We start from the raw sequence: 130,116 nt of genomic DNA on the forward strand, positions 1-130,116 counted from the left end.
AGTTTATTCGTGTTGAAGCTAGTACGTATCAGAAACTCATTCCTTTTTATGACAGGATGATATTCCATTATATGCATATGTAGTATTTTATCCATCTATTCATGAATATTTGGATTGCTTCTGTCTTGTTTATTGTCAATAACACTGCAAAGAACATTAAAGTACAATTATGTGTCCTTTCAATTTCTTTAAGTACATACCTATGAGCAGTATGTTAATACATTAATTCTATATTTGCCTTTTTGAAGGACAATAGCTGCACCATTTTATGTTCCCACCAGCAATGCATAGGGTTCCATTTTCTCCACATCTTTGTTAACATTTATAATCGGGGGGGGGGGCTGTTTCTTGTTATTTTCTTTTTTTTTTTTTTGAAGTTTTTGGCTGGGACTGGGTTTGAACCGGCCAACGCCAGCATACGGGGCTGGTGCCCTACTCCTTTGAGCCACAGGCTCCCTCACTTGTTATTTTCTTTCCTTTTTTTTTTTTTTTTTTTGCAGTGTTTGGCCAGGGTTGGACTTGAACCCACCACCTCTGGTATATGGGGCTGGTGCCCTATTCCTTGAGCCACAGGCACTGCCTTTTTTTTTTTTTTTTTTTTTGAGACAGAGTCTCACTATGGGCCCTCAGTACATTACCATGGCGTCACACCCCACAGCAACCTCAAACTCTTGGGCTTAAGCGATTCTCTTGCCTCAGTCTCCTGAGTAGCTGGGTCTACAGGCGCCCACCACAACACCCAGCTATTTTTTTTTTTTTTTTTGGTTGCAATTGTCATTGTTGTTTAGCAGGCCCGGGCTGGGCTCAAACTCGCCAGCTTCAGTGTATGGACTGGTGCTGTACTCACTAAGCTATGGGCACTGAGCTTGCTCTTGTTTTTTTTTAATTACTAAACGTTTAAAATATATTTCTAAACAGAATGGGCCCGCGTTTTTTTTTTTTTTTTGTAGAGACAAAGTTTCACTTTATTGCCCTTGGTAGAGTGCCGTGGCGTCACACAGCTCACAGCAACCTCCAACTCCTGGGCTTAGGCGATTCTCCTGCCTCAGCCTCCTGAGTAGCTGGGACTACAGGCGCCCACCACAACGCCCGGCTATTTTTTGGTTGCAGTTTGGCAGGGGCTGGGTTTGAACCTGCCACCCTTGGCATATGGGGCCGGCACCCTACTCACTGAGCCACAGGCGCCGCCCGGCCTGCGTTTTTTTTTTTTGAGACAGAGTCTCATTTTGTCACCTTCAGTAGAGTGCTGTGGCAACCTCAAACTCTTGGGCTCAAGCAATTCTCATGCCTCAGTCTCCCAAGTAGCTGGGACTACAGGCGCCTGTCACAATGCCCAGCTATTTTTAGAAATGGGAGTCTCAGTCTAGCTTAGGCTGGTCTCAAACCTGTGAGCTCAGGCAATCTACCCGTCTCGGCCTCCCAGAGTGCTAGGATTACAGGTGTGAGCCACTGCGCCCAACCTTAAGTTTTTGCTCTTTTCTTTTTAACTTCTTTTTTAACTATAATTTTGGAGCATCAGGAAGTTTTTAGTCTTTGGTTGGGTGTCCGTTGCACAGTGGTTACGACGCTAGCCACATACACCGAGGGTGGCAGGGTCAAACCCGGCCCTGGCCAGCTACACAACAATGACAACTACAACAAAAAATAGCAGGGCATTGTGGCAAGGTGCCTTTAGTCCCAGTTACATGGGAGGCTGAGACAAGAGAATCACTTGAACCCGAGTTTGAGGTTGCTGTGACGCCATGGCACTCAACCAAGGGCGACATAGTGAAACTGTCTCAAAAAAAAAGGTTTGGTCTTATATTTGATCCATTTTGAGTTAATTTTTATATGTGGTGTTAGGTAAGGGTCCAACTACATTCTATGCTTCTGGATATTCGGTTTTTTCAGCATCACTTGCTGAAAATAATAGGTGTGGCAAACTTAGTTGCCCAGTTGGTGCTAAGCATGGGATGAGAAAAGCATTAGGATATAAAAGTATAAGTTTATTTTATATTAGAGAAAAGGAAGAGAGTTGGGGGATGAGATGACAAAGAGAAAACAGCAGGGAGTGGGAGAAGGGAAGTTGGAGGAAAAAGAAAAAGAGTAAGAGAATGGAGCGGCATCTCCAATAAAGTAAAAATACCAACCCTGGGGTCCAATGTATAATTGAATTTAAGGGGAAAAAGTACAAAAGAGCATGCCTATAACCCTAGCACTCTGGGAGGCCAAGACTAGTGGATCACCTGAGCTCAGGAGTTCAAGACGAGCCTGAGCAAGACTGAGACCTGTCTCTACCAAAAACAGAAAAAAAAAAAAAAAACTAGCCAGGCACTGTGGGGACACTCAGCCTCCCACGTAGATCCAGCTACTTGGGAGGCTGAGGCAAGGGGATTCCTGAGCCCAAGAATTTGAGGTTGCTGTGACCTATAACACCACCACACTCTACCCAAGGTATTGTGAATGTGAATCCTAGGTCCATTTTTCCTCAGGCAAGGTTGAAGACGGACCTTTTTCCAGGTGTTTCCAATACTTATACCTGAATGTTCAGCCAACCGGGACACTTAGGAATCACTTGAAGCTTAAAGGAACAATTCTCCTGCCTCAGCCTCCCAAATAGCTGGGACTACAGGGGCCCACAATGCCTGGCTATTTTTAGATGTGAGGGCCCACACTTGCTCAACCTGGTCTCCAAACTGTGAACTCAGTCAATCCACCTGCCTCAGCCTCCCAGAGTGCTAGGATTACAGATGTGAGCCACCAGACTGGCCTGAGTTAATAATTTTTCTATTTCACTATAAAGACCAACCATCCTTACGGAAAAGACTGGCATTTCCACAATAAATGAGTTACTAGAGGAAGAGGGTCCAGCCACCTATTGCTCCCAGTCAAATGCAGAAACAGGGATTAGATCTACTAAGCATTATCATCAGAAGGCCAGCAATTCTGGAGAACAGTTAGAGTAGGCTGTCCAAGACTGTTCTCCCCTTCCATTTCCCAAAACAGCAAAAACCATGTTAAACCCTTATCTTAAACAATAATAATAAGCATGACCTATGCAAAACAACAGATGTATATATATATATATTTTTTAGAGACAGAGTCTTACTTTGTCACCCTCTGTAGATTGCTGTAATGTCACAGCTCACAGCAACCTCCAACTCCTGGGCTTAGGCGATTCTCTTGCCTCAGCCTCCTGAGTAGCTGGGACTACAGGCACCAACCACAACGCCCGGCTATTTTGTTGTTGTTGTTGCAGTTTGTCAGGGTTCAAACCCATCACCCTCGGTATATGGGGCCACCCCAAAACAACATTTCTTTTTTTTTTTTTTTTGTAGACACATAGTTTCACTTTATCGCCCTTGGTAGAGTACTGTGGTGTGACAGCTCACAGCAACCTCCAACTCCTGGGCTTAGGCTATTCTCCTGCCTCAGTCTCCCGAGTAGCTGGGACTACAGGCGCCCGCCACAACGCCCGGCTATTTTTTTTTTTTATTGCAGTTCGGCCGGGGCTGGGTTTGAACCCGCCACCCTCGGTATATGGGGTCGGCGCCCTGCTCGCTGAGCCAGAGGCGCCACTCCAAAACAACATTTCTAATTCAAAAGTCAATGTCAACATTTCAATTCAAAATTCACAGCAACCTCCAACTCCTGGGCTCAGGCAATTCTCTTGCCTCAGCCTCCCAAGTAGCTGTGACTGCAAGCGCCTGACACAACACACCGTCATTTTCCGTTGCAATTTGGCCGGGGCCGGGTTTGAACCCTCCACCCTCGGTACATGGGGCCGGTGCCCTACCCACTGAGCCATAGGCGCCGCCCTAAAAAAAAAAAAATGTATAAAACAACTTAAACCGATAAGACCTGCTGTGTTGCCTTGGCTCTAGCCTGTCCGACTCCATCTCACTCTCAACTGCATTTGCTCTCAAATGGTCTTGTGTTGTATGTTTATATTTATTTCCTATTTTATTGAAACAGAGTCTCACTCCGTCTCGCTGGGTGGAGGTGCAGTGGTGTCATAACGCACAGCAACATCAAACTCCTGGGCTCAAGAGATGTAACATATAAAGTCCTAGTGACCGCTCGGCGCTTATAGCTCAAGCGTCTAAGGCGCCAGCCACATACACCACAGCTGGCGGGTTCGAATCCAGCCAAGGCCAGCCAAAAAACAATGACAACTACAACCCCCTCCCCCCCGGAAAACAAACAAACAAAAAAAAAACAGCAGAGTGTTGGTGGCGGGCGCCTGTAATACCAGCTACTTGGGAGGCTGAGCAAGCGATTCGCTTAAACCCAGGAGTTGGAGGTTACTGTGAGCTGTGACGTCACAGCACTCTACCCAGGACGACAGCTTGAGGCTCTGCCTCAAAAAATAAAAATTAAAATTAATAAAAAAGAAAGTCCTGGGCGGTGCTTGTGGCTCAAGGAGTAGGGTGCCGGTCCCATATGCCGGAGGTGGCGGGTTCAAACCCAGCCCCGGCCAAAAAACACACACACAAAAAAAAATAAAATAAAATAAAGTCCTAGTGTCAAGGAGCATGAAGGTCCCAAGATCTGTGAAAAGATCATTTTATTTTAGTATTTTTATCAAAAAGTGAGTATAAATACTAGGCCAAGCTAAGAGAAGAGGATGAGGAAGCAGTTTTATTGGCTGGGCTGGGTGGCTCACGACTGAATCCCAGCACTGTGGGAGGCCAAGCAGGGAGGATCCCTTGAAACCAAGAGATGGAGACTAGCCTGAGCAAAAGCAAGATCTCTCTCTACTAAAAATAGAAAAATTAGGCGGCGCCTGTGGTTCAAAGGAGTAGGGCGCCGGCCCATATGCCAGAGGTGGCGGGTTCAAACTCAGCCCCGGCCAAAAACTGCAAAAAAAAAAAAAAAAAAGTAAAAATAGAAAAATTAGCAAGGCACGGTGGCACGACTATAGTCGTCCGAGCTATTGGAAAGGCGGAGGCAAGTGGATGGCTTGAGCCCAGGTTTGAGGGTCCTATAAACTACGCTGACTCCACGGCATTCTAGGCTGGGCAACACAGTGAGACTCTTTTGTCTCGAAGAAATAAACAGAAAATAAAATAAAATAAAAACAGGCACATGCCTCGGCAGTTGAAAAGATAGTCGGTAACAGTTGTCGACTAACAGTTGTCGACTAAACAGCCTCCACCTGAGCGCAGCTTCAGCCCACAAACCTTCCCCCATCAACCCCGCATGACCTGACGTCAGAAGGGAGCGCCAGGAGGGAGAGGGCGGGACTTCCGGCAGCGTCCTGGCGGTTGCGCGGTCTTGATGCTTTGCGGTGGGTGCGGGAGAGTTTCGAGTTAGCATCCTAGCGGATCCCTGGGCCTCATTTTACTGCTGAGTCCTCGGACTTCTGGAGTGTCTGCACTTTGCGCTGGCGGGACCTGCACGTCTGGTATGCGCATTTCTTTCTGTGTTTTTATTGGAGTGGGAGAACGCCAGAGACATTCCGAGATGCACTTAATAGGACATATGCACTAGGAAGACCCACAGTACGTGAAACAAGAGCAGTGGTCCCCAAAATGAAGTCTTTGATAGTTGTTAAAAATTTGGGTTTTCTTTTCTGCGGGGGAGGAGGAGGGTTATTTATAACGTTATTTGACGGCCAGAGTTCTCATCCACATTGACTATAGATTTTGGAAAGTGGTAAGCAAAGTATAGAGTTCATTTTGTGAATTGTCAACCTCCTGTGTTTTTTGGACAAACTCACGTGGATGCGTGTGGGACACTCCTTATTCCTTTGGCTCAGACCTTTTTGTTGAACCTGGTTTCAGTGCGCACTTCTGGAGTTCCCATCTTTAATGGTAGATTTCTAGATCTCATTGAGTGCAAAAGTAACACGCTTCTTTTTTTTTTTTTTTTTTTTGTAGAGACAGAGTCTCACTTTATAGCCCTCGGTAGAGTGCCGTGGCATCACACAGCTCACAGCAACCTGCAGCTCCTGGGCTTAAGCGATTCTCTTGCCTCAGCCTCCCGAGTAGCTGGGACTACAGGCGCCCGCCACAGCACCCGGCTATTTTTGTTGTTGTTGTTGCAGTTTGGCCGGGGCTGGGTTTGAACCCGCCACCCTCGGCATATGGGGCCGGCGCCCTACTCACTGAGCCACAGGCGCCGCCCAGTAACACGCTTCTTGAAGCCCACTGCATGGATGTACTTTGCATGTTGATGGTGTAAGTTCTGCTCACCACTTCGTTAATGGCAGAACAGTCCGTCTTTTCACCACTCTTTTTTGCTGGAGCTATCCTGCCTTGAGCCGCAGTTGGAAAGGATAGGGTTTATATTTCTATTAAATTCTTAAAGTTTTTACCAGTTACTAAGACAAAACTCAAAAGCTTCTTGATTCTGAAATCAATGTTTTTCACATGGGGTCCTGGGGACGCCATGTTAAGTATTTCTGAAAGTTGAAAGTAAATTGTCCGGGTTTTTTTGTTTGGTTTTGTTTGTTTTGTTTTTTGAGACAGTCTCATTCCGTTGCCCACCATTAAGGGAGGGGGGCATCAGTGCTGTGCACAGGTCTGAGGCAGGAAACCTAGGAGCATGTAGCACGGTTAAATGAAGGCAAGAGAAGAAGGAATTTTTATTTTCAAGTGTTTCATTTGCATTTTGTAAAAATTTGAATTTTTTCTGTTTCAAATTTGACATTTGTTTCACATCTTTAAGCACTTTTTTTTTTTTTTTTTGTAGAGACAGAGTTTCACTTTATCGCCTTGGGTAGAGTGCCATGGCATCACACAGCTCACAGCAACCTCCAACTCCTGGGCTTAAGCAATTCTCTTGCCTCAGGCTCCCGAGTAGCTAGGACTACAGGCGCCCACCACAACACCCGGCTATTTTTTTTGTTGCAGTTCGGCTGGGGCCGGGTTTGAAACCGCCACCCTCGGTATATGGGGCCGGCGCCTTACCGACTGAGCCACAGGTGCCGCCCCAAGCACTTTTTTTTTTTTTTTTTTTTTTTTAAGACAGTCTCATTCCATCACCTTGGGTGGCGTGCCCAACTTTAAAGCTCACAGCAACCTCAAACTCTTAGGCTCAAGACTGAGCCACAGGTGCCGCCCCAAGCACTTTTTTTTTTTTTTTAAGACAGTCTCATTCCATCACCTTGGGTGGCGTGCCCAACTTTAAAGCTCACAGCAACCTCAAACTCTTAGGCTCAAGACTGAGCCACAGGTGCCGCCCCAAGCACTTTTTTTTTTTTTTTTTTTTTTAAGACAGTCTCATTCCATCACCTTGGGTGGCGTGCCCAACTTTAAAGCTCACAGCAACCTCAAACTCTTAGGCTCAAGACTAAGCTGAGTCCTCTTGACTCAGCTTCCTCAGTAGCTGAGACTGTATGTGCCCACCACAACACAGGCTAGTTTTTCTATTTTTAGTAGAGATGGGGTCTGCTCTTTTTCAGGCTAGTGGAACTCAAGCAATCCACTCATCTCAGCCTCCCAAAGTGTTAGGATTACAGGCATCAGCCACCCACCCAGCCTGTCTTCAAGCATCTTTATTGGCTATGGACATCCAAACCTTTAGGATAAAACTGTGGAGCTTTATATACATTTCTCTCAATTTTGTACATTTGTTTGGTAATTGCTGCAAAGTCAAGTCTGAATAGGGGAAGAGTCCTTTGCTGTTTTTTGATCAGTAGGTCTCCATGTATTTTATTTTATTTTATTATATATTTATTTGAGACAGAGCTCAAGCTATTGCCCTGGGTAGAGTGCCATGGCATCACAAATCACAGCAACCTCCAACTCCTGGGCTCCAGCGATTCTTCTGCCTCCACCTCCCAAGTGGCTGAGACTACAGGCGCCGGCCACAACACCCCGCTATTTTTTGGTTGCAGGGTCATTGTTGTTTGGCGGACCGGGCTGGATTCGAATCCACCAGCTCAGGTGTATGTGGCTGGCACCTTAGCCACTTGAGCCACAGGCCCCGAGCCAAGGCTCCATGTATTTTTGTTTTGAAAATACAAGGGTATTGTATTGATGCAGCAGCTCCTAAGTGCTTTTTACAGTTGCTATCCTCTGTAACTTTCCTTTCCTTTCCTTTGTTTTCATACGTTGCTCCTATGAAGAATCTTGTGTTTGGGTCTGTATTCACACTTAGAATGCTGGACCAGGCCAGGTGCGGTGGCTCACCCCTGTAATCCTATCACTCTGGGAGGCTGAGGCGGATGGATCGCTTGAGCTCATGAGTTTGAGACCAGCTTGAGCAAAAAGCAAGACCCCATTTCTACTAAAAATAGAAAAACTGAGGCAAGAAGATCACTTGAGGGTGGCACCAGTGGCTCAGTGGGTAGGGCGCGGGTCCCATATACCGAGGGTGGCGGGTTTGAGCCCAGCCCAGGCCAGCTGAATAACAATGACAACTCCAACAAAAAAATAGCTGGGCTTTGTGGTGGGCGCCTATAGTCTCAATTACTTGGGAGACTGAGGCAAGAGAATCAATTAAGCCCAAGAGTTGGAGGTTGCTATGAGCTGTGATGCCATAGCATTCTACCAAGGATGAAGTAGTGAGACTCTGTCTCAAAAATAAAATAAGAGTCCAAATAAGTTGTAAACTTTTTACCCAATGAGTGATCACAGGCTTTAGGCCACAGGAGTCCCAGAAAAATTAATAATACAGTACATAATGTTGTACAAAGATTTCACTTTATGTTTCAGAAATCGATTCCAGTTTAGTATCTCTAACGTATACTTCAATTAGAAGTAAGTATCTCAAACTTACATTTTACTTCAAATATTTATAGTGGGACATAGGTACTAAAAATTGCAAAGCCAGGCATGGCGGTTTATATTCTGGGAGGCTGAGGCAGGCATATCACCTGAGCTCACAAGTTCCAGACCAGCCTGAGCCAGAGCAAGATGTCTCTAAAAGTAGCTGGGTGTTGTCGCAGGCACCTGTAGTCCTAGTTACTGTGGAGGCTGAGGCAAGAGAATCACTTGAGCCCAAGAGTCTGAGGTTGCTACTGGATGTGGTGGCTTATGCCTGTAATCTTAGCATTCGGAGACGCTGAGGTGAGTGGATAGCTTGAGCTCATGAGTGAGTTTGACACCAGCCTGAGCAAAAAGTGAGACCCTGTCTCTACTAAAAATAGAAAAACTGAGGCAAGATCACTTGAGTTGAAAAGTTGGAGGTTTCTGTGAGCTATGATGCCACGGCACTTTACTCAGGGTGTCAGCTTAAGACTCTGTCTCAAATAAAGGAAGATTCTGAGATTGCCGTGAGGTATGATGCCATGGCATTCTACTGGGGTGACAAAGTGAGACTATCTAAAAAAAAAATTGCAGGGTGGTGCCTGTGGCTCAGTCGGTAAGGCGCCGGCCCCATATACCGAAGGTGGCGGGTTCAGACCCGGCCCCCGCCAAACTACAACCAAAAAATAGCTGGGCGTTGTGGCGGGCGCCTGTAGTCCAGCTACTCAGAAGGCTGAGGCAAGAGAATCGCTTAAGCACAGGAGTTGGAGGTTGCTGTGAGCTGTGTGAGGCCACGGCACTCTACCGAGGGTGGTAAAGTGAGACTCTGTCTCTACAAAAAAAAAAAAATTGCAATATAATTCCTTCAGAAGTCTTAAAAATCTTTGTCTTTTTGGCTCAGCCCCTGTGACTCAAGTGGCTAAGGTGCCAGCCACATACACCTGAGCTAGCGGTTTCGGATCCAGCCCAAGCCTGCCAAACAACAATGACGGCTGCAACCAAAAAATAGCCAGGCGTTGTGGCAGGCACCTGTAATCCCAGCTACTTGGGAGGTGGAGGCAGGAGAATCGCTTGAGCCTGAGGAGGTTGCTGTGAGCTGTGATGCCTCGGCTCTCTACCCAGGGTGACAGCTTGAGGCTCTGTCTCAAAAAAAAATAAAAAACCTTTGTCTTTTAATTACACCTTTTCTTCTTTTACAGGGGTTTTCTTACAGATCTATTTTCCTCAAAATGAGCATCAGCATTACTTTAAGTCCTTTTGCCAGGTTTTTGATGCCATTTACCCTTCAAAGGAAGAGCAAAAATTTATACTCAACAATTCTGCAGAGATACATGTCTTCCAAAATACTGTCTGTGTCCTATCATAAGGAGAGTACATCATCTCCTCAACAGGTAGAATTGGATGGGTGGAAAGCAACAATGAAATCTAGGGTGCAAGAAGATGTTTCACCAGTCTCCAGCAATGACCATGAAGATCCTCTAGCTGCCACTAGAGAGTTAATTGAGATGTGGAGATTGCTTGGCAAAGAAGTACCAGAACATATCACTGAAGACGAACTCAAAATCATTATGGAGTGTCCTTCTAAATCATCAAGAAAAAAATATTTAAAATATTTGTATGTTAAGGAAAAATTGAAAAAAGCTAGTAAAATAAAAAAGGAAATGAAAGCAGCAGCAAGGGAGGAGTTTAAAAAGAAGCTGCTAGAAACCTCTGAGGCAGACAAACAACAGCAAAACTTTCTATTTTTACGACTTTGGGATAGGAATATGAACATGGCAATGGGCTGGAAGGGTGCCCAGGCCATGCAGTTTGGACAACCTTTGGTTTTTGACATGGCTTATGAGAATTATATGAAACGAAAAGAACTGCAGAATGCTGTTTCCCAACTTTTAGAAAGTGAAGGATGGAATAGAAAAGATGTTGATCCTTTCCATATTTATTTCTGCAATCTTAAACCAGATGGTGCTTATCAGAGAGAGTTAATTACACGGTATGGTGAAAAATGGGACAAATTGCTTATAACAACAACAGAAAAGTCTTATGTAGATTTATTTCCAAAGGACAGTATTATATATTTAACTGCAGATTCTCCTAATGTTATGACTACCTTCCAGCATGACAAAATTTATATAGTTGGGTCTTTTGTTGATAGACATATGCAGCCAGGCACCTCCCTAGCCAACGCAAAACGGCTGAAGCTGGCAACAGAATGTCTTCCATTAGATAAATATTTACAATGGGATATAGGTACTAAAAATCTCACCTTAGATCAAATGATTCGGATTTTGTTATGTCTGAAAAACACTGGTAGTTGGGAAGAAGCTCTGAAGTTTGTTCCTAGGAGGAAACATGCTGGTTATCTGGAGATATCTCAGTATTCTCAAGAGTTCATAAATAGAATAAAGAAAGCAAAGACTTTTAATTTGTTTTCAAAAGGTTCTCTAAATGTACATACACAGAAAAAGTGTCTTAAATGAGAAAACATTATAGCTTAAAAAATAAATGGATTGGAAATACAGTTCTACTAGTGTATTTCTGTCTGAATGGAATTCATTTTCTCTTTCTTTCCAAACTGCAAGGCCTTGTCTTTTTCAATAAAATGTAAAACTTTGAGGTTATATTTTGTTTACGATAAAGACAATCTTAGTAAGCGAAAAGATTTGTCTAGGTTTGTTGAACAGAATAATCTTTTTGTTTTTTGAGACAGTCTCACTATGTCACCCTTGGTAGAATGCTGTGGTGTCACACCTCACATCACCCTCAAACTTTTGGGAATTTAAGCAATTCCCTTTCCTCAGCCTCCCAAGTAGCTGGGACTACAGGCTCCCGCCACAATGCCCAGCTATTTTTTGGTCATAGTTGTTTAGCAGGCCCAGGCAAGGTTGGAACCCCCCAGCCTCCGTGTGTGTAGCCAGTGCCCTACCCACTGAGCACAGGCACCAAGCCAATAAAGTCTTTTAATTTCAAGTGTAGCTCTAACAGCTTTCATCTGACTCTTATTTTCCTCACTACACTTTTTAGGACCCATGGTGACTACACTTAGTTGTTTTTTTTTCTGTTTGTTTTGTTTTTGTTTTGATTTTAATTTTTTTTATTAAACCATAAACACAGATCATGTATACATTAATGCATTTATGGGGTACAATGTGATTTCATAACAGAATTAGGAACTCTTACATCGCACTAGTTAATATATACTTCATCTTGTTTACTAATTACTGTGCTAAGGCATTTATACTGTATATGTTTTGTTTTTGTTTTCAGTCTCACTTGGTCACCACTGGTAGAGTACTGTGGCATCATAGCTCACAGCAACCTAAACTCTTGGGCTTAAGTGATTTTCTTACCTCAGCCTCCCAAGTAGCTGGGACTATAGGCACTCGCCACGATGCCTGGCTATTAAATAGCCAGGGTATCACTCTGGCTGTGGCTGGCCTCAAACCTGTGAGCTCAGGCAATTCACCCACCTCAGCTTCCCAAGTGCTGGGATCACAGGCATGAGCCACTGTGTTCAGCCCACTTATATTAAAAAAAAAAAAAAAAAAAAAAAAACAGGCACCAAAACATAAAATTAGCAGCAAAAATCACGAGATGTTTTCACTACAGCTTCTGACAAGGAATTGAAGGACAAATCAGTGGGTGGCCCGATTGTTAGCGGAACTTAGGACAAAAACACAATGTGCTGGGCTTTCAAATTCCAAACCAGCATTTAGATTTCAAGCAAAATTTGCTCAAATTTTTCATTAGATTCCAAGTTGTTCAAGTTCTGGGTTGTTCACTTTGGGGAGGCAATAGTGTACTATTTTTATCTTTAACTTATATGGTGTGATGTATGGGATATATACACCTTAATAGGTATGTGACCTGATTTTCATTTCTATTTATTTATTTTGAGACAGAGTCTCACTTTGTCGCCCTCAGTAGAGTGTTGTAGTGTCACAGCTCACAGCAACCTCCCAACTTTTGGGCTTACGCGATTCTCTTACCTCAGCCTCCCAGGCAGCTGGGAATACAGGTGCCTGCCACAGTGCCCGGCTCTTTTTTTGTTGCAGTTGTCACTGCTGTTTTAGGTGGCTGGTGCCAGGTTCGAACCCCCCACCCTCAGTATAGGAGGCCGGTGCCCTACCCACTGAGCCATAGGAGCCGCCCCATTTTCCTCATTTAAAAATACAGTGGAGGCTGTGCCTGTGGCTCAAGGAGTAGGGCGCCAGCCCCATATGCCAGAGGTGGCGGGTTCAAACCCAGCCCCGGCCAAAAACTGCAAATAAATAAAAATACAGTGGCTAGGGCGGCACCTGTGGCTCAGTAGGTGGGGCGTGGGCCCCAAATACCCAGGGTAGCGGGTTCAAACCCAGCCCCGGCCAAACTGCAACAAAAAAATAGCTAGGCGTTGTGGCGGGCGCCTGTAGTCCCAGCTACTCAAGAGGCTGAGGCAAGAGAATCGCCTAAGCCTAGGAGTTGGAGGTTGCTGTGAGCTGTGATGGCACAGCTCTCTACCAAGGGCGGTAAAGTGAGACTGTCTCTAAAAAACAAAACAAAAAAATGCCATGGCTCATGCCTGTAATCCCCGCACTTGGGAGGCTGAAGCGGGTGGATTGCCTGAGCTTGCAGGTTTGAGAGCAGCCTGAGCCAGAACAAGACCCCCGTCTCTAAAAAATAGCTAGGCGTTGTGACAGGTGCATGTAGTCCCAGCTACTTGGGAGGCTGAGGCAACAGAATCAGTTAAACCCAAGAGTTTGAAGTTGATGTGAGTTATGATGCCATGGCACTATACCAAGGGTGACCTAGGGAGACTCTATCTCAAAAAAAAGAAAAGGCCTGGCATGGTGGCTCACACCTGAGGTCCCAGCGCTGTGGGAGACCAGGGTGGGTGGATTTCCTGAGAGACCAGTATAAGCAGGAGTGAGCCAGGGTGAAACCCCATCTCTACCAAAAAAAGCTGGGCGTTGTGGCGGGCGCCTGTAATCCCAGCTACTTGGGAGGTAAAGGGCAAGAGAATTGCTGAAGGAAGAATGGAAAAAGAAAATTAAAAAAAAAAAAACAAAAAACCTTCAAACTAAGAAGAGTGAAAGCCAGCTGAAATTGAAAGCAAAAATAAAAAAAAAATTAATAGAAAATACAGGCATCTGTAAGTACATACATAATTTCAAATAAAAATCTTATGTTGGGGCTCGGTGCCTGTGACTCAAGCGGCTAAAGCGCCAGCCACATACACCTGAGCTGGCAGGTTCAAATCCAGCCTGGCCCACCAAACGACAATGATGCCTGCAACCAAAAAATAGCCAGGCATTGTGGCAGGTGCCTGTAGTCCCAGCTACTTAGAGGCTGAGGCAGGGGAATTGCTTGAGCCCAGGAGTTGGAGGTTGCTGTGAGCTGTGTGATGCCATGGCACTCTACCGAGGGCCATAAAGTGAGACTCTGTCTCTACAAAAAAATAAAAAAATAGGGCGGCGCCTGTGGCTTGAGTAGGGCGCCGGTCCCATATGCCGGAGGTGGTGGGTTCAAACCCAGCGCCAGCCAAAAACCAAAAATAAATAAATAAATAAAAAATAGAAAAAACTAGCCAGGCTGACATGGGGGGCACCTGTAGTCCCAGCTACTTGGGAGGCTGAGGCCAGAGGATCTCTTTGAACTCAAGAGTGTGAGGTTGCTGTGAACTATGATTACACCACAGCCCTCCACCCAAGGCAACAGAGTGAGACTCTGTTTCTGTTTCTTTTTTTTTTTTTTTTTGTAGAGACAGAGTCTCACTTTATGGCCCTCGGTAGAGTGCTGTGGCCTCACACAGCTCACAGCAACCTCCAACTCCTGGGCTTAAGCAATTCTCTTGCCTCAGCCTCCCGAGTAGCTGGGACTACAGGCGCCCGCCACAACGCCTGGCTATTTTTTTTTTTTTTGGTTGCAGTTCAGCCAGGGCCAGGTTTGAACCCGCCACCCTCGGTATATGGGGCCGGCGCCTCACCCACTGAACCACAGGCACCGCCCGAGACTCTGTTTCAAAAAAATAAAAATAACAGGCTTGGCACCTGTGGCTCAAGCGCCTAAGGCACCAGCCACATACACCAGAGCTGGCAGGTTCGAATCCAGCCCCGGCCCACCAAACAACAATGATGGTTGCAACCAAAAAATAGCCAGCGTTGTGGTGGGCACCTGTAATCCCAGCTACTTGGGAGGCAGAGGCAGGAGTATCGCTTGAGCCCAGGAGTGGGAGGTTGCTGTGAACTGTGATGCCACAACTCTCTACCCAGGGCGACAGCTTGAGGCTCTGTCTCAATAAATAAATAAAGAGTTGCCTAGGCAGTTTCCAATCTCCTAGCAAGTGATTCTCCCACCTTGCCTCCCTAGTGCACAGGTGTGAAATATCCAGCTAAGCACATTTCATATATTAAACACATGGTACATAGTGAAGAGTTGTTTTGTTTTTTTTTTTTGTAGAGATAGAGTCTCGCTTTACTGCCCTCGGTAGAGTGCCGTGGTGTCACATGGCCCGCCACAACGCCCGGCTATTTTTTGTTGTTGTTGTTGTTGCAGTTCAGCCCGGGCTGGGTTTGAACCCACCACCTTCGGTATATGGGGCCGGCACCCTACTCACTGAGCCACAGGCGCTGCCCGAGTTGTTTTTTTTTTAATGGTCTCTGTTGTCAAGGAACTTTTGCACCTTGTCTTTAAAGAGACAGGTTTTTTGTTTGTTCGTTTGTTTGTTTTTGTTTGTTTTTGAGACAGAGCCTCAAGCTGTCGCCCTGGGTAGAGTGCTGTGGCATCACAGCTCACAGCAACCTCCCACTCCTGGACTTAAGTGATTCTCCTGCCTCTGCCTCCCAAGTAGCTGGGACTACAGGTGGCCACCACAACGCCTGGCTATTTTTTGGTTGCAGCCGTCAGTGTTGTTTGGCGGGCCCAGGCTGGATTCGAACCCGCCAGCTCAGGTGTATGTGGCTGGCGCCTTAGCCGCTTGAGCCATGGGCGCCAAGCGGAAAGAGACAGTTTTAAAAAAACACACACCGAGGGAGTATTAAGTTACCTGAAAATGTTACACAAAAATTACCTCATTTGATCACCATGATCTCCCTTGAAGGAGGTATTATTATTTTTATTTTATAGAGAAGTAAAGGTAGGTCTGTAAACAGCTGCTCTCAAGTTTACACGGCCAACAAAGGACAGATCAGGTATTTAAACCCAAGCTGAGGCTGGACAAGGTGGCTCATGCCTGTAATCCTAGCACTCCGGGAGGCAGAGGCAGGTGGATAGCCTGAGCTCACATTTTTGAGACCAGCCTGAGCCAGACTGAGACCAGCCTTAGCCAAATTGAGACCTCAGTTGAGAAAGAGGTTTGCTGGAACCCAGGAATTTGAAGCCACTGCACACTGTCTATAAAAACATAGCCTGTTCAGTGCCTGTGGCTCAAAGGAGTAGGGCGCTGGCCCCATATACCAGAGGTGGTGGGTTCAAACCCAGCCCCAGCCAAAAACTGAAAAAAAAAAAAAAAGCCCGTTGTGTTCCAGCTACTGGGGAGGCTCAGGCAAGAGAATCACTTGAGTCCAGGAGTTTGAGGTTGCTGTGAGCTATTATGCCATGGCACTCTACCAAGGGCAACAAAGTGAGACTCTGTCTCAAAAAAAAAAAAAAAATTAAATCCAAGTTGAGTACCAAGACTCACGTTTTCTAACACTAACTGTATATTGTAGGGCAAACCCAGAGACTCCTACTAAGCCAACGGATTGCCCCTTTAGGATAGAAAGCTGGATAAATATTGAGAAAAAGAGAAGATGAGGTCCAAAAGGTAGGCTGAGGCTTAATACAGGCTATCCCAAAGGTCACCCCTAAAGTCATAGGGAAAATGAGAAATTGGGAAATACACAGGGAAAATGAGAAATAGAAGCAAAATACATTTTTATTTACAAAATAGTAATTTCAAATTTTTACAAAGTATTTACAAAATAATCTCTACGTGTTAGTCACTTGTTTGTAAAATTTTGTAGTATCTATTTTGTAAATACAGGTACATTTAGCTAGCAACAATTTCTCATTTTCCCTATGTATGGCGACTTTAGGGGTGACCTTTGGGACACCTTGTTTAACTCACTGACTTCATTCTGCAGGCCCTGAGAATCCACTAAAGGTTTCTAGGTAAGGCAGAAATTACTGCAGTCTTAACTTGATGGAGTAGTTTCCCTTAATTTGATTGAGAAATTTGCAACCACTAGGAAAACCGGTTTTACCACGTGGCTGCATAACCTTGAGAAGCTACTCTCTAGTCTCAGCCCAGCTTTTGTTTGTTGGTTGGTTGTGTATTTTTGTTTTCGAGACAGAGTCTCACTCAGTCACCCAGGGGTTGAGTGCGCTGGCGTCATAGCTCACAGAAATCTCAAACTTTTTTTTTTTTTTTTTTTTTGTAGAGACAGAGTCTCACTTTATGGCTCTCGGTAGAGTGCCGTGGCGTCACACGGCTCACAGCAACCTCCAGCTCCTGGGCTTAAGCGATTCTCTTGCCTCAGCCTCCCGAATAGCTGGGACTACAGGCGCCTGCCACAGCACCCGGCTATTTTTTTGTTGCAGTTTGGCCGGGGCTGGGTTTGAACCCGCCACCCTCGGCATATGGGGCCGGCGCCCTACTTTTGAGCTCTAGAGATCCTCTTGCTTCAGCCTCCCAAGTACTTAGGTCTACAGGCGCCCACCACAATGCCCAGCTAGTTTTTCTATTTCTAGAGACGGGGTCTAGCTTTGTTGATGCTGGTCTCCAACTCCTGAGCTCAGGCGATCCACCTACCTCAGCCTCCCAGAGTGCTGAGATTAACAGGCTCAACTCCTGAGCTCAGGCGATCCACCTACCTCAGCCTCCCAGAGTGCTGAGATTAACAGGCTCAACTCCTGAGCTCAGGAGATCCACCTACCTCAGCCTCCCAGAGGGCTGAGATTAACAGGCTCAACTCCTGAGCTCAGGAGATCCACCTACCTCAGCCTCCCAGAGGGCTGAGATTAACAGGCTCAACTCCTGAGCTCAGGAGATCCACCTACCTCAGCCTCCCAGAGTGCTGAGATTAACAGGCTCAACTCCTGAGCTCAGGAGATCCACCTACCTCAGCCTCCCAGAGGGCCGAGATTAACAGGCTCAACTCCTGAGCTCAGGAGATCCACCTACCTCAGCCTCCCAGAGTGCTGGGATTAACAGGCTCAACTCAGTTCTTTTGTTTTGTTTTTTTTAGAGACAGAGTCTCACTTTACCGCCCTTGGTAGAATGTTATGGCGTCACAGCTCACAGCAACCTCCAACTCCTGTGCTTCGGTGATTTTCTTGCCTCAGCCTCCCAAGTACCTGGGATCACAGGAGCCCGCCACAACGCTTGGCTATTTTTTGTTGCAGTTTGGCCGGGGCCGGGTTTGAACCCGCCACCCTCGGTATATGGGGCCGGCGCCCTACTCACTGAGCCACAGGCGCCGCCCTTAACTTAGTTTTTCATGAGAGGATAATTGCACTTCGGACTATCATGGCGATTAAACGTGTGTGAAAAGCCTCTGACACTAGGCGAGGGGTGTGTGTGTGGGGGGGGTGCATGTTAACCGCTGATATTCCCCTTAAGTGTGTAGAGGATATGGCCCTCGGTTTTTTTGTTTGTTTTTGAGATAGGGTCTCCCTATATCGCCCTCGGTAGAGTGCCGTGGCGTCACAGCTCATAGCAACCTCAAACTCTTGAGCTTAAGCGATTCTCTTGCCACAGCCTCCCAAGTGGCTGGGACTACAGGCACCCACCACAACGCCCGGCTATTTTTTTGTTGTTGTTGCAGTTGTCCTTGCTTAACTGGCCCGGTCCGGGTTCGAACCCGCCAGCCTAAGTGTATGTGGCCGGCATCCTAACCACTGAGCTACGGGCGCCGAGCCTGTTTTTTTTTTTTTTTTCTTTCTTTACGTGGGGTAGGCAGGCACACGAACGATATCCAGCAACCAGAATGAAAGACGGAACCAGATAAAGTGCAGCCACACCCGGGCATACAGAACCTTAGGATTCCATCAACGTTTCCAGGGTGATCACGCCCACACTTCTCAGCAAATGCCAAAAGGCCAGGAAGCCCGCTAGTGAAGTCCCTAGCCAATCTCCCACATTGAACGCCCCACCTTCCCCGCCCTTCCTTCCGAGGCGGCCAATCGATGACATCACGTCCACGTTCGTTTCCATAGGAGGTCTTTTCGCTCTTCCGGGCCGCTCTGGGCTGCCGTCTCGACTGCTGGCCCTAAAGCTCAATGGTTGCTGGGCGGGGCCGTGACGTCCTTGGCGTGGCTGCAGGGGAGGCCGCGGCGGGGAAAATGGCGGACGGGAAGGCGGGAGAGGAGAAGCCCGAAAAGTCGCAGCGAGCTGGAGCCGCCGGAGGTGAACACAACCCCAGCGTCGCGGGCTGCGTGGGATACTCTGGGCCATTCGTTAAGCTCCCCAGGGTGGGGGGAGTGGGGTCGAGCGAGAATGGGCGGATCTGGCGCTCACCCTGCCAGGTGTTGGGCCCAGACGAGCCCTGGGCACGCCCGGTGCGGCCCGCTGGGATCCGGGCCCACGTCGCCTCCTTGCCGGAGGAGAACCGGCCACTGTTCGTCACCTCCTGGCCCCAGCGGAGGCCCTACTTCCGAGAAGGGAGTTGGGCGCCAGAAAGGGAGACCGAACTCGGGGTGGGAACGGGAGCGGCGGTGCTGGAACCACTACTGCCACACCGGAGACGCACATCACACAAAACACACACCGGAGACGCTTTTCACACAACACACACACACACACACACACACACACACACCCAACGCCTCAGTGCGAGCCATTGAGTAGTGGCCGCGGAACCTGGCCGCAGGCCGATTTTCCATGGTGCCGGCCTCTCAGTTACGCGCAGGAGTTCTTTACGCTTGGTGTGTACAACCCCGGCCTGCTCTCTTGGCTTTATTTTGAACTTAATACTGATCCTGTCACAGGAGGGGCCAGTGGAGGGCAAGACAAGTATCTTTGCTTGGCTGCTGATTTAAGCTGCAGTCTAGGGTTAGTGTTTGATTGCCTTTATTTGAAGTAGTACATTTTCTTAGGCTGTTGGCGGTTGACCGCATGCCAGAACTTAAGTGGTTGAACAGGCTAGTGTGACTTCTTGTATTTTGTTTCGATGTTAAACTCAGGTTACAGCTATCCTTATTCTGTCCCTTCTACCCCTGTAAATTTGGGTCTGTGCGTTAAAGAAAAGAAACATGTAATCTCTTCAGTCCCCTCGTTTTGTCATGACAAGGCAAATGACTTAACGTGTGAGTTGGTCATAATGTCTTTAGAGCGTTTTAAATATTCTTTATTCTGACTGACTTTAAGTCTTTTCCTTGAAAATATTTAATATGAGAAACTATAGAAGATTAATAGCATATGAAGGCAACCAGTAGGGCCTACTGACAGTGTATGAAGTGAATTGCCTTGTAAACAAAAGTTATTGAAAAGATTGATGTTCAATTATTTTGGACCCAGAATTAATTTCCTTTTTAGAAACTATGCATAGTGCTATCTTTTGAGCTGAAACTTTCTCCTCCTCCTTCTTTATTAGTATTACTGTTATTTTTTTACTTGTAGCCTAGCCTATGCAACGATAATTTAAACCATCTAGTACTTCCTCATTGTGGACTCCCACCCACCCCCCCCGCCGCAAAAAAAGTACTGTCTTGGAAACTGTTGGATAAAATTATTAAAAAGTTTAGAAGTAGTTTGAGGAAAAGCAAAGATCTATAGTCTAAAGAATCTTAGGGGATTGGGCGGCGCCTGTGGCTCAGTAGGTAGGGCGCCGGCCCCATATACCGAGGGTGGCAGGTTCAAGCCCGGCCCCGGCCAAACTGCAACCAAAAGGTGGCCGGGCGTTGTGGCGGGCGCCTGTAGTCCCAGCTACTCGGGAGGCTGAGGCAAGAGAATCGCTTGGGGGCGGCGCCTGTGGCTCAGTGAGTAGGGCGCCGGCCCCATATACCAAGGGTGGCGGGTTCAAACCCAGCCCCGGCCAAACTGCAACAAAAAAAATAGCCGGGCGTTGTGGCGGGCGCCTGTAGTCCCAGCTGCTCTGGAGGCTGAGGCAAGAGAATCACGTAAGCCCAAGAGTAAGAGGTTGCTGTGAGCCGTGTAATGCCACGGCACCCTACCGAGGGTGGTACAATGAGACTCTGTCTCTACAAAAAAAAAAAAAAAGAGAATCGCTTGGGCCCAGGAGTTGGAGGTTGCTGTGAGCTGTGTGAGGCCATGGCACTCTACCGAGGGCCATAAAGTGAGACTCTGTCTCTACAAAGGAAAAAAAAAAAAAGAATCTTAGGGGATGAAGAGATATGCAGAGATAATGCTGCCAAAATGTGCTTAAGTGTCAGCATAAATCCACTGTATAATTTTATCTGTCACCCTTTCAGTTGAGGGATATTAGCCCTGTAATATGAATATTGATATTTCCATTTTAGCATGTGGGGTAGTATAAAATTACTAACTAGCTTTAGAGAAATTATTATAGGCCTTTGTTAATAACTTAGTAATATCCTTTAATTTTTAATTTCTACATAATTTGCCTTGTTTTCTTTGTTGTTTTTTTTTTTTTTTTTGTAGAGACAGTCTCACTTTATCACCCTGGGTAGAGTGCTGTGGCATAACACAGCTCACAGCAATCTCCAACTCTTGGGCGTAGGCGATTCTCTTGCCTCAGCCTCCCACATACCTAGGACTACAGGCTCTCGCCACAACGGCCCGCTATTTTTTTTGTTGCAGTTTGGGCCGGGTTTGAACCCACCACCCTGTGTATATGGGGCTAGCGCCCTACCCACTGAGCCACAGGCACGGCCCAATTTGCTTCATTTTCTTTACAGGAGAGTAGTGCTGTTGCACATAAACCATTTTTGAAAGTCATATTTTTAATGAAATTATGCAGAGAAGTCATAGTTAAAACATTTTATACTATGGGTATTGATGAATTGATAATTTTGTGAGAAGTAGTAACTTTTTTTTTCCTTTTTTTTTGCAGTTTTTGGCTGGGGCTGGGTTTGAGCCTCAGGCTTATGAGGCTTGTGCCCTACCCCTTTGAGCCACAAGCACCGCCCGAAGTAGTAACTTTTTTGAAAACATTGTCAAGTTTGTCCTAGAGCCAGACGCAGTGGCACATCCACATCTGTTTCCATAGGAGGCACCTGTAATCTCAGCACTTGGGAGGTCAAGGCGGGTGGATTGCATTGAGTTCACAGGTTCCAGACCAGTCTGAGCCTGAGCAAGAGGGAGACCTGGTCTCAAAAAAATAGCCGGGTGTTCTGGCAGGCGCCTGTAGTCCCAGATACTTGGAAGGCTTAGGCAAGAGGATTGCTTGAACCCAAGAGTTTGAGGTTGCTGTGAGCTGAGATGCCCCTGTACTCTACCAAGGGTGACCAAGTGAAACTCTGTCTCAGAAAAAAAAAAGGTTTGTCCTAGGGACTTACCTAGAGAATATTATTAATTTTAATTCCTATTGAACAGACTACTAAGTTAGAAATATATTTTTAATGAGGAATTTCCATAGGTAACATTGATTTATGTCTATGAGAGAAGCTACTTAAATTACTTGCTTTCACTTTAAAGACTAGGGTAAGGTTTTTGGTAGATTGTTTTTTCCTCTCTTCAGTTAATTTTTTGTAATTTTTTTGAAATAAGTAGAAAATTTTAGAGCTATTCTACATAATTATGGCCATTTCAGACTCTTAAGTTATACTAAGAACTATTTCAGTGAAATTGACATTTGTTATGCCAAATACTAATAGAATCTTGAATAATTCTCCTTTAAGCTGCATATAAGCCCTATTAGAGGGTGTTCTCCTTTCAGATACGGAAGCTACTAGAATGCACATGGGTCATGAAGGATAGGTCCCCTTACAGACTTAAACTTTCTAATTTCATAATTTTTTTCAAAGTCAGGTACCTCCACAGCCCAACTATTCTCTCCAACTATTCAGTTGAAAAGAAGAAAATGCTCAAGCAGCATTGTGGCTTAAGCGGCTAAAGCGCCGGCCACATACACCTGAGCTGACAGGTTCCAATCCAGCCCCGGCCTGCCAAACAACAATGACGGCTGCAACCAAAAAATAGCTGCGGGTGGCTTGAGCCCAGGAGTTGGAGCTTACTGTGAGCTGTGATGTCATTGCACTCTACCCAGGATGACAGCTTGAGGCTCTGTCTCAAAAAAAAAAAAGAAAGAAAGAAAAGAAAATGCTAGTGCCACGTGTAATTTGATTTCATATTAATTAATCAAAAGATTTTGTTTTCTCAGAATGAATACAAATTAGATAAAATTACTTTCATTTAAATTTTCCTTAATAAAGAATCTTAGATTTTGCTATAATTTTATCCATGTTTTGTTATATGTTGATAATCTGATTTCTTAATTTAACAAACCAATTATATATTCATTCTTTTTTTTTTTTTCTGTAGAGACAGAGTTTCACTTTATTGCCCTCAGTAGAGTGCCGTGGCGTCACACAGCTCACAGCAACCTCCAACTCCTGGGCTTAGGCAATTCTCCTGCCTCAGCCTCCCGAGTAGCTGGGACTACAGGCACCCGCCACAATGCTTGGCTATTTTTTTGTTGCAGTTTGGCCAGGGCTGGGTTTGAACCTGCCACCCTCGGTATATGGGGCCTGCGCCCTGCTCACTGAGCCACAGGCGCTGCCCTATATATTCATTTTTTAAACTATAATTTGCATTACTACAAATTTCACAGTACTGATCTGTGGTCATCTAAAATTTTGTTTTCTGTGGTCCCAAAGTGCAAAATGTATCTTTAAATGAATTGAAAATAGAGGTCCTGGGTGGCGCCTGTGGCTCAAAGGAGTGGGACGCTGGCCCCACATGCCAGAGGTGGCGGGTTCAAACCTAGCCCCGGCCAAAAACTGAAAAAAAAAAAAAAAAAAGAAAGAAAATAGAGGTCCTTAAGTAAAAGCCCCAAATACTGAAGTGTAGTACAAGTGGTTGTTTAAAGGAAAACACTTAATATACTTAACAGTTGATGCTGATGTTTAATGACATATTTCAAAGCTCATATTAGATTAAAATAATTTTCTAGGGTGGTGCCTGTGGCTCAAAGGAGTAGGGCGCCGGAGGTGGCGGGATCAAACCCAGCCCGGCCCCCCCAAAATAATAGTAATAATAATAATGATTTTCTTTTTTTTTTTTTTTTTGTAGAGACAGAGTCTCACTTTACTGCCCTTGGTAGAGTGCCGTGGCATCACACGGCTCACAGAAACCTCCAGCTCTTGGGCTTACGTGATTCTCTTGCCTCGGCCTCCCGAGCAGCTGGGACTAAAGGCGCCCGCCACAACGCCCGGCTATTTTTTGTTGCAGTTTGGCCGGGGCTGGGTTTGAACCCGCCACCCTTGGTATATGGGGCCGGCGCCCTACTCACTGAGCCACAGGAGCCGCCCAATAATAATAATTTTCTAATGAGCTGTATGTGGAATTATAAAAGTTGTAATGACAGTCACATTTGATCATAACAGATTGGCTGTCGTATTTTCCCATCTTAGTTCATTGTTTATTACATTTGCTTTATTTCCTAAATACTTTTGTATTTTGCTACATGCTTGTTAAGAGGATTATATAAAGATTACAGCTTTTCATGCAACACATTGAGCCTTTTGAGGCTAAGAAATGAAGACTAATAATGTACTTACCTTCCTTCACTCTTCATTCCCTCCACCTTATCGTGGAGGTGTAGATATGTTGTTTTGTTGCTGTTTTTTTTTTTTTTTTTGAGACAGAGTCTCACTACATCACCCTCAGTAGAGTTCTGTGGCGTCACAGCTCACAGCAACCTCAAACTCTTGGGCTTAAGTGATTTTCTTGCCTCAGCTTCCTAAGTAGCTGGGACTACAGGTGCCTGCCACAACGCCTGGCTATTTTTTTTTTTTTTTTGTAGAGACAGTGTCTCACTGTACTGCTCTTGGTAGAGTGCCGTGGTGTCACATGGCTCACAACAACCTCTAACTCTTGGGCTTCCGCAATTCTCTTGCCTCAGCCTCCTGAGCAGCTGGGACTACAGGCACCCGCCACAACGCCCGGCTATTTTTTTGTTGCAGTTTGGCCGGGGCTGGGTTTGAACCCGCCACCATCAGCATATGGGGCCGGGGCCCTGCTCACTGAGCCACAGGCGCCGCCCCGCCTGGCTATTTTTTTGTTGCAGTTGTCATTGTTGGTTAGCTGGCCCAGGCCCGGTTCGAGACTGCCAACTTCGGTGTATGTGGCTGGCGCCATAACCATTGTGCTATGGGCGCCAACCCTGTTTTTTAAATTTTTTTAGCTTCCCATAATGTTTATAAAAGAGTAGATCTGATCTGAAGATACTGATAGTGTTTTTTTTTTTTTTTTTTTTTGTTCAGAACCATGGTCATTTTTACTGATAGTGTTTTTACAGTTGTTTTCAAAACAGAAAAACTTCTTGAGAAGGGGGTAAGACCAAACAGTTATTTAACATATATCCATAAATAAATCGCTAGATCTGGAACAGTTATTCGCAGACATGATCTAATGGATATAGTATGTTTCATCTTCAATGCAGACCTGTGGTATGGGTGGTCTCATTTGCTATCTCAGCTGACAACAAAGTTGTGAATAAAATTGAGTTGCTACCAGTTGATTATTTAATAAATGGTAAAGTAGTTCTCCCAACTCCCTTTATCATGCTGGGTTTTTTTTGAGACCTAGTCCTCTGGGAGGCTGAGCTGGGTGGATCTCCTGAGCTCAGGAGTGAAACCCTGTCTCTACTAAAAATAGAAAAACTAGCCAGTTGTTGTACTTGGGAGGCTGAGGCAAGAGGATCGCTTATGCCAAAGAGTTCGAGTTTGTGGTGAGCTTTGATGCCACAGCACTCTACCCAGGGCAACAGAATGACACTCTATCCTGCCCCCTCAAAATGGGTCAGGCATGGTGGTTTATGTGTGTAGTCCTAGCACTCTGGGAGGCTGGGGTGAGTGGATTGCTTGAGCTCAGGAGTTCAAGACCAGCTTGAACAAGAGGGAGACCCTATCTCAAAAAAAAAAAAAAAAAATTGCTGGAGTGTTATAGTGGGTGCCTATAGTCCCACCTATGAGAGAGGCTGAGGCAAGATCACTGTAGCCTAAAAGTTTGAGGTTGCTGTGAGCTGTGTTGCGACAGCACTCTACCAAGAGTGACAATAAAACTTTGTCTCAAAAATAAAAAAAGAAGAGTACTTATTTGGGTTTTACTATGAAATAATTTACTTGCTTAAAACTATAAAAAGAATGCAGAATAAAGTTAGCATAAATATTTTTAGTTATAAACTTAGATTTTGAAAAAACTACAGTGAAACCTCCATAATTGATCACCTCCTTAAGTCGATCTAATTTTCATAGACGGGACATGCACCACATGTCCATATCAATATAGTAGGCCTACCTATTTCCTTATGTTGACCACCTCCATCTGCTGACCGGTTTGGTATAGTCCCTTGGGTGGTCAACTTACAGAGGTTCTACTGTATTTGCATCATGCTCTTTTTTTATTATTATTATTTTTTTTTGTAGAGACAGAGTCTCACTCTACTGCCCTCGGTAGAGTGCCACGACGTCACAGGACTCACAGCAACCTCTACCTCTTGGGCTTACAGGATTCTCTTGCCTCAGCCTCCTGAGCAGCTGGGACTACAGGCGCCCACCACAACGCCCGCCTATTTTTTTGTTGCAGTTTGGCTGGGGCTGGATTTGAACCCGCCACCCTCCGTATATGGGGCCGGCGCCCTACTCACTGAGCCACAGGCGCTGCCCTGTTTATTTGTTTTTAAGAAATTGTGTATTTCTTTTTTTGTTTGTTTCTGGCCAGGGCTGGGTTTGAACCCACTACCTCAGGCATATGGGGTTAGCGCCCTCCTTTGAGCCACAGGCACCGCCTTTTTTTTTTTTTTTGAGACAGAGCCTCAAGCTGTCACCCTGGGTAGAGTGCTGTGGCATCACAGCTCACAGCAACCTCCAACTCCTGGGTTCAAGTGATTCTCCTGCCTCCGCTTCCCATGTAGCTGGTAGTATAGGTGCCTGTCACAACATCCAGCTACTTTTTGTTTGCAGCTGTCATTGTTGTTTGATGGGAAGGGGCTGGATTCGAACCCGCCCGTGTATGTGGCTAGCACCCTAGCTGCTTTGAGCCACAGGCACTGAGCCCTTTTTTTGTTTTTTGAGACAGTCTCACTATGTCGCCCTTGGTAGAGTGCTGTGATGTCAAGCTCACAGCAACCTCTAAACTCGCTTTCTTTTTTTTTTTTAAGAGACAGAGTTTCACTCCCTTACCCTCTGTAGAATGCTGTTGTGTCACTGCTCACAGCAACCTCCAGCTCTTGGGCTTAGGCAGTTCTCTTGTCTCAGCCTCCCAGTAGCTGGGACTACAGGCACCCGCCCCAATGCCTGACTATTTTTTGTTGCAGTTTGGCCGGGGCTGGGTTTGAACCTGCCACCCTCAGTATATGGGGCTGGTGCCCTACTCACTGAGCCACAGGCACTGCCTGCAACATCAAACTCTTGGACTTCAGTGATTCTCTTGCCTCAGCCTCCCAAGTACCTGGGACAACAGGCGCTCGCCACAACACCTGGCTGTTCTTTTTGTTGTTGTGGTGGTGGTGGTGGTGGTGGTGCCCGGCTGTTCTTTTGTTGTTGTCGTCGTCATCGTTGTTTGGCAGGCTGGGGCCGGGTTTGAACTCGCCAGCCCTGATGTATGTCACTGGCACCCTAACTGCTGAGCTACGGGCGCCAAGCCAGAAATTCTGTATTTCTTAAGTTGAGTTCAGTTTTTCAACTGTTGAATTGCAGCCTTCATTCGTTAATTCTTAGTTGCTTTTGTAATTTTATATATCAATAAGTGAGTGGAACTTCAAACAAGCATTGCAGTGCTATCTTTTCCTCTTGGGGAAATCCAAAATAGAATTCTGCCTAATTTCCGACCCTATATTTTCATTATAACTTTTAGCCTTCATCCAAAGGGAATTAAAGAGTTCCTTTTATTTTTCGTCTAAACAAAATAAAATGTTCTGTTCAAACGACTTAGTAGAGACCCCTTTATTCCAAAACTATATAGATCTAGATCTGTATCCTTTGGTCTTTTAAGCTTTTACTTGTTAGTCTATTTGTGGTTTGATTTTTTTTTTCCCCCTCCTCATTCTAGCTTTTTGTCCTGTTTTCTTAATTATTGCCAGGGCCATCTCTTGGAACATCTCTTTTTCCATAAACTCTTAATCTAGTGTAACAAAATACATTCTATAAGGCGATTTGGCACACTAGGGAAGGAAAATAAAATTTTTAATGATTGTCTAGCTTTCTTGTCTTATCTCCCAATATGTTCATAAATAGTCTTCTTGTATATAACAGACTTACGATACTCGGAAAGTGAACTGATTTTATCAATACAATGTACACACAGACAAAATTACTGAAACACATTTTGCCTTCCAAACTTACATATGTATACTTTCTACTGGATGAAATTGTTATTAGCTTATCTTTCTTTCATGAGAAAAAGTAATATATAAATCAAGGTATGGTTTTTTTTTTTTTTATTTTTTTTTATTTTTTATTTTTGGCCGGGGCTGGGCTTGAACCCGCCACCTCCGGCATATGGGACCGGCGCCCTACCCGTTGAGCCACAGGCGCCGCCTAGGTATGGTTTTTTTTAATAGCTTTTACAGATAGGTTAAAACAGGTGATACCTAAGCTTTCAGAATAGAATTGCTCAATGGGAGGTGACCTTGAAGTCCTCCTTGAAATTCCTTTTCAATTCTAAGGTTGCCTGAGATGTACATGAGGAACATGTCACTCAAGAAAATTCTGCTAGGCTGTAATAACACTCTTGTTTGGGTAATTATGGGTCTATTCCTAACTAGGTACTCTGTGATTAGTACTACATTATTAAAGAATATTAGAATTTATTAGCCATGTGTTTTATCTTACCATGTTACTAATTGCTCACAAACTAGTTTGGATAAAAAAATTCTAGATCTTAATTTCTACAATGCAAAATCCCACAAATAACCAGATTATTGTACAACTTATAGTGTTTAGTAGTTGAAGGATCTTTTACTTTTTGTGAACTCCATGTTTATAATTTTAAATTGCTCTGTATTTTATGCTAGTTAATTCATGGGAGCCTCTTCTACTGCCACACAATCTCAGTTCCTGCTGTATACTCTAACAAACAGTGGAAGAGACTGTTGGGTCAGTAGGTGACAACTGCAGAGGTATCTTCCTTATAACGATGCTTTTTGAGGTTGCTGCTCCCATCAATCTGCTCAGTAAAAATAGCTCATCTTGGTAAGTTGTTTCGACTTCACCAGGACCTGAAGAAGAAGCAGAAAAACCTGTGAAAACTAAGACTGTTTCTTCCAGTAATGGAGGGGAAAGTACCAGTCGCAGCGCTGAGAAGAGATCAGCTGAAGAAGAAGCTGCAGACCTCCCAACAAAGCCTACAAAGATCTCCAAGTTTGGATTTGCCATAGGTAGTCAGATGACAAAGAAAGCATCAGCTATATCCATCAAACTTGGATCAAGTGTGAGTTGTTATTTTCTATATGTTTACAGTGGATCTTAAAGGGTTTGATTTGGAAACCTGCTTTTACTGAGTTATAGTAAATTTAGTATATAAAGGTGCATCCCTTGAGAAGTAAACTTTGATGTGTGAACTTACATGTAAATATTTAAGAATTGATTAGCTAGCACCCTTTGGAACTACAAGTGGGCATTGAGTACTGTTTATTTTACAGTGGCATTCCTTTATAAAACAACATTTGCTCTTTTAAGTGTAAGTCTTGAATTGATATGTATTGATCATGGAGCCTTTAGAATTATTTGAAATAATTAGATTAATATTAGATCAAAGCATATGCAGTTCTAGATATTGACTTGGAATAGGACAACTCCGTAAGTTTCAACCAAATAGATCTCTTGTTTAAGAAAAACAAAGTTACTTAAATAGTGTATTTCTGTTGGCTTTAGAAAATGGTTACATTCTTAGAAGAGAGAAAAATCCTAAAATTGCTTTTGAGTTGTTTATTCATGTCTGTGCTGTGAAAGTAAATGTGCATTTGCCAGATACATGCAGTTTTATTTCCTGCTTTAGATGTTCATTCAAAGATGTTAAAAATATGGTCTGGAATAGTTTATAAAGACTCAGTACATTTGAGCTACTTGCCTAACTTAAAAGAGCTACAACTGTAATCCATACCCTTACTCTCTGCTCTTATGTTTTGCCTTTTTCCATTTCTTCCTATTTTTATTTTATTTTATTTTATTTTTGAGATAGAGTCTTAGTTTGTCACCCTTGGTAGTGAGCTGTGACATCACAGCTCACAGCAACCTCCAACTCTGGGGCTTAAGTGATTCTCTTGCCTCAACCTCCTGAGTAGCTGGGACTACAGGCGCCTGCCACAACGCCGGCTATTTTTTGTTGTAGTTGCTACTGCTGTTTTAGCTGGCTTGGCCTGGGTTTGAACCCTCCACCCTCGGTATATGGACCTGGTGCCCTACCCACTGAGCCACAGGTGCTGCCCTTCTTCCTATTTTTAAAAAAGTTCAGTCTGGGTAGCACCCATAGCTCAGTGGGTGGGGCGCCAGCCACAGACACCAAGGCTGACGGGTTCCAACTCCCTCTCCACCACCACCAGCTAAAAACAACAATGACAACTGCAACAACAAAAAAAATAGCTGGGCATTGTGATGGGTGCCTGCAGTCCCAGCTACATGTGAGGCTGAGGCAAGAGAATTGCTTAAGCCCAAGAGTTTGAGGTTGCTATGAGCTGCGATGCCACGGCACTCTACCCAGGGCGACAGCTTGAGACTCTTGTCTCAAAAAAACAAAAGAAAAAATTCAGTCTGAACAAAAGACATTGAACTTACTGCTATTTTTCTGTTTCTGTTTTGTTTTTTTTTTTTTTTTTGTAGAGACAGAGTCTCACTGTACCGCCCTGGGATAGAGTGCCGTGGCGTCACACGGCTCACAGCAACCTCTAACTCTTGGGCTTATGTGATTCTCTTGTCTCAGCCTCCCGAGCAGCTGGGACTACAGACGCCCGCCACAACGCCCAGCTATTTTTTTGTTGCAGTTTGGCCGGGGCTGGGTTTGAACCCGCCACCCTCGGCATATGGGGCCGGCGCCCTACTCACTGAGCCACAGGCGCTGCCCTGTTTCTGCTTTTTTTTTTTAGAGACAGTCTTACTTTGTTGCCCTCGGTAGAGTGCCGTGGCGTCACAGCTTACAGCAACCTCCAACTCTTGGGCTTAGGCGATTCTCTTGCCTCAGCCTCCCGAGTAACTGGGACTATAGGCGCCTGCCACAAGGCCTGGCTATTTTTTGTTGCAGTTTGGCTGGGGCCCGACTCAAGCCTACTGCCTTCAGCTGATTCTTTTTAATATATATATATATATTTTATCGTTACAGTTTGGCCAGGGCCGGGTTTGAACCCGCCACCCTCGGTATATGGGGCCAGCGCTCTACCGACTGAGCCACAGGCGCCGCCCCTTTTTAATATATTTTTAAAAACTTTCATAGACCTAACTGCATAAATATCTAATGATTTTTGATAGGCAGTATATTAAACATGTATTATGTACACTTTTAATATAGATGATCTCCTTGATAATAGATTTTACTGTGTTTCAACATACTAGCTAAATTTCTACTCGTTCTAAATGAGTGGGATGATTTAGTAATTACTGAAAATTTTAGGCAGGAGAATTGTATTAGGAAAAAACCTGTTCAGTAAAACTTTTTTTTTTTTTTTGCGGTTTTTGGCCAGGGCTGGGTTTGATCCCACCAACTCTGGCGTATGGGGTTGGCGCCCTACTCCTTTGAGCCATAGGCACCGCCTTCAGTAAAACTTTTAGTTTTAAGCTCAGCACCCATAGCACAGTGGTTATGGCCCCAGCCACATACACGGAGGCTGGTGGGTTCAAAACCAGCCCAGGCCAGCTAAACAACAGTGACAACTGTAACAAAAAAAAGCCCGTTGTTGTGGCGGGCTTATAGTCCCACCTACTTGGGAGGCTGAGACAAGAGAATCTCTTAAGCCCAAGAGTTTGAGGTTGCTGTGAGCTGCGATGTCATGGCACTCTACCTAGGGTGACATAGTGAGACTGTCTACAAAGAAAAAAAAAAGTTTTAATTTTAGAAAACTAAAATACTTAAAAAAAGATACAAAGGGCTGGGTGTGGTGGCTTATACCTATAATCCTAGCACTCTGGAAGACTGAGGTGGATGCATTGCCTGAGCGCACAGGTTCAAGACCAGCCTGAGCCAGAGCAAGACACCCCTGCCCCAAACTCTAAAAATAGCCCGTTGTTGTGGCGGGCACCTGTAGTCCCAGCTACTCAGAAGGCTGAGACAGAGAATTGCTTGAGCCCAGGAGTTGGAGGTACTATGAGCTACGATGCCACAAATATTCTTCTTCTTCTTCTTCTTTTTTTTTTTTTTTTTTGAGACAGGGTCTCATGTTGTCACCCTCAGTAAAATGCCTCTTGCTTCAGCCTCTCATGTAACTGGGACTACCGGGGCCATCATAATGCCCAGTTTAAGAGTCTGGTCTTAACTGTCTGAACTCAAGCAATCCACCCTCCTTGGAGTCCCAGAGTGCTAGGGTTATAGGCGTGAGCCACTGTACCCCAGTCATGGGATGTAGTTATTTCTAATAGAAGTCTAAGCAAGTGATGCTCAAGGCCTGGTGGTACGATAGTAATGATGGAAAGGGAGAAGGAGAATGAAGTCTATTAAATAGGTCTCTAATCAGCAGTACCTTATAAGTTGAGGAAAGGATATTTTTTTTTGTTTGAGACAGTCTCAAGCTGTCACCCTGGGTAGAGTACTGTGACGTCACAGCTCACAGCAACCTCAAACTTTTTTTTTTTTTTTTGTAGAGACAGAGTCTCACTTTATGGCCCTCCGTAGAGTGCCGTGGCCTCACACAGCTCACAGCAACCTCCAACTCCTGGGCTTAAGCGATTCTCTTGCCTCAGCCTCCCGAGTAGCTGGGACTACAGGCGCTCGCCACAATGCCCGGCTAAGCAACCTCAAACTCTTATGCTTAAGAGATTCACTTGCCTCAGCCTCCCAAGTAGCTGGGACTATAGGCCCCGCTACAATGCTGGCTATTTTTTTGTTATAGTTGTCATTGTTCTTTGGCAGGCCCAGGCTGGGTTTGGACCCGCCAGCTCCAGTATATCTGGTTGGCACCCTAGCTGCTGAGCTACAGGCACCGAGCCTTTTTTCTTGAGACACCCTTGGCATTAAGCTCACAGTAACCTCAAACTCTTGTGCTCAAGCAACTCCTTTGCCTGAGCCTCCCAAGTAGGTGGGACTACAGGCGCCCACCACACTACCTGGCTATTTTTATAAACAGGGTCTGGAACCTGTAAGCTTAGGCAATCTACCCTCCTCATACTTTATTAATTTTATCATCATTATTATTATTATTTTTAGAGACAGAGTTACACTTTGTTGCCCTCGGTAGAGTACTGTGGCATCACAGCTCACAGCAACCTCCAGCTCATGGGCTTAGGCTATTCTGTTGCCTCAGCCTCCTGAGTAGCTGGGACTACAGGCACCCACCACAACACACAGCTATTTTCTTGTTGCAGTTTGGCCTGGGCCAGGTTCGAACCTGCCACCCTCGGTATATGGGGCCAGCACCCTACTCACTGAGCCACAGGCGCCACCCTTTTATTAATTTTAATTTGTTGTGTCCATTTGCTTCCCTCCCACGCAAAATTTTCTAGTTAGGATCTATAGCATCAGGTAACTAAGGAGTACTGAGTACAGGTAAGGCAGTAACATTAAATAAATGTGCCTTAAGAACATAAAAGACAACATGACTCTTCTGTCTGTATTAGCTAGCTTTCTTCCCTTAGGCCTATAAACATACTTGGCCCCACACCATCTCTTCTATCTAACCCAAGGTTTGTGAAGAATTAAATTTGTTCTCAACATATCTCACCACTCACCAATCCACTGTAATCTGGTTCCCTTCTTCACCACTTTCCTGAAATTATTCTCTGTAAGGTGACCAGCAACTAGTATGCCACACTTGACTCTAATCATCAGGTCCTTTTTGAAAACATCCATACTTTGGCTTTCATGACATGCTTTTTATTGGTAATTCACCTAATTTCCCCACCTTTTGTTCCTTATCTCCTCTCTATGACGCTCCCCACTTACAATACTGATACCCAGGATTTTGTTGTTAGTAACCTTTCTTTCCTATGTACTTCTCTGGTCAATTTTATTCATTTCCGTAGTTTTCAATAGTTTTAACCACTGAATCCTATGTCTATCCTCAGACAGGCTGCCATCTGCCTACGAGACAGCTCTGCTTAAGAGCTCTCATGGGTACTTTAGTTTCATAGTGCTCACAGGCACCCAAGCAAGAAAATCCTTTCCTTTAGCCAGGCGTAGTGGCTGCAGGATGCCTGTAATCCTAATACTCTGGGAGGTCAAGGCAGGTGGATTGCTTGAGCTAATGGGTTTGGAACCAGCCTGAGCCAGAGCAACACCCTGTCTGTACTAAAAATATAAAAATCTGAGGCAAGAGGATCACTTGAGCCCAAGAGTTAGAGGTTACTGTGAGCTATGATACATTGCCATGGCACTCTACCCAGGGTGACAACTTGAGACTCTATCTCAAAAAAATAAAAATAGGGCAGCGCCTGTGGCTTAGTGGGTAGGGCGCCAGCCCTATATACCAAGGGTGATGGGCTTGAATCCAGCCCTTGCCAGCTAAAACAGCAGTGGCAACTGCAACAAAAATAGCTGGGCGTTGTGGTGGGCGCCTGTAGTCCCAGCAACTTGGGAGGCTGAGGCAAGAGAATCGTTCTAGCCCAAGAGCTGGAGGTTGCTGTGAGCTGTGACACTACAGCACTCTACTGAGGGTGACAAAGTAAGACTTGTCTCAAAAAAATAAATAAAAGGTCGGGCACAGTGGCTCACACCTGTAATCCTAGCACTCTGGAAGGTCAGGGTGGGTGGATTGCCTGAGCTAAGGGGTTCAAGACCAGCCTGAGCCAGAATGAGACCCCATCTCTAAAAAATAGCCGGGAGATGCCTGTAGTCCCAGCTACTTGGGAGGCTGAGATAAGAGAGTCGCTTGAGCATAAGAGTTTAAGGTTGCTGTGAGCTATGACACCACGGCACTTTACTGAGGGTGACAAAGTAGGACTCTGTCTCCAAAAAATAAGTAAGTAAAAAATTAGTAAAGTAAAACCTATGTATCAATAATGCATGTGTCATAAAAGAGAGACTAGATTTTGCTAAAGTGCTAAGTTCCTTACTATTTAAGTTTTTGTGAAGATACAAACTTGATATATTCTACAAACCAGAAATTTACCCAAAGCCCCCATAAAGTCGAATCTTTAAAAATAAATTATTCATTAACTCTTAAGCCTATATGAATGTTATTTATGTGATACACTTTTTTTTTAACCTGCTCCCCAGAAAAGTATTCGATAATCTTTTTAATATGTTTCTTCTTCAGAAGCCTAAAGAAACTGTTCCAACTCTTGCTCCAAAAACACTGTCAGTAGCAGCGGCTTTTAATGAAGATGAAGATGTAAGTTGATACTGAATTTTGTGTTTTATTTCAACCAATTTTTTTAAGGATGGTGTTAGTGGCAAATTGTAGTTTATATTAATGATGTTAGTGAGTTTTCTTTATAACAGGTTCTTTGTGATGCAAAAACTGAATGTTTGTAGTTTTGTATTTTGTTTGGTTGTAGGATTTTTTTTTTTTTTTTTTTTTTTTTAAAGACAGAGCCTCAAGCTCTTTCTTTCCCTGGGTAGAGTGTTATGGCATAACAGCTCACAGCAACCTCCAACTACTGGGCTCAAGCCATTCTCCTGCCTCCACCTCCCAAGTAGCTGGGACTACAGGCGCCCGCCACAATGCCCGGCTATTTTTTGGTTGCAGCCGTCATTGTCGTTTGACAGGCCTGGGCTGGATTCGAACCCACCATCTCAGGTGTATGTGGCTGGCGCCTTAGCCGCTTGAGCCATAGGTGCCAACCCTGGTTGTAGGATTATTTAAAAATATTAATTAGGGGCGGCCCCTGAGGCTCAGTGGGTAGGGTGCCAGCCCTATATACTGAGGGTGGCGGGTTCAATCCTGGCCCCAGCCAAACTGCAAAAAAAAATAGCCAGGCATTGTGGCGAGCACCTGTAGTCCCAACTACTTGGGAGGCTGAGGCAAGAGAATTGCCTAAGCCCGGGAGTTGGAGGTTGCTGTGAGCTGTGTGACACTATAGCACTGTGTGATAAAGTGAGACTCTGTCTCTACAAAAAAATTTATATATATATATATTAATTGGGCCAGGCGAGGTGGCCCACGCCTGTAATCCTAGCATTCTGGGAGGCTGAGGCACGTGGATTGCCTGAGCTCATATGAGTTCAAGACCAGCCTTAGCCAAAGCAAGACCTCGTCTCTAAAAATAGCCAGGCATTGTAGGAGTACTTATAGTCCCAGTTACTTGGGAGGCTGAGACAAGATAATCACTTAAGCCCAAGAGTTTGAGGTTGCTGTGAGCTGTGATGCTACAGAACTCTACAGAGGGCAACAAAGTGAGACTCTAAAAAAAAAAAATTAATTGACTTTTGAGCAAAAAGCTTAAAGACCAAATCAGCAAATACTATGTAAGATCTACAGAAAAATTGAGTACTGCTGCCTTTAATAATTTTTATAGCTGGGCATGGTAGCCCATACCTGTAATCCCAGCACCTGGGAGACTGAGGTGGGTGGATTGCATGAGCTCACACGAGTTAAAAAGACCAGCCTGAGCCAGAGTGAGACCCTGTCTCTAAAAACAGTCAGGCATTGTGGTGGGCACCTGCAGTCCCAGCTACTGAAGCAAGAGAATCGATTAAGCCCAAGAGTTTAAAGTTGCAGTGAGCGTGATGAAATGGCACTCTACTGAGTGCAACAAAGTAAGACTCTGCCTAAAAAAAAATAATAATTTTTATAGTCATGGTCTTCAGTGATGATCTATTACATATGTATTCAATTTTTTTTAATTTTATTTTATTATTAAATCATAGCTGTGTACATTAATGTGATCATGGGGCACCATACACTGGTTTTCTAGACTATTTGACATATTTTCATCACACTGGTTAACATAGCCAACACTGGTTAACATAGCCTTCCTGGCATTTTCTTAGTTATTGTGTTAAGACATTTATATTCTACATTTATTAAGTTTCACATGTACCCTTGTAAGATGCACCGTAGGTGTACTCCCACCAATCCATTCATTTGTTTTTTTTTTTTTTTTTTGTAGAGCCAGAGTCTCACTTTATGGCCCTTGGTAGAGTGCCATGGCATCACACAGCTCACAGCAACCTCCAACTCTTGGGCTTAAGCGATTCTCTTGCCTCAGCCTCCCGAGTAGCTGGGACTACAGGCGCCCGCCACAACGCCTGGCTATTTTTTGGTTGCAGTTCAGCCGGGGCCGGGTTTGAACCTGCCACCCTCGGTATATGGGGCCAGCGTCTTACCGACTGAGCCACAGGCGCCGCCCTCCATTCAAATTTTTTAAAAGGCAGCTATATCATTTTTAGTGTAGTAGTTTAAAAAAAGAATGGGGGGCTGGACACTGTGACTCAGCCCTATAATCTTATCACTCTGGGAGGCCAAGGTGGATAGATTGCCTGAGCTCAGCAGTTCGAGACCAGCCTCAGCAAGAGCGAGACCGCACCTCTTAAAAAATAGCCAGGTGTGGGCAGCGCCTGTGGCTCAGTGAGTAGGGCGCCGCCCCCATATGAGGTGCCCCCCTCAGTGAGGGTGGCGGGTTCAAGCCCAGCCCCAGCCAAACTGCAACAACAACAAAAAAAATAGCCGGGTGTTGTGGCGGGTGCCTGTAGTCCCAGCTGCTCGGGAGGCTGAGGCAAGAGAATCGCGTAAGCCCAAGAGTTAGAGGTTGCTGTGAGTCGTGTGACGCCACGGCACTCTACCGAGGGCAGTACAGTGAAACTCTGTCTCTACAAAAAAAAAAAAAAAAATAGCCAGGCATTGTGTCAGGCACCTGTACCCAGCTTGGAAGGTGGAGGCAAGAGGATCGCTTGAGTCCAGGAGTTTGAGGTTGCTGTGAGCTATGACACCATGGCACCAAGGGTGGCAAAATGAGACTCTCTAAAAAAATAAATAAATAAAATAAATTCTTAAAAGTGGGGAAGCTACAGTGCTTGCTTCCCATGTCCCTAGAGGAATTAAAAATAATGCAGATGATTCTGCCAGAAGCTGTGCTCAATAGGCACGTGTTCTAGTGTGAGTGTGAAATAGTTATCTTATGTTCCCTCTGTCAGTCCAGTTCTCTCATGCTCCTCACAGTGTCCCTATCTCATCAAGCTTTTGTTTTTTTGCAGTTTTTGGCCGGGGCTGGGTTTGAACCCACCACCTCTGGCATATAGGGCCGGCGCCCTACTCCTTTGAGCCACAGGTGCCACCCCAAGCTTTTTTTTTTTTTTTTAAGAGACAGTCTCACTTTGTCACCCTCAGTAGAGTGCTATAGCATCACAGCTCACAGCAACCTCCAGCTCTTGGGGTTAGGGGATTCTCTTGCCTCAGCCTCCTGAGTAGCTGGGACTACAGGCACCCGCCACAACACCCGGCTAGTTTTTGTTGCAGTTTGGCCGGGCGCAGGTTCAAACCCGCCACCCGTGGTATATAGGGCCGGCGTCCTACTCACTGAGCCACAGGCACCATCCCTCATCAAGCTTCTTAATGAACTGTGGAATTTTCTTTTTTCTTTTTTTGTGTGGTTTTTGGCCGAGGCTGGGTTTGAACCCACCACCTCCAGCATATGGGACTGGCGCCCTATCCCTTTGAGCCACAGGCGCCGCCCTCTTTTTTCTTTTTTGTTTGTATTTTTTGTTTTTGAGACAGAGTCTCACAATGTCACTCTCAGTAGAGAGCTGTGGTATCACAGCATTCTCAAACTCTTGGGCCCAAGCGATTCTCTTGCCTCAGCCTCCCAAGTAGCTATGACTACAGGCGCCCTCCATGATTCCCAGCTACTTTTTTGGTTGCAATGGTTATTGTTGTTTAGCAGTCCCGAGCCACGCTCAAACCTCCAGCTTTGGGGTATGTGCCTGGAGCCCTACTGACTGAGCTGTGGGCGCTGAGACAGACCTGTGGAATTTTCCAGCATATTTTTGGGGGGGGGGGGGGTTGTTTGTTTGTTTGTGAGACAGAGCCTCTAGCTGTTGCCCTGTTTAAAAGCTCACGGCAACCTCCAACTCCTGGCTTAAGCAGTTCTCTTGCCTCCTCCTAGGTAGCTGGGACTACAGGTGCCCACCACAATGCCTGGCTATTTTTTGGTTGTAGTTGTCGTTGTTTGGCAGGCCTGGGCTGGATTCCAACCCTCAAGCTCTGGTGTATGTGGCTGGCCCCTTAGCTGCTTGAGCTATAGGCACCAAGCCTCAAGCATAGTTTTGTTGTAGTTGTCGTTGTTTGGCAGACCTGGGCTGGATTCCAACCTGCAAGCTCTAGTGTATGTGGCTGGTCCCTTAGCTGCTTGAACTACAGGCACCAAGCCTCAAGCATAATTTTGTTGTAGTTGTCATTGTTGTTTGGCAGGTCTGGGCTGGATTTGAACCCACCAGCTCCTGTGTATGTGGCTGGCACCCTAGCCACTGAGCTACAGGCGCTGAGCCATTCAAGCATAGTTTTGACTGTGATTTTTGTTTTAAACTCTGACTTTAGAACCTAACTTCCACTCAAGATATTATCCAACTGTGTAGTAATTGTTACAGGGTACATGAGTAATTGTTTCCTAAAGCAGTAGGGATAAGAATTATACATTTGGGCTCAGTGCCCATAGCACAGCACCAGCTACATACACCGAGGCTGGCAGGTTCAAACCTAGCCCGGGCCAGCTAAACAACAATGACAACCACAATAAAAAATAGCTGCGGGCGGCGCCTGTGGCTCAGTGAGTAGGGTGCGGGCCCCATATACCGAGGGTGGCGGGTTCAAACCCAGCCCTGGCCAAATTGCAACAAAAAAATAGCCGGGCGTTGTGGCGGGCGCCTGTAGTCCCAGCTGCTCAGGAGGCTGAGGCAAGAGAATCACATAAGCCCAAGAGCTGGAGGTTGCTGTGAGCCGTGTAACGCCACGGCACTCTACCGAGGGCAGTAAAGTGAGACTCTGTCTCTACAAAAAAAATAAATAAATAAAAAATAGCTGGGCGTTGTGGCTGTCGCCTGTAGTCCCAGCTACTTGGGAGGCTGAGGCAAGAGAATCACTTAAGCCCAAGAGGTTGAGGTTGCTGTGATGCCATGGCACTCTTTCCAGGGTGATATAGTGAGACTCGTATCTCAGAAAACAAAAGAATTATACATTTGGAGGATTGAAGTGATTTGGAAAGAAGATATGTGAACTAGATGTTAAAACAATAGGCAGTGTTTTGGTGGACCAAGCAATAGTTTGATAAGCCAAGGAATTGGTTTTCAAGTCATAAATGGTAAAAACAGTAGCTGTAATTGACTGAACTAGAGAGTTCTGGAGCCTTTATCACTATATTCTCTTTTGTACTTTCACTCATTTTAAACATTTGGATGGACTCGGCTCCTCTAGCTCAAGTGGCTAAGGTGCAAACCACATACACTAGAGCCAGGTTCAAATCCAGCCTGGCCCGCCAAACAATGACAGCTACAATGAAAAAATGGCTGGGTATTGTGGCGGGCGCCTGTACTCCCAGCTACTTAGGAGGCTGAGACAAGAGAATCCCTTAAGCCCAGGAGTTGGAGGTTGCTGTGAGCTATGATGCCACAGCACTCTACCCAGGGCGACAGTTTGAGGCTTTGTCTCAAAAAAAAAAAAAAAAAAATTGGGGTGCTTTCTATATGATAGGCACTGCGATGTTATAAAGGTCAACCAGATGTGTTTGCCCTTAGGAAATTGGTCTAGTTGGACAGAGACTTAAACATTAAATGATATAAGATAAAAATTAAAAAGACCTGAAAAGATGAAGTGCTGTGGAAATTCAAAAAAGGAATAGAGGGCCAGGTACTAGATGCAGCAGCATGGAAAGATTATATTATTTTACCTTTGATATGTCCCTGTGAATTATATGATGTGTTTATTCGTATTTTGCAAATGGAAAAATTAAGCATGCATGAATATGTGCTAATGTGTGGTCACGTTATACTTCAGGTCATCTGGTTTCCTGTTCTACATTCTTTGCACTGTACCTTTTTTTTTTTGTGACACACTCTCACTTTGTCACCCTTGGTAGAGTGCTATGGCATCATAGCTCACAGCAACCTCAAACTCTTGAGCTTAAGCAATTCTCTTGCCTCAGCCTCCCAAGTACCTGGGACTATATGTGCCAGCCACAACGCCCGGCTATTTTTAGAGATGAGGTCTCGCTCTGGCTCAGGCTGGTCTCAAACCTGTGAGCTCAGGCAGTCCACCCAATTCAGCCTCCCAAGTGCTGGGATTACAGGTGTGAGCCACCTCGCCCAGCCTTCTGCATCATACCTTATTATCTTCCTTAACTGTTTTTTTTTTTTTTTTTTAAAGAGACAGTCTCACTTTGTTACCCTCGGTAGAGTGCTGTGCCATCATAGCTCACAGCAACCTCCAGCTCTTGGGCTTAGGGGATTCTCTTGCCCAGCCCTAAGTAGCTGGGACTACAGGCGCCTGCCACAACTCCTGGCTATTTTTTTGTTGCAGTTTGACCAGGGCCAGGTTTGAACCCACCCTTGGTATATGGGGCCAGCGCCCTACTCACTGAGCCACAGGTGCTGCCTCTTCCTTAACTGTTTTTAAAGAAATCTTAGAAAAGTTCACACAACACTGTTATAGTATCATAATGGTAGTAAATAATAAACTGTCCGTTAGATTAAAAAAAAAAACAGGCACATGTATCCAAAATCTTCATCCACCTATTTTGTAAAGAACATAATTGACTTTGGATGTATATCTGAGTCTGAAATATATTGAACAAACAAGGCATTCGTTTTATTTTTTTAATTTTTTATTTATTATTTATTTTTGAGACAAAGTCTCACTATGTCACTCCCGGTAGATCGCTGTGGCATCACAGTTCACAGTAACCTGAAACTCTTGGGCTTAGCAATTCTCTTGCCTCAGCCTCCCAAGTGGCTGGGACTACAGGATCCCACCACAACACCCAGCTATTTTTTGTTGCAGTTGTCATTGTTGTTTAGCTGGCCCAGGCTGGGTTTGAACCCGCCAGCCTGGGTGAATATGGCTGGTGCCGTAACCAGTGTGCTATGGGTGCCAAGAGGTTTTTTTTTGTTTCTTTGTTTTTAAGAGACAGAGTCTTACTTTGTCACCCTCGATAAAGTGCTATGGCATCACAGCTTACAGTAAACTCTAGCTCTTGGGCGTAGGCAATTCTCTTGCCTCAGCGTCCCAAGTAGCTGAGACTATAGGCCACAATGCCCGGCTATTTTTATTATATATATTAAATCATAGCTGTGTACATTTATGCAATCACGGGGTACAATGCCGGCTATTTTTTTGTTGTAGTTTGGCCAGGGTTGGGTTTGAACCTGCCACCGTTGGTATATGGGGCTGGCGCCCTACTCACTGAGCCACAGGCACTGCCCTCAAGCCATTATTTTAAATTTATTTTTGAGACAGAGTCTTAATTTGCCTCCTTTGGTAGAGTGCCATGGCGTTTAGCTCACAACAACCTCAAAATCTTGGGGTGAAGCAATTCTGTTGCCTCAGCCTTCCCAGGTAGCTGGGACTACAGGCACCCATCACAATGCCCAGGTATTTTTTGTTGCATTTGGCCAGGACCCTTTTCGAACCTGCCACCCTTGGTATATGGGGCTAGCGCCCTACTCACTGAGCCACAGGCGCTGCCCTCAAGCCATTTTTTAAAATTTATTTTTGAAACGGAGTCTCACTTTGTCTCCTTTGGTAGAGTACCATGGCGTCATAGTTCACAACAACCTCAAACTCTTGGGCTCAAGCAATTCTGTTGCTTCAGCCTTCCCAGGTTGCTGGGACTACAGGCACCCACCACAATGCCTGGCTGATTTCTAGAGATGAGGTCTTACTCTTGCTCAGGCTGGTCTCAGACCGTGAGCTCAAGTGATCCACTCACCTTAACCTCCCAAAGTGTTAGGATACACACATGAGCCACCACACTTTGCCTCAGGGCATTGCTTTAATTAGTTAATTTTTAAATTTTAAAATACTTTTTTAATTGTTGTATATCTTTGGTTCCCTTTAATTTGGGCAATTCCTGAGTCTTTCTGTGTATTTGATGGCCTTAATAGTTTTGAAGAATACAGGCCTTATTTTACACAGTGCCTTTCAATTTGGATTTGTGTGTTTTGGCAAAACCACAAAAGTGATGTTTAGTTCTCAATGCATCATATCAGAGCACGTTTTTGATATGCCCCATACACTGGCGATGCTAACTTTGATCTTAGCTTAAAGTAGTTCCTGCCAGATTTCTCCTCTGTCAAATTACTATTTTTTACCCTTTGTAATTAAATTTCAATCCTGTGGGAATATGCTTTGAAAATAATTTAATTTCTCAAACATTCACTTACTATTCTTTATATTACAATAATGTTTACCAAGAGGTAATTTTTCTGTCATCCATTTTACATATATTAACTGTCTCTTACTGTGAGGAGGAGCTTCTCTTAATCACATTAAAAATTTTTTTATGGAAGTATAATCTGGGAGGCCAAGGTGGGTAGCTCGCCTGAGCTCAGGAGTTGGAGATCAGCCCGAACAAGAGCAAGATCCTATCTCTACTAAAAATAGAAAAACTAAGCCAGGCACTGTGGCTCATGCCTATAATCCCAGCACTTGGGAGGCTGAGGTGGTTGGATCGCCTGAGCTCACAGGTTCAAGACCATTCTTAGCCAGAGCAAGACCCTGTCTCTAGAAAAATAGCTGGGCAGATGGCTGTAGTCCTAGCTACTTGGGAGGCTGAGGCAAGAGCATTGCTTGAGCCCAAGAGTCTGAGGTTGCTGTGAGCTGTGACGCCATGGCACTCTACTGAGGGCGACAAAGTGAGACTCTGTCTTTAAATAAATAAAGAAAAGCTAGCCAGCTGCTGTGGCAGGCACCTGTAGTCCCAGCTACTCCTGAAGCTAAGGCAGAAGGTTTCAGCCCAGGAGTTTGAGATTGCTGTGACATATGACACCACTGCATTCTAGCCAGGGCAACAGAGTGAGACTGTCTGAAAAGAAAAGAGTCTTTACTTTGCATTGAATTGTTTTTCTGTTTGTTAGCTTTGTCACCATGGGCAAATTATCATTTATTATTTTTTAAATTAAATGATAGCTGCGTACATTAATGCAATCAGGAGTACAATATGCTGGTTTTATATACAATTGGAAATATTTTCATCAAACTGGTTAACAGCCTTCACAGCATTTTCTTAGTTATTGTGTTAAGACATTTATATTCTACACTTAGTAAATTTCACATGTACCCTTGTAAAATGCACCATAGGTGTGGTCTTACCCACCACGGGCAAATTAACCTTGTTTGCCTCACCTGAAAATGCGAAAGGTGATAATCATACCCCTCTCATGGGATTATATTAGGATTTGAAGAGAATGCCTATAAAAAACATTTAACACAGGGTGGCACCTGTGGCTGAAAGGAGTAGGGCGCTGGCCCCTTATATTGGAGGTGGCCGGTTCAAAAACGGCGGGGGGAACACAATGTATAGTAGTACAGTAGCTAAATAGTTCTAGAATATGAAATATTTACCATTTTAAAAATCCAAATCAGTACCCTAGAAGATAGGCATTTCTTTTTAAAATATAATCAAGATAAAATAATTCACTAATTTTTTCCTTTTATCAAAATTTGTGATACTGAAAATGCTAAAAGATGGGTGGCACCTGTAGCTCAAGCCGCTAAGGCGCCAGCCACATATACCAGAGCTGGGGGGTTCGAATCCGGCCCAGCCTGCCAAACAACAATGACAACTACAACCAAAAAATAGCTGGGCATTGTGGCGGGCGCCTGTAGTCTCAGTTACTTGGGAGGCCTGAGGCAAGAGAATCGCTTAAGCCCAGGAGTTGGAGGTTGCTGTGAGCTGTGACGCCATGGCTATAGTTTGAGGCTCTGTCTCCAAAAAAAGAAAGAAAGAAAATGCTAAAAGATGATAAAAAAAATTAGCATTATTAGTAATTGAGTGAATTTAATAAATTTCTATGTAGTCATCATTGTTTACATACATTTTTTTCTTCAGAGTGAACCAGAAGAAATGCCTCCAGAAGCAAAGATGAGAATGAAGAATATTGGAAGGTATTATCATTTTTCATAAATATTGTAGAAAATTACAGGGGTGAGGTAAAAGTTCAAACTACTGTGCGTTTGGGCAGAACACTTAATAGCATTTTCTCTATAGTTGGCAGCTAATTTGGATTTTGCAGATGAGTAAAGTATAGACCAATTATCATGACAAAGGGTAACAGTGGTATAATAATTCTGTGAGCTATCAGTATTCTTATTTTCTCTCCTGGTAAGAGAAAATGAGTGTCTATTAAATATAACAATAAGCCTTTTCAGATAGGTGTCACCTGTACTTTTTTTTACATAAAATATAGTTATAATAAATGTGTCTGATTTTTAATTTAAATTAAAATGTTTTTGTGGAGGCCGGGTGCTCACACGTGTAATCCTAGCATTCTGGGAGGCAGAGGCAGGTGGATTGTTTGAGCTCAGGGGTTAGACCACCCTGAGCAAGAGGGAGACCTTGTCTTTACTAAAATTAGAAAAACTAGCCAGTTGTGGTGGTGTCTGTAGTCCTAGCTACTTGGGAGACTGAGGCAAGAGGATTGCTTGAGCCCAGGAGTTGGAGATTGCTGTGAGCTATGATGCCATGGCACTCTACCCAGGGTGACAGAATCTGCCTAACAAAAAAAAAAAAGAATATTTTCTAGTATAAAAAGAAATGGAGGGCTGGGCTTGGTGGCTCACACCTGTAATCCTACCACTGGGAGGCCAAGGCGCATGGATTTCTTGAGCTCAGGAGTTCAAGACCAGCCTGAGCGAGAGCGACACCCTATCTCTGAAAATAGGTGGGTGTTGTAGTGGGTACCTGTAGTTCTAGCTACTTGGGAGGCTGAGGCAAGAAGATTACTTGAGCCCCAAGAGTTTGATATTGCTATGAACTATGATTCCACGGCACTCTACCGAGGGTGACAAAAAGAGAGAAATGGCTTTCAATCACTTCACTTACATTATTTCTACCACTTAATCTTGATCTTATGTGTCCTTTTGTTCCTTGGTAACTTAGATACCAAATACCAAAATAAGACAAAAGTATTTTTATTTTTCTGGGTTTTTTTTTTTTTTTTTTTTTTGCAGTTTTTGGCCAGGGCTGGGTTTGAACCTGCCACCTCCGGCATATGGGGCTGGTGCCCTACTCCTTTGAGCCACAGGAGCTGCCCTCTTATTTTTAATTTTCTCCATTATTTTTGTTGTCGTGGAGATAACATTAACTTCAAGTTAACATGTTTGCTTTCCTGCCTTTGTATACATAAATGGATATCCTAGAGGCTAGGTAAGTATATGTCCTCATTTCTTCAAAAGATGAAACTCCAAAAGAACTTAGTATTCAATCTACACATGAGCATTGGTCTTCAGGCTATGATGGAAGTGGAAACAGTCCCAGTGGCTGCCTCCCTGCCTTCATTTCACTGAGACGCACAAGCAGGAAATACATCTAACATTGTGACCCAGTTTAAACACCCCGGACACATAGAGTGTGTTTTCATGAAGTTTGTGTGCCGTTTACTATGTTAAACTATTTCAGATTGCACACAAACTTTATGTCCACCTTGTCTATTTAAACATATAAGCTGGATGTGGTGATTCATACCTATAATGTCAGCATGTCGGGAGGCAGAGGCGGGAGGACTGCTTGAGGCCAGGAATTCAAGACTAGCCTTGGTAAGACCCTGTCTATAAAATATAAAAAAACCTTAAATCCTTATAAATTGAAATAGGGCAGTATCTGTGGCTCAGTAGGGCCCCGGCCCCATATACCAAGGGGGTGGGTTCAAACCCAGCCCTGGCCAAACTGCAACCAAAAAATAGCCGGGCGTTGTGGCGGGCACCTGTAGTCCCAGGTACTCGGGAGGCTGAGGCAAGAGAATCATCTAAGCCCAGGAGTTGGAGGTTGCTGTGAGCTGTGTGATGCCACAGCACTCAGAGGGTGAGAAAGTGAGACTCTGTCTCTACAAAAAAAAAAAAAAACTCTGTAAAGGTTTCCAGTGTTCATTCTGTGTTTATAATAGGTGCTAAACAACTGTGTATTGAAAGAGTTAAAAAAGAAAGCTGTTTTTATACAACATTTTAAGTAAATTTTCTTTCTTTTAACACAGGGATACACCAACATCAGCTGGACCAAACTCATTCAATAAAGGAAAGCATGGGTTTTCTGATAACCAGAAGCTATGGGAACGAAATATAAAATCTCATCTTGGAAATGTCCATGACCAAGACAATTAAATGATGTGTTTGAAATTGGGGTGTGGGGTGGGTGTAAAGTTAAAAGGAACAGTTTCCTTTTTTAAAGAATGGTATAAGACTATCTTTGGAGCCGCTTTTTTTTTCCTTTTTTTTCTCTTTTTTTAAGATTGAGTGGTACACTAATAAATGAGAGTTTGAAATTAGAGGTAATTTATGTTTTATATACAGATTTCAAGACATTTGCTAATTTTGTAGTTTCATGTGATTAGTTTCCAAAGGTTACAGATAATAAAGAAATCAGAAATGGTACCTTTTTAAGAATTGCATATTTTTTTAGATACAACTATTAGCACATTGAGAGGGAAGCAAAAGTTATTGTCTATTTAAAACTGCAAGCAATTACTCTCTTAACTCCCTCATCACCTAAACTGTCTGGCTCCCAGGAACAGCCTTATAGAGGGAGTATTGTATTGGGAGGGAAATGTTACTGAACTATTGACTGAAAGTAAATTTAGATAAAATTAAAATACAGCTTTTTTTTCCTTATGGGCATTTTGTTTTGTTTCACGTCAACATAAACTAGGTATTGCATTGCTATCAGCAGATATAAACACTTAGCTCTTTTTAAAAAAATAAATACATTTTAAACTTTAAAACTGTTGAGTATTTGAAATAGCTCACTTCACCTTGTCTTTCTTCACTAGTCTTCAAAGAAAAACCATATGCTACCAAAGTAAATCAGTATTTTGAGTGTGCTTATCCTGGTATTTGTTTATTAGCTAGTTCCTGTAAGCATTTCCACCAGAACTTGAGGCGAATCATAAGGAAGCTGTTTCTTTTAAAATACAGACCACCACCAAAAATTTAAATGTACATACTGCTTAAGTATTTGGCTGTTACTGTTTTTTAAAGGTATAAACACCAAAAAAACCCTTAACATTGTATGAAGATGGAAAACTGAGAAGATGCACTTTCATAACTTTGCTAACCATTTAAGTTACTAACTTGTGAAATCCAATTTGAATTGAACTTAACTACAAGCTTTCTTATAAGTACAATTATATGATTTAAGTATCTACACAATTGACCAATGATGCGCCCCCCCCCCCCAAAAAAAGCACATTTTCGGTACTGAAAATAGAAGGAAAGAAAATGCATCTTCAAACATATTTTATGGAATCTCTCATCGCATTTACTTTGTTAGATTTGTGTATTTGTAGGGTGTTTGTTTTTGTATTTTTGTATTATATGAACTTTTTTTTAATGTGACATTTACACATCTTTAAAAGCATAGTCAGAGACAAAAGAAACACAGTATGATGATTCCCTTGAAAACTCTTGCAATGTTAAATTTGGAGGCAGCTTCAGTCTATTTTATTGGTGGTAACTACTCTCTGAGCTCTTTTAGTAGGTAATGACTCCAGAGAAGCAGCCTCTGTGTTCCTAACACTTTATTCACTTGCTTTTTAAGTTTAGAATAAGCCCCAAGTAAAACAATGGAAATGTACATAGAACTATTAGTTCTTACATGATTTAATTTTATCAAGATAGATGAATTTAACTTCAACTTACTTTAATGTAGGCAAACTATCCATTTTTTGTCCATTTTACTGTTTGTTAAAATAACTTCCCTCTCCTACATATTCTTTTCTTGACCCAAATGAAACACACTAACCTATGGTGTCAAGATGGGAGAGAGAAATGACTGAGATGAATGTCTTTACTAAAATACCAATAAATTTGTCAAACTCTAAATAGTGTTCTTATGTTCTATTACATTTAATAATTGCTTACTGTTTTTTGGGGTTTTTATAAAGAAGTTGAGACAAATGTTATGAGTATTTTTCTTGTTCAGATTATTAGGCCAAGTAATGGGAGATTTAAAATCCTAATTTACTAGTCTACCTAACGAAGAGCATATTTCCATAGCATTACAGTATCTCAGGTTGGAAAATATATAATCCTCCTCTGCTGCCAAAGCAGAGATGGACAAAGGGTTGTCCATCTTGTGCTATAGAAAATCCTGCCAAGCATATCTTGAAAATCACTAAATATTAGAATGTGTTCTTTCATTAATGTCCTTCTGTTAACCCTATATATAAATTTAAGACCATAAAGGAAAAAATACATAATCTCACTTCTACTTAATGGCTTCAGATACTTGAGTGTTCTTTTTGCCCTATACCTCTGCCTGCCCCCTATAGGTTAGATATCCGCATTTTCTCCTATCATTATTTTATTATTATTATTTTTGAGACAGAGTCTCACCATGTTGCCCTTGGTAGATGCCGTGGTGTCACAGCTCACAGCAATATCAAACTCTTGGCCTCAAGCGATTTTCTTGCCTCAGCCTCCCAAGTAGCTGGGACAACAGGCACCGCCCCAATGCCTAGCTATTTTTGTTGTTGTTGTAATTGTCATTTAGCAGGCCCAGGCCAGGTTCAAACCCACCAGCCCCAGTATATGTGGCCAGTGCTGTAACCACTAAGTTAAGAGCACCAAGGCTATCATTATTACTTTTTTTTTTCGACAGAGTCTCAAACTCTTGGGCTCAAGTAATTCTCTTGCCTCAGCCACCCAAGTAGATGGGACTACAGTCCATAATGCCTGTGTGTTTTAGAGACGGGGTCTCACTCTTGCTCAGGCTAGTTTCAAATCAGTGAGCTCAGGGCAATCCACCTAGAGCGCTAGGATAACAGGCTTGAGCCACTACACCCAGCCCTAGTTTTTTTTATTTTTAGCAGAAATGGGATCTTGCTCTTGCTCAGGCTGGTCTCCAACTCCTGAGCTGAAGTAATCCACTGCCTCAGCCTCCCAGAGTAATTCTAGCATTACAATCATGAGCTACCTTGCACCTGGCTTTTTTTTTGTTCGTTTTTGTTTTTTTTCTTTTTTAGTGACAGAGCCTAAAGCTGTTGCCCTGAGTAGTGCCGGGGCATCACAGCTCACAGCAACCTCCAACTCCCGGGCTCAAGCAGTTCTGCCTCCACCTCCCAAGTAGCTGGGACTACAAGCACCTGCCACAACAACCGGCCATCATAGTTGTTTGGTGGGCCCTAGCTGATACAAACCCGCCAGCTCAGGTGTATGTGGCTGGCACCTTAGCTGTTTGAGCCACAGGTGCCAAGCAAAACAAACATATTTTGTTTCTTGTTTTTTGTGGGTTTTTTTTGCAGTTTTTGGCCAGGGCTGGGTTTGAACCCGCCACCTCTGGCATATGGGGCCAACACCCTAACCCTTTGAGCCACAGGTGCCGCCCTAGTCTGGGAATGTTGATGCCTCCTTCCCCACCTTGCACCTCTGTCACAGTCACTGTAACCCTGCAGGGCTATGACTCGGTTCCCTCCGATGAGCAGATGCTCCAGGGGTTTGAGCCTGCCTGAGTCACAGAGAGATCTTATGTGTCCTTGGCTAGGCCTCTGCACTCTGCCACCATCAGGCAGGGGGAAGCTGAGACCTGACAACCTTGAGTGGTTAATGGAAGCTGAGGGGGTTCACTCAGTTCCAGCCCCACCCCGATTGATGTTGCTGACACTTATATTTGTGCAGACTTTGTGATTCTGTCCTGGCTATACTCCCATGCAGACCAGGCGCTGTTTGAGTTCACAGAAACTGCGACTCAGACCATCTGCCACTGCCCAGAGCTGGTGTTTTTATCTCTCCTGCAGTCTGTGATGGGGCAGGTGTGGTTAAAACTCACACTCTGCTTGGAATTTCAGCCTGCCTTTATCTCAGCTATGATCCCCTGAGGGCCAGGTGTTTCTTAGGCTCAATAAAGCAGTCCTCTTGTGCAACCTCCCTCCCCCAGGAGTATGGCGTCTCTGCACACACATCTTCAATTCTCCATCCCGCTGGCAATCCGCCCAGGCCAGTACCACCTGAGGTATACCCTTTGCTCATAGGACCTGCATTACCATCCCTGATCTATTCCGCCAGCATCTGCCACAGGAGAAGATGCCCAGCTTTCTCTGGTTGCCCAGAGAGACAGGGAGTGTCCTTCCAAAATATCCCCAGGGGCGTGAGCCCTATTGCTCCCACTGTTGCCACTGCTGCTCTGTGCTGGGGTGGGGGCACTGCCTCTCCCTTTCTCCGTTCCTTCAGTCAACTGTTTTCTCCTTAACCCTGTGCTGCAGAATCAGCACAGACCTGCAACAGCCCACATCCTGTCCATACCTCTCAAGAAAATGTCCAAGAATCTGGACTCCGTGGGGGACAGGCTTCCAGACCTCAGGGTGAGAGTGGAGGGGAGTGCTGGGAGTTCAGGATTGCAGGTAGAGAATATATAAAGTTTTATACAGTTTTATGCCTGGCAGGAGAGTGCCAGTGCACCCTAGTAGGAGAAAGAGGTCTGGTTTTGAGAGGGTCTCTCCTGTGGGATAAAATGGGAGGACGTTTGAACTCTGCTCACTTTTTTGTAGAAAGTATATTGCGTAAAGTACCTATTGTTTGTATCCTTGGGGTCGCAGCTCGCCTCAGCAAGGTTGATGATGTGCATTCTTCAACCTTCTCTCTTGGCTCAGCTCCAAACCATCAGCTTACTTGCTAACCTTCTGTCCTTTAACTCTCCTTCTGGATGGAAGCCTCTTTGGAAAGCTTGCTCCATTCGGCCATCTTGCCTCCTTTTAATTATTTTAAACTTTTCATTTTGAAAATATTTCAGACTTATAAAACAAACATACTGAGGGTGGCGCCTGTGGCTCAGTGAGTATGGCAACGGCCCCATATACCGAGGGTGGCGGGTTCACACCCAGCCCCGGCTGAACTGCAACCAAAAAATAGCCGGGCGTTGTGGCGGGCGCCTGTAGTCCCAGCTGCTTGGGAGGTTGAGGCAGGAGAATCGCTGAAGCCCAAGAGCTAGACGTTGCTGTGAGTCCTGTGACATCATGACACTCTACTGAAGGCTAAAGTAAGACTCTGTCTCTACAAAAAAAAAAAAAACATACTGCAAAAACTTTATAAAGTATTTCCATGTACACTTATATTTTCCAAATGTTAACATTTTACATAACCACAGAACAATTGTTGAAATAAAGGGATTAACATTATTACATTGTCTATTTATACTACCTTATACTATTGTACTACAGACCTTCCAACTTCTCCATTTGGCCCACGAATATACTCTTAGTCCAAAATCTACTTCAATATCATTTCATTGGTTATCATCTCTTTTAATCTGGGACAAGTGGATGTTTATCTTTAGTGACCTTAGACTTTGTGAAAAGTATAGGCCTATTATTTGTAGAAGAGCTCTCAGTTTGAAGTTTACTCTTATGATTAAAAGTTTATGCATTTTTGGTAAGAATACCAAAGTGCTGATCATATTAGCAAGGACCTGATGTCCATTTGTTCTACTACTAGTAATATTAACTTTGATCATTGGTTACAGCAATGTCTGGTGTCCATCAGATTTCTCTACTGTCAAACTATTTTTGAAAGTTTAAGTTTTCAATTAAGTTGAAATGTAAGTTTTTTTTTTTGAGACAAGAGTCTCACTATGTTGCCTTCAGTGGAGTGCTATGGCATCACAGCTCACAGCAACCTCAAACTCTTGGGCTTAAGTGATTCTCTTGCCTCAGCCTCCCAAGTAGCTGGGACTACAGGTGCCCACCACAACACCTAGATATTTTTTTGTTGCAGTTGTCATTGTTGTTTACCAGGCCTGGGCTGGGTTTGAACCCACCAAACCCCATGTATGTGGCCAGCACCCTAACCACTGAGCTATGGGTGCCAAGCCATGCCCAGGCTATTTTTGTTTATTTATTGCAGTTTTGGATTTATTTATTTATTTATTGCAGTTTTGGCTGGGTCCAGGCTTGAACCCACCACCCCCAGTATATGGGGCCGGCACCCTACTCCTTGAGCCACAGGTGCTGCTCTGCTTGTTTATTCAGTGACTGGCTGGATTATTTTAGTGAAGTCAATTTCCCTCCCACAGTGTAAGCCTCTGATGTTCCTATTCAGGGAGGTGCGGCTTTGAAGATGCTCATAATTGGGCTTTTTGCCATGGCTCACACCTGCAATCCCAACACTCTGGGAGGCCAAGGCAGGTGGATTGCTTGAGCTCACAGGGTTGAGACCATCCTGAGGAAGAGCCAGACCCCATCTCTAAAAGTACCCAGGCAGTGTGTCGGGCGCCTGTCGTCTCAGCTACTTGGAAATCTGAGGCAAGACAATCTCTTATTTTTTGAGACAGAGTCTCACTATGTCGCCCGTGGTAGAGTGCTGTGTCATCAGAGTTCACAGCAACCACAACCTGGCAAGATAATCTCTTGAGCCCAAGAATTTGAGGTGAGCTATGTGAGCTATGACACCAGAGCACTCTACAGATGGTGACAAAGTGAGATTGTCTCAAAAAAAAAAAAAAAAAGAAAAAGAAATAAAAAATAAAAAATTAAATTAAATTAAAAAAAAAAAAAGATGTCCATGGTCACCAGGGGATGATAGTGTTTTTAGTAGAGCTCCCTTAGGATCAGACCCAATTATTAAAGTCCTTTCATTGCTGGTTAATTGATCAATTGTTTTGAATACTCAGGGTTGTAAACAAACTGGTACACAAACTAAGCTAGTCAAATTGTGCCTCTTCTGGGCTTGGCACCTGTGGCTCAAGCAGCTAAGGCACCAGCCACATACATTTGAGGTGGCGGGTTCGAATCCAGCCCATGCCCGCCAAACGATGACAGCTGCAACCAAAAAATAGCCGGGCGTTGTGGCTGGTGCCTGTGGTCCCAGCTACTTGGGAGGCGGAGGCAGGAAAATCGCTTGAGTCCCGGAGTTGGAGGTTGCTGTGAGCTGTGATGCCATAGCATTCTACCCAGGGCGACAGCTTGAGGCTCTGTCTCAAAAAAAAAAATTATGCCTCTTCTGGAAGAATAATTTCTGAGTTGTGTTTGATAATTGGTCTGAATCCAGGAGGGCTCCTCCCAACATACTATTCCCTAGTTCTTACGAATTATCGGGTCTACACTTTATCTTATAACTTACGTTCTCTCCTAAATGTCTTTCACCTTAACCTCTACCATACTTGAGAGTGCCCTTATATTTCAATATATCCAGACTCTGCTAAAAAAGAAAGTCCTTTGAGAAGACATTAGCAGCTCTCTGGTTTACAGCCTGCTTCTTTCCACAGGCAAAATCTATAAGACATAGTTCTGGAACTGGAGGTGGTGATAATAGCAAGTTCCTGAAGGACACCTTTGCTTTGCAAGCTAAGTGCATGGTGGGAAGCAGTGGCAGCAGGCCCGAGATTATCTTGGCTTGCCTCTCCTGGTGTGGAGCCAGTTCACGAACTGAAATTAAAGGCGATCAGAGCCTTAGAAGTCACGGAACACTTTTTTTTTTTTTGAGACATAGTCTTACTTTGTCGTCTTCGGTAGAGTGCCATGCCGTCCCAGCTCACAGCAACCTCAAACTCTTGGGCTCAAGTGATTCTCTTGCCTCATCCTCCTAAGTAGCTAGGACTACAGACTCCTGCCACAACTGTTGCAGGAAAGAAAGGCCTAACAGAGAGAAAGAGCACCCAAATACCATGTTTATAAGAGGAAGAGCTTTATTTACCAGCCAGGAGCTTACAGCAAAGAATTCCAAATGGCCGCGCTCCCCGACTGACTTGGTCTTTCCTTTTTATCGACAGTCAAAAAGTTCCAACCCATAGTTACTGTTCTCATTGGCCAGTTTGAATCAAGCCGGAGATGCTATTCCAGCCCATACAGAACTATAGGATTGGGCAGCACCTGTGGCTCAGTCTGTAGGGCACGGGCCTCATATACCAGGGTGGCGGGTTCGAACCCTGCCCCTGCCAAACTGCAACATAAAAAAATAGCTGGGCGTTGTTGTGGTGGGCGACTATAGTCCCATCTACTTGGGAGGCTGAGGCAAGAGAATTGTCTAAGCCCAGGAGTTGGAGGTTGCTGTGAGCCATGATGCCACAGCACTTTACCAAGGGCAATAAAATGAGACTTTCTCTAAAAAAAAAAGAACTACAGGATTTCACAGAACTTGGAAATTTCCAAGTTCCAGCAAGTTAAGTTTACAAATTCCCACGAGCTGACTCACCATGAAGAGGACCCTGCAGGTGTATTCTTGTGGTCTTCTTGAGAAGACCTGTTCTCCAGACCTCACCCTTCTCAGCTATCTTCTAACGTCTGGCTATTTTTTTTAGAGACAGGGGTCTTGCTCTGGCTCGGGCTGGTCTTGAATCCATGAGCTCAGGCAATCCACCCTCCTCGGCTTCCCAGGAATTGCAGTGCTGGAATTGCAGGCGTGAGCCACTGCACCCAGCTAGCTCCATTCTATTGGTACTTGAAGAAAAGCGTGGAAATGTTGCAGGAAGACGAGGCCCAATGGAGTGAAAGAACACCCAAGCACTATTTAAAAGAGGAAGGGCTTTATTTCAGCTGAAAGGACAGAAGAATTCGAAATAGCCTCACTCCCCAACTGAGCTTCTCTCTTTTATCTCTAGTCAAAAAGTTCTGGCTCATGGGTACCTTTCTCATTGGTCAGCTGGAATCAAGCTGGAGAACCTGGCTCTGGCTTTTACGGAAATTTGGGCTTTTACAAAAGTGGAGGCAAGCATTCGTTTCCAGGTCCCAGGAAGTTGAGTTTCTACAAATTACTAACAGCTGAGTCCGTGGCGAGGCCCTCTTAGGTGTATCCTTGGGGTCTCCTTGAGAACACCTTTGTTCTCTTAGACCGTACTTTTTCTGGGTATCCTCTCTCATAGCCACCTGTCACTGTCAGCCAATATGGAGAACCGGGAATAGGTCCACCAAACTTTGTCAGAGGCTAGGATTCTGGAGAACAGTGAGAGTATTCTCTCCAAGACCGTTCTGTTCTCATTTCCAAAGTAGTTTTATACATTTTAAGTTTAAGTGAAGACCACCTTAGCCCTTATCTTAAATAATAATTGGCAGAACCCATGACCCATACTAAACAATAATCAGGATAATCAAGAACCAAAACAACATTCTAATTCAAAAGTTAATCTCCAGGGGCTTGGCACCTGCAGCTCAAGTGGCTAAGGTGCCAGCCACATACGCCAGAGCTGGCGGGTTCGAATCCAGCCTGCGCCCGCCAAACAACAACTATAACCAAAAAATAGCTGGGCATTGTGGCAGGTGCCTGTAATCCCAGTTACTTGGGAGGCTGAGGCAATAGAATCGCTTAAGCCTAAGAGTTGGAGGTTGCTGTGAGCTGTGACGCCATGACACTCTACCCAGGGTGACAGTTTGAGATTCTGTCTCAAAACAAAACCAAAAGTTAATCTCTGGTCAGGCATGGTGGCTCACACGTGTAATCCTAGCACTCTGGGAGGCCGAGGCGGGTGGATTGCTTGAGCTCCTGAGTGTGAGACTAGCCTGAGCAAAAGTGAGACCCCCCTCCCCCCGTCTCTACTAAAAATAGAAAAACTGAGGCAAGAGGATGGCTTGAGCCCATGAGTTGGAGGTTGTTGTGAGCTATGATGATGCCTGGCATTCTACCCAGGGCGACAGCTTTAGACTCTGTCTCAAAAAAAAAAAAAAAAAAATTAATGTCCTAAAGCAATCCATCTAACCTATTCAAGATAGGCATCTTTAGGGTAGGAACTAAATTTACCAAACAGTAAGAATGGGAGACAGGGAGTGAAGGTCAAGCAGGACCTAAACAGTCCAGACCAGCTGCATCCTGCCCTAGCCTGAGTGATTTCATTTTATTTTTACCGCATGTGGTCTCACTAGAAGTGGGAGAGGGAAGAAGGGAGCCCCCACCCTTCAAACACACTTACCAAAGACTTAGCAACAGGTAGCTGGGGGTGGGATGAGAATACTGACATCCTGACTTTCCTGGGAAGACAGCCCTCTACTTGGGAGCAGGTGAGGAGGGAACTCTGTGTTCTCTCGTTTGCAGCAGGCTGGAGTGTCCACTTCACTACCTGAGATGGAGAAGGGAGGGAGGAAGTGGGCTTCATTCAAGTATCACACTCTTGCCTTCCGTAATTAATTTGCATTGGTTTTCTTGAATAGATGTTTTCTCTGTTAACTGAAGAATAATGAGGTTCATAAATTTGGAAAGACAAGTTCTATTTATCATAAGGGTTGTGGCATGCAGGGTGGCCAATCCGACAGGCTAGGAGGCATTAGCCTCAGGTAGATGCCAGGAACATGCACTTTAAGGGTAAAATAATAGGAATAGGACTTTATACTGTATGGGGTTGCCAAATATATATATTTAATTAGTTATAGGAAGAGTCATGAATGTTTATGAAAAGAGAAACGTGCACTGTGCAACTTGAGCTTCAAGCTACTTCATATTTATGAAAAGAGAAATGTGCACTGTGCAACTTGAGCTTCAAGCTACTTCATAGGATCCATGTTCAGAAAATAGCTGCATTAGCATTATCCAAGGGGGGAATTTTCCTCCCTCCAAAGTCATAAGGCAAAGCAGAGGACACAAAAATCCTCCCTGTGCAGCCTCCCTAGACTGATCAGAATCACTCCATGCTTGGTGGTCTCATCCCAAAGGAATGCTTGCCAGTTATTATGCCAACACCACAAATAGGGTGGAGCAACATTAGGTGGTTGATTGAAACCAGCAGTGGATCAAGTATTTTCAAAAGGCTAGATCTTTGACTTGAAATTATACTGCAGAGCTATAGTAACCAAAACAGCATGGTACTGGTATAAAAACAGAGACATAGACTAATGCAACAGAACAGAGAAACTCTTGGGGGTTTTTGCATGCATACCCTGACCTGGTTTGAATTCCGGCTGAGAAAAACAATGCTGAAAATATTAGAGTTTAAAACAAACTCTGAAAGTGTCCAGAGAAGGCATACATTAACTCAGGCTAAGTAAACCAAGAAAATACAGCACCTCTCTGACCTCTTCAGAAGGCTTTTATTGATTTCCAATAAAGGTGCATATGTAAAAGATGGATTTAAAAGGATCTCAAGTTCCTAGAAAGACTGGATAGAGAGACAGGGTAAGTGGTAGGAAGTTGGTAAACAGCCTATGATATATTTAAATAAAGGGGGAGGCAAAAAAAAAAAGGGGGGGGAGGCAGAAGTAGTTCTTTTCATGCAGGGGAACTGAAGGAGGTTGCCTAATCTAATGATAAATTCTAAGAGTTTAATCCCTCCCATCTGTTGACTCTGGAACACATAGGCCTAGTCCAGCCTGTCTGGGTGCCTCCAGGTTCTTTTCACCTTCTGTGGATTTGAAGAACCCCTACCTATTGTTCCTCTGCGTATGTTCCCCCGGATACCCCAGGATTGAGGTGGGGTACCCCATTGAGAACTCAACCTATCTACCTCCCACATTAACTCCAAAATAAAACCATCTGATCGTCAACAAAGCAGACAACAACATATACTGGGGGAAAGAGCCATATTCAATAAATAGTGCTGGGAAAATTGGAGAGCCACTTGTAGAAGAATGAAATAGGACACTCATCTCTTGCCATATATAAAAATTAATTGGAGATGAATTGAAGACTTAAATGTAAGGCATGAAACCATAAACATTCTAGAAGAAAATGTAGGAAAAACCTCTTTTAGACACTGGCCTAGGCAAAGAATTTATGACTTACGCCCCAAAGGCAAACATAGTAACAACAAAAATAAGTGAATAGGACTTAATTAAATTAAAAAGCTTCTGCACAGGAAAGGAAATACCAACAGAATGAATAGACAAGTTACAGAATGGGAGGAAATATTCACAAACAATACATCTGACAACGGATCCACAATCTACAAAGAATGTAAACAAATCAGAAAAAAAAATCAGACCCATCAAAAAGTGGGAAAATGATATGAACAGATGTTTTTCAGAAGAAAATAGACAAATGAGGATCGGCGCCTATGGCTCAAGTGGCTAAGGTGCCAGCCACATACACCTGAGCTGGAGGGTTCGAATTCAGCCTGGGCCTGCCAAACAATGACGGCTGCAACCAAAAAAATAGCCAGGCATTGTGGCGGCTGCCTGTAGTCCCAGCTACTTGGGAGGCGGAGGCAGGAGAATCGCTTGAGCCCAGGGGTTGGAGGTTGCTATGAGCTGTGATACCAGGTCACTCTATCCAGGGCAACAGCTTGAGGATCTGTCTCAAAAAAAAAAAAAAAAGAAAGTAAATAGACAAATGGGGTTGTGCCTGTGGCTCAGTGAGTAGGGTGCTGGCCCCATGCACCGAGGGTGGCGGGTTTGAACCGGGTTTGTTGCCAAACTGCAACAAAAATAGCCAGGTGTTGTGGCAGGTGCCTGTAGTCCCAGCTACTCAGGAGGCTGAGGCAAGAGAATTGCCTAAGCCCACAAGCTAGTGGTTGCTGTGAGCTGTGATGCCACAGCACTCTACCGAGGGCAATAAAGTGAGACTGTCTCTCTAAAAAAAAAAAAAGAAAGAAAAGAGACAAATGGCCAACAAGCAGGAAAAAATGTTCAACATCAGTAATCATCAAGAAAATGCAAAGTAAAACCGCAATCACCTTACCTCTGTTAGAATAGCTATTACTATTCATTTATTTATTTTAAGAGACAGAGTCTCACTTTATCGCCATCAGTAGAGTGCCGTGATATCATACAGCTCACAGCAACCTCCAACTCCTCGGCTCAGGCTATTCTCTTGCCTCAGCCTCCCAAGTAGGTGGGACCACAGGCACCTGCTACAACGCCCGGCTATTTTTTTTTGCAATTTGGATGGGGCCGGGTTTGAACCTGCCACCCTCGGTATATGGGGCCAGTGCCCTACCCACTGAGCCACAGGTGCCACCCCAGAATGGCTATTATTAACAAGTCAAAAAACAATTGATGCTGTTTTGGACGCAGAAAGAAAGGAAAGCTTATACGCTGTAGGTGGGACTACAAATTAGTACAACCTCTATGGAAAACAGTATGGAGATTCTTCAAAGAAATAAACGTAAACCTGCCATTAATTTTAACAATCCCACTGCTGAGTACCTACCGAAAGGAAATGAAGTCATCTTATCAAAAAGGATAACTCAAATGTTTACCAGCACAGCACAATTCACAATTGCAAAGATCTGGAATCAACTGAAGTGTCCTTTAATGCTTTTTTTTTTTTTTTTTTGTAGGGACAGAGTCTCACTTTATCACCCTCGATAGAATGCTGTAGCATCACAGCTCACAGCAACCTCCAACTCCTGGGCTTAAGTGATTCTCTTGCCTCAGCCTCCCACGTAGCTGAGACTACAGGCACCCACCACATCACTCAGCTATATATGGGGTCGGTGCCCTACCCACTGAGCCACAGGCACTGCCACCTGAAGTGTCCTTCAATTCATGAGTGGTTAAAGAAAAAATGGAATACACACACACATACATATATAAATACATACATACTCCATGCATCCATATGTGTGTATATATACATATATATACACACACATATATACATATACACACATGGATGCATGGAGTATGTATATACATACATAACAAAGAGTACAACTCAGCCATAAAAACAAATGAATTAATGTCTTTTGCAGCAGTATTGTGGGAACTGGAGACCATTACCCTAAGTGGAACATCTCTGGAATGGAAACCAAAGGCCATACATTCTAACTAGTAGGTGGAAGCTAATGGATATGCATTGTACAGAGTGATATAAAGGACATGAGCGGGTGGCACCTGTGGCTCAGTAAGTAGGGTGCCGGCACCATATACCAAGGGTGGCGGGTTCAAACTCGGGCCTGGCCAAACTGCAACAAAAAAATAGCTAGGCATTGTGGTGGGCCCCTGTAGTCCCAGCTACTCGGGAGGCTGAGGCAAGAGAATTACCTAAACCCAAGAGCTGGAGGTTGCTGTGAGCTGTGATGCCATGGTACTCTACATAGGGTGACAAAGTGAGACTCTGTCTCTAAGGAGAGGGGAAGAGTACGAAAGTGGATGTGGGATAAAAACTTACCTGTCAAAAAAAAAAAAAACTTACCTGTCAGGGGCTCGGCGCCTGTGGCTCAAGCGGCTAAGGCGCCAGCCACATATACCTGAGCTGGTGGGTTCGAATCCAGCCTGGGGCCCGCCAAACAACGACAGCTGCAACCAAAAAATAGCCACATTGTGGCGGGCACCTGTAGTCCCAGCTACTTGGCAGGCTGAGGCAAGAGAATCACTCAAGCCCAGGAGTTGGAGGTTGGAGGTTGCTGTGAGCTATGATGCTACAGCACTCTACCCAGGGTGACAGCTTGAGGCTCTGTCTCAAAAAAAAAAAAAAAAACTTACCTGTCAGGGATTGATGCCCGTAGCTCAGTGGTTAGGGTGCCAGCCACATACACTGAGGCTGGCGAGTTCCAACCTGGCACTGGCCAGCTAAACAACGACAACTGCAACAAAAAAATAGCCAGGTGTTGGGCGGCGCCTGTGGCTCAGTGGGTAGGGTGCGGGCCCCTATACCTAGGGTGGCATGTTCAAACCCAGCCCTGGCCAAACTACAACAGAAAATAGCTGGGCATTGTGGCAGGCACCTGTAATCCCAGAGGCTGAGACAGGAGAATCACCTAAGCCTAGGAGTTGGAGGTTGCTTTGAGCTGTGTGAAGCCATGGCACTCTACCAAGGGCGATAAAATGAGACTGTCTCTACAAAAAAAAAAAAAAAAAAATTTAAGACGTGAAACATATTGACTACTAGCAACTGATTTATGAATTAAAATACTGATAAGGTCAACACCAAAGCTTATCCTTTCAAACAAGATCAACATCTTTTATTTACATATTCATGACATACATCAATGGTCTTATACAATAACTAAATCTAATAACAATGGTGAGGATGGAACACAAAAGACGATTCCAAATTTTAGTTCAGGTTGAAACACTTTTTCACTAACTTTAAGATATAAACGAGCAGCCATTTAAGTATTTAAGTTATAGGCTGTATGTCAATTCACTTCTTAAAATTGAAAGTCAGCCACATAGCTATTAAAACAATGGAAAATTTGCAAATGCAAATATATATACATGTATAATGCATGCACAACTATCACATTTATTATCTTTAAAGCCATTTTTAAAGTAAACTGGTAAGCATTTTAATTATACATAGTATATGTACATCAAGGCACATTCTTTTCTTGTGCTTTAGGAATGATTTACATGTGATCTACTTATTTCTTAATTTTATACCTTGTAACAGCTTCTAATAACCTAAAAGCTGAATTTTAACAATTATAGCTTGAGTACTAGTTTCCTAGAGAGAAATGTGGCATCTCCCCATGCTTATTTTGAAAATCAGAAAACTGGATAGCTTAGAGAGGTGAGAATTTAAAAAATAAACACATGAATTAATATAATTTAGTTTTCAGGTAACTTTTAAAAATAAGTTATCTTCAACAATTTGGTGGGACCATAATCAATTTCTTCAAGTATTATTCTACAATGAGGGCTGCACTGGAGAATACTCAATATTCTGAAATTACTTGACAATCATATGGTATCCACAGGACCACTGTCATGTTTATATTGCTATCCTATTTCTCAACTACAGTTTTTCAATAAAATTAAACAATTAAACATGATACAAAAGCTGAAACCATAGCAAACCTAACTTGTTCATTCTTCAGCAAAAGAATGAGATTTTTCTTGTCATTTATTGTCCTTTGTTATCAAGGAGAAATTTCCCATTAACAGTGTTTACGAACAATGCTCTTCACTCATGGTCAATTTACTTACCTTGAAGGGAGTACAGTAAGGCTTTAATAGGCATTTCATGCATTTTAATGGCATTTAAAATATTAGCTATTCATTTATAGCTCCCCATATAAATATATTGTGCAAACTTGATTACAACACATAACTCATTAAGTGCTTTAAAATAGAACAAAGAACCCCTTAAAAGGGGTTAAAATAAATAGTAAGTCAAGAATCACAGATCTAAACCATTTAAAAAATGTAATATACCTCTGCATTCTACTGAAATGCTAATTTATATTAGAATTTTTTAAATCTATAAACTGGGCAAATGAAATCACAGAATCTCTGTATTTTGAGAATAAAACAGAAAGAAAGCCAACTGCTGCAGGCTTTTAAACTCTAAATATATAATAAGATAATGTCACAATACAAATGGAACTGTACGGTCTTAAATTTAGTACAGTCATTTATAAACATTAATTCATAAAAGGTCTATCATGATATATCACTGCCATCAAATATATTTGTTTTCAATTTCTTTATAGTAAATGAACTTTTCAAGAGAACCCAATGGCCAGACAAAAGGTTGGGAAACGTTACACCACCAATAGTCCAGAGCCTTGACGTGTAACTGCTAAGTGGATAGTCACACAATATTGTAAACAAATGTTCCATGAGTTCAGTGTATATGTCACTTTTTATCTTTGTTACCATATTCATTCTGCTTCTGCGATATGTGCCACCTCTACTTCAACAGTTTGAATAGCTTCTGCAACTTCAGACAGCTTCTGTCCTTGCTGTTGTGCCAATACGTAATTCACTACTTGCATAATACTTTGGTCAGAAAGCGTAGATACCGATGGGCACTCTTCAGTGGCTGCAACAGCCTCCAGAGCTTCAATAGTTTCTCCTGTCACTACCACAGTCTCAAGTTCTTGAGGACCACTACTTTCTTGTCCATGCATGTCTGCTGTTAAGATGCTAACAGCATGCTCCACTTGAGTTCCTTGGTTATGAAACTGAAGGGTATCTTTTTCCAGCATAATTTTGCAAGGCACATAGTCTCTGTGGAATTTGGTCATATGTTTACGGAGTGTTCGAGCATCTATGTAGGCTTCACTACATACGGGACAGACATAGGGCCGTTCACCAGTATGTGTTCTGACGTGACGTTTTAGAGAACGGGCATCAGCCCAAGCTACTCCACATGTTAAGCACTCAAATGGCTTAACACCTATTAAAAAAAAAAAAAAAAAAGTATACCTATGGTGAGGTACAAGTACCAAAATATATTTATTTACTTAATTTTTTTTCTTTTTTTTTTCAGACAGAGGCTTAAGCTGTTGCCCCTGGGTAGAGTGCTGTGGCATCACAGCTCACAGCAACCTCCAACTCCTGGGCTTAAGCGATTCTCTTGCCTCAGCCTCCCAAGTAGCTGGGACTACAGGCACCCACCACAATGCCCAGTTGTTTTTTTGGTTGTAGTTGTCATTATTGTTTTGGCAGGCCCGGGCTGGATTTGAACCCGCCAGCTCTGGTGTATGTGGCTGGCGCCTTAGCTGCTTGAGCTACAGGCACGAGCCTTATTTATTTAATTTAATTTATTTATTTATTTATATTTTTTATTTTGCAGTTTCTGGCCAGGGCTGGGTTTGAACCCACCACCTCTGGCATATGGGGCCGGCGTCCCACTCCTTTGAGCCACAGGTGCCACCCATTTTATTTATTTTTTTTGGGACAGAGTCTCTCAGTTGCCCTGGGTAGAGTACTATGGCATCATAGCTCACAGCGACCTCCGATTCTTGGGCTCAAGTGATTCTCTTGCCTTAGCCTCCCAGGTAGCTGGGATTACAGGCACCTGCCACAACGCCCTGGTAATTTTTTTTTTTTTTTTTCCTCCGGCCGGGGCTGGGTATGAACCTGCCACCTCCGGCATATGGGACCGGCGCCCTACTCCTTGAGCCACAGGCACCGCCCTTTTTTTTTTTTTTTTTTTTAAGAGACAAGGTTTTGCTCTTGCTCAGGCTGGTCTCGAATCTGTGAGCTTAGGTGATCTAACCATCTTTGCCTCCCAGAGTGCTAGGATTACAGGCTTGAGCCACTGCACCCAGCACCAAAATATATTTAAATTGCCTTAAAAATTTTTTTTTTAAATACAGTAGCCCACATATCTTATTGTCTCAACTATGACAATCATTAATCGGGACCTAATGGATTTACTTAGAATAAATAAGATTCTGAACTATAATCTGTCTAAAGACATTCCCATAGATAGAAGTTACTGAGAGACAAATTTTAGTTTTCATGCATAATCTCAATTATCCCTTCACAGCAATCCTATAATCCAAGGGTAATGAAATAGAGGCTTCAAACAATTTAGTTCAGTATAACAATGTTGATGTAGAATTTAGTTCACCAAAAAAGGAATCTATCTACTTACACCATAACTAGGTTCAGGATCACTTCTGTCACTTGAATAAAAATATGAAATTAGTCTCTTATCAAGTACAGTAAAGGGCTGGTGAAGGAAGAATCACTACTACTTTGGCTTTTGTTCTATTTAAATGCATATAGTGCTAAGTAGAGTTACCTTCGTGGTTGTTCATGTGTCTTCTATACTCTCTCAACTGAGTGAATTTTCTTCCACATTGTTCACACACCCGTTCCAGGTTTTGTTTTGCTCTCCCTTTTTTCCCATGGGTAGCTTTCTTTACATGTCTTCTGAACAAAGCTTTCTCATAAAATTCTTTGCCACATATATTACACCTGAAATAGGGGAAAAAAAAACAAATTTTTTCCAATTCACCAGTAGCCATAAATCAATCAAAGCACATATACATCTCAAGTTCAGATTCTTCTCAAATTTACTCACCTATAAGGCTCAGTGACAGAATGAGACTTCACATGGGAATACCAATCTTTTTTCCAACTGTAGCACTTGTCACAAAATTGGCACTGGAATGGCTTCACACCAAGATGTTTGTTCATGTGTTGACGAAGATCTCTAGCTTCAAAGAAACTTTTTTCACATCTGCAATAAAGTTCAATTACCCAAATTTTTTTTCTTCTTCTTGGAGATAGAGTCTTACTATGTCACCCCAGTAGAGTGTCATGGCACCATTGCTCACAGCAACCTCAAACTCTTGGGCTTAAGCGATTCTCTTGCCTCAGCCTCCCAAGTAGCTGGGACTCTAGTATGTGGCCAGAACCCTACTCATTGAGCTACGGGCACTGAGCCAATTGGATCTTCTTTTTCCTTTGAAACAAACTGTTTATAGGTTCCTAGAACACCACAAGATGTTCCCAATTTAAAACAAAATAATTCCCTAATATTTCATTCTTGCATCGAGGCTACAGGATTTTAAGTTCTTTTATTTCTAGAGCACTAGCAATGTTTTAGGAAAAAAATGCATAGTCCGGGTGTGACAGCTCATGCTTGTAATCCCAGCATTTTGGAAGGCTGAGTCAGGAATAACACTTGAGCTTAGAAGTTCAACATGGCAAGGTCCTATCTCTAAAAAGAGACATTTTTTTAAAGTTAGCTGGGTGTAGGGGTATTGTGCCTGGAGTCCCAGCTACTTAGGAGGCTGCAGCATGAGGATTGTTTCAACCAAGAGGTCGAAGTTGCAGTGAGCTATGATTAAGCCACTGTACTCTAGCCTGGGCAACAGAGCTAGACACCTGTCTCAAACAAACCAACAAAAGCAGCATGTATAGTTCCCAAGGTTATTATAGAAGGAATTTGTGTGTCTCCCCCCTCACTTAATCCCCTTTTATAACACCATTCACCCCTTTCATTCTCTATCCATGTATGACCCAAGGGATGAAGCAACTACACAGGCTTAAGTCAATCAGAAGACAGCATTCCTTTGTCCACAGACTGGCCCATCACTAGATGTAATCACAGTAAACCTTGAGGTTTTTCTTTTTTTTGAGACAGAGTTTCACTATGTCACCCTCTGTAGAGTGTAGAGGCATCACAGCTCACAGCAACCTCAAACTCTGGGGCTTAAGCGATTCTCCTGCCTCAGCCTCTCAAGCAGCTAGGACTACAGGTGCTTGCCACAACACCCGGCCATTTTTTGGCTGCAGTTGTCATTGTTGTTTAGCAGACCCGGGCCGGGCTCGAACATGCCAGCCTTCATATATGTGGCTGGCGCCCTAGTCACTGAGTTACAGGCGCCGAGCCATAAACCTTGAGGTTTTTATAGCAATTATCAGAATAGAAGTTTGACAATTTGGGATTTGAGAACCTATGAGGCTTAAACCATTGCCACTGTCTTGTCTATAAGAGCCTGAGAGAAACTAAACGCTAATGAATGTAAAGGTAGCGTACATTACACTTCTCAGACTCCTAGACTTCAAGTTCTTGAGCTCTCACTTCTGGCTTACCTGAAATCTGCACAAACAGTAAGTAAAGGCTAAGTTAGACTGATAAACTGCCTGGCTGACTGCTGGATGCATTCTGGCATTGGTGATATTTGCAGAATATTGTGCAAGTTCCTGAACTGTATATTTAAAAAATGATCACCAGGCTCGGTGGCTCACACATGTAATCCTAGCACTCTGGGAAGCAGAGGTGGGTGGGATTTCTTGAGCTCAGTAGTTCGAAACCAGCTGGAGCAAGAGAGAGACCCTGTGTCTACTAAAAATAGAAAAATTAGCGAGGTGTTGTGTGGTAGGCGCCTGTAGTCCCAGCTACTTGGGAGGCTGAGGCAGGATAATCTTCTGAAATCAGGAGTTTGAAGTTTTTGTGAAGCATGATGACATGGCCACTTTTCTCAGGGCAGCAGAGTAACACTTTGTAGAGACAGAGTCTCACTTTGCCGCCCTCGGTAGAGTGCTGTGGTGTCACACAGACTGCAGCAACCTCCAACTCCTGGGCTTAGGCAATTCTCTTGCTTCGGCCTCCAGAGTAGTTGGCGCCTGCCACAACGCCCCACTGTCTTTTTATTGCAGTTTGGCCAGGGCCAGGTTTGAACCTGCCACCCTCGGTATATGGGGCCGGCGCCCTACCTACTAAGCAATAGGCGCTGCCCAGATCAGTTTTATGTTATAGGAATTTTACCAATTATAAAAAAAATTTCAGGAGGCATTGGAAAATGAAGAGGAGAAAGAAACTCTAGCTGGTAGTGAGACTTTTTTTTTAATAGAGTCTCAAGCTGTCACCCTGGGTAGAGTGTCATGGCATCATAGCTCACAGCAACCTCCAACTCTTGGGCTCAAGCGATCCTCTTGCCTCAGTTCTTCTACTTTTAGTAGAGATGGGGTCTCACTTTTTGCTCGGGCTGGTCTCAAACTCATGAGCTCAAGCTATCCACCCACCTTGGTCTCCTCCCAGATGCTAGGACTACAGGCCTGAGGCACCTTGCCTGGCCAAGACTTTTCTTTGCTATAGTCCCCACTCCCAGATAAGTACATTTGGACAATCTTTTTTTTTTGTAGAGACAGAGTCTCACTTTATGGCCCTCGGTAGAGTGCCATGGCATCACACAGCTCACAGCACCCTCCAACTCCTGGGCTTAAGCAATTCTCTTGCCTCAGCCTCCCGAGTAGCTGGGACTACAGGAGCCCACCACAACGCCTGGCTATTTTTTTGTTGCAGTTCAGCCGGGGCCGGGTTTGAACCCGCCACCCTCAGTATATGGGGCCGGCGCCTTACCAACTGAGCCACAGGCGCCACCCTGGATAATCTTTTTAAATCACTCTGAATGAGTGATTTGTGTATGGATACATGATTTATATCTCAAAACTGTTAAAAATATAAAAGGAACACATAGTCAACCCCCCCAAATGATTAAAATCAAGATTGAACTGAAATTAATAGTTAATATTAATCTTCAAATATTTTTTCTTTTGTAGTTTTGGTCGGGAGCCGGGCTTGAACAGCCACCCCCAGCATATGGGGCCAGCGCCCTACTCCTGAGCCACAGGCATTGCCCCCAAATATTTTCTTTTTCTTTTCTTATTTTTCTTCTGAGACAGAGTCTCACTTTGTCACCCTTGGTAGAGTGCTATGCTGTCACAGCTCACAACCACCTCCAGCTCTCGGGCTCAAGCAATTTCTTATCTCAGCCTCCCAAGTACCTGGGACTACCTGGGACTACAGACAATGCCCAGCAATTTTTTTTTTTTTTTTTTTTGCAGTTTTTGGCCAGGGCTGGGGGGCTGGGTTTGAACCTGCCACCTCTGGTATATGCAGCTGGTGCCCTACTCCTTTGAGCCACAGGCGCTGCCCACACCTGGCTATTTTTTAAGAGATGGTGTCTCACTCTGGCTCAAGCTGATCTTAACCTGAGAACTCAGACAATCCATCTGTCTTGGCCTCCCAGAGTGCTAAGATTATAGGCCTGAGCCCCACTTCACCTGGCCCATTATTTTTTCTTTGCAAAACAACTTTTAAAGAAACAGAATAGGAAACCAGTTGAATGTTTCACACATTAAATACTTACTGAGTGCAATGATAGCCTCGAACCTCAGGCTTTGGCTGGTGTTTCTTGAAATGCTTGCTTAGTCCAGAGCCCCTATGAAAAGACTTTCCACAAACTGAGCAATGGTACTTGGACTCTCCTGTAAAAATATAAAAACCTCTATCAAGAAGATGTGGAAGCTAAAACACTTAGCAAATTATCATCTAAGAATAATAATAAATGATGTAAAAAATCCCTATTTTCCTCTCAATAACTACTGTACTACCCAAAGAATGTGATATGCTTACGTAATCTATGGACTGTAATAGTAATAAAATTAAATACAAGTTCTACAGCAGATACATACCCTTCATTGGCCATGACTATATTACTGTTTTAAAGCATCTGAAAATAAGTATGAATGGACAAAAAATAATAAAAGTATAAGCCATCTACCATGCTGACATCATATCTGTCTACCATTCACTTTTTGGTTTCTTTTGAAACAGTTTCACTTTGTCGCCCTTGGTAGAATGCTGTCACATCCTCGCTTACAGCAAACTCAAAGTCTTGGGCTTAAGGGATCCTTTTGCCTCAGCCTCCTAAGTAGCTGGGACTATAGGCACCGGCCACAATACCCAGGTAATTTAAGAGACGGGGTCTTGCTCTGCCTGGTCTAATACCTGTGAGCTCAGGTAATCCACCCACCTCGGCCTCCCAGAGGGCTACGATTACAGGTATGAGCCACCACGCTCGGCCCCCCTCAACTTTTTATTTTTTATTTATTTATTTTTATTTTACTTTTTATTTTTTTGAGACAGAGTCTCACTATGTCACCCTTGGTAGAATGCCATGGTGTCACAGCTCACAGTAACCTCAAACTCCTGGGCTTAAGCGATTCTCTTGCCTCAGCCTCCCAAGTAGCTGGGACCACAGGCACCGCCAGAATGCCTGGCTATTTTCTTTTGTCATAGTTGTCACTGTGGTTTAGATGGCCCAGGCCAGATCCAAACTGGCCACCTTCGGTGTATGTGGCTGGCACAGTAACCACTGTGCTATGCATGCTGAGCCTCCACTCAACTTTTTAAAAACATGATCATTTCTTTATGCTTGGATCTAAATTATGCATTATTTAACATTCAGTACATATTTTTCTGCACTGAAGGTAATAATGAATATTTTTACACAAATAACATAGCTTTAATACCAGATTTAAGAAAACCTTGTAACTTTAAATACTGCCTTATAATAAAAAACTGAACATACATAACAATATATCAATTTCTAATGCAATTGCAGCATAATCAATGTAATAAGGTAACAATATAAAATATTTATATGTATATATAACAATATAAAATTATGTTGATATAAATCTCTCATTACCTGTATGAATACTCATATGTTCTTGTAGACTCCGTTTGGTAACAAATGACTTAACACATAATTCACATTGGAACTGCTTTTGTGATTGATGGAGACTTTGGTGTAATTTTAGACCATGCTTGTAGATAAAAGTCTTTCCACAGACCTAAGACAGAAAAGGGGTGTTTAATTCAAGGAAAAAAAAGAGACACTGGTGTTGGCTCAGCACCCATAGCTCAGTGAGTATGGTGCTATTTCTGAAGAATGAAGACATAAAAACTAGTTTACATAAGTATTTGTTAATTAACTAAAATTATAAACAAAACGACAAAGTGCAAGTTTATTTTTTTTCTTTTCTTTAAGTGCAAGGTTATTTTATTATTATTATTTTTTTGTGACAGAGTCTCACTTTGTCTCCCTTGGTAGAATGCCGTGGGTCACAGCTCACAGCAACCTTAAAATCTTGGGCTTAAGAGATTCTCTTGCCTCAGCCTCCCAAGTAGCTGGGACTATAGGCACTAGCCACAACGCTGGGCTATTTTTTAAAGATGGGGTCTTGCACTCCTGAGCTTAAGTAATCCACCCACCTCAGCCTCCCAAGTGCTAGGATTACAGGTGTGAGCCGCCTTGCCCAGCCTAAAGTTCAAGTTTAAAACACAAATGTCAACGATACTAGTAAGCTGACCCATTTTCTGATTCAATACTTAACAGATACTGTTGCTATCTTTCTTAAATTCATATTAACACTGGAGGAGCTGAAAACAGCACAAATAAACCTTGTGCTATCCTTGAGACTGGTTAAACAGTACGCCTTATATTAAAAGAGACAAAGGAGGCTCGGTGCCTGTGGCTCAAGCGGCTAAGGCGCCAGCCACATACACCTGAGCTGGCGGGTTCAAATCCAGCCCAGGCCCGCCAAACAACAATGACGGCTGCAACCAAAAAATAGCCGGGCATTGTGGTGGGCAATGGCTACTTGGGAAGCAGAAACAGGAGAAACACTTCAGCCCAGGAATTGGAGGTTGCTGTGAGCTGTGATGCCATGACACTCTACCCAGGGTGACAGCTTGAGGCTCTGTCTCAAAACAAAAAGAAAGAAAGGAGCTTAATTAAGAACAATACGCTATTTCATACCACACGAACTTAAACAGTGCTTCTCAAACTGTGGTGAAGAAACATTTTTTTCCCTTTCTTCAATCTATTGGGGAAAATTTTTTGTTAAAAAAAACAATAAAACGGTGGCGCCTGTGGCTCAGTCAGTAGGGCGCCAGCCCCATATACCAAGGGTGGCGGGTTCAAACCCGGCCCCGGCCAAACTGCAACCAAAAAATAGCCGGGCGTTGTGGCGGGCGCTTGTAGTCCCAGCTGCTCGGGAGGCTGAGGCAAGAGAATCGCTTAAGCCCAGGAGTTGGATCTTGCTATGAGCTGTGTGAGGCCACGGCACTCTACAGAGGGCCATAAAGTGAGACTCTGTCTCTACAAAAAAAAAAAAAAAAAAAAAAAAAAAAAAAACAATAAAACTGGCGTGAAAAGGATGGGCTTAGGTGGCTCACATCTGTATTCCTAGCATTTTGGGAGGCCAAGGCAGGAGGATCACTTGAGGCTAGAAGTTTGAGACAAGCCTGGGCAATAGGGAGATCCTGGGTCTGCAAAGATAAAAACAAAAATTAGCTGAGTAGGGCCAAGCAAGGTGGCTCATGCCTGTAATCCTAGCTCTCTGGAGGCTGTGGTGGGTGGATTACCTGAGATCACAGGTTCCAGACCAGCCTGAGCCGGAGGGAGACCCTGCCTCTAAAAAACAGCCGGGTGGGCAATGCCTGTGGCTCAGTGGGTAGGGAGCTGGCCCCATATACTGAGGGTGGCGGGTTAAACCCAGCCCTGGCCAAACTGCAACAAAAAAATAGCTGGGTGTTGTGGCGGAAGCCTGTAGTCCTAGCTGCTCAGGAGGCTGACGCAAGATAATCACCTAAGCTCAGAAGTTGGAGGTTGCTGTGAGCTGTGATGCCACAGTACTCTACCAAGGGCGATAAAGTGAGACTCTGTCTCTAAATAAAATAAAAATAAATAAAAAATAGCCAGGCATTGTGGGCACCTGTAGTCCCAGCTACTCAGGAGGTTGAAGGAAGAGAATTCCTTGAGCCCAATAGTTTGAGGTTGCTGTGAGCTATGATGTTACAGCACTCTACAGAAGGTGACAAAGTGAGACTCTGTCTCAAAAAAAAAAAAAAAAAAAATTAGCTGGGTATGGTAGTGTGTGCCCATTGTCCCAGATACTTGGAAGGCTGAGCTAAGAGGACTGCTTGAGCCCAAGAGTTTGAGGTTGAAGTGAGCTATGATCAAAGCCCCTGCATTCCATCTTGGGTGACAGAGTGAGATCCTGTCTCAAAAGAAAAAAAAAAAGTGACAACAGCAAATTGCTATGAAAGTTTCTACATGCTTACTCTCTATTTTGAGTAGTGGTATACTGGACTCAGTATTTAAATTTATGAATAAAGTGGTTAGGACTTGGTTTCAAATTAATTGGGGTGGGAGTAGGGCAGTAACAGAATACATAAAACACTTCTGACCAAGAGCTGGTAACTACTGAAATTGGGTGAAAAGGGTTAATCTCCTTGTCCATATATTTTATTAACATATAATAAAAAAACTGCAAATGGCTCAGCGCCTGTAGCTCAGCGTCTAGGGCACTGGCCACATACACCGGGGCTGATGGGTTCAAACCTGGCCCTGGGTCTGCCGAACAACGACAACTACAACAACAACAACAAAAAATAGCTGGGCATTGTGTGGGGTGCCTGTAGTCCTAGTGACTTGGGAGACTGAGATAAGAGAATCACTTAAGCCCAAGAGTTGGAGGTTGCTGTGAGCTTGTGATGCCATGGCACCCTACCAAGGGCGACATAGTGAATCTCAAAAAAAAAAAAAGAACTGCAAAAAAGGGAGAAATACTAAAAATCCCATTGGTTTCAAAACTATTTAATAAAAATAGCAAGTCATGTTTATACGTAATGCCACAGGTGCTCCCAGAAATTTTTCACTGTTCTAAAAAGCCAGGCCGGGTGTAGTGGCTCATGCCTGTAATCCTAGGACTATGGGAGGCCGGGTGGGTGGATTGCTTGAGCTCAGGAGTTCAAGACCAGCCTGAGGAAGAGAGAGACCCTATCTCTTAAAAAAAAAAAAAAAAAAAAATCAGGGAGGCTTCTTGCCAGGTGCCTGAAGTCCCAGCTACTCGTAAAGGTGAGGCAAGAGGATTGCTTGAGCCCAAGAGTTTGAGGTTGCTACGAGCTGTGATGTCACGGCACTCTACCCATGACCACAAAGTGAGACTGTCTACAAAAAATTTTAAAAAGCCTAAAGCTGGCTAATCACTGGAGTCATGTTTTGGCATTTAGGTACCTTCACCTTTACAGAAGAACACATAGCTTAGGTGGGACTTTTACTGACCAAGGTGATTTAAGCTATGAATTCCTTTCTAGTCCTGGTTGGTCCTGCTGAAGGTTAAGGAATGGCTGGAATGATAAATTGGTTATTCTTACTATGCACACTCTCTGGACCCTAGTAAGTTTCACAGACAACTTATGGATTCCTTTCAAACTACAAAAAAATAAATGAGTCAAACGTCTCTGATGGTCTAGGGTGACTCTAGAATACATATCCTCATAATTAAGTTCTTTCTTTAAATGACAAAATAAATGTTATAGCTTTACCTGGCATGCATGCGGTTTTACACCCGTGTGCTTTAACATATGTATTCGAAGAGAATATAATTTAGGTAATGTCCTTCCACATATGGAACATATAAATTCTCGTTTGGTTCTGCCCTTCTCAGACGATGTTCCTGATGCCTCATTAGATGTGGAACTGGAAGAGGATGAAGTAGGTGCATCTTTTCTGGCATGGCGAATAAGGTGTGCTCGTAAGGAGGCACTGTACTGAAACTGTTTTTTACACAACTAAAAGAGAAAGTATGAGACAAAAGAGACAAAATTATGTCCAAATGTATTACCATTACAAAATATTAAGTTAAATTAGACTCATTCCAATTTTCCACTTGTAACAATTATATAAATCAATAAACACATACCATGCAAAAAAAACATGCTAGCTACCAGATTATACAGATGGAAGGGGTAAGACTGAGCCCCTTAGGGAAGACAGAGTAGGGCTACAGTACAGGATTTGTATGTAAAAAGATGAAATATGGGTGGCGCCGGTACCTCAGTGGGTAGGGCGCCAGCCATATACACCGAGGCTGGCGGGTTGGAACCCAGTCTGAGCCAGCTAAAACAACAATGACAACTGCTACAACAACAACAACAAAAATAGTTGAGGTTGAGGCAAGAGAATCGCTTAAGCCCAAGAGTTTGAGGTTGCTGTAAGCTGTGACACCATAGTGCTCTACTCAGGGCGACAGCTTGAGACTGTCTCACAAAAAAAAAAAAAAAAAAAGGCTCAACACCTGTAGCTCAAGTGGCTAAGGCACCAGCCACATACACCAGAGCTGGCACGTTCAAATCCAGCCCTGGCCTGACAAACAATGACAACTACAACCAAAAAATAGCCGGGCATTGTGGCAGGCGCCTGTAGTCCCAGCTACTTGAGAGGCTGAGGCAAGAGAATCACTTAAGCCCAGGAATTTGAGGTTTCTGTAAGCTGTGACACCACGACACTCTACCTCGGGTAACATAGTCTCACAAAAAAAAAAAAAAAATTAAGTTAAAAAATTAAAGACATGAAGGCTCGGCCTGTAGCTCAGCGGCTAGGGCACCAGCCATATACACTGGAGCTGGCAGGTTCAAATCCAGCCTGGCCTGCCAAACAATGACAACTACAACAAAAAAAATAGCTGGGTGTGTGGCAAGCACCTATAGTCCCAGCTACTTGGGAGGCTGAGGCGAGAGAATCGCTTAAGCCCAAGAGTTTGAGGTTGTTGTGAGCTGTGACGCCACAGCACTCTACCCAGGGCAACAGCTTGAGACTGCCTCAAAAAAAAAAAAAAAAAAAAAAAAAAAAGACAAGAAAAGAAAAGAAAAAAGACACAAAAAAACTACAATTTTTGTGTAACAAGGTGGGTTGTCAACTACAAACCTTTGTCAGCAGTAACTTTAAGTCTTTTGTTATTGGACGTAAGATTTTTTTTATCTCTGAGAAACCTTTCTGCTTTAGGGTTAAGGGTTTGAATGACAACATCCTGGGACTGGAGTAAGGAAAGGTCCCACATTCAGCATGTAAGCTTCCCTTTACCCTGTTTTGGGTATAGCACATCTGCATTCACTGTAGACCGAGCCCCCAGAGCACTTACAGTTCTATCTTTTCCAGAAAGTAAAAGGAGGATCTTCAGCTGAAGGAATAGCGGTGAGATTTTCATTGCTTCTACCGTCAAGGTAGTTAGTAATATCAACTCCTGAGACTTTTTGCTGGTTTATAATATAGTTTTGGTTCTTAGCTTTCCCCAGGGAAAACCTGGAAATGAGCCTGCTCAGTCAGTTACTCTATTTTTATCTAGAATTTAGTTACCAAGATTTCCTCTCATGTTCTCTTTGGCGGTTTTTTTTTTTTTTCTTTTTGAGACAGAGTCTCAAACTGTTGCCCCGTGTAGAGTGCTATGGTGTCACAGCTCACACAACATCAAACTCTTGGGCTTAAGCGATTCTCTTGCCTCAGCCTCCCAAGTAGTTGGGACTACAGGCGCCTGCCATAATGCCCGGCTATTTTTTTGTTATAGTTGTCATTGTTGTTTGGTGGGCCTGGGCTGGATTTGAACCTGCCAGCTCCAGTGTATGTGGCTGGCACCCTAGCCGCTTGAGCTACAAGCACTGAGCCCTCTTTGGCGTTTTCTGAGTTATATTTTTAAAATGATCTTTTTACTGTTGTCTTACTGGTATTAGGAGGAAGCACAAATAAGTCACTGAGTATTCTGGGAGGACAAGTAAATGACAGACACAAATCAGAAGATGGGTCTTATAGCCACATAAGAGAGAGAGACAGAATGCAAATGATAGGATAACAACCAAGCAACAGGTTGCATTCTATTTACATGAGGTTACAGTCACTTCCAACTAGCTTTCCAGATACTTACTGGACACTTGTAATCTCTAGCTCTTTCATGTTTCAGTGTGTGCATTATAAGGGCATATCGTCTCTGAAAAACCATTCCACATTCCCCACATTTGTGGGATGCTTCTTCAGTGTTCTCTTTAGCATCCCTTTTTGGCTGTTTCCTCTTTTTTCCCCTTTGAACTAACTTCTGGGCCACCTAATTAAGGGATAAATAATACCTAATTAAGGGATAAATAATACAATCTACATCAATACATTCATTTTGATTTTTAAAGTTAAGTCATTTCTAATATTGCAAATTCACATTATTTATTTATATTGGTATTTAAAACATTAAGTTACTGTCCTGTGTGCATCTCCCCTCCCAAATAATTTTCACCATAGCTGTAAGTTCATTAATACAATTTAACCTAAAGCTAAAACTACAAAGGTCAATCCTTTTCACATGGTACCTGCTGAACTGCTGACTTGGGAATGGCCTTCCGTTTCTGCAGCTTTTTCTCCATTCCTTTGTGTAGTCGGATATAGCCTCCTTCATTAACAGAACGCTGTCGAAGCCTGCTTCTATAAGTATCATCCTCAGGGCCAATTTCTGTCTTTGCTGTTGGTGCAACTAGATTTTCCTCATCTTTTAAAATTTGGCCAAGGTTTTGCCTGTGTTTTGAATTATCTTCAGCACGGATATCCTCAGCTGATATATCATTTCCTAAATCACTGTTCTCTGGAGAGGTACTGATTATGTTGTCTTTTGCAAGTTTAGGATGAATATTAGAAACATTGCTATTTGAAGTTTCTAGTTCTGTCTGGTTGTTTTTTGTTACTGAATCAACAGACTCCATTTCAGGATTGGAATCAGTTATACATCCTACAGATGACAGAGCAGCTTCAGCCTCTGAAGAAACCTGGGGCTCAGACTGTTGTCCTAGCTCTCCATTCTGCAATTCTCCATTTACCAGTAGTACAAATTCACAATTCCCAAGTTCAGTAGATATAGTTGTTGTGGCTCCCACATTGCTAGCCATAGGGGGCGCTGTACTTCCATTCTGTACTTGTAAGTCTTGGGTAGATGCGACTGTTTGTACTTCACCCTTCTTATATACTGTTAGCTGCTTTTCTTCCATTAATTTATGTACACTTTCACAAATCTCTAAGACTTCTGACATGAAAAGATGACGAGCTAAGATGGCTACATCAGCCATGCTACAGAAGTCAAAACTTAGCACAGAAGTATAGGCAAATTCTAGTAAAGGAAGGAAGCTTGCCTTACAAAAACCTATATGAAACAAGAAAAGTGAGGACAAAAAAGTCAATCACCACTGAAACATCTTATAAGAACAATACAGAATTATGAATTATGACAATATAAAATATAATACACAAAGGCAAACATGACCATTATTCTGTAGTTAATCATTCCTGGATTTGCTTTCTCTTCTGGTTGCTTATTAAACCCTGACTAACTCACTTTTATGAACCAAGTTTCTCAATACCTAATATAGAAAATAATATCAGACTTACTACCTCAAGAGTTGTTGTAAGGCAGTCATTTTCAAACTGTATTCCTTAGAACCCTGGGGGTTCCTCAAACTCCCCTCAAGAAACAGCTGCTGGAGAATGGAGGGTAAAAAAAAAAAAGAGGGAGGCAGGTGAGTAGGAGGAGTTCAACCAACCTGTCCCCTAACTTCACTTCAGTAAACATAACTGTTTAATCAAATTTTTATATGACTTATTAAAAAATACAAAGTGTTCTATGATTAAAAATTAAAAAAATCAAGAATAAACAAAGGTTGGCAAAATTTTCCGTAAAGAGAGAATAAATAATGCAGGCCATAAGGTATCTTGCAAGTACTCAGCTCTGCCACTGTGGCTGGAAATCAGATGCACACCAGTGGGTGTGGCTGTGTTCCAATACAATTTTCTTTACAAAAAGAGAAGGGAGGGAGGATTGGCCCCTGGGCTGTAGTTTGCTTATTCCAGATCTAAGAAATGAAGTAATTAATATACACATGAGGTGCTATATTCTTATTTTATGTGGGAAAATAAGGTCAGTTTATTTCTTTCTGATGTTCTCAGTACTTCACTTCCAAAAGCCATTTTAATTCTTAATATTCCCATGATTAAAAAATCAGAAGAGACTATATAGTAACGATTCTACCTATCTCCATAACTAGCATGATTAAGAATTTGTATAGCTTTCTAGACTTTTTTTTGAGATAGAGTCTCCCTTTGTCACCCTGGTTAGAGTACTCTTGGTCTTAAGCGAGTCTCCTGCCTCAGCCTTTCAAGTAGCTGGGAATACAGGCACCTGCCACAATACCCGGATATTTTTAAAGACAAAGTCTCCCTCTGTCTCAGTGGTCTCGAACCCATGAGTTCAGGGCAATCCACCCACCTCAGCCTCCCAGAATGCTAGGATTAAAGATGTGAGCTACAGAGCCCGGCATAAGCAAATATTTTTATCTCTCCCTCCATTATTTTTGCGACAGAGTCTCAAGTTGTCACCTTGGGTAGAGTGCCATGGTGCCATAGCTCACAACAACCTCCAACTCTTGGGCTGAAGAGATCCTCTTGCCGTAGTTTTTCTATTTTTTAGTAGAGACAGGGTCTTGCTTTTGCTTAGGCTGGTCTTGAACTTGTGAGCTCAAGAAATCCACTGGCCTCGGCCTCCCAGAGTGCTAGGATTACAGGCGTGAGCCACGAAGCCTGCCATTTCTTCCCTTCTTTTAGTAGGTATCATATTGCCAATAGTGTTCTGCATCTTGATTTTCTCGTATAATAATTTATCTTAGAGTTTTGGCCTTTTTTTGAGACAGAGCCTCAAGCTGTCGCCCTGGGTAGAGTGCCATGGCATCGCAGCTCACAGCAACCTCCAACTCTTGCCTCCACCTCCCAAGTAGCTGGGACTACAGGTGCCTGCCACAATACCCGGCTATTTTTTGGTTGCAGCCATTGTTGTTGTTTGGCAGGCCTGGGCTAAATTCAAACTCGCCAGCTCAGGTGTATGTGGCTGGCACCTTAGCTGCTTGAGCCACGGGCGCCAAGCCGAGTTTTGGCTTTTTTTTTTTTGGACAAGATTCTCACTCTGTTGCCCCAGACTATAATGCAATGACATCAGTCTAGCTTACACCAACCTTAAATCCTGGATTCAGGAGATCCACTTGCCTCAGCCTCCTGAGTAGCTGGGACCATGGGCACTGCCACAATGCCTAGTCAGTTTTCTTTTGTATTTTTATTTTTTTTGCAGTTTTTGGCCAAGGCCAGGTTTGAACCTGCCACCACTGGTATATGGGGCCAGTGCCCTTCTCCTTGAGTATTGTTTTTGTATTGTTTTTTAGCAGAGACAAGGTCTTACTCTGTTCAGGCTGGTCTTGAACTCCTAAGCTGAAAGGATCTACCCACCTTGGCCTCTCAGAGTGCTAGGATTACAAGCAGGAGCCACCATGCCCAGCCCTTTTGGTGTTTTTTGTTGTTGTTGAATATACAACACTATGCTACTCAAAACACCTTGAACTGATTTAAAGTGATCCCAAATAAGTAATGGAGTGAGACCTAAAGAATCATGTGTTTTATCTACTGAAAACATCTTTAACCCAGGACATAGAGAATTATCCACAGAAGTCTAAAGAATATGAATTCAGTGAACACAGAGCTTTAAAAACTGAAGGAACAGGCCAGGTGTGGTGGCTCACCTGAGCTCACAGGATCGAGACCAGCCTGAACCAGACTGAGACCTTGTCTCTAAAAATAGCTGGGCACTGTGACAGGCGCCTGTAGTCCCAGCTATTTGTGAGGCTGAGGCAACAGAATCGCTTAAGCCCAAGAGTTTGAGGTTACTGTGAGCTACGACACCCTAGCACCCTACCAATGCTGACAAATTAAAACTCTAGTCTCAAATAAAAAAAGAAAAATGACAACAAGGCACCATAAATAAGAGTTATAAGAAACAAACATCCCAAATCAAATCCACAAAAATTTTAAGTACTGTTATTATCAGGTTTAAAAAATAAAGAAGGTGGCCAGGCATGGTGGCTCATGCCTGTAATCCTAGCACTCTGGGAGGTCGAGGCAGGTGAACAGCTTGAGCTCACCAGTTCGAGACCAATCTGAGCAAAAACCAAGACCCTGTCTCCACTAAAAAAATAGAAAACCTGAGGCAACAGAATCGCTTGAGTCCAAGAGTTGGAGGTTACTGTGAACTATTACACCATAGCACTCTATCCAGGGTAACAGCTGGAGACTCTTTCTCAAAAAAAAAAGAAAAGAAAAGAAAAGAAAGAAGGGTGGCACAGTAAAGAGTTAAGAGATCATAAAAAGTAGCTCCCCCCACCAAAAAAAAACCTAAACTGAACTTCAAAAAATAATGGACAAATTGGAATAAAAACCTCAATAGATGAATTTTATAGCAAATTATACACAGCTAGAGTAAACTAGAATTTTTCAGAATAAATCATAAAAAAAATACAAACAATTAAGAGACAAAAAATAAAGTGAGAATGACCATCCCAGCACTCTGAGAGGCTGAGGTAGGAAGATTGCTTGAGGCCAGGAGTTTGGGATCACCCTGAGGAAGAACAAGACCTGATCTCTATAAAAAATAGAAACACTTAGTTGGGCATGGTGGTGCTCACCTGTAGTTCCAGCTACTCAGAGGCTAAGGCAAGAGAATCATTTGGGCCCAGGAGCTTGAGGTAGAAGTGAACTATGATGATGCCACTGCAGTCTAGTCTGGGGGACAGAGCAAGACTATCTCCCCAAAAAAGGTAGAAGAGGGAGAATGTGGCAGGCAAACTTTTGGCTGAGAGTTTTTCCCAACCAATGACAGACATCAATGCACATATTCAGATGTGTTGTGGTGGCTCACACCTGTAATCCCAACACTTTGGGAAGCCGAGGCTGGTAGATCATGTGAGCTCAGGAGTTAGAGACCAGCTAAAAATAGAAAAATTAGCCAGGCATTGTGGCGAGTGCCTGTAATCCCAGCTACTTTAAAAGCTGAGGCAAGAGGATCCCTTGGGCCCAAGAGACTGAAGTTGTGAACTATGATGACACCACGGCACTCTACCCAGGACAGAAAGTGAGACTGTGTCTCAAAAAAAAAAAAAAAGCTCGGCACTCGTAGCTCAAATGGCTAAGGCACCAGCCACATACACCAGAGCTGGCAGGTTCAAATCCAGCCTGGGCCTGCCAAACGACGACAACTCCAACCAAAAAATAGCCAGGCATTGTGGCAGGCGCCTGTAGTCCCAGCTACTTTGGAGGCTGAGGCAAGAGAATCACTTAAACCCAGGAGTTGGAGGTTGCTGTGAGCTGTGATGTCATGGAACTCTACCCAGGGCAACAGCTTGAGGCTCTGTCTCAAAAACAAAGAAACAAACAAAACAAAAACAAAAAATGTAGGCCCATACCTGCAGTTCAAGCTACTTAGGAGGGTGAGGGAAGAAGATTGCATGGAGTTGCTGTGAGCTATGACACCAGGACATTCTACCCAGGGGGAGGGAGGGAGATTCTGCTAAAACCAACCCCTCCGCCCACATTCAGGAATTCCAACAATTTTCATGCAGGACAGTTAGAAGTTAAAGATTCTCACACTAGACAAAATTCAGAAATACAATGTTGGGCAGCGCCTGTGGCTCAGTGGGTAGGGCGCCGGCCCCATATACTGAGGGTGGTGGGTTCAAACCCAGCCCCGGCCAAACTGCAACAAAAAAATAGCCAGGAGTTCTGGCGGGCGCCTGTAGTCCCAGCTACTCAGGAGGCTGAGGCAAAAGAATCGCTTGAGCCCAGAAGTTGGTGGTTGTTGTGAGCTGTGTGATGCCATGGCACTCTACTAAGGGCGATAAAATGAGACTCTGAACTCTGTCTCTACAAAAAAAAAAAAAAAAAAATTCAATGTAATCTTTATCAAAATGGATTTTTTAGAAGTCAACATGCTGCTTTTAACTATAGGTAAGAGCACAGGGTTATGAACAGCTAAGACACACCTTTCCTTGTTATTGTAATGCTAAAGAAATCAAGCACAGATAATATGATGCAGGAAGAGGTAAAACTGTTTTGTATGGTCCATGTGTGGGAAGACGATGGCATTTTCGTGGAACGGTTCTAAGACAAGTAATGATCAACACAAGAAAAATGGAACTGAACACTTATTTTATAGGAACAAAAGTAAATCTCAAAGAGATTAGGAGCTAATGTAGGCCTGAGGTGGTGGCTCACACCTTTAATCTTACTACTGTGGGAAGCCAAGGCAGAATGATTGCTTGAGTTTAGGAGTGAGACCAGCCTGAGCAAAACTGAAACTCCAAGACCGCATCTCTACTAAAAATAAAAAAAAATAGCTAGATGCAGTGATGCATGCACACCTGTAGTCCCAGCTACTCATGAGGCTGAGGCAGAAGGACGGCTTAAATGCAGAAGTTTGAGGTTGCACTGAGCTATGATTATGTTACTGCACTCTAGCTGAGGCAAGAGAGCAAGATTCTATTTCAAAAAGAAGAATTTGGACTTTCTTTTTTTTGAGACAGAGTCTCACTGAAGCTCCTGTGGAATCACAGGTACAGCAACCTCAGACTTTTTTTTGAGACATAGTCTTACTATGTTGTCCTGGGGAGAGTGCTGTGGTGTCACAGCTCACAGCAACTTCTAACTCTTGGGCTAAAGTGATTCTCTTGCCTCAGCCTCCCGAGTAGCTGGGACTACCACAACACCGGGCTTTTTTGTTGTAGTTGTCATTGTTTAGCAGGCCTGGGTTTAAACCTGCCATCCCCAGTGTATGTGGCCAGAGCCCCAGCCGCTGAGCTACAGGCCCTGAGCCTCAGACTCTTTGGTCAAGTGATTCTCTTGCCTCACCCTCCCTACTAGCTGGGACTACAGGCGCCTGCCACAATGCCCAGCTATATTTTAGAGACTGGGTCTTGCTCTTGCTCAGGCTGGTCTTGAACTCCTGAGTTCAGAGGATCCACCTGCCTGGCCTCCCAAAGTGCTGGGATTACAGGCATGAGGCACCAAGCACAGCCCAGGAATTTGTATTTTGAGACCATTGTCTGCCATTTTCCTTTGCCAGCAAAGCAATAAAGTTCTATTTCTGTCTAAAAAAAAAAAAGTTAAATATAAAAGAAATAAAATGTGGAGATATCTTTGATTTGGAACAGGAAAGAATATTTTAAGCATAACCAGCAAAAAAAGAAAACTCTGATGAATTCAGCTACATTAACTGGAAAATTAAAGAACCAGATATATATTGTATCTTTGTTTTTTATACTGTACACATACTTTATAAATACTTGTTATTTAAATCAAACACATTTTAAAAACAATATCTATTTCAGCAGCGCCTGTGGCTCAAAGGAGTAGGGCGCTAGCCCCATATACTGTAGATGGTGGGTTCAAACCCGGCCCCAGCCAAAAACTCCAAAAAAAAAAAAAGTCCATTTCAACAGTAATTGGTTTACATCATATAGAAGGTAAAATAAAATTAGTATTTTGCTAGAATATTACAACCCTGTACTACAGGTATTTCAAAAGAAGTCATTTCTGGCTCGGTGCCTGTGGCTCAAGGGGCTAAGGCACTAGCCATATACACCTGAGCTAGCGGGTTCGAATCCAGCCAGGGCCCGCCAAACAATGATGGCTGCAACCAAAAAAAATAGCTGGGCGTTGTGGTGGGCGGCTGTGGTCCCAGCTACTTGGGAGGCTTGAGGCAAGAGAATCGCTTAAGCCCAGGAGTTGGAAATTGCTGTGAGCTGTGATGCCACAGCACTCTACCCAGGGCGACAGCTTGCGGCTTTGTCTCAAAAAAAAAAAAAAAAGCAGTCATTTCTTTTCATTTGCTATACATTAAACTAAAAGAGCAATACTCATGGTTTCTCTCTATGCTTTACAAGCCAAAAAGGCCAGCCTAGTGGCTCATACTTATAATACTAGCACTCTGGGAGACCGAGGCGGGTAGATTGCTTAAGCTCAGGAGTTCAAGACCAACCTGACCAAGAGGGAGACCCTGTCTCTATACCTGGCCATAGTGGTGGGTGCCTATAATCCCAGCTACTAGGGAGGGTGAGGCAAGATGGCTTGAACCCAGGAGTTTGAGGTTGCTGTGAGTTAGGACGTCACAGCACTCTACCCAGGGTGACAGAGACTCTGTCTCCAAAAAAAACCAAACAACAAAAAAATATATATACACACACACCAAAACATACATCATACAGGGGAAAAAAATGTCAAAGCTAAAGTATCAAAAGACTACACATACTGTGATTGAGTTTTATTACTCAGATGGCTCAGTATAAGATATACTTTCTCCTGTGTCGCCAAATGCAGAAAAAAATAAATTCCACTAATTTAGAACGCAATGGAACTCTTAAGCTCCAAAAAGTTTTTGCTCACTGTTGTAACCCTGAGAGCCTAGGCTAGTTCCTTGTATGCAGCGGATGTTTAATAAGTATTTTTTCATATGGAGAAAACTACGAAAACTAAGGAAAACATATCCATTTATCTATGCAGAATAGGTAAGCTTAAGAAATAAAAGGTAGCCGGGCAGCTCCGTGGCTCAGGGGGTAGGGCACCAGCCCCATATACCAAGGGTGGCGGGTTCAAACCCGGCCCTGGCCAAACTGCAACAAAAAAATAGCTGGGTGTTGTGGCAGGCACCTGTAGTCCCAGCTGCTCAGGGGACTGAGGCAAGAGAATTGCCTAAGCCCAGGAGTTGGGAGGTTGCTGTGAGTTGTGTGACGCCACGACACTACCCAGGGTGATAAAGTGAGACTCTGTCTCTACAAAAAAAAAAAAAAGAAAGAAATAAAAGGTAGAAAAGGTTCAGTGGTTAAATGATTAAGTATTTATATACTTGGGTAAGGTCACTTTTTGTTTGGAAAAAGGAAAACAAGATTTCAGAAAATGATGTCAAGGGTTACATCAAGTTTATATTATGAGAAAATGTCCAAGTTTACTTACTTTAATTCTTCCTAAATTTTCATTTGTTGACTCATAAGCCAATATGGAAATTCTAATGAAGCCAAAAGAAATATCAAACTATTCATTTATAGTACTAATAACAAAAAAATTGACCTGGAATTTTGTTTTTTCTTTTTTGAAGCAATGTCTCACTCTGTTACCCTGGTTAGAGTTACATGTCATCAGCTCACAACAACCTCAAACTCCTGGGTTCAAGCAATCCTCCTGCCTCAGCCTCCTGAGTAACTGGGATTACAGGCATCTGCCACAACAACCAGCTAATTTTTGTGCTTATATTTATTTTTTATTTTATTTTATTTTTTTTACAGTTTTTGGCTGGGGCTAGGTTTGAACCCACCACCTCCAGCATATGGGGCTGGCACCCTACTCCTTTGAGCCACAGGTGCCGCCCTATTTTTTATTTTTTTGAGACAGAGTTTCACTATGTGTCACCCTTGGTAGAATGCTGTAGTGTCACAGCTCACAACAAACTCAAACTCTTGTGCTTAAGCGATTCTCTTGCCTTAGCCTCCCAAGTAGCTGGGACTACAGGCACCCGCCTCAATGCTCGGCTATTTTTTTTGTTGTTGCAGTTGTCATTGTTGTATAGCAGGCCTGGGCAGGGTTCGAACCCACCACCCCTGGTGCATGTGGCCAGAGCCATAACCACCGTGCTATGGATGCCGAGCCTAACTTTTGTATTTTTAGTAAAGGCAATGTCTCACTCTTGCTCAGGCTGGTCTTGAATGCCTGAGCACAAAAGATCCTCCTCCCTTGCTTGCCTCAGCCTCTCAGAGTGCTAGGATCACAGAAAGTGAGTCCCAGCACTGAGCCTGGAATTTTCATTTTTGACAGTATGATATCTGAACTCAACGAATTCTAATGCTTAATCTTTTTTTTTTGAGACAAGAGTCTTACTTTGTTGTGTTTGGTAGAGTGCTGTGGCATCACAGCTCACAACCTCAAACTCTTGGGCTTAAGCAATTCTTCTTGCCTCAGCCTCCCGAAAAGCTGGGACTACAGGCACCCGCCACAACACCCAGTTATCTTTTGGTTGTAGTTGTCATTGCTGTTTAGCAGGCCAAGACCAGGCTCAAACCCACCAGCCTAGGTGCATGTGGCTGGCGCCCTACTCACTGAGCTATGGGGCAGAGCCTCTGATGCTTAATCTTAAATAAAAAACAAAACACTTATAGAATATAAGTACTTTACAATTATGTGATCTACAAAATAAGATATAAACAATTTTTTTTCAAATTTTTAGATATAGGGTCTCATTATGTTCCCCAGATACAATCATTGCATACAACAGCCTAAAATTACTGACTTCAAGAGATCCTCCTGTCTCAGCCTCCCAAGTAGCTGGGACAACAGAAATGGGCCACTGCACCTGGCTTAAACAATTTTTAAATATCATATTTGTTCAGTGTAATAACACTGATGTAGTTGTGGATTTCTCTCAAATTATTTCCAACAGTTTAAATCCCAGAAATTCTTCCGCTGTAACTGTATACTTAAGAGGTATTGATAGGAAATAATTTTTTCTATAACTCTACCATGGAAGTCCTACTTAAAAAATCTTTTCACGGGCGGCGCCTGTGGCTCAGTGAGTAGGGCGCCGGCCCCATATGCCGAGGGTGGTGGGTTCGGACCCAGCCCCGGCCAAACTGCAACAGAAAAATAGCCGGGCGCCTGTAGTCCCAGCTGCTCAGGAGGCTGAGGCAAGAGAATCGCGTAAGCCCAAGAGTTAGAGGTTGCTGTGAGCCGTGTGACGCAATGGCACTCTACCCGAGGGCGGTACGGTGAGACTCTGTCTCTACAAAAAAAAAAAAAAAAAAAAATCTTTTCAGTTCATAAGTGGGTTTCTCCTACTTGAGCATAAATTCTGACTTTGGAAGACACCCTAACCCCCAGCCTTTATAGAATGTAGTCACAAACAAAAAGTAAGAGTAATAGAAAATTCTTACCAGAAAGATCCACCACAGCCTCATGACTGGAAACAGCTCCTTTCTCAATAAAAAGATCTCGAAAATATTCACTATTAGCTGACAAAACAGATTTATGGGCTTTGTACTCTTCTCCTTCAATTAACAAAGTAACATCACAGAATTGGTTGGAAAGTCTCTGTTCATTCAGCTGTTTTAAGACAGCCTGACAATGTTTTGGAGAAGAACGTTTTACCACTCCTTTGGTGTCAACCTAGCAAAAGAAGTTTGAGATCAGGAATTGTATTATATATACCAACTATTTTTTACACTTAATAAACTCTGAAGCAAGACATAATACCTATTCCCTTTTTATAAAGATGAAGAAATATTCTCATATTCTTTGTTACATATGTACTTAAATAAAAAGGTATGCTGTCCTCACCATTTTCCACTATGGTCACTCTACTTGATCTAATGAAACCCTTATCTCACTTATGACTGTCTATGCTTAACTGGTCAGAAATTTGATGATGTATGAATCTAAAGTAGGCAAAAACAACTTAGCCAGATTAACTTTACCTTGCAGCATGATCTAGAGACTGCTTCCAGAAATGTATTCTGCTTACCTGTACCAATATACCATTACCAAAAAAAAAAAGGGGGGAGGGGGGGAGAAATAATTAACAATAAATCAACAGGTAACTAAGTTCATTCTGAAGAAAAGAAATAACAGGAACATTTACGATACAGTATAGCTTATGTATGTAACAACACACTACATTACACATTTTACCTTATTCAATAAGCATAGATTTGCTCAAATCTTCAATGTCAGTGCAAATAGTCAAGCAGCCTTAGTGGCTTGACAAAAAGAAAAGTCACCAAGACTGCAAATACTAGTACATTAGTAGGCAAATGGTAAAGCTTACACTTACAAATACAAGTTCATGTTTGGATACTGGCTTCTTTTTTGAAGGTTTGGAGGCTGTAGTTGGAGGTGAAGTAAAGTTGCTCAGGTCATCTTCTGATTCATTACTTTCTTCTCCAGATTCAAGGTCTAGTCCCAATTCTTCCAACATTTCTGAAGCATCTGATATTGGACGGGAACGATCTAGTTTCTCCTGGCATTTGCTACATTGTTTAATATAATCTTTGACTTGTTTTAATATTCCTACAGTAAAATAAAAATTATCAAGTCAAATATAATACTGTTCTAAAATTATAAAGTTAAATATAATATGTTCAAGAATATAGCATCTTAATGTCAACAAAAAAATAAAAAGAAAATTGAAGATTATAGCATTTAGTCTATATACATTAATGTATGTTCAAGTATCTATGTGCAGACATAATTATGTCCTATAATATAGAGTTCTTTAGAAAGTAAGATACATTTTTTTCAAACATATAAGGTTATCGATTTAAATGATGGTTTGTTTCCACACTGGACTGTTCTGTTTTTTCTTCCTAGTTATTCATTTCCCCACTATAAGATGATAATATATCCCAACATTTTTCCATGAGTTGCCAAGTATTTATGCAATAGAAACCATATGAAAGTGCCATATTCAACTATTTTTGACCTACATAAATAATAATTTAACATGGCTCAAGCAAATACTTCACCTCCCTACTGATGTCAGGCTTCACCATGCAATTTGCTTTGGCCAATGGAATACAATATGGTGTTCGCCACAGAAGTCTTTTGTTGTTGTTGTTGTCATTGTTGTTTGGCAGGCCCGGGTGGGTTCCAACCCACCTGTTTTTTGTTTCATTTTTGAGACAGAGTCTTACTTTGTTGCCCTTGGTAGAGTGCTGAGGCATCATGGCTCACAGCAACCTCCAGCTCTTGGGCTTAGGCAATTCTCTTGCCTCAGCCTCCCAAGTAGCTGGGACTACAGGCACTCGCCACAACACCCGGTCTTTTTCTTTTTTTCTGCAGTTTTTGGCCAGGGCTGGGTTTGAACCCGCCACCTCCAGCATATGGGGCCAGCATCCTACCCCTTTGAGCCATAGGCGCTGCCTCTCCAGGCTATTTTTTAGAGACAAAGTCTTGCTCTTGCTCAAGCTAGTCTTGAGCTCGTGAGCTCAGGCAATCCACCCACCCTCCCAGAGTGCTAGGATTGCAGGTGTGAGATACTGCACCGGCCTGAATGGAAGTCTTCTTGCCTTGGCAATGGAGGCCCATTCACTGTCTACAGTAAACATATCTTGCTCTGTAAGACTTTATCTTGTTCTCACTCTGTAAACCTATCTCTTCCTCAACAAATTTTGTCCCATACATGCCTTAAAAAAATAATTCTCTTCCTCAATAAACTTTGTCCCATTCATGCCTTTATCTCCCTATGGAGGGCGATAGAGTGAGACTCTGCCTCTAAAAAGAAAAAGGTTCTATAATCTTTGTCTCTTCTCCCAAAAAACAGCATGTCCCAGATAGATGCTGTCCTTTAACTTGAGTTGCAGATGAAAAAAGATGAAGTCAATCTGTAGCATGGAAGAGAACTATAAAAAAAACTTGTAATCAGACTTTTGAGACCTTTTGGCTAGGTATGGTGGCTCATGACTGTAATTTCAGCATTTTGGGAGGCTAAGGTAGGAAGATTGTTTGAGGCCAGCATTTGCAGACCAGCCTGGCAACACAGCAAGAGACCTTATCTCTACAAAACATTTTTCTTTTTTTTTTTTTTTTTGAGACAGACTCTCAAGCTGTCATCCTGGGTAGAATGCGGTAGCATCATAGCTCACAACAACCTCCAACTCTGGGGCTCAAGAGATCCTCTTGCCTCAGTTTTTCTATTTTTAGTAAAAATGGGGTCTTGCTTTTTGCTCAGGCTGGTCTCAAACTCGTGAACTCAAGCAATCCACCCACTTCGGCCTCCCAGAATGCTAGAATTACAAGCCTGGGTCACCGCGCCCAGCCTCTAAAAAATATTAAAAAATTAGGGCAGCGCCTGTGGGTCAATGAGTAGGGTGCCAGCCCCATATACCAGATGTGGTAGGTTCAAACCCAGCCTCAGCCAAAAACTGAAAAACAAAAAAAAAAAAAAAAAAAAAAAAAGAAAGTATTAAAACATTAGCTGAGCATGGTAGTGTGTGCCTGTAGTCCCAGCTACTTGGGAGACTGAGGCAGGTATTGGAAGTTGCAGTGAGCTATGACCACTGCATTCCACCCTGGGTGACACAGTGAAATCCTGTCAAATAAAATAAAATAGTATCTTTTGTTTGTATCATCCTTGTAAGGCAAGAAGAATTACTTCCCATTCTATAGAAGAAGAAAACTAAGCCCTAAGAGATACGTAACTTGTCACATCTAGTAAAATGGAAGTGCTAGCCCTCCAGAAGCTATGTGATTTTCTGCATGTTTAGGTAGCCAGGAATGTGTTTGGACAGAAAACACTCCTGTCACAAAAACTTCTCCCCCTACCACCTCCAAATAAACACAAATGAAAAGGTTTACTACTAGCTAAAATGATACAGAGGTATATTATTCCTGCAAAAAGTTTTTTTTTTTTTTTTTTTTTAGAGACAGAGTCTCACTTTGTCACCCTTGGTAGAGTGCCGTCACGTCACAGCTCAAAGCAACCCCTGGCTCTTAGGCTTAGGTGATTCTCTCACCTCAGCCTCCCGGGCAGCTAGTACTCCCCGTGCCCGCCACAACACCCGGCTATTTTTTTGTTGTAGTTTGGCTGGGGCTGGGTTTGAACCCACCACTCTTGGTTTATGGGGCTGGCGCCCTAATCACTGAGCCACAGGCACCGCCCCCGGCAAAGTTTTAAGATGTCAAATTATACCAAGTTTTTCATACACACATTATATTGAAACTTTGTGAAGTTTCAATCTTCACAAAGTATTCAAGTAAAATTCCCAAACTGTTCATGTTCCACACTTAAGGTATATACTGAGTAAATTAAAAAAAATTAAATTTTGGGCGGCGCCTGTGGCTCAGTCGGTAGGGCACCGGCCCCATATGCCGAGGGTGGCGGGTTCAAACCCGGCCCCAGCCAAACGGCAACCAAAAAATAGCCGGGCATTGTGGCAGGTGCCTGTAGTTCCAGCTACTCGGGAAGCTGAGGCAAGAGAATCGCTTAAGCCCAGGAGTTGGAGGTTGCTGTGAGCTGTGTGAGGCCACGGCACTCTACCGAGGGCCAGAAAGTGAGACTCTGTCTCTACAAAAAAAAAAAAAAAAAAAAAAAAATTAAATTTTAGCCAGGCACAGTGGCTCACGCCTGTCATTGTAGCACTCTGGGAGGCCGAGGTGGGTGGATTGCCTGAGCTCACAGGTTTGAGACTAGCCTAAGCCAGAGTGAGAGCTTGTCTCTAAAAAAATAGCCAGGCATTGTGGTGAGTACCTGTAGTCCCTGCTACTCAGAAGCCTGAGGCAAGAGAATCGCTTCAGCCTAACAGTTTGAGGTTGCTGTGAGCTGTGACACCATAGAACTCTACCGAGGCGACAAAATCAAACTCTGCCTCAAAAAAAAAAAAAAAAAATTTTTTTAAATTAAATTTTAGGCCTGGTGCACTGGCTCACTCCTGTAATCCTAACACTCTGGGAGGCTAAGGCAGGAGGATTGTTTGATCTTAGGAGTTTGAGGCCAGCCTGAGCAAGTGTGAGACCCTGTTTTTCCTAAAAATAGAAAAACTAGCTAGGTGTTGTGGTAGGCACATGTAGTCCCAACTCCCAACTACTTGGGAAGCTGAGGCAGAAGGATCACTTGAGCCCAGATCTGAGGTTGCCGTGAGCTAGGCTGGCACTATGGCACAACAGAGTAAGACTCTGTCTCAAAAAAATAAATAAATAATAAATGTTAGGTATGTACAATGGTTATTATATTAGAAACTTTGACTTCTACAATAAAGAAACCTGTCTAAAATAGGAATTTGACAAATTGGTTCACAGAAGACTTTCTGAAGGAATAAATAATGGATCAGGGTTAAATATAACTTTTATCAATAAAGTATTTACATGTGCATAGATTTAGAAACCAATTGAAGTATGTCTGAACATGTTAAAGTCAATAATAAACCTATTTCTGTATGAGGTATAGTAACAAGTTTAAACAAACCAATAATAAGATGGGATGGATACATATTTCATATTCACTTAAGAGCAAACAGGTTAACACTCTGGGAGGCCGAGGTGGGTAGATTGCTTGAGCTCAGGAGTTCAAGACCAGCCTGAACAAGATTCAAGACTCTGACTCTTAAAAAAAAAATAATAATAATAGCTGGGCTTTGTGGTAGGCAGCTATAGTCCCAGCTACTGGAGAGGCTGAGGCAAGAGAATCACTTGAGCAGAAGAGTATGAGGTTGCTGTGAACTATGATATCACAGGACTCTACTGAGGGTGACAAAGTGAGACTGTCTCAATTAAAAAAAAAAAAAAAAAAAGAGGGCAGCACCTGTGGCTCAGTGGGTAGGGTACTGGCCCCATATACTGAGAGTGACGGGTTTAAACCCGGCCCGGGCCAAACTGCAACAATAAATAGCCAGGCGTTGTGGCGGGCACCTGTAATCCCAGCCACTCGGGAGGCTGAGGCAAGAGAATTGCCTAAGCCCAGGAGTTGGAGGCTGCTGTGAGCTGTGATAAAGTGAGACTCTGCCGGGTGGCGCCTGTGGCTCAGTGAGTAGGGCGCCGGCCCCATATACCGAGGGTAGTGGGTTCAAACCCAGCCTCGGCCAAACTGCAGTCCTGTAGTCCCAGCTGCTCGGGAGGCTGAGGCAAGAGAATCACGTAAGCCCCAAAGCTGGAGGTTGCTGTGAGCCGTGTGACATCATGGCACTCTACCGAGGGCGGTAAAGTAAGACTCTGTCTCTACAAAAAAAAAAAAGAAAAAAGAAAAAAAAAATAAATAAAGTGAGACTCTGCCTCATAAAAAAAAAAAAAAAAAAAGAAAGAGAATATGGGCGGTGCCTGTGGCTGAGGGAGTACGGCACAGGCCCCATATACTGAGGGTGGGGGAAGGTTCAAACCCAGCCCCAGCCAAACTGCAACAAAAAATAGCCGAGCGTTGTGGCAGGTGCCTGTAGTCCCAGCTACTCGGGAGGCTGAGGCAAGAGGATTGCTTAAGCCCAAGAGCTGGAGTTTGCTGTGAGCTGTGACGCCATGGCATTCTACCGAGGGCGACAAAGTGAGACTCTGTCTCAAAAAAAAAAAAAAAAAAAGAGTAAATGGGTTAGAATCATACCATTCTGCAGATGAATAGTGGTAATGACTGCACCACAATGTGAGTGTACTTAATTTTGTTTGTATATTTTATCACAATAGAAAAAATGGGTATGTGAGAGGGAAGTGAATTGAATAAATTCATATAGTAGAACTTCACAGTTGATCACCTCCTTAAGTTGATCTAATGTTCACAGACCAGACAAGCAGCACAAGTAGTACGTATCAGTACAGAACAAGTTCCTTATGGTGACCATTTCTGTACGCTGACCAGTTTGTTACACTCCCTAGGGAGGTCAACTCACGGAGGTTCTACTGTATATACTTAAATATTTTTCTTTGGATACAGAATCTCACTCTTTTGCCGTGGCTAGAGTGCAGTGGTGTCACAGCTCACTGAAACCTCAAACACCTGGAATCAAGTGATCTTTCTGACTCAGCTTCTTGAGTAGGTAGGACTACAGGCACACACCACAGTGCCTGGCTAAATCACTTCTTTTTTTTGTTTTTTTTTGTAGAGATATTGGTCTAGCTTTTGTCAGGAAGGTCTCAAATTCCTGACCTTAAGTGATCCTCCTGCCTCAGCTTCCCAGAATGCTAGGATTATACACATAAGCAACCACATCTGGCCTATTTAAGCATTATATATAATACTAAATGTATTTAAAGTAAGGAGTACTGCTACAGATATTTCCATAAGGATAAGATGAAGCAGTCTTAGTCAATCATGGATGTATCTCCTTTTTTTTTTTCCAAGGGTCTGAGTCTTGCTTTGTTGCCTAGGCTGGAGCGCAGTGGCACAATCATTGCTCACTGCAGCCCTTAATGTCTAGGCTCAAGTAATCCTCCCATCCCAGCCTCCTAAGTAGTTAGGATCACAGACTTACAACATCATCCCTGGCTAATTTGTTTTTATTTTTGTAGAAATGGGCTCTTGCTAAACTGCTAGGCTGGTCTCGAACTCCTGGCCTCAAGTGATTCTCTTGCCTCTCAGCCTCCCAGAGTGCTTGAGTTACAGGCCCATTTCACCTGGCCTTTTGGATATATTTCTGTACATTTTGTGATTCTACACATTAAGTATACTTTGCATACAATAGAAGTTTGATTGAAGTATTAACTGGTTCAATTCAAATGGTATTAGAGAAATGACATGGAAAGCATTTGAATAAAGATGAAAAATAGGGTGGCGCCTGTGGCTCAGTGAGTAGGGCACCAGCCCCATATACCGAGGGTGGTGGGTTCAAACCCAGCCCCGACCAAACTGCAACAAAAATAATAGCCAGGCCTTGTGGTGGGCAGCTGTAGTCCCAGATACTCAGGAGGCTGAGGCAAGAGAATCTCCTAAGTCCAAGAGCTGGAGGTTGCTGTGAGCTGTGATGCCATAGCACTCTACTGAGGGCAAGAAAGTGAGACTCTTGTCTCAAAAAAGAAAAAAAGATGAAAAATAAAAATTGCAGAAAAAATAATACAAATGAACAATATCAACTGTCTCAAAAGTCACCGTGTCATATTATGGTTTATAACTTATTACTCAACAGTTATTAGTTTATTTATTTATTTTTTTGAAATAGAGCCTCAAGCTGTCAACCTGGATAGAGTGTCATGGCATCACAGCTCACAGCAACCTCCAACTCCTGGGCTCAAGTAATTCCCCTGTCTCTGCCTCCCAAGTAGCTGAGACTACAGGCGCCTGCCACAACGCCCAGCTATTTTCTGGTTGCAGCCGTCATTATTGTTTGCCGGGCCCAGGCTGGATTCCAAATGCCAGCTCAGGTGTATGTTGCTGGTGCATTGGCCGCTTGAGCCACAGGCACCAAGAGTTAGTGTTTTGTTGGGATCATCTTAAATCCATCTTTAGGGATCCAGAAGCTCAGACCTCCTTAGTTCATCCAGAGTTGTGAAAACCTCAAGTTAACCAAGCAAAAGATACTAATAAGTAAATAGTTAATTTACTATTTTAAGTGTGGAGAAATACTGCAAGAGGTTGAAATTATTTTTTTTGTTGTTGTTGCAGTTTGGCAGGGGCCGGGTTTGAACCATCCACCCTTGGTACATGGGGCTAACGCCCGACACATTGAGCCATAGGGACCACCTGAGGTTGAAATTATTTATGCAGAAAGTGACCTGCTTATTCTATGACCGTGGCCAACTCACTGAACCTCTCATCTCTATCTGTGATCAACTGTAAAATGAAGATACATTATTTATCTCATAGGGCTGTTACAAAGATTAAATGTTAAACTCTGAACAAGTGTTTAACACACAGTAGCTGCTATGTGTTTGTTAATGCTCATTGGGTCCAGGGTGGTGGCTCATGCCTGTAATGCTACCACTTTAGGAGGCTGAGGCAGGAGGACTGCTTGAGGTCAGAAGCATGAGATCAACCCATGCAACATCTGTAAGACCTTGTCTCTACAAAAAATTAGCCAAGCCTCCTTGCCTCTTGGCCCTGCAACACTGGAGGCTGAGGAGTTGCAGCTCTCCCACAGCTGCCCTGGTGTCTGGAGCCCAAGAGATGCACTGTATTCCAGTGCGAGCAGTGCCACACCGTGCTTGCCAATTCTGTGCACCTCGCCTGGGACCTGTCGCAGTCCCTTGGGGCCGTGGTCTTCTCCAGAGTCACAAATAATGTCCTTTTGGAAGAGCCCTTCCTGGTTGGCATTGAAGGTTCACTCAAAGGCAGCACTTAGAACCTTTTATTCTGTGGTTCCTGTGGAATTCCCATTGCTTTCCATCTATATTCTACCCATGCTGGCTTGGCTCTTTCCAGTGACAAAATGGTATGCTATCTCTTAAAAACAAAAGCCATAATAAATGTATCTGAGATGGATATTCACAATGTATCTCTACCAGAAAAGATTGCATAGCTGAAAGAGAAGATAATGTTAACGCATACTCGCTTAAATTCACTAATGAAGATTCTGGAGAAAGAGACTCTAAATCAGTCCAAGCCAGAAAACTGATCCAGAACCAAGGCTCTCAAATATCAGGTTCAGGTTTTATTGTCTTCAATAACAGGTGCTATTTCATCTTTTCTTGAAAATGATTGGCTTCAAGAATTGGGTGGGGTGTGTGTGGTTAATTATGTCTACTGCTAGACTCATTTTTCCAAATGATTTATGAAGGTGTTTTTAGATTAGAAACTAAGGAGCCTGGACCAGGAGGCAAGATGGCTCACACTGTAATCCCAGCACTTGGGAGGCCGAGGTGGGTGGACTGCCTGACCTCACAAGTTCAAGACTAGCCTGAGCAGGAGCAAGACCCAATCTCTAAAAAATAGCCAGGCATTGTGGAGGGCACCTGTAGTCCCAGTTACTTGGGAGACTGAAGCAAGAGAATGGCTTAAGCCCAAGAGTTGGAGGTTGCTGTGAGCTACCATGCCACAGCACTCTACCGAGGGCAACAAAGTTAGACTCTGTCTCAAAAACAAAACAAAATAACAACAAGAAAAACTGTGGGGGTTAAGATTGTGATATTGGCATCTAGTTGGGTAGAGGTTAGGGATGCTCCTAAAAATACCACAATGCACAGGACAGCCCCTCATAACAAAGAATCTAGTCCAAACTGTCAATCCTGGTTCGGTTGAAAAACCCTGCTCAAACTATTCCTCAAGTTCTTTTATTAGAGGACTACCCAGGAAGGTAATTTATTTCTCTTTGTTCTGAGACTATGATGCTCAGTAAACAACCTTACAATTTTGGGGGGAGACAGGGCCTCACAGTTGTCACAGGCTAGACTGAAGTGGCACAATTATAGCTCATAGTTGGGACCACAGGACTACACCATCACGCCTGGCTAATTTTTCAAAATTTTTGGTAGAGATGGAGTCTCTGTTGTCCATGTTGGTCTCAAACTCCAAGGCAAAACTGATTCTCCTGCCTCAGCCTCCTGAGTTACATGTGCAACTAGGCTTGGCTAATTTTTTTTTTCAGTGAATGTTTTGTATTTCATCATTCCTTTCATTATTATCTTCTTAAGTTCACTTTACAACAGAAAAGAGATAAATTATACTTTAGTCAATTCACTATGACCTACAGTTTTATGTATCTCCATTTTACATAAAAAAGATTTTTCAGTATTCTTAACAATTACTCCATAGAGGATTATGAGTAGTCAACATCAAACTCAACTCTATTTTCAGAGTAACCAGGCAACTTTAGGTAAGAGAACACATGCAACATTGTATCCTAATTCCTAAATTTGTAGTAAACACGTGTTCAGAGTTCAAAGATAAGAATTATGAAATTGTTAAGAGGCTAAATTAAGTTCTTAAAGTAAATTAGCTATGAAACCCGGACAGACTCTTTAGTTTCTCTCTTTTTTTTTCTTTTTTTTTTTTTTTTTGAGACACTCTACCCCATGACGTCACAGCTCACAGCAACCTCAACCTCTTGGGCTTAAGTGATTATCTTAACTGGACAATCAAAATTGTCTTTATATATAGCCAACATCCCCTGGGATGCAAAAGCATCCCCAGCACTCTACAAGTGTTTTTATCAATTGAACAATTTGCTCCTGCCATCTGTTTAATAACCTTTCTCCCTGGTCATTGCTGAATACAGTGATCATGTGTTGCTCAGTGGCTTTTTTGAGCTCCACGTATTTTGTTTTTGTCAAAGACATTACAAGTTATTTTTATGGGGCGGCGCCTGTGGCTCAGTGAGTAGGGCGCCGGCCCCATATGCCGAGGGTGGCGGGTTCAAGCCCAGCCCCGGCCAAACTGCAACAACAACAACAACAACAAAAAAATAGCCGGGCATTGTGGCGGGCGCCTGTAGTCCCAGCTGCTCGGGAGGCTGAGGCAAGAGAATCGTGTAAGCCCAAGAGTTACAGGTTGCTGTGAGCTGTGTGACGCCACAGCACTCTACCCGAGGGCGATACAGTGAGACTCTGTCTCTACAAAAAAAAAAAAAAAACAAGTTATTTTTATGTAAACCCAGTTATTGTCCTATTTTCTAGAGACTACATCTTCTGGATTAAGTAACAGCAGCATCAGTTTATCTCCATGGACCAAATAAAAATCAGTTCTTAGAACAGCAACTCCTGCAGGCACCTAACTTAATCTATCACATTTTTGCTGTTTTAATCCTTTTTCTTTCTTTTTTTTTTTTGTAGAGACAGTCTCACTTGGTAGAGTGCTATAGCGTCACAGCTCACAGCAACCTCCAACTCCTGGGCTTAGGCGATTCTTTTGCCTCAGCCTCCCAAGTAGCTGGGACTACAGGCACCGCCTCAAAGCCTGGCTATTTTTTTGTTGCAGTTTGGCTGGGGCCGGGTTTGAACCCACCATCCTGGGTATATGGGGCCGGCACCTACCCACTGAGCCACAGGCGCCGCCCTAATCCTTTTTATTTTCATCTTTTTAGGGGAGTTTACTATATGTGTATGTATGTGTGCGTGTGTATATATATATATATATATATTTTTTTTTTTTTTTAAGTTCCTGTGCTACTTCAAGTTAGCTTGCCTTTTTTTTTTTTTAAAGACAGAGTCTCAGCGTTGGAGCCCATGGCTCAAGCGGCTAAGGCGCCAGCCACATATACCTGAGCTGGCGGGTTCCAATCCAGCCCACGCCAGCCAAACAACAATGACCGCTGCAACCAAAAAATAGCCGGGCGTTGTGGCGGGCGCCTGTAGTCCCAGCTACTTGGAAGGTGGGGTCAGGAGAATCACTTGAACCCAGGAGTTGGAGGTTGCTGTGAGCTGTGACGCCACAGCACTCTACCAAGGGCAATAAAGTGAGACTTTCTCTTAAATAAAAAAAATAGTCTCACTCTGTCACTCAAGTTAAGAGTGCCCTGGTTTCAGCCTCGTCCACAGCAACCTTAAACAAGCAATCCTCCTGCCTCAGCCTCCTGAGCAGCTGGGACTATAGGCGACCCCACAACGCCCAGCTAATTTTTCTTTCTTTTTTTTTTAATAGAGAGGGGATCTGGCTCTCGCTCAGGCTGCTGCTTAACTGCTGAGCTCAGGAGATCCTCTGTTCTCGGCCTTCTAGAGTGCTAGATTACAGGCGTGAGTCACCGCGCCCAGCCAAGAGCTTATTTCCTGACAAAAAATAAGTCACAGTAAACAATGTCTCTTCTAGGGACATAAACAGCGCTTCACAGCTCCCAAAGCGCTTTCAGGGGAAAGAATATTAAAACATTCAGAATTAAGAGTGATATCCTTTACATTTAATTCTTGCTCTAAAAACTAGGTGCAAGACAACTGTTGCTACGGCCACTCCTGATCCCTTCTACGCGTAATTGTACTCTTCTAGTCCAAGAGAACGGATACGGACGAAGGGGCGCAGATAACCTCAAACCTGCGAGTAAACCCGAGCGGAACGCTAGGGTGATGGGAGGCTGGCTTTGTACCCCCTACCGTCAGGATAAACAAGCTGCGCCACCCAGCCGCCCGCTAGAAGCTTCCTCAGGACACCCAGCCGCAGCCTCAGGGCCCGCCTAAGGGGGCGTGCCCTGCACAGACCAGGCATGCGCCTCTCGCCACCGCCAGCCCGGCCCCCGGGGAAACCCCCTAGGCCCCACCCAGGGCCAGAGCCCGCCCCTCGTTTGCCCGGCCTCCTTCCTGTGGGGTGTGCGGCTCGCTTCACGTCCCCCACCCGCCTCCCGACTCCACCTGGCAGCCGCTCCGCCGTCTAGCGCGGGCTGGCCGGGCGAGAGGGATCTGGAACCCTCGAATTCGCCGCTGCGCAAACAGGCGCCACCACCGAGCCTTGCCCGGGCAACAAACCGCCGGCCCGCCCCCTCGCCGCCGGCCAGGTCGTACCTCGCCACCAGTACGTCTTGGACAAGTCGTGCCAGGTCTGATGCCGGGTGTGGTGCGTGCCACCCGGACCCAGGTGCGCCGCCTCGATGAGGTCCCGGCGCCGCTCCGGCTGCAACACCACCTCCAGCTCCGCGAAGGTCTTGCGGTGCCGCTGCCGGCGCTGATAATACAAAGTCCCACCGCGCACCACGTAGCAAGCGGCAGCCTTGCGGATTTTACGCTTGACATTGCCCTCGGTGCCCGGGGCGTATGGCTCGCTCTCGTTTGTCAGGTAGCGTAGGATGGCCCGGTAGCTTTCCTCGCTTGACATCGCGGACGGCGGCTGAAGGCGCCTGTCAGATGGCAGGCAAGGAAAAGAGCGCAGTACTTCAGGGAGGATGCAATAGCAGCGGCGGGACCGTAGGGAGGAACGGCTGCACCTTTGGCGAGCGCTCTTCGACGGCGCCCGTAGCGCGAAGGGAGAACCGACGAGTCGGTAACCAGGGGGAACTGCACTTCTCCAGCGCGCGGAATCCGCTGGCGACTGACAAAATGGCTGCTGCACCACCGGAAGTGACGCAAGTCAAGGGCGGGGGCTGAGTTCTGATTGGAGCGCACTAGTTATTTGACTTGATGGTGCTGATGGAACGACGTCAGGACTGCGGCCGGACATTTTGGAAGTGGGTAGGCCCTTCCTGGGATTTCCAGGGGCTTTGGGCAGACATCTTAAGTCCTGGCAGTTTCCCTTTTCATTTTTCTTCTTTCCCACGCTTTCTAAGGAGCCACGTGTAGGTGGAGCTGGTAGGTGGTTGTGATTTAACTGGCAACACCGAAAGAGTAAAAGGACTCCGTTTTAACGTCTACCTTCAGCAAGGCCCGACATCATAAGATTTTGAGGATCTTGTTAAAATATAAGTCTTTGGAAACAGTACTAAAGACAGCCCTGTTTGCATGGGAATTTTGGTTACAGTTAACAATCGTTTATAAAATCTTAAGTCTATCTTCTTATTCATCTTGCATAAATTTCTACTAACATAAATGTAGGGGAAAGCGTTCTCCATTTTACACTTCATATAGTAAAAGTACAAGAGGCCAATTGACCTGAATTGCGTTTCCCTGTGTGCTCTGAGGCTCCCAATTCAGAAATTTAGCTGGCAGTCTAGAGTAGCTACTTAGGCGACCCTTCCCTGTGCAGAATCTGCAGCACTCAAAATAGCTACAGACGGTGCATACTGTGTGGTGAGCAGGGTCGGACATTGGCGCGACTTTGAAGAAGCCGGAAAATTCCAGGCTTCCGCGCCCAAGGGCTGTAGTTGCAGACGCTGCCAACTCTCCGCAGTCTGTGGATAAGGTTCTTTGTCCCTTGTGGAGGCAGGTGAGGGACAGACAACAGATGAATGAATGCAACATCCTCAAGAACAGAACGTGGCCCCCAGTTTCCAAGGTTTGGGGGCGTGCGACCGCGTGTGAGCCCAAGCTCATTAATGTCCACACGGCCCAGATCATGAGGGAGTCCCTGAACGATCCAGGTGTAGGGACTTGAGCTCCCAAAGGTCAGAGGAAAAACAGAATTACCAGGCTTGGGTTCTACTTTGGCATATTCCATTTGCAGACTTTACAGCCACAGCTGGATAACAGCGGAATTAAAAAGTGGAGTTGCACCTCTTTGCCCGTGGAGTGGGGCACTGAGACTACAAGAATAAATACACCCTCCAAGGAGCTGGTCATAGTGTTGGGCCAGACCCACCGCTAGTTTCCGTGTTCATATTAATTCCTTTTTAAACTAAATTTAACATCAAGTCAATAGATTTAAGTAAAACTTGCAAACAATACAGGTAGAATGTATAACTGACAAAAGTGCTAGTGACAAATACCACTTAATACAAGCTAAGTTAAAAAACATTGCACAGGGTGGCGCCTGTGGCTCAGTGAGCAGGGCGCCGGCCCCATATACCGAGGGTGGCGGGTTCAAACCCGGTCCAGGCCAAACTGCAACGAAAAAATAGCCGGGCGTTGTGGCGGGCGCCTGTAGTCCCAGCTACTCGGGAGGCTGAGGCAGGAGAATCGCCTAGGCCCAGGAGTTGGAGGTTACTGTGAGCTGTGTGACGTCACGGCACTCTACCGAGGGCGATAAAGTGAAACTCTGTCTCTACAAAAAAAAAAAAAAACATTGCACAAGGGGCGAAAGCACCAAGAGTCCCACTAATGCTTGGATTTCACTTAGGGCTTAATAGAAAACTAAAATGCTTCCTATTTTAGTGCTGGGATGGGTGGATGGCCTGTAATCTTAGCATCTGAGAGTCCGAGATGGGTGGATTGCCTGAACTCAAGAGTTAAGAGACCAGGATAAGCTAGAGAAAGACTCCTCTCTAAAAATAGCTTGGCATAGTGGCCAGGGCCTGTAGCCCCAACTACCTGGGAGGCTGAGGCAAGAGGATCACTTGAGCTCAAGAGTTGGAGGTTGCTGTGAGCTATAATGCCTCGGTACTTTATCTAGGGCAACAGGCTGAGTGAGACTGTCTCAAAATAAAATGCTTCCTTGGTGGTCAGAAACTTGCTGTACCATTAGAGTGGGTATTTACTGCTTTTTTCTAGTTCCTTCTGAGCATCAGGCTATCTTGAACTCAAGGATAATCAGAATTGGCAGTTACACTTTATTAAAAACCAGCATTTAGAACAGAAAAGCAATACTTCGGCTTAAGGGGACATTTTATGGTGTCCAAAAATTGGCATTCATAGCCTGCATCCAAGTAGGTCTTTTGATTGGTTATTTTAAGCTTTCCTTGTTAAAAGCAAAATAATGGTCTTGTTTTCCCTATAATTTCATAAATAAAAATAACACTGCAATAAAACTTTTTATTCAGGCAAAATCTTGTTTTAAGGCTCGGCACCTATAGCTCAGAGGTTAGGGCACCAGCCATATACACGGGCTGGCAGGTGTGAACCAGCCCAGGACTGCTAAACAATGACAACTACAACCAAAAAATAGCTGGGCGTGTGGCAGGCACCTGAAGTCCCAGCTACTTGGGAGGCCGAGGCAAGAGAATCTTTATTTTTTTTTTTTTTGTAGAGACAGAGTCTCACTTTATGGCCCTCGGTAGAGTGCCGTGGCATCACACAGCTCACAGCAACCTCCAACTCCTAGGCTTAAGCGATTCTCTTGCCTCAGCCTCCCGAGTAGCTGGGACTACAGGCGCCTGCCACAACGCCCAGCTATTTTTTGGTTGCAGTTCAGCCGGGGCCGGGTTTGAACCCACCACCCTCGGTATATGGGGCCGGCGCCTTACCGACTGGGCCACAGGCGCCGCCCGGCAAGAGAATCTTTTAAGCCCAAAGTTTGAGATTGCTCTCAGCTGTGACACCCCAGCAGTCTACCGAGGACTTAATGAGACTCTGTCTCAAAGAAAAAAAAATTTAAATCTTGCCTTTTTGAGCAAAAGCCTGCCAGCATATACTGCATATTTCTTATATTGGTTTTTGCATATTTCAATTTTTAGGTTCCCAAAAGGGACTTTTGAACAGTGCCTGAATTTAACATGCATTAGAAAGAAAAACTGCATCACCTACAGAATGAGGGTGGGAAGAAATGTTGACATGAACTGTATCCCTACGTGTAAAAGCTTGTTTCTCAAGAGGATTGTGGCTTGTTCACCATATCCTGGCACCCCTGGCAGGTTAACAATCTACTTTCTGTAGAAGTACAAGGCTAGGCTCAGCGCCTATGGCTCAAGCAGCTAAGGCACCAGCCACATACACCAGAGCTGGCGGGTTCGAATCCAGCCTGGGCCTGCCAAACGACAACTACAACCAAAAAATAGCTGGGCGTTGTGGTGGACACCTGTAGTCCCAGCTATTTGGGAGGCTGAGGCAAGAGAATCATCTAAGCCCAGGAGATGGAGGCTGCTGTCAGCTGTGATACCATGGCACTCTACTCAGGGCAATAGCTTGAGGCTCTGTCTTTAAAAAAATAAAAAAAGGGGGCGGCACCTGTGGCTCAGCGGGTAGGGCGCCGGCCCCATATGCTGAGGGTGGTGGGTTCAAACCCAGCCCCGGCCAAACTGCAACAAAAAAATAGCTGGGCGTTATGGCGGGCGCCTGTAGTCCCAGCTATTTGGGAGGCTGAGTCAAGAGAATCGCCTAAGCCCAAGGATTTGGAGGTTGCTGTGAGCTGTGTGATGCCACGGCACCCTACCAAGGGCGATAAGGTGAGACTCTATCTCTACAAAAAAAATAAATAAATAAATAAAAAAAGTACAAGGCTATATAAGTGATTATTTTCTTTTTTTTCTTATAAGTTTATGCTTTTTTATTGTTAAATCATAGCTGTGTACATTAGTGCAATCAAGGGGTACAATGTGCAGGTTTCACATACAATCTGAAATATTCTCATCAAACTGTTATAAGTGATTATTTTCTATTTGCCTTATTCCATCTTGTAATTACCGGGATACTCAGACACTTCAGCAATTTAACACAGCTCTGTAACACCCTGCTTCTCAACTACTCTGGGAAGTTAGGTAAGAATACTCAAGAAGCTACCCAGAAGACCAAAAATCACATTGTAACAAAGATATCTGCACCAGAATGTTTATTGCAGCCCAATTCACAATTGCTAAGTCATGGAAAAAGCCCAAGTGCCCATCGATCCATGAATGGATTAATAAATTGTGGTATATGTACACCATGGAATATTATGCAGCCTTAAAGAAAGATGGAGACTTTACCTCTTTCATGTTTACATGGATGGAGCTGGAACATACTCTTCTTACTAAAGTATCTGAAGAATGGAAGAAAAAGTATCCAATGTACTCAGCCTTACTATGAAACTAATTTATGGCTTTCATATGAAAGCTATAACCCAGTTATAACCTAAGAATATGGGGAAGGGGGAGATGGAGGGGAGGTAGGGGGAGGATGGACAGAGGGAGGGTGATTGGTGGGATTATACCTGCAGTGCGTCTTACAAGGGTACATGTGAAACTTAGTAAATGTAGAATATAATTGTCTTAATACAATAACTAAGAAAATGCCAGGAAGGCTATGTTAACCAGTGTGTTGAAAATGTGTCAAACTGTTTATAAACCAGTGTATGGTGCCCCATGATCGCATTAATGTACACAGCTATGATTTAATATTAATAAAAAAAAGAATACTCAGGAAGCAGTGCTCTTCATTTAAACTCTTCCGGGAGCAAGTTTTAAAACACACCTTTAACTCAACTATCAGCTAATGGTAGATGAGGCACCAATGTGAATAAAAAAGGCAAACCCGTGGCTGGGCGCGGTGGCTAACGCATGTAATCCTCACACTCTGGGAGACCTGAGGCTGGTGGATTACTTGAGCTCCAGAGACCAGCCTGAGCAAAAGCAAGACCCCATCTCTACTAAAAATAGAAAAACTGAGGCAAGAGGATCACTTGACCCCCAAGAGTTGGAGGTTGCTGTGAGCTATGACTGCATGACACTCTACCCAGGACGACAGCTTGAGACTCTTTCTCAAAAAAAAAAAAAAAAAAGGCAAACCGCCTGTAGTCCCAGCTACTCGGGAGGCTGAGGCAAGAGAATCGCGTAAGCCCAAGAGTTAGACGTTGCTGTGAGCCGTGTGACGCCACGGCACTCTACCCAAGGGCGGTATAGTGAGACTCTGTCTCTACAAAAAAAAAAAAGGCAAACCCAAACCCTATATAAAAATCAATCTATTCATCATGCAAATGGGTAATTAATCACATAAAATGATAAAGTATAGCTGGCCCCCAGGTTACAGATAAAGATACGTTCTTGAGAATGTTCTTATTTTTTTCAGACAGGGTCTGGCTCTGTCTCCTAGACTACAGTGCAGAGATATCATACAGCTCACTGCAACTTCAAACTCTTAGGCTCAAGCAATCCTCCAACCTTGGGCTCCCAGTGTTGGGATTACAATTGTGACCCACCACACCCAGCACTAAGTAGTCTTTAGGTCTGCTTTGTGTATAACCAGGATCCCTGATGAACATTGTATATATGCTAATACTGACAATACTATAATGGCTCATACGTTGTAATAATGATACAATGTAATACTGTTAACAGTAATCCCCCTGTAATAGAAACTATTTTTTAATTCAAACATAAAAAAAAATCAAAAACTTAAGACATTTCAAAAAAAAAAAAGCACTCACCTAATGTTCCATCAATACTAGGCTAATAGGAATGTTTTGCTTATTTTGATCTAACCAAATTGATAACCTTTCTATTTCAGCAACTGATCCACCATGCTTCTTAGTAATAATTGTTGCTTTGATACTCACACTGCCTTTTTGACATGTTCCTCATTCTCAATTCATCCTTTACATGGGTCATTATCAAAGTTTTCAGACAGCCTGTATTATGGTCCATTATTTGATATCCAAGAAACACAGTGGACAGTGTCCTGATTCACCTGTGTAAGTTACATCTTTCTCTAAAACTTTGTCAGTAATGGCCCACATATAACTGTTCTAATAGTAACCATGGCACATGGCCTTTCTCTGAAATAATAAGTGCTTATTTCTACTTCCATATCCTTTGTAAATCACCTTTGTCTTCAGTGCAGGCTCACCTGGACTCGCAGTGGACTTTCACTTTGGAGGCATAGTCGTAAGGGAGAACACTCACCAAATCAAATTAAAAAGATAGTGATGCTTACACAACCATATAAACAAGAGACTAGCCACTAGCATAAAGATAGATGCTGTGTCACAAATCACTTGAGCCATGCAGGCTTGTTTACACTTGTGGAAGAAACCAGTTGCCAAATCATAAATCTGATTATTCATTATTTAAGGATAATAATATCCTTTTGGAGAGGCTTAGGAGTCTTTTTTTTCTTTGAGACATAATCTCATTATGTTGCCCTTGGTAGAGTGCCGTGGCATCATAGCTGAGAGCAACCTCAAAACTCTTGGGCTTAAGGGATTCTCTTGCCTCAGCCCCCCAAATAGCTGGGACTACAGGGACCCACCACAACACCCGGCTACTTTGTTGGAATTGTCATTGTTTTTAGTAGGCCTGGGCTGGGTTTGAACCCACCAGCCCCAGTGTACGTGGCTGGCACCCTAACCAGAGTTATGGGCACCTGAGCCTTGGGAGTCTAGTTTTAAGTATGGAATGCTCTGAGTCTTCAATATACCCAGGGACTGCCTGCATATCTTTTTTAATAACCACTTGGACTAAAAGTATGTAGCATTAAGCCAAAAAGATGATGTAGTCTGTGTAATGTTCCTATATACGTGAGCTAAACAAAGCTAGTATTCAGCCACATATTATTAAATATTTCTTGAACTAACAGGCTTACTTCAGGGAGCATTATTCCTAATGAACTTTTAGGCTTGACGCCAGTAGGTCAGTGGTTAGGGCACTGGCCACATTACACGGAGGCTGGTGGGTTCAAACCCAGCTTGGGCCTGCTAAACAACAACTACAACAAAAAAAATAGCTGGGCTTTGTGGCAGGCGCCTATAGTCCCAGCTACTAGGGAGACTGACGCAAGAGAATTGCTTAAGCCCAAGCGTTGGAGGTTACTGGAAGATGCCACAGCACTCTTCCGATGGCAACACAGACTGTCTCAGGAGAAAAAAAAAAACAACTTTTTTTAAAGTAAAAGGTCTATCTCAAAAATTTTTTTTGCGATTTTTTTTTTTAAGAGTTTCATTTTGGGGCGGCGCCACAAAATGGCTGTGTGATGCCATAGCACTCTACCGAGGGCCATAAAGTGAGACTCTGTCTCTACAAAAAAAAAAAAAAAAAAAAAAGTTTTTTGTTGCCCTTGGTAGAGTGGCATGGCATCACAGCTCACAGCAACCTCCAGCTCTTGGGCTTAGGCCATTCTCTTGCCTTAGCCTTGCGAGGAGCTGGGACTACAGGTGCCCACCACAACGCCCAGCTATTTTTTTGTTGCAGTTTGGCCAGGGCCAGGTTCAAGCCCGCCACCCTCAGTTTATGGGGCAGGTGCCCTACTCACTGAGTCACAGGTACCACCCTTTGAGGCAGTCTTACCATATCACCCTTGGCAGAGTGTTGTGGCATCTCAGCTCACAGCAACCTCAAACACTTGGCTCAAGTGATTCTCCTGCCTCAGCCTCCCAAGCAGTTGGGACCACAGGCGCCTGCCACAACGCCCAGCTATTATTTGTTGCACTTGTCATTGTTGGTTAGCTGGCCTGGGCTACCAACCCGCCAACTTTGGTGTATGTGGCTGGCCCCATAACCACTGTGATATAGCCACGAGCCTTAAATTTTCAATTCTATGAGGTACCTATGACCATATAGGCCCAACATGCCTATTATTAGAGAAAAAAATCCAGCACAACCTAGAGTTACCGTTGGATCTTTATTTAAAAATCTGATCTGCCAATTTAGCGTTTTCCACCAACTCGGGGAGCAGAAACCTTCACAGGCTTCACAATCTTTTGCTTAGGTGCTGCCTTTGTGGGTGCCTGTAAAAGATGACATATTACGTGACATCACTCCTCAAAACCTTACGACCCCCTCCATGTCCAGATTCTTTATGTACCCTAGATCACTTAATAATTTAACTGTCTTCCTAATACCAACCTTTTTATTTAAAACTCCCTAAAATATTAGATGTCTATCTATATAATGAAAGACAGATATTGTCATAGATCGAAGGAGACACAACTTAGTGAGTTTCCTGAATTTTAGTAACAGTGTAAGACCAATGTTAATTTTGGGGTTTTGAAAATTTTACTATGGTTAAATAAATTAACTGAGAAAAACTGGATAAACTTCCTATACTGCTACTGCAAACTTTCTGAGTCTAAAATTATCTCACAACACAGTTTAAAAAACAAAAGCCACCTTTATTTCCCTCTTTCCTCATTCCTTTCATTTTAAGAAATGCTTTGTCTCGGGCGGCACCTGTGGCTCAGCGGGTAGGGCGCCGGTCCCATATGCCGGAGGTGGCGGGTTCAAACCCAGCCCCGGCCAAATTAAAAAAAAAAAAAAAAAAAAAAAAAGAAATGCTTTGTCTCCTGGAAACCCCCTCTCTGGAGATCCAAACCATACACCTATCAGTTAAAAAGATCATTTCCAATTGAGTCTTACACTAAATTTCTTAAACCCATGATCAATTTTCTTGTTCTATTATTTAAGAAATGCAAGAAAGCTCAGAATTACCTTAGCAGCAGCCATTGCAGTCTTTTTTGATGCTTGCTTTGCCTTTTTTGCTTCCTTTGCAGCTCTGTAGGATTAAAAAATTAGTTAAGGGGCTTGGTGCCTGTAGCTCAGTGGCTAGGGCACCAGCCACATACACCAGAGCTCATGGGTTCAAACCCAGCCCGTGCCTGCCAAACAACGACAACTACAACTAAAAAAAAGCCAGGCACTGTGGCGGGTGCCTTTAGTTCCAGCTACTTGGGAGGCTGAGGCAAGACAATCGCGTAAGCCTAAGAGTTTGAGGTTGCTGTGAGCTGTGATGCTACAGCACTCTATCAGGGCAACATAGTAAGAGTCTAGCCTCAAAAAAAAAAATTACTTGGGGCAGCGCGTGTGGCTCAAAGGAGTAGGGCACTGGCCCCATATGCCAGAGGTGGCGAGTTCAAACCCAGCCCCAGCCAAAAACTAAAAAAAAAAAAAAAAAAAGGAGCTAGAATCTTAGACGAGTTAGAACTATCATATGGCATCCTTTCTCATCTCTATCTACTTATTTGTAGGCTAAATCTCAGGGGTTTGTCAATAAAATTCGTTAACCCAAAAAAAAAAAAAATTATCAACCATCAAATCAGCTGATCATATATGGTGATTTTAAGTGCATACAGAATTTCAATGTAACAAATTAAACTACATCATAAACTTTTGTATTATTAAACCCAAATAATTATGGGTGACAATCATAAATCATTTACTATAGTTTCAAGTTTCGTAACAAAAATGAGATAAGGTTCCTGAACCTATAGCTAGATTTTATATCCATCCCAATAGCTGAAATGCTTATAATGAAGCATTTCTTACCTGATAGCTTGTTCTCGTTGAGCCTTTCTAACTTCAGGTTTCTGGTTTCGTTTTGCCATTATATCAGCAAGAGATGCACCAGTTATGGCCCTCTGGAATTTAACTGCACGGCGGGTTCTTTTCTTTTGAATTTCTTCCTACAAAACAAAAAGATGGGTGGAGGGGTGGGGGGGAGAATTATGAACACTCCTCTGTGAAATAAAACAAGTTTTCCACCTAACACATTGTTTAAGCCATCTCTTACAAATCCTGGCCATTGTTTTCACTACCTTAAAAACAAACAAATTCAAGTGTAATGAAAACTGTTATTTCACGAACTAGATAGTACTATAACTGATTTTAATAAGACTGTTTACACTTTCAATTTACTTACGAAAAAATTATCAAGCCTCAAACTCACCTATTTTTAATTCAAAGGCTGTCAACAGGAGAAATATTCAAGATGTGATTTATAATAAGAAAGCTGCCAAATTTTAGGGAATGTCCATGAATCAAGGCAGAGCAGAATTTAAACACTTCCTACAGGCCGGGCATGAGTGGCTCTCGCCTATAATCCTAGTACTCTAAGAGGCCCCAGTGGGTGGATTCCTTGAGCTCAGGAGTTTAAGACCAGCCTGAGCAAGAGTAGACCCCACCTATGGGGCACCTTTGTCCCAGTTATTTGGGAGGCTGAGGCAAGAAGATTGCTTGAGCCCAAGAGATTGAGGCTGCTGTGGGCTATGATGCCATGACAGGGCAAGTGTGAGATTCTGTTTCAAAAATACAAAAAAAAAAAAAAAAAAAATTTCCTACAGATTCTAGATTGGAAACCTGTGCTACGGTACTCATGAGAAAAAAAGACCTTGCAGTGCACCTTTTAGTCCAAGAACAATTAAATTCTGCCTGTGGTCAAAATATACCCTCATTTTTTTTTTTTTTGGCTGGGGCTGGGTTTGAACCCACCACCTCCGGCATATGGGGCTGGCACCCTACTCCCTTGAGCCACAGATGCCACCCAGCCTCATTTTAAACTTTTATTTTTTCTTGAGATAGAGTCTTACTATGTCACCCTCGATAGCGTACCGTAGCGTCACAGCTCACAGCAACCTCCAACTCTTGGGCTTGAGCAATTCTCTTGCCTCAGCCTCCCCAGTAGCTGGGACTATAGGCACCCACCATAATGCCCGGCTTTTTTTTTTTTTTTTTTTGGTTATAGTTTTCATTGTTGTTTAGCTGGCCTAGGCCAGGCTCGAACCTGCCAGCCTGGGTGTATGTGCTTGGTGCCCTACTCACTAAGCTACAGGGGCAGAGCCATTTCAAACTCTTTAAAAGATAAAATCTTGGGTGGCGCCTGTGACTCAGTGAGTAGGGCGCTGGCCCCATATGCCAAGGGTGGCGGGTTCAGACCCAGCCCTGGCCAAACTGCAACAAAAAATAGGCAGGCGTTGTGGCAGGTGCCTGTAGTCCCAGCTGCTCAGGAGGCTGAGACAAAAGAATCGCGTAAGCCCAAGAGTTAGAGGTTGCTGTGAACCGTGTGACGCCATGGCACTCTACCAAGGGCGGTACAATGAGACTCTGTCTCTACAAAAAAAAAAAAAAAAAAAAAAGATAAAATCTTATCGTAGAAAACTCCAATATTTACTTGTTCCATTTTTCTTTTTTGAAACAAGAGCCTCGGGCAGCGGGTTCGGACCCAGCCCCGGCCAAACTGCAACAGAAAAATAGCCGGGCATTGTGGCGCATGCCTGTAGTCCCAGCTGCTCCAGGAGGCTGAGGCAAGAGAACCGTGTAAGCCCAAGAGTTAAGAGGTTGCTGTGAGCCGTGTGACGCCATGGCACTCTACCCGAGGGCGGTACAGTGAGACTCTGTCTCTACAAAAAAAAAAAAAAAAAGAAACAAGAGCCTCAAGCTGTCACCCTGGGAAGAGTGCCGTGTCATCACAGTTCACAGCAACCTTCAACTCCTGGGCTCAAGTGATTCTCCTGCCTCCGCCTCCCAAGTAGCTGGGATTACAGGAGCCTGCCCAGCTATTTTTTTGGTTGTAGCCATCATTACTGTTTGGTGGGACCAGGCTGGATTCGAACCCGCCAGCTCAGGTGTATATGGCAGGCACCTTAGCCACTCGAGTCACAGGCGCTGAGCCTCCATTTTTCTTGTATCAATACACTTAAAATAGGGCGACGCCTGTGGCTCAGTCGCTAAGGCGCCGGCCCCATATACCGAGGGTGGCGGGTTCAAACCCGGCCCCGGCCAAACTGCAACCAAAAAATAGCCGGGCGTTGTGGCGGGTGCCTGTAGTCCCAGCTACTCAGGAGGCTGAGGCAAGAGAATCACTTAAGCCCAGGAGTTGGAGGTTGCTGTGAGCTGTGTGAGGCCACGGCACTCTACCGAGGGCCATAAAGTGAGACTCTGTCTCTACAAAAAAACAAAAAACAAAACCACTTAAAATATTTTACTTATTCTGGCAAAACATATTAACATGCCCCTTTAAAGGGGCCTAATTTAGTGGCATTAAGTTAACTCACAACGTTGTTGACCACTACCCATTTCTGGAATTTTCATCATTCCAACGCTGCACCCATCAAACAATGTGACACCAATAATTCCTCCCTTCCCCTAGTCTTGTATAACCTTTATTCTACTTCCTGTCTATATGAATGTGCCTATTCTAGGTACCTTATAAAAGTGGAACCACATGATACTTATGGTCAGGCTCACTTCGCTTGGGATAATGTCTTTTAAGTTTTATCCAGTTAGGTGGCTGTCAGCATTTAAAGGCTGAATTTTATGGGCCCTGCGCCTGTAGCTCAGCGGCTAGGGCACCAGCCACATACACCGGAGCTGGGGGGTTCAAATCCAGCCCAGGCCTGCCATCAACAGTGACAACTATAACCAAAAAATGGCTGGGTATTGTGGCAGGCGCCTGTGATCCCAGCTGCTTGGGAGGCTGAGGCAGGAGAATCGCTTGAGCCCAGGAGTTGGAGATTGCTGTGAGCTGTTGACCCCACGACACTCTACCAAGGGCAATATGTTAAGACTCTGTCTCAAAAAAAAAAAAAAAAAAAAAAAAACGGGGGGGGGGGGAGCCAGAATTTTATGTACATACTACATTTTCTTATCTATCCATCCACTCATGGATATTTGGATTGCTTTCACCTTTCGGTCACTATGAATAATGCTGTTACGAACATTGGTATGGCGGTCATGTGAATTCCTGCTTTCAGTTTTTTAGGTAAATACCTGCCAGTGGAATTGCTGTACCATATAATTTTATGTTTAACTTTTTGAGGACACACCAATAGTTGTCCACAGCAGCTCCATGATTTTCTATTTAGCAATGCACAAATGTTCCAATTCCCCCCCCACCAACACCTTTAATTTCCTTAAAAAGAAAAAATAAAAATAAACAAACAAAAAAAACCCTAATGACTATGTCAAAGCCACTGTTAGATAATTTTCTCCTTCCTCTCAACTTTCAACACATTTCATATCTTATGGCACTTAATTCCTACAGTATTTCTTGAAATCTTTCATCCATGAAGTGCTCATTAAATAGTCAAAAGCCTAAATAAATACACCATGCTTCCTGAATACTATACTAGTAATAATATTAGTCCTACCAAAGTACCTGAACTAAGTCTCACAAATTCCCTTCATTCAGCTAAAATGGCACTTAAAACAAGCACCAAAATATTCAGCTGGAGAATATACCATACCAGTTATAATACAACTTTCCTAGTCCTACCTTATAATCAAAAACTACATTACTCAATTTTCACCCACCGGAACAAGGCAACCCTCTCCACAGCACCCTACTTAACACAAATGTGCTTCATCTATGTGACTTGTACAAGGTGCCACTTTCATATTTCAATTCTGCATTGCTGTTGGCCTAAAGTATATAAGGAGACTCTCTCTCTCTATATATATATATGTATGTGTTTTTTTTTTTTTTGCAGTTTTTGGCCAGGGCTGGGTTTGAACCTGCCACCTCTGGCATATGGAGCTGGTGTCCTACTCCCTTTGAGCCACAGGTGCTGCCCCACTTTATATATTTTTGTTTTCATGTTATTGTTTGGTTTTCTCAGTTTCAAGGACACTTTCACATACTGTCTCACTTAATTACAATTTATTTTTTTGAGACACAATCTCCACTTTCTCACTCTCCCTAGAGTGCTGTAGTGTCATTGCTCACAGCAACCTCAAACTCTTGGGCTCAAGTAATTATCTTGCCTCAGCCCCCCACCCACCCACCCCACCCCCAGTAACTGGTACTACAGCTGCCGGCCACAACTCCTGGCTATTTTCACAAATGGGATCTGGCTCTTGCTCAGGCTGGTCTCCAACTCCTGAGCTCAGGCATCTGCCTGCTTAGACTTCCCAGAATGCTAGGGATTACTGGTGTGAGCCACTGCACCTAGCTAGCTACAATTTTAACAGCAGAAAAATCAACGCTCAGAGACCTTAAACTACTTACACATCTGCACAACAAAACATATTCCACCTACCGACTGTCCCTTTTTGTGCTTTCTTCTGTAGAGTACTGTCCAGTTTATCTGTCGAGGATTCCTCTTGGAAAGGAATGCTGACTCACATTTTGCATTCACAAACTGGAAAACCTGGCATAACAAATTCGAGGTAATTACTACCCAGCTATACAAAAAAGAAAAGAGTTCGAAAGCCTTAGGAAGTTATAATCTATTTTCCTATTTTACAAAACTGAGACTCACAAATACCAAAAGGTTCATGTCACGTAACTTGCCAAGTAACTGAGTCTTTGCGTTTGCTCATTTCTTGAGGGCGGGCAAACAAGTTTACAGGCAAGAATGGGGTGGTGTCAAATTCTCGGAGACATTCTGCTCTTGTCCCTCCCGGGGCTCCGAGACAAGCTGACACCCGTGAGACAAGTATCTCGGTACTCCACTTCTCCTACACTGGGGCATCAAAGTTACACAAACCCCTCCCGTCCAGCCTCAATGCAGGTTGACTTAGAAGTCTCTGATCCTAACAACCATTCCATGGAGGATCCCTGAAGCCCAGCAGGGATCAAAGGTGATGTGAACATAAACGGGCCTAGACTGAATTATGCGAGACGTTCCTCCTTGGAGTACAAAAATTGGTGTTAGCCGGCGGCCTTTTACCTTGCCGTCGGTCCTCGCGTAGCGTCTCCCGTGTCCGGGGTAGATCTTGTACCCGCTGAAACTGCACAACTCGACCCTGAAACAAAAAGTCAAGCCCATTAGGGAGGATGTCTACAGTAAAGTGAAGCCATGCCCATGACACCAGACAGGCGATTTGTTCAGGGATGGAAACGGATTAGGATCCACATCTGCTTACTTCATGGCGGCAGCAACCGAGACAAAGAAAAGATGGCGAAGAGAAGGAGAGGACCATGGGAAGATGCCTTATAAGGTCGTAGGGAAAGCTCTTCCCAATTCCCTTTGCGGATTCCGGCGCTCCGTGATGACGTTAGCTGGCGAGGCGACCAATCTTGATATCCGAGACCACCGACTTCCTCCGGAAAAATTTTGTTAGAAGCTGCTGGAAGCCTTTAGGGATAAAGTGAGATAACGGCTAAATTCGTTGTCAGGCGGTTTTTCTGAGTCATGCTGTCTTTCCTACCGTGAAGTGTAGAGCCATCGTTTTACTACAGGGAATCTGAACTGAAATGTATCCTCTTTCCTGTTCCTTTTATAGAGTCCCAAAGATGCATACCCCGCAGGTAAAACTTAAAAGAAGTCACATTTTTGCCTTCCTGTTGGCTGCATTTCCGCAACCAAATTAAATTTTATAAGTTCAACCATTTATAGGAAGGTGATGATATTTCAACCGTTTCCCAAGCTGTACGACTCGAACTGTGAACAGTGGCGCTTTGCCTTATTTATAATTAATATTCATCGAAGGCTTTCTCTGTTCCAGGAATTATTCTAAAGGCATTACATTCATTAGGTCATTCATTTCCAAAATCTTATTAAACACCCGGCGAAGCGGTTTATTTCGGAGCTGCTGCTTGCTGAAACTTAGAGGCCGATGGAGTCCCACCTGAAAGGTCAAGTTGTCAATTTTTTGAGCCCTTCTGTGATGTTAACCTACTTCATCATTTGATGGAGGATGGCAAGAGGCTATCCTTGAATTCTGTGGGAGGCTGGAGTACTTGACTAGGAAGCAAAAACAATGATTAATTTTTTTTTTTTTTGAGACAGTCTCAAGCTGTTGCTCTAGGTACAGTGCTGTGGAGTCATGGCGATTCTCTTGTCTCAGCCTCCCAAGTAGCTGGGACTACAGGCGCCTGCTACAATGTCCGGCTATTTTTTGGTTGTAGTTGTCATTGTTTGGTAGGCCTGGGCTAGATTTGAACCCGCCACTCTCCGTGTATGTGGCTGCCGCTGTAGCCCCTGAGCTACAGGCACCGAGCCAGTTGTATCCTTTCTATATAAGCAACTCTTTACAAGGTTTTATGAGATAGCTGGTTGAAAAGATTTGGAATGTCCAACAAAGTGGCTGACTGATGCTAAGAATGCTGTATACCCAGTCTCAAAGAGTTAGGCTAGCTCTGCGTAGATTCAGAAGGCAGAGCAAAGAGTAGGGATTTGGCAGCCTCCCCTCAACCCTGACCAGCCGCCTAGAATACCTGGTATATTTGGAAGACCATTGACTTCCTCAGGCTTTCATGTCTTGATCAAATTAACCCACAATTACATTTATCCAACTCTGTTCTAATTCATAACTGATTAAACAAATGTTTACTCACAAAAGAAACTCTTTTTTTTTTATTATTTATTTATTTATTTTTTTTTTTTGGCCAGGGCTGGATTTGAACCCGCAACCTCTAGCATATAGGGCTGGCGCCCTACCCTTTGAGCCACAGGTACCGCCCCGAAAAGAAACTCTTTCTGTAATAGCCCTGGCTTCCACAATCTAGTGCACAGCTGGGTATGGAGCCAAGATTCACTAGCAGGAATATATTCCTGTTTGCTCCACAGAACCTCAGAATTTGTAGTCCATTCCCAGCATTTTAGAAAGATCTTGTTTTATTATTCTTTGAATTTATATTTCGCCTGACTAGTTCTGTGGAGAAAATGCAGGAAACTGAGTCTTAGCGATTTTAGTTGTAGTTTACTTTCCTGGAAGCCATTCTGGTATTTCAGAGTTCTTTGTTATGCACTGTTACTACAACTCTAAATGTCCTCAAAATACTCTTATTATGGAGTACCGACAGGGATATGGTGAGACTCTGTCTCAAAAAAAAAAAAAAAAATGATATTGTGCATCTTGATCGAAGTGCACATTACCTATGAAGCATTCTTTAAATAAAATCTAAGTCTAGGCTCAGCCCCTGTGGCTCAAGCAGCTAAGGCGCCAGCCACATGCACCTGAGCTGGCGGGTTCAAATCCAGCCTGGGCCCATCAAACAACAATGATGGCTGCAACCAAAAAATGGCCGGGCGTTGTGGTGGGCGCCTGTAGTCCTAGCTACTTGGGAGGCAGAGGCAAGAGAATCGCTTGAGCCCAGGAGTTGGAGGTTGCTGTGAGCTGTGATGCCACAGCACTCTCCCCAGGGTGACAGCTTGAGGCTCTGTCTCAAAAAAAAAAAAAAAAGAAAACAAAATCTAAGTCTAATCTAGCCTTCATATCTAATTGGCTGCTATGTTAACACACACAGTTTTATGCAAAAAGTACCCAAGTGACCAAGTAACTCGTGACTGGTCAACAATATGTTTAAGTTGGGTGTTAACTACCAAAGTTCATCAAAATAGTCTCTATATTCTTTCTTATATACTGTTTCTAATTACCTTTCCATGATAAAAATCTTAAATAATAATTACATCTTCAGTCCCGAAAAAATAGAGTAAGCACGGGTGGCGCCTGTGGCTCAAAGAAGTAGGGCACGGGCCCCATATGCTGGAGGTGGCAGGTTCAAACCCAGCCCCAGCCAAAAACTGAAAAAAAAAAAAAAATAGAGGGCGGCGCCTGTGGCTCAGTGAGTAGGGCACCGGCCCCATATGCCGAGGGTGGTGGGTTCAGACCCAGCCCCGGCCAAACTGCAACAAAAAAGTAGCCGGGTGTTGTGGCGGGCGCCTGTAGTCCCAGCTGCTCAGGAGGCTGAGGCAAGAGAATCGTGTAAGCCCAAGAGTTAGAGGTTGCTGTGAGCCGTGTGACACCACGGCACTCTACCCAAGGGCGGTACAGTGAGACTCTGTCTCTACAAAAAAAAAAAAATAGAGTAAGTACTACTTGTATTATTTCATAATTTAAAGAACACTTTCAGAGAAAAAAGACCCACTTTTGTGTGTGTGTGTGTGTGGTTTTTAGCCAGGGCTGAGCTTGAACCCGCCACCTCTGGCATATGGGACCAGCGCCCTACCCCTTTGAGCCACAGGCACCGCCCAAGACCCACTTTTTACAAGAATGTTTATAGCAGCTTTACACATAATAGACAAATACAGGAAACAGTTTATCATCAGGTGAATATATAAGCAAACTTTAATATGTATACAATGACTGACTAAACAAAGTAAAATGAACTATTGATTTAGACAGCAACATGAATGAGTCTCAGACATTATACTACTTGAAAGAAGCCTTAAACTAAAAAGTACATGCTGAATGATTAGTGTATGTAGTATATGTTAGTTACACACCATGCAAAACTAACCTATACAATTACACAGTTTGTTACACTGTAACTGGGTCATGTGTTACACAGTTTGTCAAAACTCAGGTGACCTAAATTCATTTAAGATAGTTTACTTCCATGGCTAACTCCTGTAATCCCAGCACTTGGGAGGCCAAGGCCAGTGGATTGCCTGAGCTCACAAGTTCAAAACCAGCCTGAGCAAGAGCAAGACCCCATCGCAAAAAAATAGCTGGGTTTTGTGGCAGACCCCTGTAGTCCCAGATACTTGGGAGGCTACAGCAAGAGAATCACGTAAGCCCCAGAGTTTGAGGTTGCTGTGAGCTGTGAGGCCATAGCACTCTGCCGAGGGTGACAAAGTGAGACTCTCTCTCTCAAAAAAAAAAATAGTTTACCTCAAAAGAAAGGAAACTAAATTTTGCTAACTAGTTAATGAAATAAATTCTAAAGTATTTGGGGAGGAGAGATACTGATTTGATAAAAAACAGGATGGATTGATGAATGGATAGAGGATAGACATGTGATTAAATATACATAATAAAATGTTTGTAATATAATCAAAGTGTAGGTATATGAATGTTCATTGCAAGATTATTTGAATTTTTCTGTATGCTTAAATTCTTCATAATAGTTTTAGAAAATAAAGGGAGACATCTTGTGGAAGAAATTGGTATTACTGATTGACTAAAAAAAAACAGCAAGTTCAACAAAGCATCATTTTTATGATTCAGTGTACAGTAATTAGGTATTTTTTACATACTCTTTTGGTTTTCTCTCACATTTCTAAGCTATCCTGTTTTTTCTGTTTGTTTTTTCTCTTTCTGTCCATACTTCTGCAGAAATAACAAGCTGTCCTCTTTGATTGGAAAGTTTTCTTTCTGTCTACAGTCTAATTCAGTGTTTTTCAACCATTTTTATCTCACAGCACAATTAAACCTACAGTTAAACTTACATGGCACACTTAAATTATGTTGCTCAAAGAAAAATAATAAAAATAAATACTGTGCTTTGAACTTCTTTCAAAAATAATTTTATGATCTGTAAACATTTTCATGGCACACCAGTTTGCTGAGGCACACTGGCTGAAAAATCACTGGTCTAATTTCCTACTTGGATTTTACTTTCTGGGCTGGGAGGGTGATTCATACCTATAATCTTAGCACTTTGGGAGGCTGAAGCTGGAGGATCATGAAGGATAGGTATTTGAGACTAGACTGAGGATTATAGTTAGACTTCCTTCTCTACAAAAAAATAGAGAAATTAGCCCAGCAGGGTAATGTTCACCTGTAGTCCTAGCTAAAAAGGAGGCTGAGACAGGAGAATCCCTTAAGCCCCGGAGTTTGAAGTTACAGTGAACTATGATGATGCCACTGCACTGTAGCTTGGGCAACACAGCAAGATCCCTATCTTAAAAAACAAAAAAGGGGGTGGCACCTGTGGCTCAGTAGGGTGCTGGCCCCATATACCGAGGGTGGTGGGTTCGAACCCAGCCCCGGCCAAATTGCAACAAAAAATAGCCAGGCGTTGTGGCGGGCGCCTGTAGTCCCAGCTACTTGGAAGGCTGAAGCAAGAGAATCCCTTAAGCACAGGAGTTTGAGGTTGCTGTGAGCTGTGACCCCATGGCACTTTACTGAGGGTGACAAAGTGAAACTCTCAAAAGAAAAAGAAACCTTTTTAGGGAGAGGTAGAGATTAATATATATATATATTGAGACAGAGTCTTACTATGTCACCCTCGGTAGGGTATTGTGGCATAACAGCTCACAGCAACCTCAAACTCTTGGGCTACAGGCAACCACCACAATGCAGGGCTATTTTTAGAGATGGGGTCTTGCTCTAGCTCAAGCTGGTCTCAAACCTGTGAGCTCCTGCAATTTACCCACCTAGGCGTTCCAGGGTGCTGGGATTACAGGCATGAGCAACTGTGCCTGGCCTTATAATAGTTTTTTAAAACTGGGATCATACTGTATTTAACTGTATTGGAACCTGCTTAAAAACAAAATAAAAAACAAAACTTACACGTCTTATATCATTCCGTTAACCAGGTGTGCTAGTTTGTACCTAGCAAAGCAATTATCACCATTCCCATTCTGAATTAAACATTATTGTTCACAAGCATTCCTCTTCTAGTCTCTTCCTATTTTCATGTTTTTCAGGCTCCACTGGCTCTTGGGGCTTTTTGTTAGCCATAGACACTCTAGTAACAATTTCTACTCTGCTGTCATTATGGAAAACTAATTGAAAAATTTATTTTAGCCAGGCGTGGTGGCTCACACCTGTAATCCCAGCACTTGGGAGACCGAGGCAGGTGAATTGTCTGAGCTCACAAGTTCAAAACCAGCCTGAGCCAGAGCAAGACCCCTATCTCTAAAAAATAGCCAGGCATTGTGACAGGCACCTGTAGTCCCAGCTACTTGGGAGGCTGAGACAAGAGAACCGCTTGAACCCAAGATGTTGAGGTTGCTGTGAGCTATGACACCATGGCACTCTACCAAGGGCGACAAAGTGAGACTTTGTCTCCAAAAGAAAGAAAATGTATTTTATTTTATTCCTTTAGAGACAAGATCTCACTATTGTCACTCTTAAAAGAGATTTAGAAAATATGAGTAAGTATAGAGTTTATTTAAGGGCAAAGCTTGAGAATGGCCACCTGGGAAACAAACTCCAAAAGAATGGATCAGTGTTTTTAAGTGGGTTTATAAGGTTTCACTTATATAGGCAATTAACAACATTTTCTATACAAGGTTAGTACATATGTTACAGTTTGCTACACTCCAAGGAAGATTGCCTTAACAAACCTTTGGGAAGAAGGGATAATGGTCTCCAGGAGTTTTAGCTTTGGCACCATTTGGCCTTTCTGCCTCAGGTGGCTATATAGCCACATCCTCTCAAAATAATTTGAAATTCCAACAGCTTTACGTTTGAATTATTTAATTATTTCACACTGTGTTGTGCAGGCTTATGTAATCCTTCTCCCTCAGCCTTTGGAGTAGCTGGGATTACAGACACAGACTTATGCACATGGCTTGGGAAATGAATTTTTCTTTTTTTTTTTTTTTTTTTTTCAGTTTATGGCCAGGGCTGGGTTTGAACCTGCCACCTCTGGCATATGGGTTGGCGCCCTACTCCTTTGAGCCATAGGTGCCGCCCAGAAATGAATTTTTCATATAAAATGTATGATTCTGAGGCCTGGTGTGGTGGCTCATGCCTGTAATCCTAGCACTTTGGAAAGGTGAGGCAGGAGAATCACTTGAGCCCAGGAGTTTGAGGTTGCAGTGAGCTATGATGTTGCCCTGGCAACAGAACAAGACCCTGTCCCCCCAAATAAAATACAATAATAAAATAAATAAAAGTACTATTTTGAATGAGCAATACATTCATATGATTAAAAATGCTATGTAATGGATGGCAGAGGGGGTAGGATTACTCTACCACACCTGCTTTCACTGTGGTGCCCTGGGACATCAGATCCAGGACCTTCCCAGGAAAGCAGCCAAGGAGATGACTGCAAATGAATACCCACTTTCAGATTCACGGGGCCCAGGCTCCTCAAACAAGAGGTGCTGTGGGTCACAGTGGATGTCTCTGGTAAGTTTGTCATGTTAATGGACATGGGATCAGTTTTTTGTTGTTGTTGTTTGAGACAGAGTCTCACTCTGTGCCCTGGGTAGAGTGCTGTGGCATCATAGTTCACAGCAACCTCAAACTCTTGGGCTTGAGAGACCTTCTTGCCTCAGCCTCCCAAGTAGCTGGTATTATAGGTGCCCACCATCACACTTGGCTAGTTTTTCTATTTTTCATAGAGACAGGGTCTCACTCTTGGTCAGAGCTGGTCTCAAACTCTAGAGCTCAGGGCATCCACCTGCCTCGACCTCCCAAAGTCCTAGGATCAGAGGTGTGAACCACTGGGCCCAGCTACCTCTTTTAGTTTTGAAAGCCTTTTATGGTTACCTGTCCTCCTCTCCTTTAATTGTTGGCATTGAAGAGCAACCCATTGGCAGGTATTTAACTTTTCCTTTGTTTTGTAGTTGGGAAGGACTTTTAATTACCAATTTTTTTTTTTTGAGACAGAGTCTCACTATGTTGTCCTTGGTAGAGTGCTGTAATGTCACAGCTCACAGCAACCTCAAACTCTTGGGCTTAAGCAATTCTCTTGCCTCAACCTCCCAAGTAACTGGGACTACAGGTGCCCACCACAACACCTGGCTATTTTTTGTTGCAGCTGTCATTGTTGTTTAGCAGGCCCAAACCGGGTTTGAACCCGCCTGCCTTGGTATATGTGGCTGGCGCTCTAACCACTGAGCTACTGGCGCCGAGCCTATTACTCACCAAATTTTGATCATCCCTGAATCACCAGCACCCTGGCTAGGAAGAGATTTCTTATCTAAGTTAGGAACTGTTTTAAACTTCCTTCTAAAAGATTCTGTTATGGTAATGAAGGCAGAGAATCAGAGTGTAAATGATGTGCCACTAAGTTAGCCTATATACATCCTGAAGCAGGCAGATGGGATACTTTCCAGGGCAAGAAAAGGTGAAACCTCCATGTTAGGCCTGGAATGGGAACTCCAAGAGGGTACAGTGTTGTCTCTCATCCCAGGGGATTGAGGGCCAATTATTCAACAACCAAATAATATTTGAATGCTAGTAGAGTGTTTTCCCCTTGTAACATTCCTATTCTGGGTGGACAAAAGTCAAATGGGAAATGGAGAATGGTCTAAGATCTAAGGCCAATAAATGAAATAGTGGTGCCTTTGCATCTAGTGGGGACCAGGGGTCCTCAAACTGCGGCCCACGGGCCACATGAGGCGGTGTGATTGTGTTTGTTCCCATTGTGTTTTTTTACTTCAAAATAAGATATGTGCAGTGTGCATAGGAATTTGTCCATAGTTTTTTTTATTTTTTTAATTTTTTTGTAGAGACGGAGTCTCACTTCATGGCCCTCGGTAGAGCGCCGTGGCCTCACACAGCTCACAGCAACCTCCAACTCCTGGGCTTAAGCGATTCTCTTGCCTCAGCCTCCCGAGTAGCTGGGACTACAGGCGCCCGCCACAACGCCCGGCTATTTTTTGGTTGCAGTTCGGCCAGGGCTGGGTTTGAACCCGCCACCCTCGGTATATGGGGCCGGTGCCTTACCGACTGAGCCACAGGCGCCGCCCCATAGTTTTTTTTTTTAAACTATAGTCCGGCCCTCCAACAGTCTGAGGGACAGTGAATTGGCCCCCTGTTTAAAAAGTTTGAGGACACCTGCCTTATACTCTAATATCACAAATTCCTGCCAAAGCCCAATATTATTCAAATTTAGACTTGAGCGATGACTTCTTTACTATTCCTTTATACCCAGAGTCTCAACCACTTTTTGTTTTTGAATGGACAGACCTTGGCACAGGGCATTCCACCTCCAGGGATTCGAGACAGTCCTAGAATTTGGGGAAATACTCTGAGTAAACTCAGAGAGCTGAACTTGGCTTCCCCAGTGCCCTTATTCACTATGTAGATGACTTACTAACCTGTAGTCCCTCACAGAAATCTTCTGTTGAGGACACTAGACAGGTGTTAAATTTCCTGGAGGAAGGGTTTAAGGTGTTAAATGCTCAATTTTGCAAACCTGATCACTTACTGGGGCTTTGTTCTTTCCCCTGGTGAGAGGAGATTCTCCCACAAGCGAGTGGATTTGTTCTCTCACTAGCCCTCTACAAAAAAACAACTCAGGGAGTTCCTGGGAATGACAGGATACTGTTGAATATGGATTACCTGATATGGAGAGCTGACTAAGCCTTTGTATGAGGTCTAAAGGCAGAAGAGATAGGGGAGCTAACATAGGGTAGGGAATAAGAAAAAGGTTCCCAACCTTAAAACAGGCTCTTTTATTTTTATTTATTTATTTATTTATTTTTGGTTTTTGGCCGGGGCTGGGTTTGAACCCGCCACCTCCGGCATATGGGACTGGCGCCCTACCCCTTGAGCCACAGGCACCGCCCAAAACAGGCTCTTTTAAATGCACCTTCCTTGAGAATACTTGATTTAAAGAAACCTTTCTTTCTCCATCCTTTCATTTGGCCTATAATTATGATCATCCTTTTCGGGTGGCGCCTGTGGCTCAAGGAGTAGGGCGCCAGGTCCCATATGTGGAGGTGGTAGGTTCAAACCCAGCCGCGGCCAATAACCACAAAAAAAAAAAAAAAAAAGATCATCCTTTTTTTAATGTTTGGACCCTGTCTGTTCAACCTCATTATTAAGTTTGTGTCTTCCAGACTCCAACAGTTCCATGTTAAGATGGTGATGATGCAGGGATTCCAGCAAATACGGATGAAACTTTTTGACCAAGCGGCTAGAAACTTCTGACTCCCGGAAACTCTTTAGAGTAAGGAACCTGAGGAGAGTACCTCATGGGTAGACCAATGCCGTTTTTGATGACAGGAAGTAGCTAACAGTGGCCATTGTTGTCGATTTTTTCTTCAAGATTTCAGGATCATCAAAGCACCCCATTTAAGTGCTTTGATATACCACTTATTCCTGTTTTCCAGGTCATCCAATGAGTTAGTCAACCAATGTGTCATTATGAGGAGACAAGTGCTGCTATCTAACTTCCCAGATAAAATGGGTTTTTTTTTTTTTTTTAGTTCAGGTATAATTTACATAGCAATAAAATATACAGATCTGAAGGGTAGAATATTCAATGAGTCTAACAATTGTAAAATGTGGGTTTTAAGAGTTACATTTTAGAGAGTGATAGATTCTAACAGTGGGATGGTAGAGCCAGGGTAGCATGTTTCAGTAAACTAGAAAAGAAGGTGAGAACAGTGTCCCAGCCCTGGTTCTGACTCTGCTGTGTTCCACGTCACCTCTTGGCACTGCATTTCCTCAGCTATAAATAAAGATGTTGGGTCAAATGGCAAAAAAAAAAAAAAAAGATTTCAGGACCATATCTCCTGGGAGGTGGGAGAAATGAGAAGGGACACTAAGAAAGGGGCTTCAAAAGCAGTGGGAGGAAACCCTGGCCTACTGGACCAGGAAGTCTGGAGGGTCCATAAGACTGAGAATATGAAGTAACCTAGGGAACCAATGGCACTAGAAAGAGACCATCAATGACCAATAGAAAAAAGCAATACTGCCTGGAAGCACAGAGAGGCCAATGAAAGACTTGCAACCAATTTCAAAGGGAGAGGGTATTTACACCCCTGCAGGCCTTAGTGTCTTGGTCTCTGTCACCTTTTCCCCTCCATGAAAGGGTCTTACTTCCAACTCTCTTTGGACATGCTCTAAACTTTCTGTTTGTTCTTCCTAAATAAAATCTCTTCTTTGTTACCCTGAAAAAGAAAGAAAATACTATGTAACTGTGTTAAGCAAAAAGTTTCTCTCCAATTCTGTACTTCATCAATTCACTTCCCTTTCCCCTTTCCCTCAGGTAACTATAGTTAATAGTTTGTGGATTCTTCCAGAATTCTTTCTAAACATACAGAAATGAATAATACACACATACACACACATATATATATACATGTTCATTAAGGCTATACCAGAAAAATAAGATGTTCAGGTAATGTTTTAAAATCTTTTTTTTTTTTTTTTTTGCAGTTTTTGGCCAGGGCTGGGTTTGAACCCGCCGCCTCTGGCATATGGGGCCAGCGCCCTCCTCCTTTGAGCCACAGGTGCCGCCCTTTTAAAATCATTTATTGGAAATGTTGAGATGTGGAGTAAATATGTGGTTGCACAAAAATTCAAAGTTCTATCTATCCTTGGATAATTATTTACTTCTTGTTAGGTTGCCAGAAATTAGCAAATTCAAATGCCTAAACTTGTTCTTTTTAGGGTATAAAAGTATACGTTTATTTTATGCTAGAGAGTGGGAAGGTGGGAATAGATGAGGATGAAGAGAGCAGGGACTGAAAGAAGGGATAACGGGGAGAACTTGTTTATAATACTCCTCTGATGCTGCTGTGTTGAAAGTTATCAACCTCTACTACCATATTTCCTGCTACTATTCTACCTTTCAGTTCATCCTTGTTTTAGAGCTATTTAACCTTTCTAAAACAAGTATCATTACGTCAATCCCTTAGGAAAAAATACCAAATTAAACCTAATGGAATGAATGGTGGGAGGTAATGTGAGGTCAGACTATGGTGGCCCTTGTAAGGTGAATTTCAAGTGGTAAGTTTCTGAGGATTCTGAAGATTAACACACTAATAGGCATTGTTTTACTTAAATCATGCCAGTAATAGTGGACAAATGAATTGGATATGGCAGAGATGAGTCAGAGCAATCAGCTGTTGTCAGGATCAAATATACTGTGCTAACAGAAAGGAAAGTCTGTCTTGTAGGGCCTGGGCCTGCCAAAGAAATGCTACTTAGCTGAGAGGTTCACAGTTTTAATTAGTAGAATTCTCCAATTTGGTCGGAGCTTGTAGGGTTTAACATCTATACAAAATGAGGCAGTTTAATTAAAGTGTAGCAATTTGGGCCAGGGGCAGTGGCTCATGCCTATAATCCTAGCACTTTGGGAACCTAATACAGGAGGATTGCTTGAGCTCAGGAGTTCAAGACCAGCCTGAGCAGCATAGCAAGACCCCCTTCTCTACCAAAAAAGAAAAAAGAAGAGAAATTAAAAAAAAACAGAAAGAAAGAAAAATAAGCCCCATAGGGTGATGCTCATCTGAAGTCCCAGCTACAGGGGAGGTTGAGGCAGGAGGCTCCCTTGAGCCCAGGTGTTTGAGGTTGCAGTGAGCTATGATGATACCACTGCATTCTAACCCTGGTAATAGAGCAAGACCCTGTCTCAAAAAAAAGGCAATTTGATTTTAGATATGAAAGCTGTATTTGAAGCATAAAAGTTTCTGTGCTGTGATTTTAAAGGGTTTCTGTGTTGGGCAGCGCCTGTGGCTCAGTGAGTAGGGTGCCGACCCCATATGCCGAGGGTGGTGGGTTCAAACCCAGCCCCAGCCAAACTGCAACAACAAAAAAAATAGCCGGGCCTTGTGGCGGGCGCCTGTAATCCCAGCTGCTCGGGAGGGTGAGGCAAGAGAATCACATAAGCCCAAGAGTTAGAGGTTGCTGTGAGCCATGTGACGCCACGGCACTCTACCCGAGGGCGGTACAGTGAGACTCTGTCTCTACAAAAAAAAAAAAAAAAGGGGGGGTTTCTGTGTTACTTGAACATGGGAGACCTTGCCCAGGAACATTTGGCCACTCTTTTTTTTTTTTTTCCTTTGAGACAGTCTCACTATGTTGCTGTTGGTCCCAAGTAGCTGGGACTACAGGCACCCACCATAATGCCAGGTTACTTTTTGTTGCAGTTGTCATTGGGCCAGGTTTGAGTCTGTCACCCTTGGTGTGTATGTGGCTGGCACCATGACCACTGTGCTACCAGCGCCAAACCTGGCCACTCTATTTTAAAGACTCATGACAATGCTTAGTTATCCCCATAAAAGGCATCAATTGGTCAATTGGTTTTTCTCACAATCCCGGGGTAGAGGAAACAGACAAAACTTTGTTTCAGCTATTGCTGTAAACTTGACAGAATCTGTGCTCCTTAAGTACCCTCTGGGCTTCCAGGACCCCCTCCCAAGTCATTACCTTGATAACTGGAGAGAATTATAAACTTTTTCCCTTCATTTAATGTAGTCAATACTCATGGCCTATTCCAGGGAACAAGGGTTAGTTAGTTGGAGGCAGTATTCAGGCTTGCTTTGTTCTTACACATACAATAAGACATGTTCTTTAGGTAAGGGAGTCTCTTGGTTGAAGGAAAAAAAGGCCTAATCTTAATCTCATCTTCAGAATTAGGACATTTGTCTTTAGACTCAAATCTTGAAAACCAGGGTCAAAGAGTTAAGGCAAGCTAATAGGTACGATGAATACTACATGGGTGGCAGAAATACTTACATAGCCATGACTCAAGAATTATGAAAGTGATCCATGTAATCAAATCAAGAGTTAAGGCAAGTGCCCTTAGAGAGATAGGAGAATCCAAGAAGGAGGGAATGCTCACAGAATCAAGTGACCGGGAATCTAGAAGTGTGAGTTACTGGATTTCACTCAAATTATAAGAGATTTTGGAGATTGCTGTTTCAGAAAGTGGGCAATTGGCTCGGTTCCCGTAGCCCAGTGAGTAGAGTACTGGCCACATACACTGAGGCTGGCGGCTTAAGCCTGGCCCAGGCCTGCTAAACAACAATGACAACTGCAACCAAAAAATAGCCAGGTGTTGTGGCTAGCGCCTGTAGTCCCACCTATCGGGAGGCTGAGGCAAGAGAATTGCTTATGCCCAAGAGTTTGAGGTTGCTGTGAGCCGTGACACCACAGTATTTTACCCAGGGTGATAAAGTGAGACTCTGTCTCAAAAAAAAAAAAAAAAGTGGGCAATTCAGAGTAAAGGTTGCCAGAGGAAGCTATTTTTCTATATTCTGTGACATGGTCAGGTTAGTGTCTCACTTTCTGTGAGCACAGCTTCATTACTTTCTGGTTCCACCTGCAGTCTGTACTAATGTCTTTTGATTAACTCCTGAACTGTTTAGTCTAACCATCTTTTAAGCTCTAGCTACATTTCACTTACTCCATCATGCATACACCAAAGATTATAGTTTCCATTTCTTTCTCCATTCCCTGAAACTCTTAAATGAGTTCAGTCACAATCACACTATTACATGTAATTTTTATATCAAAAGTGTGAGCCTGAGCCAGCCGTGGTGACTCACGCCTGTAATCCTAGCACTCTGGGAGGCCAAGGACAGAGGATCACTTGAGTTCCAGAGTTCAAGACCAGCCTGAGCAAAAGCAAGACTCCTCCCCACTACTGAAAATAGAAAAAATTAGCCAGGCATTGTGGCAGGTACCTATAGCGCCAAGTTCTTGGGAGGCTGAGGCAGGAGGATCACTTGAAACCAAGAGTTTGAGGCACTCTAGCAATGTAATTTTTTTTTTTTTCTAGACAGACGCTTAAGCTGTCGTCCTGGGTAGAATGCCTTGGTGTCGCAGCTCACAGCAACCTCAAACTCTTGGGCTTAAGCGATTCTCTTGCCTCAGCCTCCCAAGTAGCTGGGACTACAGGTGCCTGTCACAACGCCTGGTTCTTTTTTGATTGCAGTTGTCGTTCTTTAGGAGGCCCCGGGCAGGGTTGGAACCCGCCAGCTCGGGTGTATGTGGCTGGCGCCCTAGCCGCTGAG

At 43.6% G+C, this 130,116-nt stretch overlaps 4 protein-coding genes and 1 pseudogene across 6 annotated transcripts; 3 read left to right on the forward strand and 2 right to left on the reverse strand.

Annotated features, from left to right (window-relative positions):
• Nucleotides 1–5,236: 5,236 nt before the first annotated feature.
• On the forward strand, nt 5,237–11,351 carry TRMT10C (tRNA methyltransferase 10C, mitochondrial RNase P subunit). Its single transcript, XM_053564993.1, has 2 exons — nt 5,237–5,386; nt 9,875–11,351. Exon 2 carries the CDS (start codon nt 9,905–9,907, stop codon nt 11,150–11,152), a length of 1,248 nt encoding a protein of 415 aa, XP_053420968.1. The 5' UTR covers nt 5,237–5,386; nt 9,875–9,904; the 3' UTR covers nt 11,153–11,351.
• Nucleotides 11,352–18,854: 7,503 nt separating this feature from the next.
• On the forward strand, nt 18,855–48,870 carry PCNP (PEST proteolytic signal containing nuclear protein). Of its 2 annotated transcripts, none has more exons than XM_053564996.1 (5): nt 18,855–19,038; nt 28,991–29,205; nt 35,171–35,245; nt 44,892–44,947; nt 47,032–48,870. In XM_053564996.1, the coding sequence occupies exons 1-5, from the start codon at nt 18,912–18,914 to the stop codon at nt 47,156–47,158; spliced, it is 600 nt and encodes a 199-aa protein (XP_053420971.1). In that variant the 5' UTR covers nt 18,855–18,911; the 3' UTR covers nt 47,159–48,870. The 2 variants fall into 2 exon arrangements, with proteins under 2 accessions (XP_053420971.1, XP_053420972.1); XM_053564997.1 differs by lacking the exon at nt 18,855–19,038 and adding an exon at nt 28,879–28,967 and having other exon boundaries at nt 29,043–29,205.
• A 12,913-nt stretch (nt 48,871–61,783) lies between these two features.
• ZBTB11 (zinc finger and BTB domain containing 11) lies at nt 61,784–103,413 on the reverse strand. Of its 2 annotated transcripts, none has more exons than XM_053564982.1 (11): nt 100,377–103,413; nt 88,378–88,613; nt 87,482–87,713; nt 77,021–77,841; nt 76,588–76,764; nt 74,216–74,461; nt 70,530–70,674; nt 69,186–69,303; nt 65,606–65,764; nt 65,324–65,499; nt 61,784–63,967 (listed from the first exon to the last, which is right to left on the reverse strand). In XM_053564982.1, the coding sequence occupies exons 1-11, from the start codon at nt 100,684–100,686 to the stop codon at nt 63,450–63,452; spliced, it is 3,138 nt and encodes a 1,045-aa protein (XP_053420957.1). In that variant the 5' UTR covers nt 100,687–103,413; the 3' UTR covers nt 61,784–63,449. The 2 variants fall into 2 exon arrangements, with proteins under 2 accessions (XP_053420957.1, XP_053420958.1); XM_053564983.1 differs by having other exon boundaries at nt 99,972–103,413.
• On the forward strand, nt 93,651–96,568 carry LOC128568061 (protein Mis18-beta-like; annotated as a pseudogene).
• A 5,272-nt stretch (nt 103,414–108,685) lies between the features above and the next one.
• RPL24 (ribosomal protein L24) lies at nt 108,686–115,770 on the reverse strand. Its single transcript, XM_053564998.1, has 6 exons — nt 115,661–115,770; nt 115,465–115,540; nt 114,832–114,942; nt 110,345–110,481; nt 109,511–109,574; nt 108,686–108,810 (listed from the first exon to the last, which is right to left on the reverse strand). The coding sequence occupies exons 1-6, from the start codon at nt 115,663–115,665 to the stop codon at nt 108,730–108,732; spliced, it is 474 nt and encodes a 157-aa protein (XP_053420973.1). The 5' UTR covers nt 115,666–115,770; the 3' UTR covers nt 108,686–108,729.
• Between the last annotated feature and the right edge of the window lie 14,346 nt (nt 115,771–130,116).

The sequence above is a fragment of the Nycticebus coucang genome, chromosome 16 (assembly GCF_027406575.1).
Source record: "Nycticebus coucang isolate mNycCou1 chromosome 16, mNycCou1.pri, whole genome shotgun sequence".
NCBI lineage: Eukaryota > Metazoa > Chordata > Mammalia > Primates > Lorisidae > Nycticebus > Nycticebus coucang.

What these genes read in the sequence shown, in the direction of transcription:
- TRMT10C (XM_053564993.1), top strand. Translation starts at nt 9,905, where the DNA reads ATGAGCATCAGCATTACTTTAAGTCCTTTTGCCAGGTTTTTGATGCCA.
- PCNP (XM_053564996.1), top strand. Translation starts at nt 18,912, where the DNA reads ATGGTTGCTGGGCGGGGCCGTGACGTCCTTGGCGTGGCTGCAGGGGAG. An exon ending in GCGAGCTGGAGCCGCCGGAG is followed by an intron (nt 19,039 to 28,990) that starts GTGAACACAACC and finishes CGACTTCACCAG; the next exon opens with GACCTGAAGAAGAAGCAGAA. An exon ending in CTTTTAATGAAGATGAAGAT is followed by an intron (nt 35,246 to 44,891) that starts GTAAGTTGATAC and finishes TTTTTTCTTCAG; the next exon opens with AGTGAACCAGAAGAAATGCC.
- ZBTB11 (XM_053564982.1), bottom strand. Translation starts at nt 100,686, where the DNA reads ATGTCAAGCGAGGAAAGCTACCGGGCCATCCTACGCTACCTGACAAAC. An exon ending in CAAGACGTACTGGTGGCGAG is followed by an intron (nt 88,614 to 100,376) that starts GTACGACCTGGC and finishes ATTTTACTGTAG; the next exon opens with GAATATTAAAACAAGTCAAA. An exon ending in CTAGAGATTACAAGTGTCCA is followed by an intron (nt 74,462 to 76,587) that starts GTAAGTATCTGG and finishes TTTCTCTTTTAG; the next exon opens with TTGTGTAAAAAACAGTTTCA.
- RPL24 (XM_053564998.1), bottom strand. An exon ending in ACGCGAGGACCGACGGCAAG is followed by an intron (nt 114,943 to 115,464) that starts GTAAAAGGCCGC and finishes TTGTTATGCCAG; the next exon opens with GTTTTCCAGTTTGTGAATGC. An exon ending in CTGCAATGGCTGCTGCTAAG is followed by an intron (nt 108,811 to 109,510) that starts GTAATTCTGAGC and finishes CATCTTTTACAG; the next exon opens with GCACCCACAAAGGCAGCACC.